Here is a 144,179-nt window from a genome sequence, read left to right on the forward strand (position 1 = left end):
GTTATTACAAATCATCAAAAATACAATGTTCAGCGAATTATGTTATTACATAACACTTGGTAGCATAGAACTTATCCAAACTACTTCTTAGAAGGAATAACAAACCCCTTTAGGATAAACAAGATGGTGGAAGCCAATGGTGTGTTTGTCGACATGTGCAAACACACTCTATAATGGTTTGCTTGTATACCATAATTACATACTTCCTGGAATGTCTGGGATACAGAGGTATGTTTTGTACAGTTCATGGAACTTATGGATTTGCACACATAACAGTCTCTAGTGTTTACAGAGAATGGTGTGTAAAATCAAAGACATACAACAAGCAACAGGTATGTGGGCGGAAATGCATAACATAAAGGCCTCCATACATCAGCAATCGATTGCGTATAAAAATGTTTCCCTTTTTCAATCGATTGTGGCAATTCTGCAATCAATTGAAAAAGGGAAAGATTTTTATACACCAACGATTGCAAATTGCATGATTGTTGCAATCAATTGCTGATGCATGGGGGCCTTAAGAGAACATAAGAGAATAGCCAGCCTTGAAGTGAATGGGCTACAGCAGCAGAAGACACACCAGGATCCACTCCTGTCAGATAATTGCAGGAAGCTGACAAAACTGGACAGCTGACGATTGGGACACTCTCACATGGTCTGATGAATTTCAATTTCTGCTGTTATGCAGACAATAGGGTCAGAATTTGGCATAATCACCATGATTCCATGGATCTATCCTGTCTTGTGTCGTTGGTTCAGACTGGTGGAGGTCTAGTGGTGTGAAAAGGTTGTCTTGGCACACATTAGGGCTCTTAATACCAACTGAGCATTGTCTAAATGCCACAGTCAACCTAAGTATTCTTGCTGACCATGTTTATCTCTTTATGGTCACAGTCCACACATCTTCTAATGGCTACTGCTACTTCCAGTGAGATAACACATAATGGGGGAGATGTATGAAGGGGCGATATGGGGGTTTAGTTGTATCAGCGTACATTATGTGCACTGATACCTCTTCTCTCCATGTATTAGGGTAGGGTTAGTTGTTAGCGCCCCTGTCACTATCGGTGCTGCTATCATTAAGATAGCGTACCGTTGTGCTACCCAATGTATGAATGGGCAGTGGGACTGACCGTTTCAACAGCTGCAGTTGTTGTTGCCCCACCACAGCAGGGACAGCATTGTCCCTGGCTGCTGGTCTTCAGGCTGTGCATGGTAGATCTCACAAATCTTGCAAGATCTCGCGCATGCCTAGTGGACCTGGCTGGGAGGTGAGACACAGCGCATCAACACTAGGATAATCAACTGTGGCAGGCCTGGCAACAGGGGGAGTACAAAGGGTACACCTGTCCCGGGCTCCCAAATTCAGAGCGCTCCCGAGAGTAAGAGGGGGTACAAAACCCAAATCCTCAGAGACCGATGATGCTAAACGCTATTTGATGTACAGACTGCACTGGCCGACCCAATTAGGTAACGCCCTTCTCGAGGACACGTCACCAGGTGCTGCGCATGTGCCATATTAATGAATGTTGTTGGCGGGGTCATTATATGCAATGCTGCGCCTGTACTGGCTCTTCTGCACCCTGCTATCACAGCTACCTAGGAGGAGACAACCTGGACGGGAGCAAGCTGCAGCACCACCATCTGCTCTGCTGCACATCAGCACCACTGACTGGGACTGCACACCCTCTCCACACCCCTGTGACAGTCTCGGGTATTGGCACATGCTGGGGAGAGAAATATGGGTGCGAGGGTGGCGAGTTTGAGGGAGGGGACGGGTATGGAGTGGACTAAAGACATTAGAGTACCGGCCCCATCATTTCTGTTGCCGGCCCTGTCAGGGATAGCTGGAGGGGGGAGTTTTCACACCGGCACGAGATGTTCATACATCTCGTCAGTAATGCTTCCTGCTTCACCTCGGTAAAGAGGTGAAGCAGGAAGAGATATAGCGGCACGATTCATGCCACTATAATACATCTCAGCAATGTCACAAAGCACACGTCATCTCAAGCTGGTTCAATGTACTCCAATTGCCTTCACACTCACCAGATCTCAATCCAAGTAGTGGAATGGGAGATTTGCAGCATGAATGTGCAGCTAACAACGTATGGAGCAATTGCGTGATGCTATCATGTCAACACGGAGTAGATTCTCCTAAGGGATGTTTCCAGCACCTTAATGAATCCATGCTACAAAGTATATAGGCTGTTCTGGGAGCAATGATGGAGTTCTTTTCAGTACTGGTAAGGTGTACCTAATACAGTGGGCATGCTATGTTCTCCCTGACTTCCAACAGCATCTGTGATGTCGGAAGTCATATTTGTCTTGACAAAGATCCAGACATCAACATCAAACTTCTCTAATATATACAGTATGTGTGTATATATATATATATATATATATATATATATATATATACACTACATTAGTAGAATTTGATTGAAAATACAGGTTATAGTAACAAAATGATTGTTATAAACAGCTTCTATACCTATATGGGGGTCTATTCATGTACAACATGAAGTGGCTACTAAAAAATATCACAATGTACACAGGAAGAAGACAGACATATATCAGGAGGCCGATATGCCTGCTCCTCACTGCGCATGCCCTGGTGTCCGAAAGCAGGTCAGGTCAGACCTGCTGCAATGGACGGTGGGAAAAGGGGGCGGAGCTAGCGCCGGGTGCCAGGCAGACAGCAGGGAAGTATGCAGCTTCCCTGCTCTGTCCGGCTTGCGGTAACAGATAACGCCATCCTCAGATGGCGAATCTGTACCGCAGGAGAGGAACGGAAATCTGAGCTTTCTGTTTCGTTACGAATCGCACTCACCATACAATAGTATGATGATGCAATGCAGACATGGAGCAGGGGTAGTGCTGGAGAAGTAATACACTTCTCCTCGGTAAACTAGCTCCATGAATTAAAGCAGAGAAGAGCCCTGATTTCAGCTAAACAGGGCTCCTCTCTGCTTCATAAATAGACCCCATAATATCTTATACTCTGGGGTATACTTACTGACTTTAGTGACGTTCTTTCTGGGAGCACCCAGAGAGGAGCTGCTGCTCTAAGCTTCAGGGGGACGGGGACAGACTATATGGACCAGCATTTTTCTTGGAAAATCTCCCCATCCTGCTCACTTTACTAGGAGGTAGGCGGGATGCGGGAGATCGGCTTACTCTTTCGGGGGTGCAGAGGGGTTACCTTAAAAAAAAATCGAGAGCTCCCGTGACTCCTGGGAGAGTAGGCAAGTATACTCTGGGGTCAATGCAGATTTGGGGCAAGTGAATTTTGCAGGTATATCTTGTGTGTTTTCACACTGCGCATGCTCCAGAGCAAAGCAAATGCAAGTATGGGTCGCATTTCCAATTGCAGCTAAAGGTGTGTTACTGGGTGGTAATGGCGCGATGGCATGTAGGAGACGTTCAGAGAGAGTGTACGTACAGATATGACTGTTTTCAGATAGATCATGCATATGCAGTGGCGTAACTAGGGTCTGTGGAGCCCAGGGCAAGTTTCAGATTGGTGCCCCCCCACACACACACACACCACAAACATATCTTGCGCGCCGAAGGCGCGCGTCAAAATATGGGTGTGGTCACCTACCAGAAGGGGCGTGGCTACTTAATATGGGGCATGCCAACATGACACGACACCCATATTTTGGCACATTCCTTTACATTCCATATGTACCTTACCTCTGCGGTGGTTTCTCACAACGTGGAACCTCTGAAGAAATGTATCCTCCCTGGGACGATGGCGTCTTCAGTTGGTATTCACTATTCATGTAGGTCACATCGTCCGGAAGATGCCTGTTCGTGTGGGAATAATAACAAAGTCATCATCATACAACAGCGGTTCAACCAGCCTCGTGCCTCCTGTGTAACTTCCTTTCCCCTGCATCTCTCAGCCACACCATCATCCCACTGCATCATCCATCAGCCACACCATAGCCTCGCCCCTGTGTCGTCTCACAGCACACCATCACCGCCACCCTGTGTCAACTCTCAGCACACCATCATCTCCCCCCTGCCTCATCTCTCAACATATCGTCACCACCCCCCCTGCGTCGTCTCTCAGTCAGGCGATCAGCTCCCCCCTGCGTCATCTCTCAGTCAGGCGATCAGCTCCCTCCCTGCGTCATCTCTCAGTCACACCATCATCTTCCCCCCGTGTTCTCTCTCAGCACAGACACACTGACACAGATACACACACACACTGACACATATATATACACACACACACTGACACATGTATACACACACTTATGTATTTATATATATATACATACACACACACACACACACACTGACATATATTCACAATGACACATATACACACACACACTGACATACATACACACTGACATATACACATACAGTACATACTGACACATAAACACACACTCAGGGCCGTAGGGAGGGTGGTGCGGCCGGTGCCTCCGCACAGGGCGGAATCCTCTAGCGGCACTGGCCACGAACTGCCCGACTCCAGAGAGGTTTGCAGGAAGTGACCTGCAGTGCTGCGCGGCGCACACCAGCGATGCCAGCGAAGATCCCCGTCCTCCACCCACCTCCGAGAGGAAAAGGTAAGCGCTCAGGGGGAGGAGGGGGGTGGGGGTGAGCGAGAGGGGCAGAAGTGCAGCACTGGGCGCAATGCCGTCCTGCTACGGCGCTGCCACATTGACATATACACATACACACTCTGACATATATTCACACTGACACATATACACACACACTGACATATATTCACACTGACTCATATACACACACACATACAGTACATACTGACACATATATACACACTGACATATACACACACACTGACATATACACAAACATACACACTGACATATACACATACATACACACTGACATATACACATACAGTACATACTGACACATATACACACAGTGACAGACACACAGACACACGCTGACACAGACACACGCTGACACAGACGCATACAGACACACACACACACTGACACAGATACACACTAACACAGATACACACACGCTGACACAGATACACAATGCTGACACAGATACACACATGCTGACCAGATACATACATGCTGACAGTAACACATATACACACATGCTGACACAGATACATACATGCTGACACAGATACACACATGCTGACAGTAACACATATACACACATGCTGACACAGATACATACATGCTGACACAGATACACACATGCTGACACAGATACACACATGCTGACACAGATACACACATGCTGACACAGATACACACATGCTGACACAGATACACACATGCTGACAGTAACACATATACACACATGCTGACACAGATACATACATGCTGACACATATATACACACGCTGATGCATATACACACATGCTTACACATATATACACACGCTGATGCACATGCTGACACATATATACACACGCTGATGCATATACACACATGCTTACACATATATACACACGCTGATGCAGATACATACATGCTGACAGTAACACAGATACACACATGCTGACACAGATACATATATGCTGACACATATATACACACATGCTGACACATACATGCATGCTGACACAGATACACGCATGCTGACAGTAATAGATACACACATGCTGACACAGATACATACATGTTGACACAGATACACACACACTGATGCATATACACACATGCTTACACTAGGGATGTGCAGGCTCGGATAGGTTCGAGTTTGCACGTGGAGTTCGGATTTTTCCCTCCAAAAAAACGGAACTCAGAACGAGGCAAAACGTCATCTTACATGGACGAACAACATCATTCCTGGTCTTTTGTCCAGGAATGATGATGTTCGTCCATGTAAGATGACGTTTTGCCTCGTTCTGAGTTCCGTTTTTTTGGAGGGAAAAATCCGAACTCCACGTGCAAACTCGAACCTATCCGAGCCTGCACATCCCTAGCTTACACATATATACACACACTGATGCATATACACACATGCTTACACAGATACATACATGCTGACAGTAACACAGATACACACATGCTGACACAGATACATATATGCTGACATATATACACACATGCTGACACATATACATGCATGCTGACACAGATACACACATGCTGATGCATATACACACATGCTTACACATATATACACACGCTGATGCATATACACACATGCTTACACAGATACATACATGCTGACAGTAACACAGATACACACATGCTGACACATATACATGCATGCTGACACAGATACACACATGCTGATGCATATACACACATGCTTACACATAGATACATATATGCTGACACATATATACACACATGCTGACACATATACATACATGCTGATGCTGACACATACATACATGATGACACAGATACACACATGCACATGCTGAAACAGATACACACGCTGACACATATATACACACGCTGATGTATATATATATATATATATATATATATATGATGCATAAGCCCCCCCCCCCCAATACTTAATAGTGGTGAAGCAGCAGAGAAGGAGAACTTTCACTATCCGTGCCGGCAGCAGCTCTCAGCCTCTCAGGATCAGCAGGCCAGCAGTATGCTGTAGAATACCAGGAGGACTGCCTTGGAGGGGCTGCGCGTCTCTGCAGCAGCTCCCCCTACAGTCAGCACCAGCAGCTTGCTGCTGTAGTAACTCACTACACTGTACTGTGTAGCAGATTTCGTCGGGGGAAGCGGGGGGGGGGGACCGGAGAGCGGGCGGTGCGGGTAACAATGCCCTGGCTGGCGCCCCCCTCTGCTGGGCCTGCCATGTCGCCCAGGGCACAATCCCCGCTCGACCCCCCCCTAGTTACGCCACTGCTGAGGGTGGGGGGGAGGGGGCGCGTCGAGTCAATTACTCAGCATTGGGGACGGATCATGGGGGCGTGACAGCGTAATTGCGTCATTGTTGCCCCGCCCCCTCTTCACAATGCCTAGATTTTTGACATTGTGAAGCAGCGCAAATCGCATCACCTTGACCCCCCCCATTGCTGGGGTTTATATTGTAATCATGGGAGGGGGGGGGGCGGATGGCTTGCCGGTGCTGGGAGGCTTGCTTGCCTTTCCGGGGGGCTGGGAGTGGCACCCAATTTTCGGGAGGCTCCCGTCCGAATCGGGAGGGTAGGCAAATGTGATGCATACTGGTAAATATATGCAATGGGGGACCAATTGTGTACGACTTGAGTTCAGCTCTGAATAAAGGGGCCTATCCATTAGACGACTTTTTGAACGATCCTACCAAAACCAGGAGGTTTTGGTCGGATTGTTCACAAAGTCGTCTAATGGATAGCTGGCAAGGACTAGCGATGCGCGTGCACGCTGGGTCCTTGCCGACGCCGACTATCTGTGGAACATGCTCATCAACCTGACGACGATCGTCAGTTTCCACATGTTCACAGATAGGAGGTCGGTCTCCTGCACTGAATGACGTTCAGTGAATGCGTTTCAGTGCGGGCACCACACCTGGCCACCTGAAGGACTGACCGCTAGACGTTCAGTTTTTCAGGTCGTCTAATGGATAGGTACCTTAAGGCCCTCTATCTTTAACAGGTTGTATGTCACATATGATATTATGTGGTTTGTTTTAGCTAAGCTCTTTGTACAGCACTCTGCTGGGACGCTGCAGGCATTAATGTATGTGCTTTAATGTATGTGCTTCTAAAGTGTTGTACATGTGCAATAAACGCAAGTACAATTTGTTAACTAGTTTTTAACTAGTGCTGTTTTTTGTGCCCATGTGTATGTGCTCTTAGGCCTGATAAATATTTGTAACAAAGAATCATTTTACAGAGGGTCTAATTAAGAGGGAATGTTTTGGACAGAGCAAGGCCTGGTAGCCTGAAGGTTTATTTCCATGCAGGAATCACATGCTGAGCCTTGATGTCTGTCTGACTCATACACACAGTGTGTTACTGAGTAACACAATAATACACTACCCCAGCTGGGTGACAAGAGGTTCCCTAAAATGATGTATCAGAGATGACTGGGGATTCCTGAATGCACACACATACACATTAATACATATATATGCACACACACACATCTGGTAACCATGGCAGCGGCTCAAAATATGGCAAAATACTTCCTGGCTAAACAGGGACACCAAAGGATGATCACAGAAAAAGAAGCTTATGATAGCAACTACTGATCTTATTACATAGCAACCAGAACAAGTTATGACTAAACTTTTACTGTATGTTAATAGCAAATATAACAAATAGTTTTATCCATGCTGTTCTGTGACCACATAAATTTCTTTATCTGTGATGGCAGGCAGGAAGCTGAGAACGGGTCGTGTTTCCTCCCTCACACATACTGTACTTATCTGAATTTCTAGCACTTGCCTATTCTCTGCTAAAATACACATTGAACAGGAGGATATTTACAAAACAGTAAAGATTCTACTGCACCTGATTAGCCAGAATGCAAAAGTACTATCTCTGTAATGTATGTTTGCTTGCACATGTTGGGTGGAGTAGGTGTAAATCTCTGCACCGTGTCCCTGGAGAGTAAAGTTGCGCCCCCCCCCTGTCTGGGGGGAGGTCTGGAGGGTTGGGGAATGTCGGGAGGCTTGCCTGCCTTTCCGGGGGGCCGGGAACGGCACTCGATATTCGGGAGGCTCCTGGCCAAATCGGGAGGGTAGGCAAGTCTGATCTATGTATGTGGCACAGAACAGGTGGATGTCTAACTGGGCAGCTACCTGGTGATAAAGAAAACGTCAAATTGGCTAGTGGGCATATTGAATTGAATAAAGATAAGAGAATTAGTATATGTGTGTTATTTACAGGTCTCAGGGCCTGACTCAATGCTAAACGTAGATTCCTGTTTATCGGGCATCTGTGCATGCACAGGACCCGTTCTGCACAACTGGTTCTGGTGATCGCATGCAGGCCCCCATGTGCCTCTGCCTAATTTGACAGGCTGAGGCATTTACGGGGCGGTGCAGGGTCGTGGATGGCCGGCGTTCCTGGAAACAGGGGCGTGTTGTCCCCGTTTTCCGGGAGTGGCCAGGCCAGGATCTGCATCCACAAACGCAGTTCCCTGGCCTCAAAAGCTGTCCAGCCTGAGTAAGCTGAGGCTTAAGCTGGCCACACATCTAAAGATTATCTGTCCAACCAGCCAACTAGTTGATTGGTTGGAATAAAAATCTGGTAAGGAGTACAATCAGCAATTTGTTCCCAAACTCTGGGAAATGGACCAAAACTGTTGTTTGAACAAATAGTTTAGATCAAACATTTAACAAACTTGTCTGAACGACCATTTTCATCTGTTTTCTGGCATTTAGGAGCAAATTGCTGATCATCATTTACTCCCATTCCTTACCAGATTTTCATTCCAACCAATCAACAAGTTGGCTGGTTGGATGTAAGTTGGTCTAGTGTGTGGCCAGCTTTACTCAGCAGGCCAGCCCAGCGGTGCCGTCCACCTCGGTCACAGTGCTGGGATCACAAATGCAGCAGGTGGTGTCAGACACGTCTTGCTGCATTTGCATATTTGCAAGGACAGAATTGCAAAGCTGCTTGCTTTCAGCTTTGCAATTCTGTCTAATACTGAATCACCCCCTTACTTTATAAGTGTACTGGCCAGATACATATCATACAGTGTAGCTCTAGTTATTCAACTCTGAGTTCCAAGAGATACGATCTGAGTCTGCCACTCATATGGGTGACCTAATGACACAAGATCTAGCTGTTTCTTGCCGATTCCTTGTGACTGGTGCCTGAAGTGTGATCAAGAGATGTCACAGAGGGCACAGCAGTTATCTTTCCACTACATTTACCAACATGCAAATAAAGACACTTTAAATTTATATTGGATAATTATTGGGAAATGTGCTAATTTTGTGGACACAAACAGTGATATAGGCTACAACTGTGTTCTAATATGTGTGTCTGACCAGCACTAGATGACCACTATAACTGTGTGTCACCTCACCTAAGACCTCATTCAGAGTTGGTCAAAGCGGGCGCACGGTCGTACGCGAAAAGGGGCCGTATATGCAAATGATTCCCTAGCAAGTTGCGTCCCTAAGTTCGGATCGGTAGTTGGCCGACCAAGGGGAGGAAGCGGTCAGAAGACAAAAAAAATATGCCCCCTTCTCGTACGCATTGCACCTCATCTCCGGCATATAAGGATTAATCGAGACCATCGGCAACCATCGAAACTGGTCGTAGAGCTTAAGGTTGACCATACCCTCTCTTAAGCTCTACGATCATGTCAGTGTAAAAACCTCCCATGTCACATGTGCCATGACGCTACTTTGTTAATTATGCGCTCCCATAAACCGTATGCACTCCCACAAAACGCTGTCCGCATAATTAGGCACGCCTGCGTTCAGATCTCCACTCCCCCGTTTTCAAGCACCTTCCCCTGTTACCACCCACAAACGCCTCAATCTGTCACTCAAACTACCGACCTGGTTGTGTTCAAGGAGAGAGAAATTTCTGATCGTAGCGGCTAGTTTGCACACGCGCATTGCGAACTGTACGCATGCGCAGTATAGCGAACATCGGTGGCGTACGACCGTGCGGCCGCTTCAACCGACTCTGAATGAGGTCCCTAATGTGTGTACAGTATGTGGTAAGTACAGTACATCGGAACAGTGGAGACGTACAGACACTCGAGGAAGTGATTGTGTCATTGACACTTGTAATATAAAAAATGTAGAGGTATTATAGTCTGCAATATACTGATTGTGTGCTTGTCATATAATTAATGCAGTTTCAAGACTAAAAAAACAGTTAATTGCACACATTTGTTTCACAGATGAGTAAACTTCTTAGGATTTCATTCATGGGAATGGAAAAAACTAATGTCAGGAAACTATACAAAATGGAATTCAAACTGTGGAGGAAAATAACTGATGAAATATTACAGATCCAATGACACCTTGAAGATCATTTCAGTGGTGAATCCAGCATTGGTCAGTCACTCGTACCGTAAGCTGTGCTTCCCAATAAGAAGTAACTCTATATGCAGTAAATAAATTGAAGTAAACGTTATTGGCACACTACATTTCTATAAAGTGTTTATCATCAATCCATTGTTTTCTAGTCGCAATGACAATTCTTTTCATTCAAATTTCTATTGTTTCAAAACAAATGTACTTTCATTTGAAATGATTTTCTATCACCATATCCTGTAATACTAATTTATTGTATGGAGACGTTATAAATAATACAACCATTGTTACCCAATCTCCACAATGCAAATAACAGATGCAGTTACTTCTCTTATCAGTTCCCATTGCCTAAAAGGTACCCATACATCAGCGACAGATTGCCGCGATCCTGCAACCCGGCATTGCAGAAATCCAACATGATGGATTTTCCCGATATGACGATTGTGATCAAAAAATGATCGTGATCGTCAAATCGGGGACATTTAACATGTAAAATTTCAGTGATCCTGCGACGTATCACTGAACATCGATGGTGGGCAGTTGGCGTTTCCACCCGGCAGAACGGCATTTCCGATCACATGGGTACCTTAACATTCAGAAATACTTTAAAGTCATATGTGATTTCAGTTATATTTTAGATTTTTTTTTTTTCAATTTGGATCTTTGTTTTTTTTGTGCTATTTAAGTGTATAAGGGGCCTATTCATCATACCTAAACTTTCTCTGGAGGTAATTAGGTTTAGAACTCGCATGGAGTTCTACCTAATTACCAGAGAAATTCATCATTTCTCCTTCCCATAACTATCTATTTCGAAAAGCTGTCATTTTTGTGATGACAGCTTTTCAGGAAATAGATAGTATCTCTATCTACACTAAGTTACCGCAGCTGGAATCCGTGCTGCGCATGCGCTGTTACATTCGTAAAGCCAGCGCATGCGCAGCACTACCTACGGCTGCGGTAATTGTGTGTGTCCCCCTCTGCCCCCTCCGCTCACCTGCTCCCCCTCCATGTTCCGCTCACCTCCCCCCGTCCCCGACTTACCTGCTCGCGCAGCAGCCTCTGGCTCCGTCTGCTATGCTGTCATGTGTTCTCCCCAGCAGAACTCAGTAGTTTAGAAAAAAAAAAGCGTTTTTTTTTTTTTAAACTTTATTGTGTTCTGCTGGGGAGGACACATGACAGCATAGCAGACGGAGCCAGAGGAGAGTCCAGAGCGCTGAAGGAAGACGCCGGGGGACATGCCTAGCTGAAAGCAGGTAAGTGTTACCTACTATACGCCACCTCACAGTGGCGTATGGTAACACCATCAAATTCCGAAAATACATAATTTTCGGAATTTGATGAATAGCCTAATTTCCATATCCCCATACTAATGTATGGGGAGTGTGGAAATTAACGCAGGGGGACTTATCCAGGAGATATCAGTGATAGCTCCTGTGTTAAGTCTCTTCATGAATACTAGAATAACGTTAATTAAGGAAAATGTCCTTAAAAACGTTATTTTAGTGTTGATGAATAGGCCCCTAAATCTTTGAATTCACTTGTAAAATCCCTGTGCAATGCATTCCAGGCATAGAGAATTTCTTCTATTCAGCACCTTAGAGTGAGCCTATTAGAAGTTTCTGGCATTTTAACTAAATAATTAGCATAATTGTTATTACTGTGAGGAACCTCCTCAGTTTCTACACTACGATTAGGAGTATCCTCTTCATGTTTTCTCTTCAAACTACCTCTTTTTAGTAGAGATGTGTGGTTAGGCTTTTCTGAAATACAAACACACCCAAATTTAGAGGTTCCAAATCAAATCAAATCAAGTCCCAGTTTGAAATCACTTTGAGATTCTGGGCGGTATTCATTTGTATTGTCCTCCTACGCACCCGACAGGAGCTATTCAATTGAATTCGGGTTTTTGGCATGAATGTAAACCAGGTCCAAATTACATTATTTTAACTGTTTTTATTGATTTTTTTACCAATTTTTAAGGATTCCAAAACCAAAACTGAATCAGAACCAAAACACTTGAGGGTGGTTTTGCCAAAACCAAAACACGATAATGAATTAGAACCAAAAAAAAAAAAAAAACACGGGGGTCACTTTTTAGGTACTTATCCTAGACAAAACATTTACAAAAACAAGCATGTCAAAATTCTGGATAGAGGGCACCGCTAACTGACGAACTTTCTACTCAGCTTTTGGTGATGAGCCATCAGATTGGCAATAAGAATATTCTGGAGTGATGCGTTGGTGCAGTAGATTGTACATTATAAGTGGCAGAATGGTCAGAATACATACCTAAAAAAAATTAAGGGCTGCAAGTATTTTTTTTCTGCTATTACACATTTGCCTTGCACCCCTTGGTGGAGCTTTGAGGTTCCACAGAACACCCAGAGAAACATAGCTGTTTATAATGAAGAGTCATGGGAGGCAGAAATTGAGCAGTGGGAGAGGATAATCAATGTTCTCACAGGCCTGGAAGAAAACGGAGGTTGTATGATGCTGCCAATGGGGTTTGTGAGTGGGAGGATCAATGAGAACCTGTAATCAAGATATTGTGGCTTCCGATGCCCTCCTGCCTACACCCACCCCAGCCCAAGTCACCGAGAGGGGGGAAGGACGGGTACTGAGTACCTGGGACCGGGCTTGATGGAGGGGGCCAGGTCCTCCGCTCCTCCTCACCTCCTCTTACTCCTGTCAGCGCCAGCTGCGCCCAGCACACACTGCTGTGTGCTGGGTTGCAGTGAGTATAGGGAGACTGCTGCTCCTCCTCTGCCTGCACCTAATTGGATGGGGGAGAGGGATCACAAAGATTGTACCAGTAGTTGACTGCAAGTTTCAAGCCACCAAAAAGCCCTACTTTGGGCGGATTTCTGCTCGCACTTCAGGAGGCTGCGAGCAAAAATTCTGATGAGTAATGGGCTCCTAAAATCATTTGAGTAGTTTCCATCACTTTAGACGAGAGCTGGGGCCTCGAATTAGCAATTTAATTCTCCCTTAGCATAATACAACCGTATCATACAGAACTGGAAAATCACTAATATCATAGCAGTGATTATTTAGTAACATTGGGCCCCATTTAACAACATAGGAGACAAAACCCCTTTCACACTCGAGTCCCCGCAGGGTGATAGTAGACTGGGTGTACATGTGCAGGGCACAGCAGCTCGTAGCTGGCAGCAACAGAGCAAAGGATGCCACAGAGAAGGGGGACATCGCTGGACCTCGCCAGAGGGGTAAGTAATGTTAAATACCAATGGCATATTCATTAGTAACACTGCAATACTAAACACACTATGCCACTGGTATTAAGGTTCATTGCTAAATGGGGCCCATTGTTTCCAATGAGATGTGCACATTACAGATTTATTTTTATCTGTGTAGAGCAATGAGATTCTCCAGTTGCTCAATGTTACATTTTCATTTCCTCACAGCTGTGTTTCCTAATTGAAGTCTTGAAGGCTGGTGCAGACTTGGACGTAAACCGGGCTCACATTGCTCAATTGTGAAATTGCATATTTTCTTGAGCTGCACCTGTCTCAGTGTGTGTAACATATGCGGTTGGTTTGCCACAACTCATTACCATGGGCCTCATTTACGAACCATTTTTATCACCAAAACGAGTGATAAATGTCACTGTGTATGATAAATGGTGCTCCAGCCAATCAGCTCCCAACTGTCAACTATTAGAAAAATGTCAGTTGGGAACTGATTGGCTGGAGCAACATTTATCATACACAGTGAAATGTATCACTCGTTTTGGTGATAAAACTCGTTAATAAATGGGGGCCCATCAGTGAGTAATTGCCCCTCCCTGTGCTAGGTGCAGAAGATACACCTCCTAATGGGCATATGTATCCAGGTCTGCATAAGACACATCTGTGGGATAATTCGCTGTCCTCCTCAATTATACACAAGATACTCTCCACTATTCTGCATCTGTCCCAGTATTCAATTAAGTGCGAGAATAGCATAAATCCTGCACATGTGGGGTGTTTCCTGCAGGTGCAGGATTTTTGCTATTCAATTAGGTTCGGGGTTTTTCAGTTTTTGAGCATCTTAAGGTTGTTATTTTTTAGCACTTCCAGAGCACAACCAATTTTTCCTAAAAACATAATTTTTTTTAGGAAAAATGGTCAAGAAATGCTCTGGGGTCAGCACCCCTCTTAATGACTAATTAAGCAATTGGAATTTTCCAATTATCTTAATTAGTCTTTAATTACTCACCTTCCGAAGCAGTGTCTTCTTCCTCCAACATTGGGTCTTCTGTAGCAGGGTGAGTATATGAGTGTGTGTGAGTGTAAGTGTGTATGAATGAGTGCGTGTGTGAGATGCCCAGTGTGTGACCCCCCCCCCGCCCCCGTGGGAGTGCATACCTCCTGTAGTCGGCGCTAGGAGAACTACATTTCCCAGCAGCCCTGGAGCCTCAGAGTAGTTCCCAGAGATTCCCGGCAGCTCTCTCCCCAGTGACAAGATGAAGGGGAGGCCACGGAAGCCACGGAGACCACCAGGGACAGGTGAGTATATATATATTTTTTTTTTATGCGCCGCAGGGTTTTAAACTCTGAAAACCCTGTGACCACTTTTTTTAATTGGATACTGCGGGTAATATAAGCCCGCATACCGGTAATCCAAAATTGGGTGCTAAGCCTCACCCCCAATTGAATATGCCCCTATGTTGCTGGGATTGAGATCATACCTGCACAGGGACTGTTAATGCTGATTACACTTTTATGTAGGTATAAAACATTAATATACTTAAGGGCAGAACTAGCGGCAGTGCAACCGATACATTGCACAGGGGCCTGCAGCATTATACTTTCCCACCACTGCTTAACAAAGTATTCCTGGATGCAATCTGGCAGAAGGAGAGGAGTCACCAGTGGGGAAGACGTGGTTGTGGTGTTATCAGTTGAAATGAAGAGTGATGAGATCAATCACCACCCTTCAAGGTGCCGCTGTGGCTGTCTCTGTCTGCTAGCCGCGCACTGCATGCTGAGAAGAGGAAGGGTAGCTGTGGACGCACTGGAGGCATCAGCAGCTGCCATGAAGAGCCTTAAAACTGGAGCCAGCAAAAGCCAGCCAGGCCAGCTGCCATCAAAGTATGTTGTGGAAAAATTTTAAATACCAGCACACATAAATAATTAAGAAAAAAAATAAATATATAGAAAATATCTAGAAAATAACCTTGACAAAGGTCCATGCACAGGACCGAAACGTCAGATTTTGAAATGTTGTAACATTTTTACTGAGATGCAATAAAGAGATGTTTTTAAGAAGACTGGTGAGTGCTACCCCCCCCTTTCTACTTTTGCATGAAGAGGATTATTGTGATCCCATATGGGTGTGTCACCCCAGCAATTTATTATTGAAGACGAGAGTGTGGGCCTATTTGGACTAATATATATATATTTGTTATATATACATTAAAAGTAAAACAGACAGGGGGTACCACATATTGCTTTTGAAGGCAATCACCGGCCGCTGACCTGGACATCTCCAAGCGGCTCTCCGGGAGCCTGCTTCCGACCACGATCTCAAATGCCAGACAACGCCCCTGGGTCTCCCTCAGATTGTGTCTTTTACCTGTAATGTCTGATAAGGATAATAATACCAAGTGCTTCATCATTACATTTTTATACATGGCGTGGTTTGGCGTTTGAGATCGTGGTCGGAAACAAGCTCCCGGAGAGCCCCTTGGAGACGTCCAGGTCGGCGGTTGCCTTGTTCCTTCCTTATATGCTGTATACACTTGCAGTGGTGTAAGACCGCCCTTTCTGGAATGCTTAATTGGTTACTGGGAAGATTGCAATAAAAACTGTTATACTTTCAAAGCACTATGTGGCGCCCCCTGTCTCTGTTTTACTGTTAATGTTTACCCCCGGCTGGATTCGGGTTTTTGGGGGAAGACGCCGATCCATATCATATTTGGGATCTTTGCTTTATTCCACTATATAGGAATAATTCTAAGTGACTATTATGCAATCATTTGTTTGAAACAGAACATTTCTCTTGTCTCAAGGACATTTCCTATTCATTTTATTGAAGCGCACTGATTGTCTTGTTTTTCGTGTGTGTGTGTAAGTATAAAGTAGTCAGGCAGCATTCACGGTACTATTAAACACGCCAAGACTCCAAGAGAAATCCAACTTTTCAAGACATTTTAATATGTTGGATTTATCTTGGAGTCTGTGCGTGTTTGTATTATATGGTAGTCGTTAATGCTGTCTGTAGTATATGGCAGGCACTAATGCTGTCTGTAGTATATGGCTGTCACTAATACTGTCTGTAGTATATTACTATTATTATAAAATTTTATATATAGGGCGCACAAGTGGTCCGTAGAGCCATCCATACAACAGTAGGACAGTACAGGCTACCGCGAACAGAACATTATATTACAGTAACTAAAACATAAACAGAGCATTAGTCAAGGTGGAAAGTTTAAGGGTGCATACACATCAAAAATACAAGTTTGTTGGATTCTAGAAACTATACAACTACTATATACTAGAGATGTGCAATTCGGTCCTCCAGAAATCCAAATCCACCTATATTCATGAATCCGGACAGATCTGAGTCGCGGTTCTAATCTCCTAAGGAGATCCGGCTAAATCAGGTTCTGTTCTTCCAGTGTTTCATAATTTGGATTTTAAATCTGAATTTTGGGTTTTGGATTATAAATATTACATGATTTTAGTGGTTTTAAAAAACTTATTTTTTTTTAAAATCCACATCCAAAACGAAAACACTTGAGAATGGTTTTGCAAAACCAAAACCCTGAGATGAATCCAGATCCAAAACACAGGGGACAGCGCACATCTCTATTACATACTGATGAACGGAACAGAACTCAACACAATTAAACACTTAAAGATATGTATACATAGCATCAAATATATTAACATACAATATATTTCTTTATCCCTTCCCTAAATCCAATCGCTAGCTAAAACAAAGAGGTATTTTGCATATTTCACTTTCAATTGATTTTTGCCGTTATCTTACTCCAAACGAGATATGCAAAGATTTGCAAAACAAAGTCTGTCATCATCATCATTTGTATTTGCTGTATCTGTATGTCATGCATTTATAAACATTACAAGTGGCAGTATTTCCTATGTATACATAAAACCACGTGTTGCTGCATTTTACTTCTGAAGTGCCTCAGAGCTGTGATAGTTTGTGTACTGTAGTGAACTATTTACGAAGGCGCCACAGACAGAACCACTTATCAAGAGAGAAAACTATTGTATTATCTCCATGTGCCCCTTCTGTATCACACTGGCAGAGATTTCAGATTGGCAGAGTTCTTATATTGTTATAAGTGTGTGGCGGGAAAACAGGACTTTTAGGGTGCCCATTAGTGGCCCCTCAGTTAAGCACAACATAAAATGCTGGCACTATATAAATAACTTAATAAATACATATAGAAGTGTTTATTCACTCTATACAGTAGACTAAGTCATCGTTGGCTAAGAAGATATCACATCCAGTTATTTTTTATGAAGTTTTTTATATAGCACTTACATATTGCACAGCACTTTACATCTTTAATATTTTGACATTCACACCAGTCCCTGAACCACTGGATCTCACAGTCCTCCTTTCCTGACACACATACACACTAGGGTAAATTGCATGCATGTCCGTTATGTGGATGGATTTTGCTATTCATCACACTGCACATGCTCTAAGGCTGAACATACGCAAGTTTGGGCTACTATGTGCAATTCAGAGTATGCGTCTCAGCCACAATTACACTTGTGGCTGAGTGGGTGTATCTGCGAGACAAGTGGATGTTCACATGTAGACTAAGTGTTCCGTGAGTGTGTCGTGGGTGTGTCGATAGAATTTCAGGCTACTCAAAGGCGAGCATACAAAGAAATCCGTCTGACCTGAATTAAGGATAGCGCTCGTGCAAATGCTCCATGAGGGGCTTATTCTGATTTGTGAGCATAGCAAAAAAAAAAAGCAAGCAACTTACGACTCTGAATTAGCCCCTGTATGTTTTTGGATTGTGGAAGAAAACCAGAGTACCTGGAGTAAACCCATGCAAAAACATGGAGAACATACAAACTCCACACATAGAAGGGTCTGGTTGGAATCTAACCCATAACCGCATTGCTGTGAGGCACCATGTCACCATGCTGCACTACCCTATGCTAGCTCTACAACATTCTCCTCGCCAGTAACAGGGTCTGCTCTCTAGGGTCATGTGACCATTTTGAGGATCTCATGTGGTCCTGTTGTCCATCTGTTCCATCAGCTCAGATTTTATTATTTTTGTGCAACAAAACGTATTGGTGGTGAAAGGAGATTTCTGTGCACTTTGTTCAGAAGATGACCTGGAACTTGACTCTGGGCTCTGAAAGAATTTGTAAGATGTGAAAAATTCATGAATGTTACATGCCATGCATGATGTCACAGAGATCCTGAGAAAATTGTGGCTGATCAGCATGGTTTGACCTGTACACAGTGACAATTGATGCTTCTGTGATATATTACATATTTAGCCTAAGCATGTAATATGATTTGTCACATAGTATTTTTCCCTTCCAGTTCTGTGATGATGGTTGAAAACACAGTTGAAGGAATGCAGTATGTTCAGCATATACACAGTAGCTTCTCTGTGCATCTTTAGTTATGTAACGAAAATATTTTATTTTTACATTATACACTTAATAGCAATCTACATACAAAAATAGGTAGATATATGCAACCAATTCAGATGGAACTAGAATCTAGTGCTATTGATTGATATAGGGGGTTCAGGGCCGGTTCTAGGGGTGTTCGACCTGAGCGGTCGCACAGGGGCGCCACCCATAGAGGGCGCACCCCTCCCTAACATCCCGATTTCAATGGGACAGTAATGTCCCACTGTTCCACCTGTGGGCCGAAGTGGCCCGCGGGTGGTTAAATCGGGAGGTTGGGGACCCCGGAGACTCTGAATGGATGCTGCGCGCGGCATCCATTCAGTGACGGGAGAGGGCTGGGGGAAGCCCAGCTAGTGAGGCTCCTCCCAGCCTGACGTTATTTGGAGGCGGACACGCCTCCTAATATCATGTAGGGAGTGTGGCCTATGGTAATTAGGCCACACCCCCATTTTGGTCACGCGCGGCTTGGCTGCGCTCGAAGATGGGTTGCTCTGGAGGGGGCCGGCGCAGGGTGCTCCGACCCCTGGAGCTGGCCCTGAGGGGGTACATTCATCATGCTAATTATGGGGGTCTCGGCAGCCCCCAATCACTAAGTTTCCAACTCTCTGTGAGTATAAGCAGTGGATACAAATTCACTGGAGCAATTCTACATTGCTCCGGAGTGGAGCAATTGATCCGAAAATCAAATTAAGTGATGATGAATAGACCCCTAATATTGTGGGTGGAGCATATGGTAAATATAGCAGTGTCGGACTGGGGCATAAAGGGCCCACCGGGGGAATGCAGTGATAGGGGCCATGCTTAAGGGTTGTAGTCAGTCACCAGAGGGGGTGTTGCCAGCCACCACAGTAGCTTGACTAGCCATTTGTCAAATCATGGATCGATTTCTATAGAAGCAAACCAAGAACCGATGTTTATCAGTGGTCCTCCACCAGGTAACAGACTCTAATATGTAACAATGTACAATTCAGTGCACAGTGTGGAACATGACACCTATAGTAGGGGGTGTGGCCCTCAGGCAGTGTGGCCCACCAGGAATTCCCCCTGTAACCCTGATGTTATGAAATTAAAGCTACTTTTATAATGTACAAAACAGTTAAGATATTTAGAATTGTGAAGTTCACAAGAGTTTCTTCCAGGTGCTCAGGTTTTCATCCCTCATCCCAAAGTATATATAATTAAATTAGCCTTCGTGTTTTATGGTGCATACATACGGTATGATTAAAATGCACGATATAAACGATATCGATCATATCGTTATTGTTCAATTTTTCGGCGCCTCCAACCCACCAACGACATGCAATGCGCGGGCACGTACGAACGATAAAGATATTGTCCATCGATCGTGTATGCAGGCCAACCTGGTCAATATCGACCAGGTTACTATAGGGATCGCGGGTCACTGGCTGTCGTTGGTGGTGTGCTGGATGATCGATCATCCAGCACACCCGGTAGATAGTTCAGCGATATCGTTATCACTGCTGATCGTCTCGTGTGTATGCACCATAAGTGTGTTTTGTTTGCCTACAGTAGGGAAATTAGACTGTAAGCTGTAGAACTTTATATGGAGAACATAAATGGCGGCCACACTACACTTTCAAGGTGTAGTGTGGCCATTTAAATTCCACCTATAAAATTCTACAGCTTATGTACTTAGTTAATCAACTGAGCTTGTCAAGTGAGTGATTACTAGACATATATTTGCCAACAGGAAGAAAAACCATTGTGGGTTTATTTGAAGCCTTGAAACTGCAGTGGAGATTATAAATCAGATAAACCCAACATTCATTATTTAAAAGGGGATGGTTACGGGATGCCGGTGCTTGGGATCCCGACGGTCAGAATCCTGACGCCTGCATCACGACAAGGTTAGGATACTAATACCTGTTGGTAGGTAACCTAACCCTCTCCCTCTCCCTGCCCCAGGGATGGGCAGCCCTGGCAGTCCTGAGCAGCCCTGGCAGTCCCCCTGCGTGCGTCCGCAAAAGGGATGTGACCATACCTCAAAGGGGCATGGCCTTGCCTCAAGAGGGCACGCCGCGAGTCACGGGGACCTGGCCTGCAGCGCGTCCTCATCTTTCAGTATCCTGCCTGAACAGAGCGCCGGGAGGCGGAGCTGCTCGGCCTGGGTTTGACACCGGACTGGCCCATCTGGCCATCGGCCCTCCTTGCATTTGCCAGAAGTGCCAAATGGGAAGTCCGGCCCTGCCCTACCCTAACCCTCCCTCACCAGTGCTTGAACCTAACCTTCCCCCCCAGTGCCTAAACCTAACCTCCCCCTCCCTGCACCCTAAACCTAACCTTCCCCCCTTAGTGCCTAACCCTAGCCCTCCCCCTAGTGCCTAACCCTAAATCCTAACCCTCCCCCTAACCTCAGTACTTACCTTCAGGATCCCAGCTGTCGGGATGCCGGCACCGCCGTTGAGATATTGACTGCATCCCATTTAAATGTATGCATCCATCTGGGTGTTCAATATTGACAATTTAAAAGGATAATTCACTATGGGCACCGCCAGCATTGTTACCATCTCCCAACAGGGGCAGGGGGCCCATGTTCTCTTGGACTGTACACGGTTTGGAATGTCAGCTCTTCTGTCAGTCTTTATACTAGAAGGGGGTCCTTACTGGTGTGCATAACGGGGCAACCTGAGGCAGCTGTCTTCAGCAGAACGTTTTGGTGGTAGCAAAATAAATGTAGAATAAATGAGAGGTATTTCCCTCACTGGTACATGTATTAACGATTGAAGATAACAGCCTCTCTCTTTTATATTACATACAAATGTTTATGTTAATTTGAGGAATGAGAAGGGCACTATTTCAGCCAGTGCCTCAGGCAGAGGAATGGCAGGGGCACATCCCAGTGACAGTCACATGCGAAGAGTCCGGTGTGCAGCTGTCATTAACCACTGCAAGGCTCAGGCACAGGAGGCCTACAGTGTAGCAGTCGCAATCCTAGGGGCCTAGTTATGGTTATGCAAAGGATGAAGAAATACATATATTTGTGTTATTTACTGATTCTTTAAGACTAGTCGAAGCAAATGCATTTTCCTTGTGTCTGTAGACATGGATGGTGACACACCTAAATGGACTTTTGGATCCAAACAACACAACTCACTAAAAACACAGACAAGTTCAAGTTTGATGCTTAAGCTTTGAAAACACTTTTCAGATAGTTCTGGCCCAAAGCTTTAATATCATATTAACTGCAGTTACTGATTCTTAGATTGTTATCGGCTGGAACACATTATTCCGCTTCAATATTAAAGGAAAACAAACGTACAGAGACTTGGAAAGGGAACAGAGCTGGGTGTCAGTATGAATTCTCTCCCTTTGCTCTCCCATATTTCCATATATTGAAGGAGCGGCCTGACTAGGGCAGGTTTAACTTGCACATCCATATAGATCTGTGTGTGATGAGCCTGAGGGATTATAGAAGCCTGTAATTGCCTTTGTGAGGGGGGGGGGGGGGGGGGGGAAGAGAGAGACAGACAGACAGAGACAGACAGGCACACTACTCACTTCTAGGGAACTGACAGAGCAGCTTTTGTGTAATTAGGTAAATGTAAAAGTGTGATGACATGATTATGGAAGTGTCTGCACAGGGATAACAGAGATTTGGGCACCCTATATATAAATGTATTAGCTGAGTAGGTCTGATCTCATTCTGTGGGTTCATAGCAGTGATAGAAATAGAACATATATTTTTCAAGGCTATTTTGCTGTGGCAGTTGAGAAGGGAAGCAGTCGGGAAGCCAACGGACGTAATCCCGACCGCCGGCTGTCCAACTGTCTAATCCCGGCAAGTGTCTAATGACAGGCGTCGAGATCCCGACGCCTGTCATTAGACCTACGCTGGGAACCTGACACCCGGCTTACCAATCGAAGGTAAGCCGGGTGCAGACAGCCGGCGGGGGGGAGGGTTGGGTTAGGGGCTCACGCGGGGGGACTTAGGGTTAGACACCCCCCGGATGGTTAGGGTTAGGCAACCCCCCTGGAGGGTTAGGTTTAGGCAGTGGGGAAGGGGGGTTAGGTTTAGGCACTTGGGGGGGGGGGAAGTTAGGGTTAGGCACCCCTAAAGGAGGGTTAGTGGGCAAAAAAAAAGGTTAGCGATACTTACCTTTGGTAGCTTCAGGATTTTCACCCCTCCGGGCTTCTGCTGTTGGGATTTGAACTGCCGGCCATGCGGTAAATCGTACTGATTCCGTTGAGAAATGCTCAGCTCGTTGGGGAGATGTATCAAGCATTGGAAAGAGAAAGTGGAGAAGTTGCCCAAACCAACCAATCAGCTGCTTTGTCATTTATTTACTGCAGTCTATAGCTGGGTACACACTGAGCAATGTGTACCCAGCCGATATGTGGGACCCTGGGTACACATCAGAACGATGGGAGGGAAGGGAATGCAAGGCCGGCTCGAGGCATGTTCGACCAGTGCGGTCAAACAGCGGCACCACCCCATAGAGGGCGCACCCCTCCCAACCATTCCCGATTTCAGCGGGACAGTTCCTGTTTTTCCGCACCTCCACCGCTGCGGCGGTGCCGGCCTCGGAGAAGAGGAATTGGAAGAGAGCTGGGGGCAGCCCAGCTACTGACTTAGTGCTGGGCTCGCCCCCAGCCTGACGTTAACGGCAGGCGTGCCATACGGGCACGTCCCCAAAGAACATCATTATGGAGATATGGTTTATGGTAATTAGGCCACAATTACCCATCCTGCACAGGGCGCCGGCCCTGATGGAATGATCACTCGTTCCGACCTTAATTACACACAATTGGGTGCATGCGATATCGTCAGGTTTGATATGCAGCACATACGACGTTGCATGTGACCGCGGGAGCGCGCATATAGTGCATTCACTAATCTGTACCCATCTCCCTCCCACACATACACACACACACCCCCGGTGACCCTGTGCATGACTCAGCATTTTCGGATCACACAGGGACACTGCACATGACAGCCCTACCTTGTTAAATAATAATAATAATAATAATAATAATAATAATAATATTTTAAAAACAAAAAGGAAAATTATATTTTGTACAATTTTCAGATGATTTTTTTTTCTTTTTATCCCATCTGCTATCAACATACTGAGATGACAATAGTATAGGAAAAGCTGGAGGTGCATGTACCACCATTGCCCTATGGCAGGAGAGCACTGTCGGGATACTGTGATGGCCACCACAGGCCATGTGGAATGGTAACAAGGCCATGTTTACAGGATTTAGGGATCTTTTTCTTTGATAAATATAATGTATGTATATATATATATATATATATATACATACACAGTCACACATATATATATATTAGGGGTGTGCACCGGCCACTTTTCGTGTTTTGTGTTTTGGTTTTGGATCTGGATCTTTCTTCGTGTTTTGGATCTGGATTGGTTTTGCCAAAACCACCCTTCCGTGTTTTGGGTTCTGGGTTTTGTGTTTTGGATCTGTATTTTTTTGAAAAAAAGCATAAAAACAGCTAAAATCACAGAATTTGTAGGTTTTTCTGCTCCTATGCTATTATTAACCTCAATAACCTTAATTTCCACTCATTTCCAGTCTATTCTGAATACCTCACACCTCACAATAGTGTTTTTATGTCCAAAAGGTTGCACCGAGGTAGCTGGATGACTATGCTAAGCGACACGAGTGGGCGGCACAAACACGTGACCCATCTAGGCGTGAAACTGCAGTGGCAGACAGGATGGCATTGAAAAACTAGGCCCCAAACTGTACATAATGCAAAGAAAAAAAAGAGGTGCAAGATGGAATTGTCCTTGGGCCCTCCCACCCACCCTTATGTTGTATAAACAGGACATGCACACTTTAACAAACCAATCATTTCAGCGCCAGGGTCTGCCACACAACTGTGGCTGAAATGATTGGTTCGTTTGGGCCCCCACAAAACAAGCTGGCAATTAATCTGTCCCTGCACAAACTGGCTCTACGGAGGCAAGAAGTCGTCCTCATCCTCCTCATCCACAGATTCCTCACCCTCTTCAGTGTTATGTACATCCTCATCCTCACAGAGTATTAATTCGTCCCTGCTGGAACCACAGGTCCCTCTGTACGTTCTGGAGGCTGGTCTCCCTGGAAGAGTTGATCATTCATTTTATGAACATCATCTTCTCCACATTTTGTGGAAGCAACCTCCTACGCCTTTCGCTAACAAGGTTCCCGGCTGCACTAAACACTCTTTCGGAGTACACACTGGAGGGGGGGCAACTCAGGTAAAATAGAGCCAGTTTGTACAGGGACCTCCAAATTGCTTCTTTTTCCTGCCAGTACAGGTACGGACTGTCTGACATGCCTACTTGGATGCTGTCACCGATGTAATCCTTTAACAGACAGACGCACGCTTGTCGCTGCTGCTTTGAGGATTCAAGTGCGGCTACAGCCCACACAATTCACAAAGACAGAAAAAAAAAAAGAATATTTTTATTGTTTGTGGAGCACACTTTGAGGGTTACACCACCCTCTAACAGACAGACGCACGCTTGTCGCTGCTGCTTTGAGGATGCAAGTGCGGCTACAGCCCACACAATTCACAAAGACAGAAAAAAGAAGAAGAATATTTTTATTCTTTGTGTAGCACACTTTGAGAGTGTCACCACCCTTTAACAGACAGACGCACGCTTGTCGCTGCTGCTTTGAGGATGCAAGTGCGGCTACAGCCCACACAATTCACAAAGACAGAAAAAAGAAGAAGAATATTTTTATTCTTTGTGTAGCACACTTTGAGAGTGTCACCACCCTTTAACAGACAGACGCACGCTTGTCGCAGCTGCTTTAAGGATGCAGGTGCGGCTACAGCCCACACAATTCACAAAGACAGAAAAAAGAACAATATTTTAATTGTTTGTGTAGCACACTTTGAGGGTGTCACCACCCTTTAACAGACAGACGCACGCTTGTCGCTGCTGCTTTAAGGATGCAGGTGCGGCTACAGCCCACACAATTCACAAAGACAGAAAAAAGAAGAATATTTTTATTGTTTGTGTAGCACACTTTGAGGGTGTCACCACCCTTTAACAGACAGACGCACGCTTGTCGCTGCTGCTTTGAGGATGCAAGTGCGGCTACATCGCACACAAGTCACAAACACATTAAAAAAATAGTTTTTTATTTTTTGGAGCACTTCGTGAGTTACACCACCCTTTAACAGACAGACGCACGCTTGTCGCTGCTGCTTTAAGGATGCAGGTGCGGCTACAGCCCACACAATTCACAAAGACAGAAAAAAGAAGAAGAATATTTTTATTGTTTGTGTAGCACACTTTGAGGGTGTCACCACCCTTTAACAGACAGACGCACGCTTGTCGCTGCTGCTTTGAGGATGCAAGTGTGGCTACATCGCACACAAGTCACAAACACATTAAAAAATTTTTTTTGATTTTTTGGAGCACTTTGAGAGTTACAACACCCTTTAACAGACAGACGCACGCTTGTCGCTGCTGCTTTGAGGATGCAAGTGCGGCTACAGCCCACACAATTCACAAAGACAGAAAAAAAAAGAACAATATTTTAATTGTTTGTGTAGCACACTTTGAGGGTGTCACCACCCTTTAACAGACAGACGCACGCTTGTCGCTGCTGCTTTAAGGATGCAGGTGCGGCTACAGCCCACACATTTCACAAAGACAGAAAAAAAAAGAACAATATTTTAATTGTTTGTGTAGCACACTTTGAGGGTGTCACCACCCTTTAACAGACAGACGCACGCTTGTCGCTGCTGCTTTGAGGATGCAGGTGGAATCTAGACGGGATTTGGAACCGAGGACACACTACCTCCATCAATTGTCTAAATCCCACTGCACTAATGTCGGATACCGGACGCACGTCTAACACCAACATAGCAGTCAAGGCCTCAGTTATACGTTTTGCTTCAGGATGACTGCTGTCGTACTTCATCCTCATCGCTAGGGACTGTTGGAGGGTCAATTGTTTAGTAAAAGTAGTGATGTTCCTACTTCCTCTCTGGGATGATGAACAACTCCCAGCAGCAGCAACAGCACTAGTAGGAAGTGGTTCTTGATCTTTCCCTATTTTATTTTTATCAGAGAAAGTTTGGTCCTCCATTTATGTTATATTGATATATATACGTGCGGCTAAAGCGCACACAAACACAGAAAATATTTTTTTATTTTTGCTGGAGAGTAGTGCACTTTGTGGGTTACACCACCCTTTAAGAAATGAGCCAGCCGGCTCTTTACTTATGGGACACAGGCGCACGCTTGGCGCTGCTCCTTTGTTGATGCACGTGCAGCCACAGTGCACACAAGTCACAAACACAGAAAATATATATTTTTTTGGTTTGGAGTGTACTTTGGGGGTTACAGAACCCTTTAACGGTCAAGCCAGCCGGCCCTTTACTTATGACACAGGCGCACGCTTGGCACTACTTTGTTGATGCACGTGCGGCTACTGCGCACACAATTCACAAACACAGAAAATAATTTTTTTTTTGGTTTGGACTGGAGTGTACTTTCGGGGGTTACAGCACCCTTTAACGGTCAAGCCAGCCGGCCCTTTACTTATGACACAGGCGCACGCTTGGCACTACTTTGTTGATGCACGTGCGGCTACTGCGCACACAATTCACAAACACAGAAAATAAATTTTTTTTTGGTTTGGACTGGAGTGTACTTTGGGGGTTACAGCACCCTTTAACGGTCAAGCCAGCCGGCCCTTTACTTATGACACAGGCGCACGCTTGGCACTACTTTGTTGATGCACGTGCGGCTACTGCGCACACAATTCACAAACACAGAAAATAAATTTTTTTTTGGTTTGGACTGGAGTGTACTTTGGGGGTTACAGCACCCTTTAACGGTCAAGCCAGCCGGCCCTTTACTTATGACACAGGCGCACGCTTGGCACTACTTTGTTGATGCACGTGCGGCTACTGCGCACACAATTCACAAACACAGAAAATAATTTTTTTTTTGGTTTGGACTGGAGTGTACTTTCGGGGGTTACAGCACCCTTAACGGTCAAGCCAGCCGGCCCTTTACTTATGACACAGGCACACGCTTGGCACTACTTTGTTGATGCACGTGCGGCTACTGCGCACACAATTCACAAACACAGAAAATAATTTTTTTTTTGGTTTGGACTGGAGTGTACTTTCGGGGGTTACAGCACCCTTAACGGTCAAGCCAGCCGGCCCTTTACTTATGACACAGGCGCACGCTTGGCACTACTTTGTTGATGCACGTGCGGCTACTGCGCACACAATTCACAAACACAGAAAATAATTTTTTTTTTGGTTTGGACTGGAGTGTACTTTCGGGGGTTACAGCACCCTTAACGGTCAAGCCAGCCGGCCCTTTACTTATGACACAGGCGCACGCTTGGCACTACTTTGTTGATGCACGTGCGGCTACTGCGCACACAATTCACAAACACAGAAAATAATTTTTTTTTGGTTTGGACTGGAGTGTACTTTCGGGGGTTACAGCACCCTTTAACGGTCAAGCCAGCCGGCCCTTTACTTATGACACAGGCGCACGCTTGGTACTACTTTGTTGATGCACGTGCGGCTACTGCACACACAATTCACAAACACAGAAAATATATTATTTTTTTAGCACTTGGGGGGAGCACCCCTGATGGACAGAGCACCCCCTGGACAACACTACAGCACCCCTTTAGGACTGGGAAACTGCACAGGACTTTGGAGTGGACACAGCCCCTATGGAGAACTGACTGCACAACACAGTCCAGCCAGCCCCTATGGACTTTGAAGTAGTGGACACAGCCCCTATTAACAACAGCAGCACAGCACAACACAGCCAGCCCCTATGGACTTTGAAGTAGTGGACAACAGCAGCACTACACTACACTACACTACACAGCCCTAACTCCCACCCTCCCTCTTCACTGTCCACAGCCGAGTGAGAAAATGGCGCCGACGTGGGTACCTTATATAGGATCCAAAACCCGCGAGACTCGGAAGGCGGGATGATGACGTTTTGCCTCGATTTCAGATCCGAGTCAGGCGGGAAAAGTCGAGCCTGATTCGGATCGGACTCGGATCGGGGGGGCTCGGGGGGGTTCGGATTTCAGAAATCCGAACCCGCTCACCCCTAATATATATATACATATATATATAAAGATCTATCTAATTTTTCAAGGGAAAGGCCTTGCCTGTGATATTAGCTTATTTAAATCCTCAAAATGGTTGTTACTTACAGATACCAGGCCAAGTAAACAGATTTTTCTTTGTATTTCCAGTGGGCCAACATGTCCATCTAGCAGCATGTTATCCCTCAATCGGACTCGTTTACTACAAGTGTGTAATATTTAGCAAAATGGTAGAACCAATTGTGTCTGTTAATAAAATGAAAGCATTTGTCTGCTTAGTTGCGATGTGTTATATATACAGCACATTTTATATATGGCTACATTTCACTAAATACAGTAAGCTCCAATAGGATTATGCATGGGGCAGGTTATAAAAGAACCAACAGATATCAATGTGAGAAGCCCCCTTTTCCTCTTTCTTCCAAAAGTCTTTGCAGTCTTTATGATAATGATCTTGTAAATAGGACATTTTATTCCTGAAATATTCATGATATTATTTATTTATATAGCAACCATATTATGCATAGTATGCAACAGTGAATTCTGCCAAAGAGACCTGTTGGATTAATGGAAAGTACAGTTGGACCCAGGCCTTGGGCAGCAGAGGTGAGTGGATGGCAATCTGCTCAATTTGCACATTTATGTTTTTCTTTATGTTGAATATTATTGATCGATATATTACATTAAATAATATAGATGGGTTGGGTACGCAATCCTGGCGCTGCTAATGAATCCCGGCAGCGTAATCCCGACAGTGGAAATCCAGAAGCATTCAGTTAAGTATTCTTACCCTTCCCCTAACCCACTTTTCCCGCAGCCGGACACCAACTCTCCCCTCCCACAGCCTAACCTTAACCAAACCCCCCTCCCCAACAGCCTGACCCGCCTCCTAGTGCCTAACCCTAACCTTAATACTCGCGGTCGGGATTCTAGAGCCGGGATTCTGTCCGCCGGCATTGTCTGCATCAGGATGGTGACTACATTCTTTATAGATATTTAGAACATTTTACCATGTGCTCTGTTTTGGGTGAATTAGGTCTGTGTATGTTAGATAAATGGTCACAGTGCCTGAGTCTTTTCCTATCCTTCTTTTCGAAGACAACATCGGAAAGTTTGTGCAGCTGGCAGCAAGTATGGGCATAGTGGTGAAACTATACATATCTATAATGGGTGCCCCCCTTGCAATCTATGCGAAAATGAGTGTTTGATACCTGAGGGTAAGTGCCACAGATTGCATATGTGGTATGCCCAGATAGCAATGGGAAAAAGTTGTAATTCAGATTAGGTTTCAAACATAGGGCGGGATGTATTAACAGTGAAAATGCAGTAAAACCCCCGAAAATTCCATTTTCAGGTGTTTTACCGCAGTCCCCATATGTACTAAGCCCCGGAATGGGTGGCGTTACCCAATAGAAGCCTATGGGCTTGTTTTCGGGGCTCTTCCCATTGGGAGGGATCCAATCAGATTCCTCCTATCACCCCCCGCGGCCTGCCGCCTTCTGCGCATGCGCAGAAGGATGCCAGAGGGACTTCTGGGTGTGAAACCCGGAACTGCCTCAATCGTGAGCCATCGCAAAGGACAGCTCTTATCAGGAGAGCTGTCCTTTGCGATATTCTTGGTACATACCGTGGTAATAAACAGGCGGGATGTACCGCATCGTGGATGTGATGCTTAGTTCATCCCACCCATAGTTTTTTTAACATTCAATTTTAAAGCGCAACAGAATTTGCTGGTGCTATATAAATAAATGTTAAAAAATAAACATGCGCAATCACTTTATTTCTTACGCATCGCAGGGATGGGCAAGTATCGAGGCCCCTGTCACTGCCTGTGATTTGTGATACATTACTGCGATTATCAGGACCATTACCTGATAATTGGTACATATAGCTGTAGAAAGGCATCGCCAACAGTTACATGAAGACCCTCCTAACGCTCAGCAACCATTCCATGATGCCCTAACCATGCCCTGCTGTCACCAGGAGGTAGAATGTGTGAAAGCTGCAGCAGATGTTTACATGCATTCCAGTGATGGCACATGCTGTTCTGAGGGCACGTACAACAGCATTCGGATTTGTACTTTCCCCCTGAATGTTTCCATCAGCATGGTTAGTGGAATAATAGACCAATTGTTGCTGGATAGAGCTTGTGAGTAGAGGTGGAGCAAGTCAGGAGGAGGCAATTTCACAGATCATGGAAACACCAAAACAGATTTCTGTTTTCTAATGCCCTATATACATAGATCTCCAACCAAAGCCATAATCCCAAACCCATTTGTACGCCATGGATCTATCCCCTCCCCCTATATTTAATACTTTATTATGTATTTTTTCAAAGGTAGTGTTGGCACATCTTGTCTGCCAGCTTTCTCTGTACTTTGCTTCTTAATGAAGAGCACTGGCATAGATATGTGGACAGCAAAAGGCTTTTCACCCTAGGATAAAATGACCCAAAGTTTTTTCTTGCACAAGCTCATAATGCAAGCAAACACCAAAGTTACAATGATCTCCATCATACTGGGAAGATACTGAATTGGGTTCAAACATAAAACTGAAGGCCAATTATTATTAATAATAATAATAATAATAATAATAATAATAATAATAATAATAATAATTCATACCTATTTTCATTATTTACACTTTAAAAAAGTGTAAATAACACAAAGCCTTCACACATGCAGAAACCCTTAGGGCCAGATTTATCACAATCCGCATTTTTAATGTGTATGTGATAAATCATTTAGCGCGGTGCTCTTGCTGAGATACACACTCCGATAAGAGCCCTTCCCGGCATAGAGCTAGAAGAAGAGTGATAGCTTTACGCTAGGTCTCTGCTCCCTGCTTTGGGTCCCCTGCAGCTAATGGGCATGCATGGCTGTCTGCCAAAGGAGAGAGATCAGAGGATCCCTCTCTAAAAAATTCTGCATTAGAGTTGCCCATATAGGTTATTCTTCAGGTGGCGTCAGCCGCCAGGGCCAAGCTTGGTAAATCAGACAGTATATCAGCACCCATTGAAACCTATGGATGCTATTTTATGACAGAGATGGTGCGATTGCAGCGGATATCTGCTGCGATCGCCCCATGGTAAATCCTGGGAATCCTTAGCATTTGCAGGCAACCCCCCCCCCCCCAAAAAAAATAAATAATGTTTTTTTTCGGGGGATATCGCATACATTTTCTTAAATAAAAATGCTCCTTGTTGTTTGTTGTGAAATGGGAAAGCATGAATGCACATTGCTGAAGGGGATAATGGAAAGGCACCATGCAATGTGTTCAAGTGGGGTGAGGAGATATATACCGTATCTGAATTTAAAGTTGGAGCCCCCCCTTCCCCCTTTAACTTGTATATTCATAGCTTTTAATTGCACTAGAAAGAGGTGGAATGTGCATTGAACATAGTAGTGTATCCCAAGCGTTAGACAAATTAGGGAGCATGTCTGAAGGAGTGTGTAAGGCAAGACTTTAATAGGACAGAATAACTGAGACCAAGAGTTTCTCCTGACCTTCACACATGTGTATCTGAGATTAGAGAGAAAGTCGTTAAACAACATTCCAAGTGGCCATATTAATAGGATTCAGAGGCATTGTTCTGGACATACTGTATACAGAATAAGGAGCAACCTGGTAAAGACATATGAAGAAATAAACTAGAATATGAATAATGTGAGTAAAAGTTGAGAGGAAATGATGAAGATAACTATAACCAATGGTTTACACTATACTGCATGCCAATGTAACACAATGCTAAGTATCGTAGGTTCAATCCTTCAGTGAGAACGTCATATATATCTGGGAAATTATCAGTAACTCTGCTATACGGCAAATATGTGGTATCTTAGCTTTTGCGGTCTCATGGACTTTCACTTTGAGCACTCACCACGTCCTGACAGGGAAACTACCAGCAGTCCCTGCCATAACACAATAAGGAATAATGACTCCATTATGTAGCAGCTAAAAATCACATTGGCAACTACAAAGGATGGCTTTGGTGGTAGAGAAGAGAAAGATACACTAAACAGGTATAGAACTGAACATGCAAAATGCCCAGAGGAAAATGTCAGAATGACAAAAGAAATCACCATTGTAATTTACTAGGGTAGGGAGCTTATGAAAAGCATCAACAAGCTAAAAGTGTATTCACTGCAAGGTTGTAATTAGACAGAAACCAGCTATATTTAGCATTGAAACAGTTACCACAGCTAGTGGTACATCTAATCAAGTAACTATTAAAGTCAGTAAAGTAATCATGCTCAGACCTTGTTCACATGACAAGCAGCATCTATCCTACAATGAGTGTGGTATGACTTGTCAACATTCAGAATGTCAACAGGTTCTGAATGTCGGCAGTCAGAATGTCGACATGGTCAAAAGGTAGACAGAGTGGATCCCTCCCGGGGGGGAAGCCATGAATGGAAGCCCATAGGCTTCTATTGGGCAATGCCACCTAAAGATGGCGTTGCCCACCACATCCAAGGCTTGCTGTATATGAAAAATACGGTCAAACCCCCGAAAATGGCATTTTCAAGGGTTTGACCTCTTTTCTAACATTGATGCATCCTGCCCAAACCAGAAAGCACAGTACTACCGTGTTTCCCCGATAATAAGACACTCTTATTTTTTTTTTTATTCAAAAAAACACCATGGGGCTTATTTTCGGGGTAGGTCTTATTTTAATTAACATCGACAGCAGTGCCCCTTATGCAGGCCCCCTTGTAGAAGTGCCCCTTATGCAGACCCCCCCTTGCAGGCCTCCTTGTAGCAGTGTCCCTTATGCAGCCCCCCCCCTTACAGGCCCCCTTGTAGCAGTGTCCCTTATGCAGCCGCCCCCTGTAGCACCAACCACCAGTACAGTACTTACCTGGCTCGCCGCCGTCCGGGATGTCCCTCTCACTTGCGCGCTGACTGGATCTAACATGATCCAGCAGGCGCGGCCACACAGGATCCTCAGCGCGCGGGTGACGTCATGACGTCACCCGCGCACTGCATGACTGGGAACGCTGGGCTCTGAAGCGTTCCCAGCTCAAAATGGAATTTTGGTAGGTCTTATTTTCGGGGTAGGGCTTAATTTAGACCGGGGTACAAAAGTAAGGGTAGGGCTTATTTTCGGGGTAGGTCTTATTATCGGGGAAACATGGTATATGGTGTCTTATTGCAACAAACTTAAACAACTTTTCTTGATTATGTAAGTGCATAGCTGAAAAGCACACACGGAAGCCACTAAGATAGAGCAATTAATTTGAATGCAGTAAAACCTTTTTAATTCATATACCTCAGCCTTCCTGGCTTTACTTTATTTCTTATAAAGTCCTTGAATGTTTAAAATGCTGTAATGTAATTACTATATATAAGAAAAGCAATATAAAAGGAGCTACTTTTATTGATAGTTTGACTATGTAGTATGTTGTTGGGAGGGGATCAAGGGAGCTCATAGTCCACTGTGTGTATATATTCACATATACATTAATACTGGGTGACTTATGAACCAAGAGTCTAATCCAGAGATGCACGCAAATTCAATGGTTTCTGTACATCTCTGAAGATGCATTACTGTGCATGTGCAGATCTCATTCTGTGTGATTGATTGCTGTGCCCTGGACGCTGCAGTCTGTCAAAACCAGGCAGTGTTGCAGAAAACGGGCACGTGTCGCAAATGATCCGATGCTGCATCTTTGGACGTATCAGTACGTCAGAGAATCCGGCAGGAGTCTTCTATTTACACGATGCCTTCTGCTGCATTAGCATATTGTTACACTTTGTAAGCAGTGGCTGTGTGATTAGCGTATATATCTCTGAATCAGGCCCCAAATCAGTTAAAAACAGGATATCAATACATACATTAAACACTTTTTGTCTGTATCTACTGAGGGACGATGGATCATGTGGTATAGAATATTTGTTAGGACTTTGGAATTTTAAAATAGCCAATATGTCTGTGCTCCTTCCTCTTCTATATACAGCCATCCTCCCCTTCTGTATCGCCATCCTCCCCTTCTATAGCGCCATCCTCCCCTTCTATAGCACCATCCTCCCCTTCCATAGCACCATCTTCCCCTTCCATAGCACCACCCTCCCCTTCCATAGCGCCATCCTCCCCTTCCATAGCGCCATCTTGAAGGGAACTTCCTTACCAAGCCCCACAGAACAGAACCAGAGATAAAAACAGAGAGGAACAACATTATATCTGGAAAACAAATAAAATGCATTTGTAAAGTTTTATCAGGAGAACTAGAAGGTAAATGGATGGGTGTCCACAGGGCTGGTGTAAGTATTCTTCGTGCCCAGGCAAAGCTTTAGCCTAAAGTTGCCTAGGCTGGTTTTGTCAAATCAGTGGCGAATCCTGCAGACTTGTGCCATAGGTGGCTGTCAGCCTTGCATACTGTGCATAAGTTACTGACTATTCACTGGGTAAATTAGAGTGACCTTTAAAACGGGATCCGGTCAATATCTCGGCACATGGGAATCCGGCGGTTAAAATACCGGCGTGGCATCCCGAAGGTAAGTAGCAGGGTTAGTGGGAGGGTTAGGGGTAAAGAGAGGAGGAGGGTTAGGATACCGACCGTTAGGTGTCGGTATACTAACCCTGTTGGGGTGCTGGCATTGATATTTTGATTGCTGGACTCCCGAGCACCGGCAGCTAGCACCCAACCCTTTTAAACATGTATAAAAATGTTAAAAGTAAAACAGAGACAGGGGGCGCCACATAGTGCTTTAAAAGTATAACAGTTTTTATTGCAATCTTCCCAATAACCAATTAAGCATTCCAGAAAGTGCGGTCTTACACCACCGCAAGTGTATACAGCATATAAGGAAGGAACAAGGCAATCACTGGCCGCTGACCTGGACGTCTCCAAAGGGCTCTCCGGGAGCTTGCTTCCGACCACGATCTCAAAATGCCAAACCACACCATGTATAAAAATGTACTGATGAAGTACTTGGTATTGGGGGGGAGGGAATTCAGTTGTGTTTCTTTTGGCGGCAATAATTAATAGGCGCCTGATGCAGCAATTCAATTGGTTTGGGCGCCCATTATTTGTCGCGCCCAAAAATACCATGTTTAGCCATGTAAAACATTAATTTAAGCACCCAAAAAAATAATTGAATTCCCCCCATTAAATAGATACTGCAGCTTTAAATTTAACTCAAAATAAGTGTGGAAAGCACAGAAATCAGCACACTTCCTTAGAATCAGGTACATTTTTAGTAAAAAAACTTCATTAAAATGTATAAATTACATTCCACTCATCTTCTTTATAGGCCACCCTTACTACAATGCTATTATGTAAATGTGTACGAAGATGGTTATATAAAGACAGGGATAAATTTACTAAAGGACAATTTTAATAGATTCTAATCAATTAAAAATTGATCAAAATCGATGTTGTGTTTCAGGGGCTAAATCACACATTTAGTAACAGATAATTTTTTTATATTGATTTTTAAGTGTTAGTAAAAGTGCATTTTAGCCCCCATAACACAACATTGATGTTGATCAATTCAGATCTAAAGCGTGATAAGAGATAAAATTATGAGAGAAAAAGTATTAACCAAACAGCTCCTGTCATTTTTCAACCACAGCTTGTAAAATGTAATATAGAAGCTGATTGGTTAGTGCTTTATCGCTCTCAATTTTATCTCTCACCCAGCTTTGATACATAGGCCCCTAAAATCGATCTTTAGTAAATTTACCTTAGAAGGTGCTCTGTATGTACAAAATAAGATGGGGTATTTAATAATAATCCTTTTAAACTGTCCAAATATCCTGGGTTATTGCAGCGTCAACCCGAGTTGTGGCTGAGCGTAAAAGGGGCCAGGCTTGGATTCCCGGGTCGAGTGACCCTGAAATCCAACGCGGGTAGCGAGCAGGGTTGAACACGGGAAAGACCTGTGTAACCCTGCAGTGTGAACTGGTGCCCCCGGTCCCGTTCACAGCATAGGAAGAAGACGCAGATCCATGGCGCTTGGAGATGATGTCATCTACAAAAACCGGCAGGAGAGAACCACTACACCCATGTGCAGTGTAAACGGCGCCGCCCCAGGAATAACCCAGATCGGAGCTGCGGTCTGAATGTGGACTGTCGTAGGTCTGACTCTGGATTTTGGTGTAAAATAGGTATAATTATTAAAACACATATGAGGGTACTTGGTGATCATTTACATATATTTGCTCCCAACTCTAAATGCAAGGGAGTCTGTGGGAATTGGAACCAATACGTTCTAGCTGCATACCAAATAGATGCTTTGGGGGGAGGTGTATGAAACTTTCTAAAGAGTACAAGTAGAGAAGTTGCTCATAGCAAGCAATCAGATACTAGCTAGCATTATTTAGTACATTCTATAAAATGATAACTAGAAGCTGATTGGTTGCTATGGATATCTTCTCCATGTGTCCTCTTTAGAAGGTTTGATACATGTGATTCATCAATGGACCCCACTGATCGCATATATAACAACACTGCATAAGGGGCGGGATGCATCAATCATGGCATTTTGTGTGTGATGCATTCCGCCACTGATCACATGCCTACCAGCGTTTAGTAATGCCATTTAAGCAAAGGACAGCTCTTCCAATAAGAGCGTTCCTTTGCTTTGTGGGGACCTCCGGGGTTATTACCCAGAAGTCCTTCTGGTGTTTTTTTGTGCATGCGCAGACATCAGCCAATGAGGAAAAATTCAGAAAAGAAGCCCAAAAGCCTCTATTAGGCAATGCCATCTGTAGATGTTGATGCCTTCCAGGACCAAGCTTCGGAACGTTTAGCTTTCCAGAGCTTGGTGCATATGCGAAATGCGGGAAAAACTCAGAACGTAATTTTTTGAGGTTTGAACGCATTTTTAACTTTGATGCATCTCGCCCAAAAAGTCTGATGCTGTTTGGCATGCGGTGTCACTGGAGTTTACCTAGCGCCAGTTGACTAGCAATCTAATTCAAACTTTGAGAAACCCAGTAGTAGAAACTTGCAGAGCTTGGGGCTTGATCATTGTTTAGCTATGCACTAAGTGGTTACTGTTCTTATTACTAGTATATATCTCTATATAAATGCTGCACTAATCCCTTACTCACAGCATTAGTACATACAGTAGGTGTACGCTCTGCATGTACTGTACTGTAAGAAGAATATACTATACAGAAAGGAGTATACTCCTAGCCCTGGGCAGGGCAAGCTCAGCCTTCTCTCCAGGATTGGACACAGACACACCCATACAGTGCTGTATAGCAGCCCTACCCTGCCTAAGCTGATCACTTAGCTCTGCTTACCAAGGCAGACCAGAGCCGGCGCTGGCTCCCTGCACGCACTGTGCCAGCTAAGGACCACACAGGTAAATAACAGTATATATACACATTTATATGGATACATACAACCTTTCAGATACTTTTGTGTATATCTGGAACGCGGCCTCTTTGGGAATATCCCACAGTTGGATGTGGTAGTTGTTTTTATTGTAGAACTTTTCATGTGCGCACTTCTTGCTACCTGGCTGGGTGTGGACTGGTGGGACTTTACATTACAGTATGACAGACTGTGTACATGGCGCTGTGGGGTTCTCATGAGGAACGTTAACTAGAAGCTGAATGTTGTTACTTTGTACTAAATGCTAACTTTGTCTCAGTGTACAGGCAGGTAATAGCACGTTGTCGTCGTCTATTACCTCTTGAGCCAATTCCTAGTCCGATATAGTTTGTAGATTTGTGTTTAAGATCTACTGTATACTGTATATAGATGTGTGGGCAGGTCTGCAAAACTTTGCGCATCCACAATGTCTGCGCGTCTAGGGCACTCACTTTGTATATCTGTATTGTCTCCTACTCCCTCTATTGTATGCACATACTGCCTCTGCCTTAGCATTATTGCCAGTGTTTGCTTTGGACGGAATTCCCTTGCTATTACAACACAGAGGTCTGAGCTGGAGGTACCACACCCTCCCCTGCTTCATATTTGGAATGGAGGGCAGCTTGTTGCTGAAATAAGCATATGGTGAATAGAGAATGCATATATCATGGCATGGAGTGTGCTTATCTTATGTATATGACATGTGTTTCCTATCCATCTTTGTTCTATCTGTTGCTATTCTGTATCCAGTTGCAATGCCATTTCACACTGTGTGGTCTGGTAAATCTCATCTAACACACTCTGATCACTTTTATTTGATCCCAAAGTACTGAGCTATATTATATTTGTGTGCAGATTACAGACATGCATTTTGCACATTCTCCATATCAAGGCACTAGAACATTGAACTGAACTCTGCACAAGGGATTTGCAGTGTTTTGTAGCTACAACATTGCACTAAATAATTAATGGAAAGGCAGGGGTGATCATGTGAATCATGCCGTGCCTAGCATGTCCCCCTACATGGGAGGGGCTCATTTTTGGTGGTTCTGATGGAGAGAAACTCCCCCCCCCCCCCAAAAAAAAAAAAAATTCTGGGCGTGAATGAGATGAGAGAACTGTAATCAGAGAAAGGGTGCGGTGCCCGCTGTAGAAGTGCCTGAGGAAGTTTTTCTTCCACCTGGGTAAGGAGAAGTTGTAATATAGACAGCAAAGATTGTCTGGTAGAGAAGAAGCTTCTGTAAACTATAACGGATGATTATATAAAATGTGGGGCAATCTCTTAATTTGGCCTAGAAAGTTGTTCTGGAGAACTTCTGGATAGAGTTTCTCTTCTAGAGATACAAGAACTGGAATGTGGTCTGGAGTGTATGTTTTTGAGACAGTCTATAGGGAAAATGAAGTTCTGTGTCTGTAATCTGGAATAGCTATCTCAAACGATTTGCTTGAAAAAATAGTGTTTGAAAATCTTGGGCCTTTAAAAAACAAAGCTGATCTGCTAAGGTTTGAGGCTGTTGAAGCCCGCGAGGAGACACATTTACACCAAAAACATTCCTGAACCCTCATAAAACTTCTTGGCAACGTGCTCTGTGGAACTAGGGGGTGTGCTCGGGGAGGGGGCTGTTCTAGCTAAATTCTCTCTGTATATTTATCTGTTCCTGATGTGACTAAAAGCACTGGTTGTGTATTGGTTTTCTCGCTGCTCTGTATATTATGCCTCTCCTCTGTATATAGCTGTGCACTGGGTGTGTCTGGAAGTGCTGGCCCCTGTCCAGAATCCTTCAGGAATGTTGGTTTGAGAGCAGAGTGACTCACGGCAGTTCTGTAGTCTGAGGAGGGGAGGAGAGGGGCAGCAGGCAGGAATTCACATGGGAAACCCACTCTGCACAAGCACACGTGTGTGTCACTATAGGTGTAAATATATAGCTGCATCTGCTCCTGATAAAGTGCACAGTACCTCATTGGTGTCTGCCTTCCCACTTGGTCATCGGTCTACAAATCAGTACTTTATTTTATGTTGAAGGATTTTAGGAGGCATAGAAAAAGTGATACGTTTATAAGCCACTTTTTGGAAGTTTGGAAGATCTGGGCATAATGCTAAATGTAGCATGCGCCTGTTTGCGTAGCGGGAAATTCACATATTTTTACATGCACGCACAGCCATCCACATCTGTACATTTGCAGGTTTGACTACATCTGTCACTAGCGCCAGGAGTGAATAGGCGGAGTAAGGGCATGTTGGCGTAATTCAGAACAAATGCAAAGCTGCACAGAGACGTAGGTACCTGTCCTTAGCCTTATCAGTGCATGCTGTTGATGGTTGCCGGCATTAGCTAGTAGCTTCCAATTGACTTATTGCAGACTCACCACTGAAAAGAAGACTTACTGGGTGGATTTCAATTTGTTTTTGTTTTTTTGGGGTGGGGGGGCAGATAGTGATAGACGCCCGATGAAGCAAATCAATTGTTGCTCCGACTGGGGGCATGTGTGGACATATCTGCTCGCAGCCTCCTGAGGTGGTGGCACATTTCTGCTATTAGTCTGTGTTTTGCCATAACCAGGACTTTAGATGGGTTTAGTCGCTTTATGAAGCTAAAACCAGTGTTTTTAGGTGTGACAAGCAAGATAATTAATGGGCACCCAAAACAATTGTATCACCCCCTCTGTGTCTGAAATATTATACCTGCTGTATTAAAGAGGGGTTCCTATTTCATACTGTCTAGTGACTTTTCACAAGCAAAACAAATGTAAAAAAAAAAATCTTTTTGTGCTTGGATTTGGTTGGGTGTATAATCTGGGTGTATGGATGCCTGATGTAAAGCAGGCACTGGATGCATCATGTGATGCTTACACCTCAGTATATATATATAATACGCTATTTGTATGTACAGTGATTAGCACTCATTTTTGGACGTAGTTGCTGCTAAATCGGCGTCAGCTGGTATACATAGTTATGAGTGTACATTATAAAATTATTTTAGGATCTCATTCTTTAGTACTTTTTTTTGTAGTAACAGAATACAATTATATACGTATGTGTCCCACATAAAGATCAAATACATCTTTATAAGTGTTCATCATAGAAGGTGAACATATAAATTCAGTGTATAGTCACTTTATAATCTATTACGGTTTCCATTTTTGTGCTTTACAGACACTTGAGTTTGATGTATGCACATTTGTAAGTCTTGTGTGCATGTTTTTCTGAACCAATTTTTTTTTTTTTTTTTTTTACCACAAGCCCATCCTTCCCAACTGAAAAAGTATTAAAAAAAAAAGTAAAAACTTCTTACAGCGCCAGACTGATAGCATCTGCAGTATGTTAACCACACTGCGAAACTCTGCTCTGGAATGTCCCATTTAAGATATAGGCAATGATAGATTGAGTTTGGAAGAACAGTGTGTGATCATTCAGCAAGGAGTTGCCAGTGACGTGTATTCTGGATTCTCCTAATCTGATAATCTTGTAGAGGAAAGGGGGAGATCCAGGGTGTGGTTCTGTTGAGTTGCAATTGAGTAATCATGTGAAATTACAGTTCTAAAAAATTTATATAAGTACATGTAGATTGAGTGCATACAATACTGCTAGGCACTTCATTTTATCAGATAAATGGCAAATGTATATAAAGTATACTTAGGGGCCTATGTATCAAAGCTGGGCGAGAAATAAAATAGTAACTAATAAATCGCCAACCAATCAGCTCCTAACCATCATTTTCAGGGTCATATGTATCAAAGCTTGATGTGAGATCAAATTGTGAGATCTATATCACCAACCAATCAACTTCTAACTTACATTTTGCAGGCTGTGTTTAATAAATGATAGGAGCGGATTGGTTGATGATATATATTTAACAATTTTATCTCACATCAAGCTTTGATACATATGCCATTTAAAACTCAGCCTGCAAAATGTAAATTGGAAAGCTGATTGGTTAGTACTTTATCTCTCACAATTTTATCTCTTTCCCAGCATTGATACATAGGCCCCTATATGGAAATGTAAGCACTCCTATTTCTGGTTATCACAGTTTTCTATATAATAAAATGTAATTTCTCATGCTTGCCCATAAACACATACAAAAAGCAAGCACTTTAGGGGGCATATGTATAAAAGCTTGATGAGAGATAAAATTGTGAAATATATATCACCAACCAATCAGCTCCAAACTATCATTTCTTAAACGCAGCCTGCAAAATATAAGTTAGAAGCTGATTGGTTGGTGATATATATCTCACAATTTTATCTCACATCAAGCTTTGGTACATATGCCTCTTAAGGTGCGTACACATGGGTCGATTTTTTTGGACGACTGAACGATAACTATGTCATTATCATTCAGTCTTCAAAAAAATCGTCCAGTTTCAGCCCAAAATGGTGAACGATAACTACCAATGCCCGCTCCCGTTTGTAGCTGCCGTTCATCGCCCGAACCTCCTGTCCAACCTGACTATATTGAGGGAGGGAGCCCGGCACGGAACTAAATAGTTCTTGATTTCGTTCAGTGTTTGTGCTCAGTGTCGTTAACAACACTGAGCACACCCCTGCCGGGGACACACAGGGCAATTTAGTTTGGGGAGAAAATTGTCCCGTGTGTACGTACCATTATTCTTTGCCACAAAAACTATACAAAATCTTTAAAATTCCACTGCCACTGCCATGTTAAAATGAAGTGTCTCCCGTACACACCAATGGGGAGAAGATCAGGGTTCCCTCTAGTATTAACAGACTGGAAAAGAAATGTGCAAACTCCACCCTCTTGGGTTTCATTCATTACCAATCTTATACAATGCATTTTTCTATAACAAGGTCAGTATTTAACACATATCATTGGCATATTGCTCAGTTTAGAGTCAACCGCTGAGAAGTTTTGAAAGTGGCTAAAATATGTGAATAAAAGTGTGTGGGATGTAAATCAGAACAGCATTGTTCTACCTCACCTTCTGTACACAATAGCTGGTGTTGCCTAATAGATCTGTTGCTTCATTCATTTCATGTTTGCAGAGCTCAGCATAGTCAGTAAATCTTACCTTTATCAGGTGGTAATACTACTGCTCTCTATTGTTCACAATACACAGCTGAAGGCTTTTTTCCAGCAATCAGATAACATTAATTTACTGCTTGTGGATGCCGTCCTTCAACTTTTACTTCTACCATTGCATTGTGTCTACACATTCCTGTTTATAACACTGGGCAGCTCACTACTGCTCTCTGTTTTGTATTCAAGTGCAGCACAAATGAAACAACTTCAATACACAGCCTGACTATAAAATAGAAACAATAAAACTGACTATAAAAAAACAAAACCAACAATGTGTTTAATAAACATTAAACAGGACACATACAAACCAATACATTACATTTATAAGCTGGAGCAAAACTAGAAGGCCAAAAGTACTGGAAAAAGAAGGATCTGTAGTAAACATCACAGGGAAATGCACATATTAAAGCAGCTGTTAGCCAGACGCATCTAGATTATGTGAACGAGTTTGATAGTTTAGGTCCGACTTGGTCAACCTCGGCAATAAAAATCTAATTGGAGTTGATAAAGCAGAATATAAACCAACGTTAAGCACTCATTACAATGTGATGACTACAGGCATGTGCAGGAGCCAGCACAGGGGGTGCCGCAGCGGGACATCCCCGTATGCTGGGTCATGGACTACCCCATCCCTACTTCCCTCCAGAACATAGACTTGGCCACCCAGGTGTATGCAGTCGGGAAGCCGGCGGACCTAATCCCGACAGCAGGCTTCCTGACTGTCATATCCCGGCAAGGGTCTAAAGACAGGCGTCGATATCCCGATGCCTGTCATTAGACATACGCCGGGAGCCCGACGCCCGGCATCCTGATGGAAGGGACGCCGAGCGCGGATAGCTGCGATTAGGTTTAGGGTTCCCGAGAGGACTTAGGGTTAGGCAGCCCCCGGGAGGGTAGGTTTAGGCTAGGAGGAAGGGGGGGGGGGCGGTTAGCGTTAGGCACCCCCGGGGGGGACTTAGGGTTAGGCAACCCACCTCCCCCCGGGGGACATAGGTTTAGGCGGCGGGGAAGGGGGGGTTAGGTTTAGGCGCTTAGAGGGGGGATTAGGGTCAGGCACTCGGGGGGGAGGTTAGGGTTAGGCACTGGGGGGGAAGGCTAGGGTTAGGCACCCCAAAGGGATGGTTAGGGGGTAGAAATAGGTTAGTATATACTTACCTTTGACGATCGACATTTCCTCCTCTGCCGGGATGCCGTTGTCGGGATTCCAACCGCCGGGCATGGGTCCGGCGGTAAATCATACCGGTTCCCGCCCAGGTGAGTAATCTGTGTCCCAGAGGGAGGGTGGGACAGTGTAGTCCATGACCCAGCGGAGGTCCTACTGTGGTACCCCCTGTGCCGGCTTCTGCGCATTCCTATAATGATGAACGAGTGAGATTGTGAGCTGACACTTGGGCCTGATTCTGAGTTGCATGCAGTGTCGGTGCTGCATGTAGTCGGCCGATGTTTTACATCTGCACACGTCCCATACACACAGCGCATGCTTCCCGAATGTTAGCACTAAGAGAAGCAGGACCGAATGGAGTGCACGGTCTGTGGAATTGTGTCGGCATTCCTGGGAGGTAACATGGGGTGGCTAAGCAGATGCTGGCATGTCGTTGACGCACAGCCACTCGCATAGGAGGCCGTGGTCAGAAGGAGAAACTGCACCTGCCATAGTGTTGGTGCAAGTTTTGATGGTGCGTCCGGTGGTGCAAGTGGGCTGCTCAGTATTATGAACATCGGCCATGTCTGCGTGCGACTCAGGCCCCTAACTAGGATGGAAGTATACCCAGCCAACTTCCATTGCAGTCTGACTGCTTTGGAGCATTCTAGTCCAATTGCATTGGTTCAGCATTGTACAATTGCTCTTGAATGGCTCAATTTGATTGGATTGAAAAATGAGCCCAACTGCTGACAAACTAGGATGTGAGATTGGGTTAACTAGGTGGCTACATAAACCAAAGAACTAAACTCATAACTAACTCATCTGTCTAAAAGAAAAAGATAATTTCAAATTAGTTCAGGCAAGAAACCTTTTTTATTCCATAGTCTAAAGTAGATAGTGCTCTTCCAAACTATGTGCACACTGTACAAATATTCGAACAAAAGTGACTAATGAGTACACTTTACATTAAACATAATTCATCTGTATTACATATCAGCACGGAATAATAGATAAAGCTAGTCAACAGGAGATAAGTGAAAGCCATTGATTTAGAGAAAACTGCATGGCCATTGTCAGTCAATAGGTAGAAGACATAGGAGACATGTGATGATTTGTGTTTGTATTGTACAGCATCAATGTATTAGTAACTTGCTCACAAATATTGATTGGTGTTCCAACCAAGAGTATTACGGTGTAATAGACATGTGACAGCACTTTCCCATTAGCAATCATCATAAAACTGAAGAGATGAGCCATGTCAGCGTGGGATGGTGTAAACTATTTGTGAATCGCAAAAAGTAAATAAAACATTTTATAAAAAGTCCATTACTCCACCTCCCTCCCCTTTGCCCTCTTCAAATAAGTAGGTGGGCTCTGTGACTTGGCATTTAACCACTCTACCAAGACCAGTGACAATTGCTTCTCCAGAATAAAAGCACAGAGAAGTTTGAAAGTGCACAGTCTGCACTGAACGGTTGTCAGTATAACTGACTGGTTGTCAGTATAACTGACTGGTTGGCTGCCGTGGCTTGTTTAATTAGCTGCAGTGACAACCGTTTAGTGATAAATGTATACTTTCAAACTTTTCCAAGCATAAAAGCCTGGGGACGTAACTGTTGCCGGTGACAGTGGGGGCTTTGTAGCTGCCGAACCACTGGTAAGAATACAGGATGATCATGTGTGGGAATTGTGAGTTCTACTTCTCAAGGCCAACACCGTGACACAGCTGCAGTAAAAATGAGCCTATGAGGTAATTGAAGTTGCTTAACACTTAAGATGTCCTGACTTGTAGATGAATGTGGTACATACAAGTCTTCACATCCAAATACATAACAAAATGGCTCCTGTTTCCAGGCTACAAGCTTGTTGATTTGAAAAAAGAATACATTGAAAACTATAGCACAGTTTTTAAAGCAACAAATAGCACATCGAACATAAAGATTATAATGTAAACATAAGTATTGTTCCTTTTTTACTTCCGCTGAGAAAATAATCGCACACAATTTCAGCTCTGACTACAAATAACACCACTCGGCCTGTTCCTTATATATCAGATTGCAGAATAGAATTCAGATAGTTAGCACAGTACCTACTCATCGTCAACCATATATCGGATTATCTTATATTTAAGGGAGTTTTGGACGTCATTTAACGCAGAGGTTCCCAAACACAGTCCTCAAGGCACTCTAAAGCTGGCCACACACTAGACCAACTAGTTGATTGGTTGGAATGAAAATCTGGTAACGTATGGGAATATATGATGATCAGCAATTTGCTCCTAAATGCCAGAAAACAGATGAAAATGGATGTCATACAAGTTTGTTAAATGTTTGATCTAAACAATTTGTTCAAACAACAGTTTTTGTCCATTTTCTGGCGTTTGGGAGCAAATTTCTGATTGTCATTTACTCCCATACATTACCAGATTTCCATTCCAACCAATCAACTAGTTGGATGCTTGGATGTAAGTTGGTCTAGTGTGTGGCCAGCTTAACAGTCCAGGTTTTAAAGAAATCCATGCTTAACCACAGGTGACTTAATTAGTACTTCAGTCAATTTGATTTAACCACCTGTGCTCAACCATTGATATCTCTAAAACCTGATTTGTTGGGGTGCCTTGAGGACCGCGTTTGCGAACCTCTGACTTAACTACATCCTTTCTCAGTAACGCATTGGTGGTGGACCTTGCCTTTTGAACATCAACATTAACTCTCTATACCTGTGTCCCACAACTTACAAATAGCCAAGAACTCTGCTAATCATCTTCAATGCTGCTTGGTGCCCTCCATAGCAAGGGAAATTCTACACAGCAGCTCCAATGCTTTCAATGAGTATATTGGATGGAGAGAATAGAATAGCCCAGAAGGTGATCTGCAGGGTCCTGGGTGCCTGTATGTGCTAGGACCATGCTATATAGAACAAAGGAATACTATTAGGAAGGGAGGGACATTTGTAAAATCCCCTTTTCCGCACAGCAGCATGTGTGTGCTTGGTAATGTATGACTTAGTGGAATGCCAGAAGCTGGAATAAACCACAATTGTGGTATATTGAATGATATACTGTTTACATTGGTTATGGTGCTTGTGGTCACTTTTGTGTCATATTTCATTTCTGTTCATGTGGATAACATATGCAGCACGTCAAAAAGATCAATGGTTTGGCACCCTACACAACTTCAATCACGTGGAAGCTGTATAAAAATATGGTAACGTGAAGTCAACAACTTCTGGAAAAGAAAGAAAGAAAGGGAAATAATTAATTATATATATATATATATATATATATATAATTATGTGTATGTGTGAACATGACGCTTTGACATTATGGGCGGTATTCAATTGTTTCAACCCCCTTACGCGCCCGACAGGAGCTATTCAATTGTTGCTCCTGACGGGCGCGATCAGCTGCCGTCACACCATTTCAGCTCGCAGCCCCAGGGGGGTGCGAGTTGAAATGGGCAAAAAGTGACCTGTTTGGGCGCCCAAACTGCACTTTGGTTGGAGGTAGCCGTTTTACGAGGCTAAACCCGACCACTATAGGCGCAATCAGCGTGAAAATGGGCATCTATTGAATAGCACCCCTCGATCTGTCACTTTAGTTTAGACTGTAGATCCGGACCACGAAAACAATTGAATACTGCCCTATGCGCCTTTTAATTTTTTTGTTCACCTCCCTTGAGAACATAAGAAATGTTAAACTTTTTTTTTTCATTTTGCCAGTGGGCGTGTGTGTGTGTGTGTGTGTGTGTGTATATATATATAAGTCCAGTATAGCCCGCACTCACTGCAGCAAACCCAGAGGGGTGCACCTCAATGTAACCACATGGAGCATCCAGGGTCCATACATATGTAGAAAAAAGAAGTAGCGAGGGCACTCACCATTATTTGCACAATAAAATCCTGTTTATTCACATACCACCAGTATCATATAGCTGTATAGTCCGACGTTTCGGTCCCCATATGAGACCTTTGTCAAGGTGCATCCATAGCCATATGTTAATCAAGCCATAATGGTGAGTGCCCTCGCTACTTCTTTTTTCTATATATATATATATATATATATATATATATATATATATATATATATATATATATATATACACACACACACACAGTTAGGTGCATAAATATTGGGACATTGACAGAATTTTCATATTTTGGCCTCTATTCACCACCACAATGGCTTTGAAATGAGCACAAACAAGATTTGCTTTAACTGCAGACTTTCTGATTTAATTTGAGGGTAATTACATCCAAATCAGGTGAACGGTGTAGGAATTACAACGGTTTGTATATGTGCCTCCCACTTTTTAAGGGGCCACAAGTAATGGGACAAACTAAACAATCCTAAATCTAACTTTCACTTTTTAATACTTTGTTGCAAATCCTTTGCAGGCAATTACAGCCCGAAGTCTGGAACGCATAGACATCACCAGATGCTGTGTTTCATCCCTGGTGATGCTCTGCCAGGCCTCTACTACAAATGTCTTCAGTTCCTGCTTGTTCTTGGGGCATTTTCCCTCCAGTTTTGTCTTCATCAAGTGAAATGCATGCTCAATCGGATTCAGGTCAGGGGATTGACTTGGCCATTGCATAACATTCTACTTTTTAGCCTTAAAAAACTCTTAGGTTGCTTTTGCAGTATGCTTCGGGTCATTGTCCATCTGCACTGTGAAGCACCGTCCAATGAGTTCTGAAGCATTTGACTGAATATGAGCATATAATATTGCCCGAAACACTTCAGAATTCATTCTGCTGCTTTTGTCAGCAGTCACATCATCAATAAATACAAGGGAACCAGTTCCATTGGCAGCCATACATGCCCACGCCATGACACTACCACCACCATGCTGCACTGATGAGGTGGTATGTTTTGGATCATGAGCAGTTCCTTTCCTTCTCCATACTCTTCTCTTCCCATCACTCTGGTACAAGTTGATCTTTGTCTCATCTGTCCATAGGATGTTGTTTCAGAACTGTAATGGCTTTTTTAGATGTTGTTTGGCAAACTCTAATCTGGTCTTCCTGTTTTTGTGGCTCACCAATGGTTTACATCTTGTGGTGAACCCTCTATATTCACTCTTGTGAAGTCTTCTCTTGATTGTTGACTTTGACACATATACACCTACCTCCTGGAGAGTATTCTTGATTTGGCCAACTATTGTGAAGGGGTTTTTCTTCACAAGGGAAATAATTCTTCTGCCATCCACCACAGTTGTTTTCCGTGGTCTTCCGGTTCTTTTGGTGTTGCTGAGCTCTCTTGAACATTCTTAAAAAGAAAGAATACACCAAACAGTTGATTTTGGCCACACCTAATGTTTTTGCTATCTCTCTGATGGGTTTGTTTTGATTTTTCAGCCTAATGATGGCTTGCTTCACTGATAGTGACAGCTCTTTGGATCTCATATTGAGAGTCAACAGCAACTGATTACAAATGCAAATGTCACACCTAGGGCGGAATTCAATTGATTACACGGTCCGGATCTCCCATCTAAAGTGACGGGAGATCGCGGGCCGCTATTCAATTGATGCCGTTTTTCACGCTGATCGCGCCCATAGAGGTCAGGTTTAGCCGCGTAAAGCAGCTAAACCCGACCAAAGAGCTGGGCGCGAACGCGAAAAGTGCTGTTTGGGCGCCCAAACAGGTCACTTTTCGCACATTTCAGCTCTCATCCCCCTGGGGCTGCGAGCTGAAATGTAGCGCTGGCAGCTGATCGCGCCCGACAGGAGCAAGAATTGAATAGCTCCGTCGGGCACGATAGGGGCTGGAATCAATTGAATTCCGCCACTAGAATCAACTCCAGACCTTTTACCTGCTTAATTGATAATGAAATAACGAGGGAATAGCCCACACCTGTCCATGAAATAGCTTTTGAGTTGATCGTCCCATTACTTTTGGCCCCTTAAAAAGTGGGAGGCACATATAGAAACCGTTGTAATTCCTACACCGTTCACCTGATTTGGATGTAATTACCCTCAAATTAAATCTGAAAGTCTGCAGTTAAAGCACATCTTGTTTGTTTCCTTTCAAAGCCATTGTGGTGATGAATAGAGGCCAAATTATGAAAATTCTGTCAATGTCCCAATATTTATGCACCTGACTGTGTGTGTGTGTGTGTGTGTGTGTGTGTGTATGTATATATATATATATATATATATATACACACACAATATTATTTATATTGTACACAGTTGATGTTGTTTTAGTCAACTTTCAAACTTATTTAGCAAAATGCTATGTTACAGTGTCAGCGGCTGTACCATAGCGTTTCGCATTCGCATGCAACTGCAGTCGCACACAGAATATATAAGAAGCTGCTTGTGCGTACTGTTCACATCATTATGCGAATAAGACGAATTGGAAGGTAAAAAAGATGCTCAGTGCTACTGAGTCACGCCACGGCATGTGCAACTAGAAGGGCTGTTTACCGCGCAAGAAGGCTAGATGTGTGTGGACACATCTGTATATGGCCATCTTCTCCAGCACAAAAGAAAATCCATCCAGAAGTAAAGTTGGCTGTTTCTCATATGAGTCTTATGGGATATACGTAGTTCTTGGAAAATAGTTTAGGATTTTAGTAAGTCAGTCAGAATGTGGTAGTGTATTCCACAGACTGGTTCCAGATCGGATATACTTTGAGGCCCCTTTTGCAACAAGGGGGTTAATGCAATTTAGAACCAATTTAAAGTTTTCTTTTAAATGTCATTATTAAAGTCACGTTGTTTTTAGGACACAAACTCTGCCTTGTACTCTGTATTATATGTATTATTAGCAAACTTTACAACTCTCAGTATAGGATGAACAAAGCAGCCCTATGTATTTATTATGTTAGTATTTACATCCTAATTGCCCCTTGTTTTTAGACAAAATACCCTGCCCCTCTAGACTTACGGTGCAGCACATAATATTTCAGGAGGTAACAAGACTGCATATGCATTTTGTATCCCTAATGTAGATTAGATATGTCAGCAAATTGTGTCCCTGTTTCTTGTATATTTTGGATAGGTAAACTCAGCAGATTGGCCTTATAGTTATGTGTACTTCCAGAATGTGATATAAATGCCTTGTTTTATACCTTTTGGCCTAAATATTGATGTCATACAGCTGTCACAACATGTGTAACCCATCTTCCTTTACCATTTCTTGTCCTTCAAAATGGAGTCCATTTTGTCTCTTCATGAACAGAATGGTAATTAAACTAACTTTATTTACACATAATCAATATGTCCTAGTAATAAGAGCAAAATGCACACAGAAAACAGTTTGCAGTCCACAGTAACACCTATACAAACATTCCCCTGAAGAATATAAAAAAACCCTCATCCTAAAAGATAGACTGACAAGAGCAGGACTGATTTATGTTTTATTTTTATTAACCATATCCTGCCTGTATAAAGTAAAGGTGGGTACACATCAGACGATTCATGATGCGACGGACGACATATCGTGCGGTCCGTACACACTGCATGATCTGGTGAACGACCCCTCGATATGTCGTTCTCCAGCCGCATCCAACTGCATGGGGTCATTCATCACATTAACAGATTGAGCAGCATGTACTGCAGATCTGCCGATGCCATGAACGACCCCACGGGAGCGCGCATGGGCCGACATAGTGGGTACACATTTGCATATCGTCTAATGTGTACCCAGTTTAAGATTGGTCAAGTTCTCTACAAACTATTGTTTTGGGAATTGTTTACAATGTCTAGGAGAATCTATAGCTGTATTGCAATTGTCTGTAGTTTGTGATTATTACTATTATTATTATTCTTAATATTTTCAACCACAGCTATGAAAGGCAAAGTAACCAATTGTGTCATAGTAAAAACCCTTTTCTGAACGATGACAAATAAAAAAAAAAGGTGATTTTAAACCCTAGACGAGTGACGCTGGAGTAATAGCAAGGTATTGGTGGCACATGTGTTCTGCGCAGAAGGAAGTTATACTGGAAGAGGTGTGAAAGAGCAGATGGGGGGGGGGGGGGGGGTAAGATTTGTGTATACAACAGCAGTGCTGATAAATACGCCTGATAGCTTATCTCTTTCAATTGTGCGTATTTACTCGTACAAATAATAGCACGCCCTCTTTACACCCTGCTGACCTGTACCATCCAGATATGTATGCTGTGCACAAGTACACAACATTACAAAATGCACGTGTGCAAATCTGTGCTTCACAATTAGCATTCACTTTATTATTCTGGTTATTGTTATATATTTACAGGACCAGTTTTCCACTGTTGTAACGCTGCAAAGGAGCAAGTGTCTTTTAGGAACAAACCGTAAAATATGTGATCTATATAAAATTATGGCACCCCAGTACATTGTGTGCACGGCACCAAGTAAATGTGGCATTGTGTTAGGAGAATAGTTATGCAAACTCAGAAACCGCCAGAATAGAACCACCTACTCTGCCCATTGGTATATCCGTTTAATTTCTATGTGTTGCACATCTCCTTATGTCAGCCCCTTGCACTTTAGTTTTACTGCACTTTCTTCACTACAGGAGGTTTTAGGTATGTATATTATATACACAAAATAAACGTATACATGTAAGGGCATGAGTGAGTTTTTGTTATCACTCGTTACGAATCTAAAATGGTGCTCCAACCAAACACATGAAAGTTAGGAGCTGATTGGTTGGAGCACCAATTTAAGATGCGTAACAAGCATATCACTCATTATTAAATACTGTATGCCCAAAAGTCTGTAGCTCTTGGGGCAGGAAATCCTCTCTTATGTGTCTTTGCGTACCAAACACATATTGGCATCCTTTTTAAGTAAACATATTTTGTATGTATGCATAAAGGTCAAGATTTAATAGTGATTGGGGGTGCTGCTCACTGCCATGCATAGACATGGTTAATGGCTGAAGCCGCACAAATACTGGGGGATCTTAAGCACTCACAGATCTGTCTGAAAGTGTGTATGTATTTTTGCCTGAACCGCCACCTACTATTTATATTATATGGCTATGCTCTGTTGTGAGCCCTTCTGCTCCACGGGAGGTTTCTGTCCTCCCTGAGCTCTCCTTAGGACACCTGCGTTACGGTTTGACAGGTGTACCGCCCCTGTCAAACTACCCACCTTCTTTTTCTAAAAATAATAAATCATTACAAAAGTATTTAATTTCATAAACTATGTAATTTGAAACAAAATAGTATGGATTGCATGGTACAAAATATGTATTCCTTTTCAGAGGTGCCATTACAATTGTTGAGTCTCCCATATCCAAATATTCCGTTATATGGAATTATTTTGGCATGACTGAGATAATGAAACCTTTGATTTTTGATGCTTCAATGGTGCACAAACTTTGTCTAAGGCACAATTTATTAAAAATATTGTATAAAATTACCAGCAGGCTGTGTGTATATAACACATAAATGCATTCTGTGTGTATATTTGGGGTCCCATTCCCAAAATATTTCATTATAATATGCAAATATTCCAAAATACTTTATAATACAAAATTCGGTTATCCAAAATATCCCTGGTCCCAAGCATTTTGGATATGAGAGACTCAACCTGTATATACCCACAGCTTAATTTCCAGGTACAGAGCAATACACTTTAAAACCATGCATGAAATGGGAAAACAAGGGTGATTGACCCTGCTTTTGTGTCCCTCTCTGTCCACACCCTCTTGTGTAATTCCAGCAATCTGTATTCACTTAGCACAGGAAAGTGATCCGTGTGTGGCATGGCAGGGAAGAGGAGATAGAAGTCCAGCTGATTTTGGAGGTTAAAGGAAACCGTGTGTGCTCAAACCCACCATCCCTCCTGCTGCTGCCATCTTTCACTGTTACGTTATGATATTTTCATACATGTTAACGGCAACCCACAAAGCCGATCACTGTCTTTGATCTCTGGAAACAAATAAAATAAAAAAATAGAGAAGAGAGCACGATAGAGCACCCAGAGGACTTAACAATAATTTTGAATCTAAAAAATATTTCCATTTCTGGTAAATCCTAAGTGCCACCTGGCCTCTATTCTCTATACCTTTCACCTAGGTGGAGTGTAATTTCCATTCTCTTTCTATATTTATTTATTACCAGTAATTAATATAGCTCACACATATTCTCCAGCGTTTTACAGAGAATATTTAGCCGAAAACCCAGAAAATCATTGGGAGAATAGACAAACTCCACACAGTGGTGATAGTTAAATCCAAGACCTCAGTGGTGCTAGGCAGCAATGCTAACCATAACATGATCCGTGCTGCCTGGTATGCAGAGGCGTTGAGAGCTGTTCCGGGGGAAAGGGGCGTGGCCCCTTAGGGAAAATTAACTTTAGAAAAATATTGCAGCACAACATAGTGGCTCTGTGAGCCCCTCAGCCTGGTGCAAATCCGAGGGGAGGGGGGGGGGGGATCATGAGCAGCCGGTAGCAGTCTCCCACTGCAGCCCAGCACACTGCAATGTGTCCTGGGCTGCTGTGAGATAAGAGGGATGGGAGACAGCGCCGGACACGGGACCCCGTCGGGCCCCTCTAGCAAACCCGAGCCAGGATAATTAGTACCCGCTCCCCCTCCCCCTTAGCGCCCCTGCAGGTATGGTTACTATGTGTTGCTGATGTGCATAAAATGCTCTGACCACTTGATCATTGGCATAACTAGGGTCAAGACAAGGGCCAGGACAAGATGAAATGGCGCCCCCCCCCCCAACTGTGTGTGTCAAAAACATGGGAGTGGTCATATTTCACAAAGGGGCGTGGCCACTGAAAAATGGGGGCGTGTCAAAATGACACGCTGCCATTTCTTGTCACTTTGGGGACATTCCTTTCCATTCCATATGCACCTTAATGCCCGCAGTAGTAGTGCCCCTTATACAGTGTCCCCAGTAGTAGTGCACCTTATATATGGGCAGCACAAACTGTGTAATGGTTAGCATTACTGCCTCACAGCACTGAGGTCATGGGTTTGATTCCCACTACGGCCCTAACTGTAGAGTTTGTATATTCACCCTGTGCTTGCGTGGGTTTCCTCCGGGTGCTCCGGTTTCCTCCCACACTCCAAAAATATACTGGTAGGTTAATTGGCTTCTTACAAAATTAACCATAGTGTGTGTGTGGATGTGATAGGGAATTGTAAGCTCCACTGGGGCAGGGACTGATGTGAATGGCCAAATATTCCCTGTAAAGTGCTGCGGAATATGTGTGTGCTATATAAATAACTGGTAATAAAATAAAAAATAAATATACAGTGCCCCTTATACAGTACCCCCAGTAGTAGTGCCCCTTATATAGTGTCCCTTTATACAGTGCCCTCAGTAGTAGTGCCCCTTATACAGTGCCCTCAGTAGTAGTGCCCCTTATACAGTGCCCTCAGTAGTAGTGCCCCTTACAGATACAGATATACACACACTTACCTGAAGCCCTGCTCCTGCGCCCGCCTGTTGTAGGCCAAAACTTCTTATAGTTTTATAAAAGTGAACTTTCCCTGGAATCGTTATGAAATACCGACGGCTGAATAGCCACTGGTTTTCATACCGACACCGGAAGCCCACAGGGAGGATATCCCGACAGCGTCCAGTAAGTACTCTAAACCTCCCCTCTCCCCCCAACCCTAACCCTCACTTAGGGGTGCCTAACCTCCTCCTAGTGGTACCTAAGCCTAGCAACCACTTTCCGCACCCTAAACCTAACTGTCCTGGGGGGGCCTAACCGTAACACCCCCCCCTCCCTTCCCAAGCCTAACCCTAGGTCCCCCCCGGGGGTGTCTAAACCTAACCCTCCCCCCCTGCGGGTACAAGCTAACTGTCCCTGGCTTACCTCGTTAGGGATGCCGGGTGTCGGGATTTCGGCGTTGGCATTTTGATGTCTATCTTTAGTCCCGGGTCAGCCTTCCGCTGTCATGATTCCAACGGCCGGCATTCCGGGCGGCGGTAATTTAACGGCATCCCCTTTCACTTTTGCTGCAAATTAACAAAGTTGTAAGCTTCAATGAAACAGAGCAGCACCCTCTATACCAGTGATTCCCAACCTCGGTCCTCAAGGCACACTAACAGTCCTGGTTTTAGTGATATTCATGATTGTGCACAGATGGTTTAATCAAAATAACTGAGGTACTAATTAAGTCACTTGTGCTCAAGTATGGCTATTCCTAAAACCTGGACTGTTAGTGTGCCTTGAGGACCGTGGTTGGGTATCCCCTGCTCTATACTGTAGTACAGCTTCCAGCTCACTACACACACGTGTGACAATAATTTATAAGCTTAACTGTATGTTTGGGGAAGGGGGGCTTCCCTGAAATGTAATTAATGACTATTCTCTGTGGTCTTTTTAGATAGAGCTGGCAGAGGGACAGGCTGCCATGTGTCACTCAGCTGCCTGGTCTGAGCAGTGCTGCTCTGCTGGCAGGCTGTGTTCATGGGTGCGGCCACAGGAAGAAATTGTTTAATGACTAAATTCTCTGCTTCCACAATGATTGGGGAGATATTAATTACTGCAATGTAACCAGTAGTATAGGTTTGTGAGGATCCATACAGTGTATTAGGGTACCTCAGTGGTATTTACTGTCTGTTAAAAGAAAGAATTGTGCTCTTTAAAGCACGCCTGCAGGATTTGGTGTGCAGTGAGAGCAGTTGTTATATACTAATGGCATACACCACTTTTGTCTAAACTCTGCATTTTATCAGGAAACAGTATGTACTTCTCATAACATCTGGAAATGATTGTAGTCTTGGTCACACAGCAGAACACTCCCAGATCCCCTCCTCCATCTTACACACCAGGGGTCAGGAAGCCTTCCCTCGCCCTGAGCTCCTCTGATGCTGTGTGCACACATATATAGCTCTGGACAGCACAGTTTCTACAGGCTATTCTATGTTACGTGCTCTTATAAGTCTGTTTGTCTTTGGGTGTGTCTGTCTTTGTGAAAAGTATGGGTGTATCTCATTCTCTGCTTCTAGGATTGTGTCTCTAGTGTATTGGTGAATATTTTATTGTGTATGGCTACGTATCTATGTATTTGTGTGTGTGTGTGTTCTTCTAGATGTGTCACACCTCACAGGCTGTGAAACTTTTTGTTGTCACCATGTTTGACCTGGTTACATGCGGAAATGGCACTTAATCCATTGTAAACACACCATAAGTGTATGTGTGTGTTGTGAGGGAGTTTGTGTGATGAGAGAAAATATGTTCTAAACATTAAGATGATTCAGGGCACCCTTATTCTGCGGGTGCAAATCCATATTACATAAGGAGAGATAGAAATCTGCAAAACGTTTTACCATTAAATGTATTTATTACTATCCACTGTGATTTTGCAACATATCTAAAGTTATAAGTGGACTTCTAATGCCATACTTAGTTCATCCATTCACACAATGTTGTATTGCGCAACCAGTAGGCAGGGCATTGGAGTTTTTTACCCACTGCCTGGTAAGTGACTTCAATTCAAGAGAATAGATGGTCTGGGTAATGGTATAACCCAGAAGTCTAGGTTTCTGAATTAGAGAGGCATATTTGATTATTCCCTAAAGGTAGTGTAGTTTAAAGTGTTCCATTACATTTCTCTTTTATTAATAGCGCTCCTGCAATGATCGGGATCAGGAGGTCGCATCTTATGTGCTTTTTTCATTTTATTTTTTTTAAACAATTTTATTTTTTTTTGAAGCATTGACATATAGGGCCCCATTTACAAACGAAGGGAAATACCAGCGGGAATTTTCGTTTAGTATCACTGTGATATAAACGAAAATTCCACTGGTATTTAGTAATACTTACCCGTCCGGCGAGGTCCCGCGAAGTCGAAGTCCTCAGCTGGGTTGCTGGCAGCCTAACGCTGCCAGCGACGGGCTCCAGTGTCATGCGCATGCGTGACGGTCCGTCTGCGCATGTGCATGACAGGGAGACCCGGCACTGCCTGGAAGGCTTCGTTGAAGCCGGAAAGGCACCGCCGGGTCTCCATTGCCGGCAATGGGGCCCGCATCGCTCTTTTAGATGGCGAGAGTGATGCTGCACAAACAGCGGTAATCTAAGATTACCACTGTTTACTAAATACAGGAAGATGGTATAACGCCATTAGCGAGTGCTAAAGGGGTTATATTTCGTTTGTAAATGGGGCCCTTAATGTCATAAAATAATAACAAATTGAAAATTACAATAAACAAATACTAAGAAACGCTACCATAATATCAATTTCCATATATTGAGGAATGCTGTTTAATAGTTATCGGGCCGACCTACCGATCCGATAAAAGCCCGTACAGCGCTATTTCTAGCACAGTGTGTACAGGGCTCACAGAGGGTCAAGCTGGGGACACAGTACTCGGCTGATCTGGAGTGTTTACTTGATCAGCTGAGTGTTTCAACGGTGTGTGCCCAGCTTTAGGAGCTGTACTTTGCAATAGAGGGACTTACAGGTTTATGACCCAGAAGTCTCCTCTGTTGTCCTTCTGCGCATGCGCAGAATGACGCTTGTGCTGCGGGCAACCTGGCAGGGATGTGATTGGATCCCTCTCAGTGCAGGATGTGGAAAGAAGCCCATAGGCTTCTATTGGGTAACATCTTCTAAAGATGGCGTTACTGTGCCAGGTCGAAGCTCTGGAATGCATCGCATTCCGGGGCCTATTACATATGACAAATGCGGTCAAACCCCGGAAAATGGCATTTTCAGTTGTTTGACTGCATTTCTGTCCTTAGTACATCCCACCCTTAGAATGTTTAGTTCTCCTGTAGAATCAAAACTATGGGGGAACTCAGGGGGTCATTCAGACCCGCTCGCGAGCGCAGGTCGCTCGCAAGCGGGTCGATGTTGCCCTACTGCGCATGCGCACAACGGAGGGAGCTCCGTCGTGCGCATGCGCGAGACCCGGCGAGCGACGGGCTCTCCGTCGCTCCGGGTCTCGCACCAAAAGGGGCGTGCTGTCGATGTTGAGTGACAGCACGCCCCCTTTGGTGGGCGTGCCAGGGGCGTGGCTGCCATACGATAGAGCTAAAATCACTCCAGGGCTTGCGGCAGCGAGACCCTACCGCAGGGTCTCCGTCGCAAGATCGTTGTTCACGATGGTCTTGACCATCGCGACCATCATCATGGACGCTCGCTATAGCTGTGAGTGGTAACCCACAGCTATGCGAGCATCCATAAGGCCGCTTCATTTTCATGTAGGAGGGCCCTGATTCAGAGCGAGCGCTCTGGTCAGAGCGTCCGGCTCTGAATCAGGCCCTCAATTCCCATGGTGTATGGCTGCATATATCCCTGAGAATTACTGTAATGGGTGCCGGGGAAAAATTGGTGAAGTTGGTGCTTGCTAAGAATTCACCCTATGAATTGCAGCAGTCTCTGATAGGGAAGAACAAGCTTCATTGGTTGAAAAGTAAACTTTAGTAAAGCTTACATTTTTATCTGCCATTTAATTAAAATGATAGGGGACAGTTTCAGCATGCTACATTGACATGCAATGAATGACAATGCAATGAAAACAGTTTAGTTTGTAACTTTACTTTAAACTAGGGATGTGCAGGCTCGGATAGGTTCGAGTTTGCACGTGGAGTTCGGATTTTTCCCTCCAAAAAAACGGAACTCAGAAAGAGGCAAAACGTCATCTTACATGGACGAACATCATCATTCCTGGACTTTTGTCCAGGAATGATGATGTTCGTCCATGTAAGATGACGTTTTGCCTCGTTCTGAGTTCCGTTTTTTTGGAGGGAAAAATCCGAACTCCACGTGCAAACTCGAACCTATCCGAGCCTGCACATCCCTACTTTAAACACAATAAAATATCAACTTTAACATATTTGCTTCTCATCAGTGAGCTTGTGACCCACCATTTCAGGTTTCTTCATTTGGGAACTTTGGAGCTCATTCAGACCCGCTCGCTAGATGCGTTCTTTCGCACCCAGCATATGCAAATTCGACTAAGTGACGAAGCATAAGCATGCCCTCTATGTCTTGGCGTGCGATCACTTTGTGTATGCAGACGCCCCCCCCAGCTTGTCTTAAGACGCCCACTAATGCATGTCCTCTCCAGGAAGTGTATGCAAGCATCGGTACATTGGTTACCATCGGTATCGAACGCAGCGCTTGAGGTTGACTATACCCTACCTCAAGCACTGCGATCACTTGAGTGTAAAAAACAGCCAGTTGACGTGTACAATGACGCTGCCTTGTAATTATGCACGCCTCTAAAATGGGGTTATTTCGGTCAGGCACACCTGCGTTCACATCGGCACTCCCCTGTTTCTAGTGGCCAGCCCCTGTTACCACCCACAAACGGCTTCTCCTGTCACTCTCTCTGGTGGGCTGTCTATGCTCGGCGAGCGAACACTTCCCCATCTTTCTCAGTGGTTTGCACACGCACACTGTGATGCGTGCGCACAACGGCAGCTACGAGCGAACGCTTCTTAGCCTCCGGGTCTGAATCAGGTCCTTTGCTCCTCATTGGGCTTATGCAGAGATGGCACCATCCATTGTTTGTTGTGCTTCTCTTAAATGATGTCTTTATGAAAAAGTGTAATGCTACTAAATAAACTAATTACCGCACAACAACCAAAAGATTGGTGGCTCCTAGAGCCACATTATTGTGGCCACACATGGGATGATCCTGTTCAGCACAATGATCATTGTTCAGTTTGGTCAAAACGGCCAAGATATGACCATGCATTTCTCCAGCTAAGAGGCCAGGTCTTACAACTTGTTTTGTGACTTGTAAGTGCTACTTAAAGATGGCTGCACATGCAGTCCGATAATGCTTATTTTTCATATGTGATTACCGCTATGCCCATGTTGATTGCGTTTCATAGTTTTGGGGCCCACGTATGCTGCATAATTATCGCCATGCTTGGTATGTTGAGTGCCACAGTTTTTGGGCCCATGTGTACTGCAGTATTGCTCAATATAAGCTGCAGGATCAGAGTTTTAGTCATGTTAAAGCTACTGTCTACAAGAGCCATAATCTATTATTAATAGCAGCACAGAGAAGAGCTATTCTCCTGGCTCTGTCACTCCTGCTGGTTGCTGAACATGCGAGGCATTAATGCAACTGTCTGAAAGAGGAATGTGCAACATACCTCCCCAGACACTATCATTACACTGGCACTATAATTCTCTATGTAATATTTAACATTAATTAGTGGTATAATGAAAGCTTCTCTGTTTTCTAGTTTATTTAACCAATTAGCTGCTTGCATTGCTTTGTTTGTGGGAAATGCAGGCCCCAGCCTGCCCTTGTGACAGGGTTGTTTTCTTTCCTAGAGCTACTGCTCCACTACCACTAGCTCAGGAATGTGGTTTGCATGGCTCAGAGCAAGGGGGTGAGAAATTCTGCTTCCACACCCTCCCCTCTGATGTATAAAATCAGTTTATTTTTTAGTGGCAGACAAGGATGCCTCAAAAGTTAAAAAAAAAAAAATATATATATATATATAGCGCACATATTAGACTAACACCAAGCGCTTATACACCATATGGCACGTACCATATTTTTCTTTACATTTTGCATCTTACTCACACCACAGACGCAGCTAAACACCACTCAGTGTAGCAGAGACGCCAGGCTGCGACTTTAACCGCACAGGAATTAGTTTTAAACAGGTACAAAGTCGCAGATGATGCACAAGGATATTTGCATACATATTTTGTGTAAAGATTAGTCACTATTTCACTCACTAATAGGTAATTTCCAGTACAAGTCATTAAAGACTTGTGGAAAGCCCAACTCATTGGCCTATTTGGCGGCAATAGTGTGAACGGCTTAGCCGTGATGTGCCATTCTAAAACAGCACATGGCTGCCAGAATCATGTTTTTCCTTTTATCCCTTTTAAAAGTGCGATGCTCAGGGTACCAAAATGGCTGGATATGTGCGCAGTCAAGCAACGCAGGATGCTCAGCGGCACATTGCCTCTAAGTGAATCAGCTCCTGTGACCTTTATGGGTTATCTCAAGTGGAGGGTGACATGACTGGTGTACTGATGTGGTTGAGAAGTAACAAGTCTTATTCCATGTGTTTGCAGTTACAAAGCAGCTGCAGGAGAAATGTCCCACTCGTTAAACGAGGGAGTGGTTGAGTGTGGCCCTCTGCTGTGTGGGTAGAGACCAACTGATGAGTATTAATGTGTACTTGTTGCTGTAAGTGAGTCAGAACACCATATCTCCTGAGCCCATTGTCTGAGCAGCTACTTCTTCTGCCAAACTGACTCACTCTTTGCACATAGTGTGTGACACTGAGAGCTCAGAATCCAGGTGTATGTAAATTGTATCCCTTCTAACTAAACTGTGGATACTTCCTTTTGTAATCAACCAGACCACCCATTGCCTTCAAAACAGCATCAATTCTTCTAAGTACACTTGCACAAAGCCAGGGATTTTGTAGGATTATAGTCAGGTGTATGATTAACCAATCATACCAAACAGGTGATACAGATCAAAATTTTCATACACAGTAATTAACTGAAACAGAAAAAGCTGTGTAGGAGGCTTAAAACTGTACGAGGAACAGCCAAACTCTGCTACAAAGGTGAGGTTGTGGCATACTTGCCGACAATCAGTTCCCTCCTTCCGGGAGGGAGCTGATTGTCAGCTAACAGCGGGGGCGTGCCCGGCCATGATGCCACTTTTGGGGGCGGAGCCGGGGTGGCGCTGCGTGATCGCGTCATCGTAGCCCCGCCCCCTCTTCACAATGCCATTATTTTTGGCATTGTGAACCAGGGGGCGGGGCCATGATGACGCGATTCAACGCGAATCGCGTCACCGGCCCCCCTGCTGCGGGGTTTTTTCGTTTATTCTTGGGGGTGGTCGGGAGGGTTGCCGGCTGCCGGGAGGCTTGCCTGCCTTTCCGGGGGGCCGGGAGCGGCACCCGAAAATCGGGAGGCTCCCGGCCAAATCGGGAGGGTAGGCAAGCCTGGGTTGTGGATGACAGTCACATGTCATACATCGGCACCACGGCAAAACTGAGCACAGCAACAAGACACAAGGTAGTTATACTGCATCAGCAAGGTCTCTCCCAAGCAAAGATTTCAATGCAGACTGAGGTTTCAAGATGTGCTGTTCAAGCTCTTTTGAAGAATTACAACAAACCATGCAACGTTAAGGACGGTAGACGCAGTGGTCGGCCAAGGGAACTTAGTGCATCAGATGAAAGACAAATCATGCTTGATTCCCTTCTAAATGGGAAGATGTCCAGCAGTGCCATCAGCTCAGAACGGGCAGAAACCAGTGGGACCCAGGTACACCCATCTACTGTTCGGAGAAGTCTGGCCAGAAGTGGTCTTCATGGAAGAATTGCAGCCAAAAAGCCATACCTTCGACATGGAAACAAGGCCAAGTGACTCAACTATGCATGAAAACATAGGAACTGGGGTGCTGAAAAATGGCAGCAGGTGCTCTGGACTGATGAGTCAAAATTTGAAATATTTGGCTGTAACAGAAGGCAGGCAACAGTGAAGCATGGTGGAGGTTCCTTGCAAGTTTGGGGCTGCATTTAAAAATGGATTTGGGGATTTGGTCAGAATTAATGGCGTCCTCAATGCTGAGAAATACAGGCAGGTACTTGCCCATTATACAATACCATCAGGGAGGCGTCTGATTGGCTATACATTTATTCTGCAGCAGGACAATGACCCCAAACATACAGCCAATGTCATTAAGAACTATTTTCTGTGTAAAAAAGAACAAGGAGTCCTGGAAGTGATGATATTTCCCCCACAGAGCCCTGATCTCAACATCATCGAGATTGTCTGGGATTACATGAAGAGACAGAAGGATTTGAGCAAGCCTACATCCACAGAAGATCTGTGGTTAGTTCTCCAAGGTGTTTGGATCAGGATGTAGTTATATTGCCGGCAGTTGGGATGCCGGCCGTCGATATACTGACTCTGGAATCCCGCCGCCCGGCATAATGCTGACGCCGATATCCCAAAGGAGAACAGGATACCGGCATCCCGAACCACTGGAATCCCAATCGTCCGGACGGGTAAGTATTGTCCATTTCCCAGGGGAAGGGGGAGGTTAGGTTTAGGCACCCGCGGGGGGAAATTTAAGGTTAGGGTTAGACTGTGGGGAGGGGGGGGTTATGGTTAGGCACCCCCAGCACGGTTAGTTATAGGGTGCGGGGAGGGGAGGTTAGGGTTAGGCAGGGCCATAACTAGGGTAGTGCGGGGCAGGGGACGCTGTTTGGGCCTGTCAATTTTCATGTTTATTATCATTCTCACTTGTAGCTTCCTCTTCTTTTATCCCCAGCATCTCCTTGCCTCTCCTATCTTTTCCCTGGCCCTTAGTGCACCTTAAAAAAGGTCCATAGCTATCTTATGTTACTATTTTAAAAATGGCGGGGGGGGCTCCAATGCTTTCTCTGGCACAAGGCACCAAAAAGTCTAGTTACTGCTCTAGGGTTAGGCACCTCCGAGGGGGGGAGGTAAGGGTTAGGCACCCCCTGGAGAGGTTAGGATTAGGCACTAGCCACCACCAAGGGAGGGTTGGGGGGGAAAGGGGAGGGATAGGGTACAGCCGCCGGTCTTTCATACCAATTCCGTTTGAAGCAACATCCCTGCCAAGTTCCTTCAAAAACTGTGTGGAAGTATATCTAGAGGAATTGATGCTGTTTTGAAGGAAAAGGGTGGTCAAACCAGATTTTATTTAGATTTCTCTTCTGTTCATTCACTTTGCATTTTGTTAATTGAGAAACTAACACTTCTATTTATGAAAGCATTCTTACACACCTGCCTAAAACATTTGCACAGTACTGTGTGTATATCTATATCTTTATCTATCTATGGGGGCGATTCAATTCAACGCGAATTGAATAGCGCCGGGAGCGAGCTCCCGTAGCTATTCAATTCAGTGCACTGTGTGGTCGGAGAATGCAGGTTATCGCGCCTTAACAAGGGTGTTAAGGCACGTTAACCGTCATTCTCTGACCAAAGTGCCGGGCGCGCGACTCTTAGTGCCGTGCTAAGCAGAAAAACAGCTGCGCGCCCAGCACTTTCGTTGAATTTCTCCTCGCATCCCCAGGGAGGTGCGAGAAGAAAACCTTAGCACGCCCAAACAGCGCGTTGTATTGAATAGCTGCGGGAGCTCCCTCCCGCGGCTATTCAACATCGCGTTTAATTGAATTCCCCTCTATCTATCTATCTATCTATCTATCTATCGATCTATCTATCTACCCATCCATCTCTTTGCAGATTCTTTAATCGCTATTACAAATATCTGCCACCGGTATTAGTCCAAAGGTGGTAGCTCTAACATGGAGATACATACGTTATGATTATAGTCACTATGTCGACACCTACTATATCGACACCACAATCCTGGCACCACTATCCTGACATTGTTGTAAAGCTACTTAAAGCATTTAAACCAGACATTAACTTTAAACATGTCGCTTTACCAGCATGTTTAAAGTTATAATGCCCACACGGTTAAAATGGTTTAGGTACCATTACAACCATGTCGAGATACTGGATCCGGCATTCTCATGTCGACATGACCACATACTCTATCAGGGTATGCTCCGAAAAGCCCCATAGGGCAACATTCCCTTTAAGTATGTATACATGTTCATATGACATGTTGAGACTGAGAGGTATGACTACAATGGAGAGGACTCTACTCTGTAGTGTGTTGATGGCACAGCCTGCATGTGTATACAGTACTGACTGGGAGACAGATCCTTATTTTTAGAGAGTCTCACTAGTGGACCCGCTTAGTAGTATGAAGTACAACTGAAACACAGAGTGGACTTAGGGCCTGATTCAGAGCCGGACGCTCTGACCAGAGCGCTCGCTCTGAATCAGGGCCCTCCTCCATTAAAATGGAGCGTCCTCCTGGACGCTCGTATAGCTGTGGGTCACCACCCACAGCATATACGAGCGTCCAAAAAGATGGTCGCGATGGTCTTGACCATCGCGACCATCGGACTTGCGACGGAAACCCTGCGGTAGGGTTTCCCAGCCACAAACCCTGGAGTGATTTTGGCTCTATCAGAGCCAAAATCACTCCCACTGACATCACTAGTGATGTCAGTGGGGCCGGCTTCAGACGGTAGGCGTTCCCATGGGAACGCCTCCGTCTGGCAGGCACGCCCCCGGCACGTCCACCAAAGGGGGTGTGCTGTCAGTCACCATCGACAGCACGCCCCCTTTGGTGCGAGACCCGGAGCGACAGCTTGGCTGTCGCAGTCCGGGTCTCGCACATGCGCACGACGGAGCCCCCTCGTCGTGCGCATGCGCAGTGGGGAACATCGACCCACTTGCGAGCGTACTGCCGCTTGCGAGTGGGTCTGAATGACCCCCTTAGTAAGCTTGAAACTACTCTCTAGAATAAGAGTTAGAAATATATAACATTTATTGGTGTTGTACATAAATGTGAAATGCTCTGTGTTAGGTAATTTTCCTAAGTATGCCTATTTAAGTTCTCAGCTCTCCAAGTGCCAGATTGCTGTCAACTAGAATTTGTATATGCTACTGACACTGATAGGTTTGGGGACACTGTAGCCCCTTACTAGTAAGTGCAATGCTGCCTGACTGAGGGAAACATCTTTTGTGTGACACTTGATGTCCCTTGAATGTCTCGTAGACACACGATCCTGTTGCCCCTATGCCCTAACACATGTGACAAAGATGAAAATAGCGTCAAAACATTCCATGGAGCATTCTGCTTCTCACATTACCAGGAATCCAGCTATGACATTCAGAGCAAGACTCTTACACAATCCACTCCACTTTAACAGCCCACTGTCCCTTTATAAATAGACCCTCGTAATTACATTTCAAGGAAAATTTATTTCACTGACAAATTTGTGGCATGTACAAGTGTGCAAACAATCTACAAATCTAATCAATAGTCGACTGCCTGTATGATTTTGTACAATTTAGGACTTATGGTGTTTATACCAGCATAAATGGACATGCATGCAGTCATTTAATTGTATCTTAGAACGAGACACGTAGCTGAAAACAGATAACAAAATACCTAAAAATCCAACATACTTTTTCATTTCAGTGCAATTAAGTATAAGCAGAAAACATGGAGAGGCGGCTGCAGGGCTTGTGTTTTATGCTGTATATGATTTATACTGATTTTTCTTGCTGCAGATCCTCTTCGCACTCTGGAAGGGGCTACTCTTGCAGGCCTGATTGCATTCCTTCCCACACCATTTATATATCTGGGCACCCTGTGTCTCTATTCTCTGTATAGTAAAGCAATAGATGATGTCCTCCTCAAACTGTCTGCAAAGTTGGCCACAGTGACATGATCTGTGCCGCACACCTGGTCCTCCTCTACCTTAGGGGAGCGATAGAAAAACAGCAAGTGTGCCATGAAGTAGGCTGGAGAGTTAGGTCCCATTACCAGCTGTCTATAAAGTAGGAGGAGTCCCTAAGTATGGGCCACTGGATTCATGATGTATTAATAAAGTACCAACCAATCAGCTCCTAACTGTAATTTTACAGGCTGTGTTTGAAAAATAACATTTAGGAGCTGATTGGTTGGTACTTTATCTCTCTCCAAGGCTTAGTACATCTCCCCCTTTATGAGCAAGAGACCACAATCCACCACTAATTGTACATTCGAGCTCTCAGTTGATACTATTCATTATAATGGCATTGCATATTAAATAACAATATAAAAAATGCATGTGTTGTAAGGTGGCTTACTGGTAATGCTACTTCCCTTTTTATGTTGCTCTTCACATTTTAGCCTACTTGTTTTAATGTTGTGTATAAAGCTGTGTAGCTATTTTACGATAATTTATATGGTGATATATGTAAATGTGCATATGACATAAGCCATCTTTTTATTATAAATCTTCATTGTTCCTTTTTATCCTTATTGCATAATGGAAAACTATATACTTGCATACAGCTGTGACTGTGAAAATATTCCTTCATTTTGGATCAACCTGTAATTTGGCATTTGTAGATGTATTTTTGTGCCAACCATTTTCCACATGGTCATTTCCACTGCGCTTTTTATTGAAGAATTGTAAAGTTCTATATATGGAATTTATGGGTTTGTGAACATTTATCTCCAGTGTAAAATTGGAATCAGCATGAAACCCTGCTTTGAACCGGTTGAGTTTAGGCATAACTTTTCCATTTCTGAGAAGTACTGCCACTTGGTTCTTTGTTTTGTCATAATTCTTGCCAGGATAGATTATTATTATCCTTTTAATATGTACCAACATTTTACGTTTTACACAGCACTTTACAGAGAATGTTTGTATTTTAATCTTTCCCAATAGTGTTTTCTCATTTGGTCCTAAGGCATACCTCCCGGGATACCATACCTGAGATACCTCCCATCCATCATTATTTTGGTGGGAGTCCGTTTTGATGTCAGGGGACCCTTCCACATGATGTGATCATGCCCCGAGGTTTGATATGACCACAAACATCCCCCTGCTTTCCCTGTCTTGACTTAGGCTCCGGCACTGGTGGGAGGTATTATGCAAGTGACAGGCTACCCACTTCTGTGTCTTCACATCACCACTACTTCTGGAAGTAAACCTGTATATGATTACAAAATTCTGGTTGCTGCTAATCCATGCCAGCATTTTTCAACTCAGTGCTGTACCTGCCACAACCTTTTCCTTTATATTTCATTATCCTTTTCTAATAGTTACCTTTATTTAAATGGAGTTTCCAAGTAGTCTTTGCTACTTTGATAGGTGCTTGCACCCAGGTAAAACATAATTAATTTGGAGGATGTCTATATGGCGTGTGTAGACAGTACTGCTGACTGGTCAGCAAGCCCAAAAAATATGACTACTAAATTGGAATCGTAAACATGACAATTCTTAAGTTGTGGGTGTATTTAATAATTCCTATTTCCTTATAATTTTACTTTAAGTACATTAAGCTCATAGTACTGCTGTATTTCTAGTTAAAGGTTAGGGCAACTCCACATACACCCCAAAGACTATGCTGACATTTAGTGCAGAAAATGCTTCAAACTTCAAATTTGTCCACTGGGAGTTACACATATGAAATATTCTATATACAGCGTTCCATATTGTGGTGGTGCTATACAGTATAATTAAATAATGATAATAATGAAGGCAACAGCCTTTTGTTGTAACCTGTTCATATCAGTAAAAACTGGAACAGAATTTTGTTTCTAATAGAACACAATGGTTCAATACAAACCAAAGGAAAATTTTTATTTGATTCTCGTATTTGAATATGTACAAAACAAAGAAATTGTGGCATACATTGTGCTATACATTGTGGTATACTGGCCCTCTTTAAAGGTTCTTGATTTCTTGACTTCCAGTAGAGACGCATGTTAAAGTGAGTGTATCACAGTGACTTGGGGCCTGATTTGGAAGTGAACGCACTGCCGATGTCGGACGTAGTGGAGCAAATTTTTTTTTGTACCACTCATGCGTCCTGATTGTATCCATACAGAGTCGCAGTTGCGTTTTCAGACGCACGAAAGGTAAAGGGAGTTAAAAATGTAGTGGGTATTCCTGGACAGGGAGGTGTCTTAGCGCACGCACGGAGATAGTTCTTCTTATGGGCGTAATATGGGAGTATCAAGGGCGCTGCAGCACAGTGGGAGGCGCCAACGTCAGCCTGTGAAACAGCCTAGATAGAAGTGTGTGTGTGTATGTATATATACAATTTTTATTTTTTTATTAGTGGTCTTCAAAGAGTAATAACATGTAAACATGAGTTTCTGGGATAGTGAAGCCTCTTTTTTCTAGTTTCTATTATTATAAAGACATTTGAACTGTTTAATTAAACAGTTTGTCCCTGCTTGCTTTGGACAACTTTGAATTGTGAAGCACCAGGGTGCATATTATTACCATAGTCCTACCCCAGGCTGCCATGCTCTTTCAGCAGCCTGGGAGAACTCCAAAAAATTAGGGAGGCTCCTGGACAATCCAGAAAGTAGGCAAGCATGATTATATATATAAAATATAATTACACATACACACACAACGCAGAGAGGCGCCACTCAGAGGCTTTTGTTCAGGTGAGAGAATCAGTGTTTACTGCATGTCAATGTTTTGGCCACAGTCTCCCCATCATCAGGATGATATATATATACTTGCCTACACTTACCTACTTTTGCAAAAAGCATTTCAGGGTGATTGTGAAAGCAGCACCTATGAGTGCGCGGTAAAGTGGACATGTAGAGCTACATCTGAGAGGCGTATCATCATGACAATCATTTACACCCAAATATAAGTGAGCCCCAAAGCAATTAGATCTACATGTTGATGAAAACACACTGATACTTTTCAGAAAATGCATGTAGCCATATGGATCATTGTGCCTTATCACCAATGCAGGGAAATTGTACTAATGAACCCATTTGCATGTATATATCTCTGTTTTTTTTTCTATATATATCAGATTCATAATTGGGGTAAGGTGCAATCAGGGAGATTGCTAGACTAGGGAGTCAGGGGGATTGCTACTATTTCAGGGAGTCTCCCTGACAATCAGGAAGAGTTGGTATGATATATATATACAGTCAGGTGCATAAATATTGGGACATTGACAGAATTTTCATATTTTGGCCTCTATTTACCACCACAATAGCTTTGAAATTAAACAAACAAGATGTGCTTTAACTGCAGACTTTCAGATTTAATTTGAGGGTAATTACATCCAAATCAGGTGAACGGTGTAGGAATTACAACGGTTTCTATATGTGCCTCCCACTTTTTAAGGGGCCAAAAGTAATGGGACAAACTAAACAATCCTAAATCTAACTTTCACTTTTTAATACTTTGTTGCAAATCCTTTGCAGGCAATTACAGCCTGAAGTCTGGAACGCATAGACATCACCAGACGCTGGGTTTCATCCCTGGTGAATTTCTGCCAGGTCTCTACTGCAAATGTCTTCAGTTCCTGCTTGTTCTTGGGGCATTTTCCCTTCAGTTTTGTCTTCATCAAGTGAAATGCATGCTCAATCGGATTCAGGTCAGGGGATTGACTTGGCCATTGCATAACATTCCACTATTTAGCCTTAAAAAACTCTTTGGTTGCTTTTGCAGTATGCTTCGAGTCATTGTCCATCTGCACTGTGAAGCGCAGTCCAATGAGTTCTGAAGCATTTGACTGAATATGAGCATATAATATTGCCCAAAACACTTCAGAATTCATTCTGCTGCTTTTGTCAGCAGTGACATCATCAATAAATACAAGGGAACCAGTTCCATTGGCAGCCATACATGCCACGCCATGACACTACCACCACCATGATTCGCTAATGAGGTGGTATGTTTTGGATCATGAGCAGTTCCTTTCCTTCTCCATACTCTTCTCTTCCCATCACTCTGGTACAAGTTGATCTTGGTCTCATCTGTCCATAGGATGTTGTTCCAGAACTGTAATGGCTTTTTTAGATGTTGTTTGGCAAACTCTAATCTGGTCTTCCTGTTTTTGTGGCTCACCAATGGTTTACATCTTGTGGTGAACCCTCTATATTCACTCTTGTGAAGTCTTCTCTTGATTCTTGACTTTGACACATATACACCTACCTCCTGGAGAGTGTTCTTGATTTGGCCAACTGTTGTGAAGGGGTTTTTCTTCACCAGGGAAATAATTCTTCTGTCATCCACCACAGTTATTTTCCGTGGTCTTCCGGGTCTTTTGGTGTTGCTGAGCTGTCAGGTGCGTTCTTTCTTTTTAAGAATGTTCCAAACAGTTGATTTGGCCACACCTAATGTTTTGCTATCTCTCTGATGGGTTTGTTTTGATTTTTCAGCCTAATGATGGCTTGCTTCACTGATAGTAACAGCTCTTTGGATCTCATTTTGAGAGTCGACAGCAACTTATTCCCAATGCAAATGTCACACCTAGAATCAACTCCAGACCTTTTATATGCTAATTTGATAATGAAATAACGAGGGAATAGCCCACACCTGTCCATGAAATAGCTTTTGAGTTGATAGTCCCATTACTTTTGGCCCCTTAAAAAGTGGGAGGCACATACAGAAACCGTTGTAAAACCTACACCGTTCTCCTGATTTGGATATAATTACCCTCAAATTAAATCTGAAAGTCTGCAGTTAAAGCACATCTTGTTTGTTTCATTTCAAAGCCATTGTGGTGGTGAATAGAGGCCAAAATATGAAAATTCTGTCAATGTCCCAATATTTTTGCACCTGACTGTGTGTGTGTATGTGTGTGTATGTATGTATATACATATATATATATATATATATATATATATATTTAGTGTGTATGTGAAGTTAACAGAGCTCACCAAATGCATATTGGGGAAGGGTATTTTTGTGTGATGTGCAGGATCTGTGTCAGTAACCCATTGAGGGACACTGACCGGTCTCTATTGCTTTTTTTTCAGAATTTGGAACATTAGTGTGCAGCCAGTGACTGAAGTAAAAATTTAATAATATATATTGATCAGAGAAAGCAAGTTGCTCTTATACCGCTTTGGCCTTAAATAATGTCACGGTAACGATTCTTTTGAAAATATATGATTTCTGGAAACGTGACTTATAAAAACCGTTCAGTGTTTGCCAACTATTAGTACTTAGAAAGGGGGCTATAAAGGGGTTTCTTAATCTGAGAAATATTTTCCTACTATTAGAGTGCGGGGGGGGGGGAGATGAGGCGGGGGAGTTTATCAGCTGCAGATGTTGCAGACGTGTTTATGGTAGATCCTCTCTCTCATTTCTTGGCTTTTCTGTAATTGGAGAGGTATATGTGGCTTTATACATGGATAAACCAGCTCTACTAGATCACACAGCCTCCTCTGCATGTCTGTGCATGGCCTCCCTGCATTCCTGCACCTCAAAGCCTCTCTGTTCTCAGAACACAACAATCTGCTTTGTTTCTAAACCAAGTGTTTTCCCTTTTCTTAATAACCCTATGTACTTTAAACATTTATTTTTATGTTTTTTGCAGTTGCTATAAAGTTTCTGCCAAACACTCTTTCCTTTGCCCCATCTCAGTCTCTCAATATAATTTGTGTTTGAAAAATGAGGGCAGGGCCGTGTTTGTGTGTTTGTGCACATATTGTGTGAGTAGCAACAAGGATGGGAAGAGTATAATTGCTGTAGCCATGTACTTTTCACAGTGCACTTGGCACAGTGCCTTCTCTATCAGAGCTTATCTATTGTCAATTTAATTCTTAGGATAAACAGTACAGTAGTGTTTTAGACCATAATTGGTTGAGCTGTAAGGGTAGTTTATTTAAAACCTTAATATAACATTATTAATACGGAACATAATTTAGACTGTAAGCTCCAATGGGGCAGAATTTGGTGTGGATATTTGCTCTGCGGAACTGGTGGCTGGCATTGTATAAATAATAATATTATTAGATGTCCAACACGTTAAAAAAAGTTTGTGTGTGTGTATATATATATATATATATTTATTATAGAGAGAGCACATCTGCTTGTGTGCCCGAAAAGGGAGTGTGGCCAAGGAAAAGGGGCGTATCTTTAAGACGTGTCCCATTTTCGACTCTCTTGGAGGCATGCCCGGCACTTATGGACATGCTGAGCTGCCCCCAAGCATTGAGCTCTACAGCACAGTTTTTCCCCACCCGCGGGACACTGCGGCTAGCGGGTGTGGTTTCAGAGGGGGGCCGCACCGGAGAGCAGGGTGCTTTTTGCCCTTTAGAAATAGAGCAGGGCGTGGCACCCCGCTAAAACAGCCTAGTGGGAACTATATATATATATATATATATATATATATATATATATATATATATATATATACATACATATATACACACACACACACATGCATATGTATTGATTATTCTTGGTGAAGTTAAGTGTTGGAAGCACAAATGCTATCACTAATTCATTGTTGTGTAGCGGTGCTATTACTTCCACAAAAGCAATTATTCCACTAAGGAGCTGAACTAAGATTCTGTGTTTACATGTATGTGGTTTCTGTAGTGACGGGCAGTTACTTTATGTATTTTATATATTATCACTGGACTCCTTGGTCCAAATGTAATAGGGTGGAAGTTTAGACGTTTAAATTGTGAGTTTTTTCAGTCTATAAACATACGAGTTTGCATGTTCTTGGACTCTATTACATTGGCCGAGTTTAAAAAGTGTGAGAGTTTACGGCTAAACTTTCACATATCTAAACTCTCATTTGGCCCCGTCTTCTAATATCCTTATTATATACAATAGGGGTTGACCATTCCCTTTATAATATGTGAAAAGTGACTATCCCTTCAGTATTAAATAGTTATTAGCCAATAGTACTAGAATGTTTATATAAAGGTATATTTAAATGAGGAATGTAAAAGAAAGTAACATAACATGACAACCTCAGGGTACAAGGAGTTGGCCAGCACATATACAATGCACACAATTTACAGGAAAAATCTGGGCAAATATTTTTTAAACCTATCTCTTCCCTCAAGTAGCAGAATTGTCGAGGTGTGTCGGGGTTGGGGTACTAATGGGAGTCTCACGGACATTTCGGATATAGGGGCCTCTGTATCAAAGCTTGATGATAAAATTGTGAGATATAAATCACCAACCAATCCGCTTCTACCTTACCTTTTATAGGCTGTGTTTGAAAAATGACACTTAGGAGCTGATTGGCTAATGCTTTTTCTCTCACAATTTTATCTAGCGTTCCCGCCAGGCTGTTTTAGCGGGGCTCTGCGCCTTGCCCTCCTTCTGAAGGGCAAAAAGTGCCCTGCCTCACCGCGCAGTGCCCCGCTTAAACAGCCTGCGGGTGCCGTCTACACCCGCGGGTCGCAGCGTCCCGCGGGTGGGGAAATGTGCGGTGACCCGGTCACTGCCGGTAAATAGACGCTGGGCGCATGCGCCTGGTATCTATTCTACCTGTCAGCAGCGCTTGGGGGCTGCCCGTCGTGTCCGTAAGTGCCGGGCATGCCCCCAAGAGTGACGAAAAGGGGACGCTTCTTATAGGCACGCCCCCTTTTCAATGACCACGCCCCCTCTCTAGATCCGGCGCACTGTCTGCCGCCGGAGCTAGAGTGATCACTATTATCTCTCATCAAACTTTGATACATAGGCCCCATAATCAGCCCATTAGAATAACCATTCGCTAACTTTGCAAGAGACTGCATAATGTTGAATCTGAATATTGTTTTGAGCAGGATAACAGGGTGTGGCAATCATCCAGTCACCTTTTTTTTTTCGACAACCTGCCTTCCTCCAGTTCCTTTCTGAGATGAGTAATGGTACATACACACGGTCAGATTTTCCTTCAGATTTGTACAATAACGAATTTAAAAATCGTTCATATCTGAAAGAAAATCTGACGTGTCCTTGCAACGATGAACGATGCGCGTTCCCGTTTGTCAGATAACTATATCTGACATCTGATGTGTTTGCAGTTAGTTATGGTCGATTTTCATTAATTTTAATACTGTCAAAAATTGTTCGTAGTTCATGAAATCGTTGGTAAAATCGTTTAAATTGTTAGTCGTTTATCGTTCATAGTTTATTGTTCGTCTAACAGATCTGACCGTGTGTATGCACCATAACATTTTCAAAACACTTCCATTCAGCATTTTTGCAGCTGGTAATTAAGTGTAGTCCTCCCAATTCTATTCAAAGACCTGTGACATAATAATTTTTAAATCCATAATGGCATTTCGCAGTATGGCAACACAAATATGGAGCTTGAAAATTGTATTGCATGAAATTTGCACTTTTACAATTTGTATGGAATTTTAACCAATGTTGCTCATATCTCTACACCAATTTTAGTTATATTATTACTTAGATGGAGGTTTAAAAAATTGCCCCTTTCATCCAGGATACTATATATTGTTTTATCAATGATTTGATGTGGTGATGGAATTGTGAGCATCAGGCATTTTAATCCATTAGCTGTAGGAGCAAGAGTAGGTCAGATAAAGCTTGCCTTTATACAGAGTAGCAGTGTCTAGTTAATTTGGGGCGTATGATCTGTTGATTTGTCCCGAGTCATGGGAGAAGGAGTCTTTATCTTCAATTCTTTGTATAATATTTACACAGGGAGTTTTGTTTAATGTCACATGATTTGTATGGCTATCCACATTTTATACAGGCCCACACCCTGCTCTGTCTGTGTATATACACAATATTTGTAGGCTTCATTATATACCCGTGTATATTACATGTAATGCTGTCACACGCGGAATGGTGAGGTGTGTGCGTCTCCTAATATTTCACATGCTTTTGTTTAATATTTGAAGTATTTTTTCCTTGTTTCTTACAGCCTGAAGTCCTAATGCAAACATATGTGCAGTCAGAGCCAGCAAAGTCTTGTAGAAGGTAACTGACTCGATAAATCAAGGTAATTTTTTCCCCATATTTAATGTGCCTACAAGTTAAACTATCAAACAGCTATCATGTACTTTTTTAACTCTGCGCCTGATTCACTACGGAATGCAACTGTGAATGCAATAGCGATTACGCACGCAGTTCAACTGCGATAGTATGCTAATTTATTGTGATCGCAATGCCATACGCAGAACTACATAAGGACGCCCACCTTACCTTGCACATCCGTAATGTTTAGCAAGACTGCGAAATCATTGGTACAATCGAGTACCATCGCAGCCTCATGCACACTTGCAGAAGCCCTGACCTTACTCAGAAATTGCTATCTTCCATGCACGCTATCAGGCCTCAGGCTGCGTAGGCCATCGCAGTAGATAATTTATGCACGCCCCTGCAACGGCGTTGAAACGCACTGGCACGCCTGCGTTCGCCCGACCCGTCACCACCCAAAAACGGCACTTCCAGTCAATCACTCTGCCGAGGGTCTGCGCAGTTACTGCGACCACAGTCCTGATCACAATGGCTAGTTGGCGCATTGCAGTGCATGCGCAGTACGCAACAATCGGCAGTTGCATACGCTAGTGAATCAGGCCCTCTGTCTGCCAAGTGTATCTTTCTTTAACGTATACCAAATATATGGATTCCCATGGTGGCTACAGCACCTTTCCAATACAGTAACACAACTCTTTGCAATGATGATGACAGCATCTGCAAAGGAGTCCTGCTTGCAGGTCTTTAATAAAGCTTTAGCGAAAGACAAGGCTGCCAGGCCAGCTCCAATGATGCAAAATGATACTATCAGATTTAAATTTTCTTACACACATCTATAGATTAACGATAGCATAAAACACATTTAAACCTTAGTAATGCTGGACATACACTGCCAGATAAAATGCCTGTCAGGCCGATAGACATTTTATCTGACACCCAGCAGATATCGCTGGCATACCATGGGATATCGCACAGTGTATTGGCCCCGATATCTGCGCTCTGCCCCTGGGGTGGAGACATTTCGCTGTGAAGAAACGGGAAATGTTCGTCTGTGAGCCGCGGCTGGGCATACACTACCCAATGCGGCCAACATTTAACTTACAAAATATTGCATCGGACGGGCATGCTAGACAATCTGACATGCCTGACCGACCGATATTTTACCCTCGGTCGCCCGCACACACAGTACAATTATCCGGGTGATCCACTGATATCGGCGGATTGTCCCAATATTTGTATAGTGTATGCCCAACAGAAGGTTTAAACAAAATGAAAAAAAAAAAAACACCCAAAAAGAGAAAAGAAGACCCTTTAGAATGACTAGAGCTATGTCCTTTGTTGCAATTGGCCCATGAAACATAATGATTGCTATAGCTAGTAGACTACACATGGCTAATCCACTGTTTGGCCAGTTCTGTTCCAATTCCCTGATAAAAAGAGTGTGGATAGCCTAACCATTATACAGGGCCATGAGAGCTGAACAGATGGGGTGGGGGGCAGCTCACGCGCTGCAAAGGGAGACATTTGTCCCCCTCAGCAGCTGACCCAGGCCCCACTGATAAGTCTGGGCCCTGGTAATCACTACCCCCTCGGTGCCAAATCTGCTATGTTGTTTATTACTAACCAGAAAAATAAGTAACTAATTTTCAAAGAAAACAATAATGTGTGGAATAAATTTCCACCGCTCCCACCTCTGAGAGAAATTTATAGGGGATGGTAGATGTCCCTGTGTCATTAGAAGTTCCCGCATCTGAAAGTCCATGAAAGCTAATACCTCTTTTCCACCAAAATCCCAGGTCCAGCCGGGCCACTGAACACGGGTTTCAAGCCGTCACAGGGGCTTGAACCCGTTTTACACCGCAGGCTGGACCCAGGATACTGCCGGAGCTTACCTCTGCTGGCTCTTGGAGATTACATCCTCTCTAAGCACTAGGAAATGCGGCTCTCTCTTTGCTGTCAATGTGATCTGGTTGGATCACTCGGTATACCCGTTTTCACTGAGCCTTTCCCGGGTCTTACCCGAGTAAAATTCTGCTTGCGACCCAGGAAGAAATGCTGGGTCAGTCAACACGATTTTCCTAGGACCCTTTTCCATTGAACCGCGACCCGGGTTGACACTGCAATAACACTGCAATAACCCTGGTTTTAGCGGCAGTGGAAAAAGGGTGTAAGATACCAATAATACAGTGGTTAATTAAAACTGGATGACTTCATATCATGAATGGCCTTTGGAACCTAAAACGGCTAATAACAGAAGATAATAGTGTGCGGTGGAAAATTATAACTAAAGTCAGGGTATGTAAATGCTTTTTTAATTTTATGTGAACCTAACATTTAAGATTAGTGGCCTTTAACTTTTTATTTAAGTAGTTGAATCTGCAATAGCATGAATAGTTAATGGAGCATATTGGGGTCACATTTTATTCTAAGAGGTCAAGTGGAGATATTACCCATAGTTACCAATCAGATTATAGCTATTATTTACCTAGTACAGTCTATAAAATTATAGTTAGAATTTATTTGGTTGCTATGGCCAACAGCTCCACTTGTCCTCCTCTGAAGGTTTGGTAAATCTCACACTAGATGGCCAACACCCCACTTCTGTATTTACACCTTTTTGTAAAGCATGTGGTGTAATGTCCTCTGTATCTGTTTCTATAGCCATGTTTGTTACCCAGTTACCTTAACTGACATTGTAGTCATGCATCTGCAATGCAGTACTTTGATGGTAATTAACTGAAGTTTGCATATTAATTTCTAATTGTTACCTTCAATTCAGTGATGGAAACCATATAATATCATATAACACATTCATATTATACCATTGCTGAAACCATGTGATGTTTCCTTTTTATGTTTCAGATGGAGGAGGAAGATACTCGGGAACTTCTGCTACCCAACTGGCAAGGGAGTGGATCAATGGGTCTAACCCTAGACCAGAATGAAGGAGGAGTATTTGTGAAACAGTTGGTGCAGAACTCACCAGCTGCCAAAACAGGAGTTGTAAAGGAAGGTGAGTGCTGTTTAGCCAGAAATAAGTGTTACGTTGGTCTGATTCTAACCTCCTTGTCTGTATTAAGTGGAAGAGGGGAACTGGGGAAAAAGTACTAGGGCGAGAAAATATGTTTGTCATTTGTTCCCACATAAATATGAAACAAAAACAAACTCTTTTTTTTGTCTGTTTAGGTGACCAGATTGTAGGGGCAACCGTTTACTTTGACAACATGTCGTCAGAAGACATACAAAATCTACTGGCAAATGTAGGACACCATACCGTAGGTCTCAAGCTACAGAGAAAAGGGGATCGATCCCCACTACCTGGCGCGACCTTTTCACATGACGTCTTTAGCCTGAAAAGTCCTGATGTTGTTCTGGTGAGCAAGTTCCAATATTCTGTTTTTCAGTGACACAGTAGTGTTGTCTACATATCAGTGTTTATTTTCTAATATAAAGCAAATTATATTTTTAAGCTTACAGTGAGCCATATTTATCAAAGCAAATTTGTGCCACCAACCTTCCAACAGTGTTCTCTTCTAGGCAGATTTGTTTATTTCTTTTTGCATTGCATTCACTTGATTCAACAAAGCAGGTCTGTTGTTGTATCCAAGGGCAGCTGAAAATAAACAATTCTAGAAGTTAACAAAATATATGTACAATCCAATCCATGCATATAAAATACGACACAGAAGCGCTCACCTACAGTGTATGTTGATCAAAGCTGTGTTGGATAGTTGGAATTATAAATATAAAATATCTCTCCAATGTTTGTCAAAAGAAAATGTATTAATCAATTAGTCTATAGGAGACACATTGCTCCAGAAATAAAACAAAAAATATAGAAATAGAAATATAAAACCCAAAATCCTGAACCATAAAGTCAGGACCAGATTGGTTGTGTTGCAGGACCGTGGCTTGAAGAATTGAACAGTAAATTGGTAGGTTCCTTTAGGAAACCCCTATCCGTAGTGTATCTATGTCCCCAGGTCACCGTATAAAAGTTGCAAATGTAACTAGTCTCAGTGTCCCCTTGGCACTCAGGTGTACAGTATCTGCAGGTATATCACTACGATATCTGCCTGGGTGTTTGTGGTGAGGGTAGTAAGTGTGCCCCTTTAGAGGGTTACTCACCGTATGTTAAATACGTCGCCCTTCTAATAAGCACCAAGTAGTGTGAGATGCTTCTGGGGGTGATAAGGAAATCTGGGTGAAAGCAGTGCCTTTCCATATGCTGGCGTACGTGACCCCTATAAGCATTTGCTTGTATGTAGCAGTGTCGATAGAACTCACATTGGCTGAAATGTCAAGACTTAGTGTGTCTACAGTCACGGTGTCCCGTGCTGCGACTTACCCTTAGTCCCGTATCCAGAGAAGGGGAGAGTCGGAGAGACCTCATGGAGCTGCAATGTCCTGCCGTGCACAGAGGGTCACCTCACAGAGAGGAGAGTGCTGGGGACTTCAGTCGCCGATGGTATCAGGGAACCCGCATGCTGGATATATCCTGCTCTCTGGTATCCAGTCTGAAGATGCTGGGAGGCAGCGTGCCGCACTTCCTAGTATGCACGTCTCTCTCCCTCTACAGTCCGTGTTGTGTCACATGTTACTAACGCGTTTCGGCCTATCACGGCCTTCTTCAAGGGTCACACACATGACACAACATGGACTCCAGATGGAGCGAGATGCGCGTACTAGGAAGTGCCACACGCTGCCTCCCAGCATCTTCAGACTGGATACCAGAGAGCAGGATATATCCAGCACGCGGGTTCCCTGATACCATCGGCGACTGAAGTCCCCAGCACTCTCCTCTCTGTGAGGTGACCCTCTGTGCACGGCAGGACATTGCAGCTCCACGAGGTCTCTCCGACTCTCCCCCCTCTCTGGATACGGGACTAAGGGTAAGTCGCAGTACGGGACACCGTGACTGTAGACACACTAAGTCTTGACATTTCATCCAGTGTGAGTTCTACTTGGTGTTTATTACAAGGGTGACGTATTTAACATACGGTGAGTAACCCTCTAAAGGGGCACACTTATTACCCTCACCACAAACACTCAGGCAGATATCGCAGTGATATACCTGCAGATACTGTACACCTGAGTGCCAAGGGGACACTGAGACTAGTTACATTTGCAAATTTTGTATGGTGACCTGGGGACATAGATACACTACGGATAGGGGCTCCCTTAAGGAACCTACCAATTTACTGGTCACTTCTTCAAGCCACGGTCCTGCAACACAACCAATCTTGTCCTGACTTTATGGTTCAGGATTTTTGGTTTTATATTTCTACTTCTATTTTTTTGTTTTATTTCTGGAGCAATGTGCCTCCTATAGACTAATTGATTAATACATTTTCTTTTGACATAAACATTGGCGAGATATTTTATATTTATAATTCCAACTATCCAACACAGCTTCCATCAACATACACTGTAGGTGAGCGCTTCTGTGTCCTATTTGATATACGGAGATTAATTTTTTAAAGTCTGGGTACCTCTAGACACGTACCAGCTCACATCTATTTACTATTTCAGGACAATCCATGCACATTAGGGTCAATCCAATTAGGTGCGATGTACTCGCATATGCTAGTCAGCACAAAAACGGCTGCACTTGACTGCAGCCCAAATTTGCATAAAAGTGTTCGCAGCCCCATAGGGCTCCAATTAAAATTATGCAAATTCAGACACGGAGCGGGCCGCAAGGGGTGCGAGATGCGATACCGTTGCCAGTGTTTTGGCGCCGTGGCAACGGCAAATTGTACTTTTCGCAAGTAATTGGAATGAGCCCTTAGTCTTTCAAATAAATAGTATTTATACAAAACTGTATGCACTGCCAATAATAGACTAAGGTGATCTTCTTTAGTACAGTATATTAATAGAAGATCATTTGTTCATTTAACCTATGTTGCAAGTTTCTTGTATATAAACATCTTTATAGCGATTGAATAAATGAATCAAAAAAAGCAGTCCGTTTGACAGAAACTGTTAAGTTCCCCCTTAAGCTGACCATAGACTACATACACTATGTGCCAAATGATCCAACCAAACTGCACGATTGTACATGTTTGACAATAAAATCGAATGATCCCAACCATTTAACAGCCATTTTCAGATGTTAAACTATTTTGTTCATGCCCATACACTGAATGACAATTGTTTAGAAATGTTTTGCATCGGCCAGATCTGAACAATTATTGTTTAGTGTATGGTCAGCGAAGCAAACAAACAATATTGGTACGACACAGTGCAAAACAATTTTATATCTACAATAATTGCATCCCAGAAATATCCGCCTCACTCCAGAGATCGCCGTCCTCATGGACCCTGAGGAAGCATTGTATCCTGACTGGTACCACAGAGCTACTATATAATACGTATAGTGTATGCACTTATTAGATAGTAATATGCACTGTACAAGCAGTAATATAAGCAGGCCACCAGTGACCTGTGTATAGTGATCAGTGTGTAACAGGTGTGTGATGTTGGTGTGAACTGTGTCTGGAAATAAATATGTAATGGGTACTTAAATAGTGATATAATGGATCGGAAGGGGGCCCTAAGAAATATTTTGCCTAGGGCCCCACAAAGTCTTAATCCGGACAATAATATAAATTATTCCATCTTTAAGGAATTCAGTAAGTCATGTTATTCATAATGGACAGATACACTGCAGAAAAATGCACATATTATATGCTATTTATAGCTATACAATATAGGTTTTATATTAATTGGTTGAGTAAATGAAGGTTCCCAGGGATGGACTCTTTGCTATATATGGTGGACATGTTTGATTGCCCAAAGCTGACTACGCCATTTAATCATGTTTGAACATATTCAATAGATTAATAACTTAGCTTTGCCAATATAGGCTTTTATATGGGTGCTTTATGCAAACAATGGGCCTGATTCTGAGATTTACACAATGCTGATATTTCCAGTGATTGAGCGATTGTTAGCCATTATGCATGCGCGAATCCCGTACTGTGCACGCGCAGCGATTGTATTGCAGTTATGCTCGTACAGAGGCAGAGGAGTAGCGTGGAACCATGGGCCTGGAGAAAGTGCATGTCATACCAAGGCTCCCCCCCCCTCCCTGTACTGAACTGTGCCAGTAGGGTATTTCCAGCCTGCGGGGGAATACTGAAGTGAAGAGAAAAAGAGCAAACAGTGGCAGTACAACACTTGGCATTGAGGTCCCATTTGGGGAATAGATTGCTTTGGTGATGCACTATCTGACATTAAGGGGTAGCTCCTTTGGCACTGCTTTATTTATGTATAGCTCCTAGGATCTAACTTTTATCTCCTTTGAATCATTGTTATTAGTCAATAGAGGAGATTGTATTACTGTATATATTCTGATCATTTAACTTAAATTGACAAAATGCATGTGCAAGAGTGAAATGACACAGGGTGCACAGCTTATTACTGCAATTACTGCCCCAAGCAGCTTTCACTGGCGTGGGTTGGTATATTGGTTATCGCTCTCTCTTGATCCTAGATGTCCGCTGGTCAGGCTCTGCGAGTAGTGAGACTTGGCGGTTAGTGGCAATAAAAATACTTCCAGATAATAGCGCTATGTCACTGTAGTTAACTACAGTGACATAGCGCTATTATCTGGAAGTATTTGACTGGAGAGGGATCATTATTGCGTATTTTATTGTGGGCCAAGTTGTCTTGGTGGATTTAGTGGCATATCTTTATCAAATTATAAAGAACCTTGATACATTGTATCACGAGTCTGGATGCCGGTTTTCAGATAAATTCATTAGGCACCAGACACAGCTGATACATTGAGCGGATGAATCCAATTGTATCCATTCATAGATACATATATTCCAGTTTTGTCACTGTCCTATTAATTGTTACAATTTGTTGATTTTTATAGAGATATTATATCTTTTATCATGTCAATTTTTATGTGTACAATAAATATTATGTGAATCAGAGAGGTTTTGTCACGTGGATCAATTAAGTATATACCAATATACAGCAGCAGCAGCGCAACCTTTTTAATTGTTTTCCTTGTAGTTTTTGTTGTCAGTTTAGCAACTGACATTAAGGTATGCTGCGCTGGTGCTAGTATAGGAACTTTTGCACATAAAGTAATACATAACAATATTGTTCACATTACAATTGTGATTCAAGGAGCGCTGGGTAGGAACTGAGATCCTAAGATCTCAGCTCTCTTTTTTTTTTTTCTTCCAGAACTTGTATCAAAATGTTGTTTTTACTGAAAGTAAGCACTTTCTGTAACCATATATTTTTTTGCAGAGTGGAGATGATGAGGAATACAGACGTATTTACACAAAAAAAATTAAGCCACGTCTAAAGTCAGATGATTCTCTAGAGCCAGAGACACAGACTAGGACCATCACCGTTACCAGGAAGGTGACTGCCTACACTGTGGATGTGACAGGAGCAAAAGATTCAAAAGAGATTGACATAAGTAGTCCTGAATACAAAATTAAAATTCCACGTCATGAAATAACTGAAATTTCGAACACCAGTGTGGAGACAGATGAGGGCAAAACAGTCATTCGGATTCCTGGTATCGATGTGCCTGGGAAAAGCTTTCAGGCAGGTGGAGACTACAGTGTTTCCCTGCCAGGAGATTCTGTGAATGTTCACAGTACCACTGTGAGATATCAAGAACAGAGTGGGGTGCAATATGAGTTTCCTGCAGGCTATAGTGATTCTCGTGCCCAGGTTGACAGCAGATCATCTTTCGGCATCAGTGTGCCTGGTGTAAGTGTTTCTGGACCAAGGTTCCAGAGTTCTGAAAAGAAAATTGATGGCAAGATGTCCAGATTTGGAGCAGAGCATGATATTGATGTTAGAGGTCCTAATGTAGCAGGAAGTTCTTCTTCTATGGACATTGGTTTTGCAGGTCATATCAGCAGAGTATCAGATTATGACACTTCAGATAAATCAACTATGGATATCAAAGCTCCAAGCCAGGACACAACATCAGTAACTTCTAAAAGTGGCTTCCTGTCATCCAGTGTGACAGTCAAGGATCCTCAGCTTGACCTAAATAAGCCAGAAGGACTGAAAATCAAAGGCCCAGCCATAAATGTAATAACACCACAAACAGATATAAAAACTTACTCTAAACAAACCAAGTCTGCATTTGTGACTGGAAATGTAAAAGAACCAGATATTGAGTTTGACAACTCTGTTGGAAAGATACAAATACCCTCATTTAAAATGCCAAGGTTTGGTTTATCGGGAACAAGTGAAGGGATTACTGAAACTAGCATGAAATTTCCAGAAGCAACTGTTGACACCCCCATAACTATGGGTAAGACCAATGTCACAAATCCAGACAATCAGCTGGAGGGTAAAATTAAGGGTCCTGGTTTTGTTGTTGATGTATCAAAATATTCCATGCCTAATGTTAGCATTGATATGCCAAGTACTAAATCTAAGGGAGTGGCAGATATTACAGGTCTCGCAATAGAAAGTGATGTAACAGGACCTAAAATTGGTCTGAAGAGTTCACAGTTTGACCTTGCACCCACTCCTAAAATTGACTTAAGCATAGAGTCTGATTTAAAGCATCCCAAATGTAATATAAACGCTCCAAAGGTAGCTGTGCAAAATGTGTGTGTAGAAGGTCTAGAAGGAAAGATGAATGTGCCAAAATTTAAATTACCTAAATTTGAAGTGTCAGGATCGAAACCAGAAGGTGGTATTGATATAACAGGCCCACAAATTGATATTGCAGCTCCAGGGAAAGTACCGAAAGTGTCAGTGCCGAATGTTGACATAAATCTGAAGAGTGCCAAGTGGGAAGGAGGAGCTGATATTCCGGTGTCAAAATTAAAGGGTAATGTACAAGGTCCAAAGGTAGATATAAAAGCAACAGAAGTTGAGCTTGAGGCTCCGGAGTTAGATAGAAGCGGTAATATGGCTAAGCCATCTTTGGGTGTCACCATGTCAAACGTATCTGTGCCAGACTTTAGCATGAAGGGTCCCAAAGGAATAGATATTTCAAAATCTAAGAATAAGGCAGATCTAAAAAGCCCAGATATTGCACTGAAAGGTTCAGAAGTAGATCTTAAGGGTCATGAGGTTAATTTAGGAGCATCAGATGTCAATTTGAAAGGAAGACTTAAAATGCCTAAATTTGGTTTTTATGAGTCGAATGTGGAAGTCCCAAATGTAGATATAAACACTACAAAAGCAAACATAGATATTGGTGGCCCAGATGTGGAATTGAAAGGCCCTAAAGTTAACATGCAGCCAATGAATGTCACTATACCAAAGATGCCTGATGTTGATCTAAACCTGAAAGGTCCTAATCTGGGAGGGAATTTGAAAGGTCCCAAAGTTGATTTCAAAGGGCCAGAAGTTCACCTTAAGGCTCCAGATATGAAAGGTTCTAAGCTAGAAGGGGATTTAGAAGGTGTCAATCTTGGTATTAAGGGTCCAGAGTTTGATGCTAATGCTCCAGAGGTTGACCTGGAAGGACCTGATTTAAATCTGAAAGGTTCAGAAGGAAAACTTAAAATGCCTAAATTTAAAATGCCCAAGTTTGGCATTTCTAAACCAAAAGTGGAATACTCAAATATAGATGCAAGTCTCCCCAAAGTAAATATTGGTATATCAACAACAGATATTGTAGCTCCTGACCTAAATATTGAAGGTACAGGGGGGCAGTTCAAGGGCCCTAAATTACCCGAGATATCTATGCCTGAAGTTGATCTGAGTATAAAAGGTCCTAAAATTGAAGGCTCAAAAGTTCATATCAAGGGTACAGAATTTGAAGTTCCTAAACTAAGTTTAGATGGAAAAGTAAAGGACTCAAAATTCAAGATGCCTTCTGCTCATCTTCCAAATATTTCACTGCCTGAATTTGATGGTCTCAGTGGGAAAGGAGATGTTGATATATCTATCCCTAAGATTCATGGAGATATTAAAGGGCCAAAAGTTGATACACAGGTTCCTAAATTTAACGTAAATATTCCAGATGTTGATCTAGAAGGTCCAGAAGGAAAACTCAAAATGCCCAAATTTAAAATGTCTAAGTTTGGTTTGTCTGGATCAAAAATGGAAGATCAAGCTTTAGATCTTAAACTTACAAAGGGTGCGATTGATATTGAAGCTTCAGATTTAAACCTAGAAACTCCAGATGTTAAGGTACAAGGGCCTAATTTTAAGACTCCTTCTGTGCTTTCAAAAATGTCAGTGCCTGATGTTGACCTGAATCTGAAAAGTCTAAAATGGAAAGGAGATGCTGAAATCACAGGACCTAAAATTGAAAAAAAATTAAAAGATCTTGAAATTGACAATAAAACTCCAGAAGTTGATGTTGTTGCACCAAATGTAGATTTAGAAGGGAAAGCAAAATTAAAAACACCTAAATTTCATATGCCTAAATTTGGCTTATCTGGTTCAGATATTAAATTGCCAAAAGGGGAAATTGAGTTCAGTGGTCCAAAAGTAGTTGAAGTTCCAAAAATTGACATTAATATTCCTGAAAGTAATATAAGAGGTCCTAAATGGAAGGGAGGAGTTGACATTTCAGGTCCAAAAATTGATGGAGAATTAAAAAGTCTAGATATTGATGTACCAGAATTTGATATAGAAGGTCCTGAAGGAAAAATGAAGGGTCCAAAGATGAAGATGCCATCAATGAATCTTGATATGCCAAAAGTGTCCATGCCTGATGTTGACATGAATTTGAAAGGACCTAAATGGAAAGGAGGTGCTGATACCTCTGGCCCTAAATTAGAAGGCCCAGGATTAGTTGCTAAGTCCCTGGAGTTAGACATTGAAGGCCCAGAAGGGAAAGTGAAAGGGCCTAAATTTATGATGCCATCCATGAATTTTGACTTGCCCACGGTATCTATGCCTGATTTAGATCTGAGTATAAAAGGTCCCAAATTAGAAGGAAATTTGAAAGATCCAAAAGTTGACATGAAGGGGCCTGAGGTGGGTATTGAAATCCCTAAAGTAGATCTTAAGGCCCCAGATTTAGACTTAGATGGTAAAGGAAAAGGTCCAAAATTCACAATGCCATCAATGAATCTTCCAAAAATGTCTGACATTGACTTTAATTTAAAAACTCCTAAACTGGAAGGAGACGTGAAAGCTCAAAAAGTTGATATAAAGGGACCTGAGATAGATCTTGAATACCCAGAGGCAGATATTGATGGGAAAATAAAAGGCCCAAAATTTAAGATGACATCAGTGAATATTCCACATGTTTCTATGCCAGACATTCATTTGAAAGGTCCAAACTGGAAAGGAGAAGCAGATGTTTCTTTGCCTAACGTAGGAGATTTAAAAGATCCTAAAACTGACCTAAAGGGTCCAGAGGTTGATTTACAAATGCCAGGTGTTGATATAGAAGATCCAGAAGGTAAGCTCAAAATGCCTAAATTTAAAATGCCAAAGTTTGGCTTTCCAGGATCTAATAAAGAAGCTGAGGGAGTGCATGTTGATCTTCCAAAAGCTGACTTTGAAGTGACTGGGCCAGATTTTGACACAACTGGCCCTGAAGCTAAAGTAAAGGGCCCAAAATTTAATATGCCATCAATGAATATTAATCTACCCAAAATGTCTAGGCCTGATTTTGATATCAGCATGAAAGGTTCCAAACTTGAAGGAGATATAAAAGATCCTAAAGTGGATATTAAGGGTCCCAAGTTGGACTTTGAAGGCCCTGAAGTGGACATTGATGGTAAAGGAAAAGGTCCAAAATTCAGGATGCCATCAATGAATCTTCCAAAAATGCCTGATGTTGACTTTAATGTAAAAACTCCTAAACTGGAAGGAGATATGAAAGTTGACCTAAAAGGACCAGAGGTAGACCTTGAATGCCCAGAGACAGACATTGAAGGAAAAATAAAAGGCCCAAAATTTAAGATGCCATCAATGAATATTCCACATGTGTCTATGCCTGACATTCATCTGAAAGGTCCAAAATGGAAAGGAGGAGCAGATGTCACTTTACCTAAAGTAGAAGGAGATTTGAAAGGTCAAAAAATTGATCTGAAGAGTCCAGAGGTTGATCTTGAAATGCCAGGTGTTGATGTAGAAGGTCCAGAAGGAAAGCTGAAAATGCCTAAATTTAAAATGCCGAAGTTTGGCTTGCCAGGATCTAACGTGGAAGGTCAGGAAGTGGATGTAAATCTTCCCAAAGGTGACCTTGAAGTGACTGGGCCAGATTTTGACATAGATGGCCCTGAAGCTAAAGTGAAGGGAACGAAATTCAAGATGCCATCAATGAATTTTAATCTTCCTAAGATGTCTAGGCCTGATTTTGATATAAGCATGAAAGGTTCCAAACTTGAAGGAGATATAAAAGATCCTAAAGTGGATATTAAGGGCCCCAAGTTGGACCTTGAAGGTCCTGAAGTGGACATTGATGTTAAAGGAAAAAGTCAAAAATTCAAGATGCCATCAATGACTCTTCCAAAAATGCCTGATGTTGACTTTAATGTAAAAACTCCTAAGCTGGAAGGAGATGTGAAAGTTGACCTAAAAGGACCTGAGGTAGACCTTGAATGCCCAGAGGCAGACATTGAAGGAAAAATAAAAGGCCCAAAATTTAAGATGCCATCAATGAATATTCCACATGTGTCTATGCCTGACATTCATCTGAAAGGTCCAAAATGGAAAGGAGGAGCAGATATCACTTTACCTAAAGTAGAAGGAGAGTTGAAAGGTCAAAAAATTGATCTGAAGAGTCCAGAGGTTGATCTAGAAATGCCAGGTGTTGATGTAGAAGGTCCAGAAGGAAAGCTGAAAATGCCTAAATTTAAAATGCCGAAGTTTGGCTTGCCAGGATCTAACGTGGAAGGTCAGGAAGTGGATGTTAATCTTCCCAAAGCTGACCTTGAAGTGACTGGGCCAGATTTTGACATAGATGGCCCTGAAGCTAAAGTGAAGGGAACGAAATTCAAGATGCCATCAATGAATTTTAATCTTCCTAAGATATCTAGGCCTGATTTTGATATAAGCATGAAAGGTTCCAAACTTGAAGGAGATATAAAAGATCCTAAAGTGGATATTAAGGGCCCCAAGTTGGACCTTGAAGGCCCTGAAGTGGACATTGATGTTAAAGGAAAAAGTCCAAAATTCAAGATGCCATCAATGACTCTTCCAAAAATGCCTGATGTTGACTTTAATGTAAAAACTCCTAAACTGGAAGGAGATGTGAAAGTTGACCTAAAAGGACCTGAGGTAGACCTTGAATGCCCAGAGGCAGACATTGATGGAAAAATAAAAGGCCCAAAGTTTAAGATGCCATCAATGAATATTCCACATGTGTCTATGCCTGACATTCATTTGAAAGGTCCAAAATGGAAAGGAGGAGCAGATATCACTTTACCGAAAGTAGAAGGAGAGTTGAAAGGTCCTAATGTTGACATACAGGGTCCAGAAGGTGATTTAGAAATGGCAGGTGTTGATGTAGAAGGTCCAGAAGGAAAGCTGAAAATGCCTAAATTTAAAATGCCGAAGTTTGGCTGGTCAGGATCTAATGTGGAAGGTCAGGAAGTGGATGTTGATCTTCCAAAACCAGAACTTGAAGTGAGTGGGCCAGATTTTGACATGGATGGCCCTGAAGCTAAAGTAAAGGGTCCGAAATTAAAGATGCCATCAATGAATATTCCACATGTATCTATGCCAGACTTTCATTTGAAAGGTCCAAACTGGAAAGGAGGAGCAGATGTTTCTTTACCTAAAGTAGAAGGAGAGTTAAAAGGTCCTAAAATTGATCTGAAGGGTGCAGAGGTTGATCTAGAAATGCCAAGTGTTGATGTAGAAGGTCCAGAAGGAAAGCTTAAAATGCCTAAATTTAAAATGCCAAAGTTTGGCTTTCCAGGGTCTAATATGGAAGCTACAGGAGTAGATGTTAATCTTCCCAAAGCTGACTTTGAAGTGACTGGGCCAGACTTTGACATAGATGGCCCTGAAGCTAAAGTAAAGGGACCGAAATTCAAGATGCCATCAATGAATTTTAATCTACCGAAGATGTCTAGGCCTGATTTTGATATAAGCATGAAAGGTTCCAAACTTGAAGGAGATATGAAAGATCCCAAAGTGGATATTAAGGGTCCCAAGTTGGATCTTGAAGGCCCTGAAATAGACATTGATGGTAAAGGAAAAGGTCAAAAATTCAAAATGCCAACAATGAATCTTCCAAAGATGCCTGATGTTGACTTTAATTTAAGGAGTCCTAAACTGGAAGGAGACGTGAAAGCTCCAAAGGTTGACATAAAGAGACCTGAGGTAGACATCGAATGCCCGGAGGCAGACATTGATGGGAAAATAAAAGGTCCAAAATTCAAGATGCCATCAATGAATATTCCACATGTGTCTATGCCAGACATTCATTTGAAAGGTCCAAACTGGAAAGGAGGAGCAGATGTTTCTTTACCTAAATTAGAAGGAGAGTTGAAAGGTCCTAAAATGGATCTGAAGAGTCCAGAGGTTGATCTAGAAATGCCAGGTGTTGATGTAGAAGGTCCAGAAGGAAAGCTGAAAATGCCTAAATTTAAAATGCCAAAGTTTGGCTTGCCAGGATCTAACGTGGAAGCTACAGCAGGAGTGGATGTTAATCTTCCCAAAGCTGACCTTGAAATGACTGGGCCAGATTTTGACATAGATGGCCCTGAAGCTAAAGTGAAGGGACCAAAATTCAAGATGCCATCAATGAATTTTAATCTACCGAAGATGTCTAGGCCTGATTTTGATATAAGCATGAAAGGTTCCAAACTTGAAGGAGATATAAAAGATCCCAAAGTGGATATTAAGGGTCCCAAGTTGGACCTTGAAGGCCCTGAAATAGACATTGATGGTAAAGGAAAAGGTCCAAAATTCAAGATGCCATCAATGACTCTTCCAAAAATGCCTGATGTTGACTTTAATTTAAGGAGTCCTAAACTGGAAGGAGATGTGAAAGCTCCAAAGGTTGACATAAAGAGACCTGAGGTAGACCTTGAATGCCCGGAGGCGGACATTGATGGGAAAATAAAAGGTCCAAAATTCAAGATGCCTTCAATGAATATTCCACATGTGTCTATGCCAGACATTCATTTGAAAGGTCCAAACTGGAAAGGAGGAGCAGATGTTTCTTTACCTAAATTAGAAGGAGAGTTGAAAGGTCCTAAAATTGATCTGAAGAGTCCAGAGGTTGATCTAGAAATGCCAGGTGTTGATGTAGAAGGTCCAGAAGGAAAGCTGAAAATGCCTAAATTTAAAATGCCGAAGTTTGGCTTGCCAGGATCTAACATGGAAGCTACAGCAGGAGTGGATGTTAATCTTCCCAAAGCTGACCTTGAAATGACTGGGCCAGATTTTGACATAGATGGCCCTGAAGCTAAAGTGAAGGGACCAAAATTCAAGATGCCATCAATGAATTTTAATCTACCTAAGATGTCTAGGCCTGATTTTGATATAAGCATGAAAGGTTCCAAACTTGAAGGAGATCTAAAAGATCCCAAAGTGGATATTAAGGGTCCCAAGTTGGACCTTGAAGGCCCTGAAATAGACATTGATGGTAAAGGAAAAGGTCCAAAATTCAAGATGCCATCAATGGCTCTTCCAAAAATGCCTGATGTTGACTTTAATTTAAGAAGTCCTAAACTGGAAGGAGATGTGAAAGCTCCAAAGGTTGACATAAAGGGACCTGAGGTAGACATCGAGTGCCCGGAGGCGGACTTTGAAGGGAAAATAAAAGGTCCAAAATTCAAGATGCCATCAATGAATATTCCACATGTGTCTATGCCAGACATTCATTTGAAAGGTCCAAACTGGAAAGGAGGAGCAGATGTTTCTTTACCTAAATTAGAAGGAGAGTTGAAAGGTCCTGAAATGGATCTGAAGAGTCCAGAGGTTGATCTAGAAATGCCAGGTGTTGATGTAGAAGGTCCAGAAGGAAAGCTGAAAATGCCTAAATTTAAAATGCCAAAGTTTGGCTTGCCAGGGTCTAATGTGGAAGCTACTGGAGTGGATGTTAATCTTCCCAAAGCTGACCTTGAAATGACTGGGCCAGATTTTGACATAGATGGCCCTGAAGCTAAAGTGAAGGGATCAAAATTCAAGATGCCATCAATGAATTTTAATCTACCTAAGATGTCTAGGCCTGATTTTGATATAAGCATGAAAGGTTCCAAACTTGAAGGAGATATAAAAGATCCCAAAGTGGATATTAAGGGTCCCAAGTTGGACCTTGAAGGCCCTGAAATAGACATTGATGGTAAAGGAAAAGGTCCAAAATTCAAGATGCCATCAATGACTCTTCCAAAAATGCCTGATGTTGACTTTAATTTAAGAAGTCCTAAACTGGAAGGAGATGTGAAAGCTCCAAAGGTTGACATAAAGGGACCTGAGGTAGACATCGAGTGCCCGGAGGCGGACATTGATGGGAAAATAAAAGGTCCAAAATTCAAGATGCCATCAATGAATATTCCACATGTGTCTATGCCAGACATTCATTTGAAAGGTCCAAACTGGAAAGGAGGAGCAGATGTTTCTTTACCTAAATTAGAAGGAGAGTTGAAAGGTCCTGAAATGGATCTGAAGAGTCCAGAGGTTGATCTAGAAATGCCAGGTGTTGATGTAGAAGGTCCAGAAGGAAAGCTGAAAATGCCTAAATTTAAAATGCCAAAGTTTGGCATGCCAGGGTCTAATGTGGAAGCTACAGGAGTGGATGTTAATCTTCCCAAGGCTGACCTTGAAGTGACTGGGCCAGATTTTGACATAGATGGCCCTGAAGCTAAAGTAAAGGGACCGAAATTCAAGATGCCATCAATGAATTTTAATCTACCGAAGATGTCTAGGCCTGATTTTGATATAAGCATGAAAGGTTCCAAACTTGAAGGAGATATAAAAGATCCTAAAGTGGATATTAAGGGTCCCAAGTTGGACCTTGAAGGCCCTGAAATAGACATTGATGGTAAAGGAAAAGGTCCAAAATTCAAGATGCCATCAATGACTCTTCCAAAAATGCCTGATGTTGACTTTAATTTAAAAACTCCTAAACTGGAAGGAGATGTGAAAGCTCCAAAGGTTGACATAAAGGGACCTGAGGCAGACCTTGAATGCCCAGAGGTGGACATTGATGGGAAAATAAAAGGTCCAAAATTCAAGATGCCATCAATGAATATTCCACATGTGTCTATGCCAGACATTCATTTGAAAGGTCCAAACTGGAAAGGAGGAGCAGATGTTTCTTTACCTAAATTAGAAGGAGAGTTGAAAGGTCCTAATGTTGACGTACAGGGCCCAGAAGTTGATGTAGGTGTTGATGTAGAAGGTCCAGAAGGAAAGCTGAAAATGCCTAAATTTAAAATGCCAAAGTTTGGCTTGTCAGGAGCTAATGTCAAAGCTACAGGAGTAGATGTTGAACTTCCAAAAGCTGGCCTTGACATGTCTGGGCCAGATATAGACCTTGATGGCCCTGAAGCTAAAGTTAAGGGCCCAAAATTTAAGATGCCCAGTTTGGATTTGAATGTAAAAGGTCCCAAATTAAAAGGTGATGTAGATATGCCTGATGCAAATTTTGAAGCAGGAATAAAGGATCCAAAATTCGAGATCAAAGGTCCTGAATTTGATATCGCAAGCCCAACATTGTCTGCTGAATTGCCAGAAGGCAAAATTAAAGGGTCAAAATTTAAGTTGCCATCATGGGGTTTTTCAAAACCCAGTGTATCCATGCCAGATGTAGATCTTAATTTGAAAGGACCTAAAATGAAAGGTGACATTGATGCTTCAATTGCAACGGGAGGCAGACTTAAAGGTCCTGAGTTAGGAGAATTGCCAGAGGTAGACCTTGATATGCCAGAAGCAAAGGTTAAAAAATCCAAATTCAGACTGCCAAAGTTTAACTTTTCAGGTCCTAAGGTGCAAGCACCCAGTGTTGATATTAAGGTTCCAAAAACTGACATTAATATTAGCAGTCCTGATTTGGAAAGTCCAAATCTGGAATTAAAGGGTAAAAGTCCCAAATTTAAAATGCCCTCATTAAACATAACTAGCCCTAAAGTGTCCATGCCAGATGTTGAATTAAATTTAAAAGGACCCAAGTTGAAAGGGGATGTAGATGCCTCATTGCCAAATGTTGAAGGTGAATTAAAGGGTTCCAAGCTAGATATAAAAACTCCAGATATGGACCTGGAGACACCTGACCTTTCACTGGAAGGACCTGAAAGTAAAGGGAAGCTTAAAATGCCAAAATTCAGTCTTCCCAAGTTTGGATTTTCTGCTTCAAAACCAGATGCTCCAGATATTGATCTAAAATTACCAAATGCTGACCTCAATATGTCTAGCCCAAAGATAAAAATTGAAACGCCAGATCTGGATATTGATGGCCCAGATGGAAAACTGAAGGGTTCAAAACTGACAATGCCCTCATTCAATGTAGATATGCCAAAAGTATCCATGCCTCATCTTGATCTAAATATCAAAGGACCTAAAATGAAAGGAGATTTGAAATGTCCTGAAGTTGATATTGAAGGGCCTGAGGTAGCTCTTGAAGCCCTAGATGTAGACTTTGATGGGAAAGTAAAAGGCTCAAAATTCAAGATGCCATCAATGAATTTTCCACAAGTGTCTATGCCTAACATTAATCTGAAAGGCCCTAAGATGAAGGGAGACCTAAAATGTCCTGATGTTGATATTGAAGTGCCTGAGGTAGCTCTTGAAGCCCCAGATGTAGACCTTGATGGGAATGTAAAAGGCCCAAAATTTAAGATGCCATCAATGAATTTTCCAAAAATGTCAATGCCTGACATTAATCTGAAAGGTCCTAAAATGAAAGGAGATTTGAAGTGTCCTGATGTTGATATTGAAGGACCGGAGGTAGGCCTTGAAGCTCCAGATGTAGACTTTGATGGGAAAGTAAAAGGCTCAAAATTCAAGATGCCATCAATGAATTTTCCACAAGTGTCTATGCCTGACATTAATCTAAAAGGTCCTAAAATGAAGGGAGATCTAAAATGTCCTGATGTTGATATTGAAGTGCCTGAGGTAGCTCTTGAAGCCCCAGATGTAGACCTTGATGGGAATGTAAAAGGCCCAAAATTTAAGATGCCATCAATGAATTTTCCAAAAATGTCAATGCCTGACATTAATCTGAAAGGTCCTAAAATGAAAGGAGATTTGAAGTGTCCTGATGTTGATATTGAAGGACCGGAGGTAGGCCTTGAAGCCCCAGATGTAGACTTTGATGGGAAAGTAAAAGGCTCAAAATTCAAGATGCCATCAATGAATTTTCCACAAGTGTCTATGCCTGACATTAATCTGAAAGGTCCTAAAATGAAGGGAGATCTAAAATGTCCTGATGTTGATATTGAAGTGCCTGAGATAGCTCTTGAAGCCCCAGATGTAGACCTTGATGGGAATGTAAAGGGCCCAAAATTTAAGATGCCATCAATGAATTTTCCAAAAATGTCAATGCCTGACATTAATCTGAAAGGTCCTAAAATTAAAGGAGATTTGAAGTGTCCTGATGATATTGAAGTTCCTGAGGTAGGCCTTGAAGCCCCAGATGTAGACTTTGATGGGAAAGTAAAAGGCTCAAAATTCAAGATGCCATCAATGAATCTTCCACAAATGTCTATGCCTGACATTAATCTGAAAGGCCCTAAGATGAAGGGAGATCTAAAATGTCCTGATGTTGATATTGAAGTGCCTGAGGTAGCTCTTGAAGCCCCAGATGTAGACCTTGATGGGAATGTAAAAGGCCCAAAATTTAAGATGCCATCAATGAATTTTCCAAAAATGTCAATGCCTGACATTAATCTGAAAGGTCCTAAAATGAAAGGAGATTTGAAGTGTCCTGATGTTGACATTGTAGGACCGGAGGTAGGCCTTGAAGCCCCAGATGTAGACTTTGATGGGAAAGTAAAAGGCTCAAAATTCAAGATGCCATCAATGAATTTTCCACAAGTGTCTATGCCTGACATTAATCTGAAAGGTCCTAAAATGAAGGGAGATCTAAAATGTCCTGATGTTGATATTGAAGTGCCTGAGGTAGCTCTTGAAGCCCCAGATGTAGACCTTGATGGGAATGTAAAAGGCCCAAAATTTAAGATGCCATCAATGAATTTTCCACAAGTGTCTATGCCTGACATTAATCTGAAAGGTCCTAAAATGAAAGGAGATTTGAAGTGTCCTGATGTTGATATTGAAGCACCGGAGGTAGGCCTTGAAGCCCCAGATGTAGACTTTGATGGGAAAGTAAAAGGCTCAAAATTCAAGATGCCATCAATAAACCTTCCACAAGTGTCTATGCCTGACCTTAATCTGAAAGGTCCTAAGATTGATGTTGAGGGTCCAGGCATTGAATTAGATGCTCCAGATGTCAATTGGAAAGGCCCAGAAGGAAAACTTAAAATGCCCAAATTCAAAATGCCTAAATTTGGTGCTTCTGGGCCAAAAATGGAGGGTCTAGATGTAGATACTAGCCTACCGAAAGGAAGCCTTGATATAGCTGGTCCAAGTGTAGACATTAACGTGCCTGAAATTGATATTGAGGGCCCTGATGGAAAGCTAAAAGGTTCTAAATTTAAGATGCCCTCATTGAATATGCCAGATATTGACTTTAATTTGAAAGGCCCAAGCTGGAAGGGAGGAGCAGATGTGTCAGGACCAAAAGTAAAGGGTGATTTAAAAAGTCCAGAACTTGACCTTGACGTACCCAATATTGACCTAGAAGTTCCTGAAGGAAAAATTAAAATGCCAAAATTAAAAATGCCTAAATTTGGAATTTCTGTACCAAAAGTGGAAGGTGTAGATATTAAAGCACCAGAACTGAACATTGAAGGCCCAGATGCTAAAGCAAAGGGATCAAAATTCAACATGCCATCAATGAATGTTAACTTACCAAAAGTATCCATGCCAGAAATAAATCTGAAGGGACCCAAAATGAAGGGAGAAGCAGAGCTTTGTCTCCCAAATATGGAAAAAGACATACATTTGAAGGGTCCACATATGAAAGGAGATTTTGATGTTGATCTCACTGGCCCACAATTAGAAGGAGAACTGAAGAGCCCAAAAATTGACATGTCAGTGCCTGATATCAACTTTGGATCTACAAACATTAGTGTTAAAGGTCAAGGAGCAGAGATTGAGGGCCCTGAGGCTAATTTGAAGCTGCCTAAAGTTAAGAAACCAAAGTTTGGTTTTGGCATGAAATCACCTAAAGCCGATGTAAAAACTCCTTCAGTAGATGCTACAATTCCAGATGTAGATTTTGATTCAGAGGTGCCTGATATAAGTGTTGGAGCCAGAGGGAAAAAGGGAAAATTTAAAATGCCAAAAATTCACATGAGTGGCCCAAAAATAAAAGGCAAAAAAGGTGGTTTTGATGTAAGTGCACCTGACATAGATAGTGACATAAACCTTAATGCCCCTGATGTTGATTTAAATATTACAGGTACAGATGCAGGATTAAAAACAGATATTGGCTTAAAAGCACCTAAAACCCGAAAACCACTCTTTGGAAAAATGTATTTTCCTGATGTGGAATTTGACATTAAATCTCCAAAAATAAAAGGAGAGACTTCCCTTCAAAGTCCTAGAGCAGATTTAAAGACTCCAGATTTAGACATTGGTGGTGGAATAAAGACTCCAGAAGCAGAATTAACATCTTCTGGGGTCAGCATTGAAGGTCCTGATATAAAGGTGAAAAAACCAAAATTCAAACTCCCAACTTTCAATATGTCAGGGTCAAAGGTAGACATACCTGAGACTGACCTTTCTCTTCCAAAAGGAGATTTTGATATATCTGGCCCAAAGCTTGCAACAGATTTGTCAACTCCTGGCTTAGATGTAAATATTGGTTCAATAAAGATTAACAATGAAGCACCCAATGTTTCAGTTGATACTTCAGTACCAAAGATTTCTTGTCCAGAAATTGATGTGAATTTACAAGGACCAAAAGTTAAAGGTTATAAGGTAACTTCTGGAAGTATGGAATTAAGTCATCCTCATGTAGACATTTCTGGTTCAGGTGGGCAAATTAAAACTCCAAAATTTGGCATCTCTGGCACATCTGTAGATGGTCCTGAGGTTAGTTTTGATTCTGAACTTAAAGGACCACATATGGAGGCAAAACTGAAAGGCTCCTCCATTAACGTGCCTGAAGTTGATATATCAGTTCCAAAGGTTTCTGGTTCAGATATTGACATGAATTTGAAAAGATCAGAGATTGAAAGTGATTTTGGAATTTTTGGTGCTGGGAAAAAACAAAATACAAGTGTTGCATTGCCAGGCATTGATGTGAAAGGTTTAGACAGTCAGATTAATTTGCCTCAGGTGGAAGTTTCTGGTCCATACTTGCAAGGACTTGATGGAAAGTTGACTGTACAAGGGATAGATGGGAATCTAGAAATGTCTTCTGGTAAAATTACTTTCCCCAGACTTTTAATGCCGAAATTTACAACATCTGGACCTGAACTGTCTGGAAGAGAAGTGGGAGTTGATGTAGACTTTCCATCTGCAGATGTGCATTTTGTAAAGTCTGGCCAAGCTGATGTAGAATTTGAAGAAAGTGACATAAAAATAAAAAAGTCTAAAATAAAAATGCCGAAGTTCAACTTCAAATCCAAAGGTAAAAGTGATGCTAGTATCCCAGATGTCTCCGTTTCGGGGTCAAAGGGAGATCTTAAAAGCTCAAAAGCCAGTTTAGGGTCTGCTGAAGTAGGTTTGGGGTCTGCTAAAGTGGAGGTAGAAAAACCTGCAAAGTACGAGTTTTCCTTATTTACTAGCAAAAAGCCAAGACACAGATCTTCCTCTTTGAGCGAGGAGAAGGATGAATCACCACACTCATCTCCAGGTGGTACATTGGAAGCAGAAGGTTCATTGTCTGCAGAAGGGGGGAAAAAGAAAGGAAAACATTCTAAAATTAAATTTGGCACTTTTGGTGGCTTAGGGTCTAAATCAAAGGGTTCTTATGAGGTCACATTAAGTGATGATGAAAACGTCCAAGGGAGTGGAGCATCTGTTTCCTCCCGTAAGTCCAGGGTCTCTTCTTCCTCGAGCAATGACAGTGCAACTAAGGCAGGCGTCCATTTGCCTAAGGTAGAACTGACTGTTGCCAAAAAGAAAGAATGAATCACCCACCCTTACCCCAACATGTATATAAATATATATATCTGTGTGTTTGTACATACATTTTGCAGCCTTTATAGAATTCTAACTTTAAATGAACAGTGGAGACCCAAAAGAAGGGCAGAAAGCAGACAGATCTCAGTTGTCTATTAAATTCCATGCACACATTAAACCTTTCACTGCCTGAGATAATTTACATGTAAACCAAACCCTGGCAGTGAGAGATTTAATTATCTGTTTTTGATATAACAATTTGTACATGGAAATATATTTTTCCATATATTTTTTTTAACTTGCATTTACAGTTTATATTTTCCTTTTGTGGGGCTTTACAAATAGATGCAAACAGACTTAATAAAACACTGTAAATGGCATTGAACCAGCCAGATGGATAAAATTCAGGAGCCTCTGAGAAGTTGTAATCAAATGATAACAAAATATGTAATGTTTTCATAGTTCCAACCCGATAGAAAAAATCACTCAAAATGTATTCTTTTTGTTTTTTTAACATCCTGTGTAATTTATTTGCAGATGTACAATATATAGTGTTGCTTTCTGCTTCATTTATGTCATCATGGTCACAAAGTGAAAGTGGAAGAAATTAAATGTGACAAAAAATATATGCAGTCTTCATAGACTTTTTGAAAAAGTAACTATATCTCAAATGAGGGACACCTGTAAAATAAAAAGTGATGTTACTGCACTGGATTACTAAATGTTCCTGTGCAAGATTTTCATATATTTTTTTCACATGCAGTTGTCTGGCTTGACATCTAGTCACCTTAGAAAATCAAGCTGATAACTGGTACACTCCCAAACTGTATAAACGTTTGAAACTGACACTGACCTGTTTAAATTGTGTAACATAGAAAAAATGAGCCGATGGGAGGATAATGGCTGACGTGTTATTTAAATTGTACTCTGAATCTCTCCATCTTTTTGAAGGCAATCAATTTCAACCGTGTTTTTAGCATCTGGTGGTTCAATGCGTCATTTTTTTATTTGTACTATAAGACTTTTCTTCTTCAATTGTCATACCTAAACTGCTGCTTGTATTTGTTGGACATAAACAAGATTTGCTTTTATTTCTAGTAAAAAAATAAAAATAAGATTTAAATAAACAGTTTTAGCTTCATGAATCTGTAAACACTTCATTCAGAAATGTGTTATGGTGGATTGTTAAAAAAACACAAAACAAAATAAAGCTTCTAACCTTTAGTAAAATGTTTGTGTCTGCAATCTGTCTCAAATGTGTGTATATTTGCGTGTGCATGCATTTGTATATGTGCGTGTGTGTATGTGTGTGTGTATATATATATATATATATATATATATATCATTTTTTTAAATTCAAAATAAGGAACAGCTATGGGGACAGTGTTTGCTCCCAGCTTCGCCAAATTGCACATGGGGAGCTGGGAGGAGAAATATAGTTATGGTGATCACATTTTTAAAAATCAATTAGTACTGTATGCTAGGTATATAGACGACATTCTGATTTATATGGAACAGCACAAAAGGAGAATTTGGTGAATTTATGAAGTATTTGGAAATTAACGAATATAATTTATCATATACATCCAAAATCAGTTGTGAGAAAGTTGAATATCTGGATCTAGTGTTAAGTAATGATGGCCAAGGTATTACAAGTCAGAATTACATTAAGCATGTAGATTCGAATAGCTATGTGCATTACAAAAGTGGGCATGCAAAACACTGGAAAACAAATATACCTTACTCTCAGTTTGTCGCATTCGAAGAAATTGTACGGAAGATCAGATTTGCCAACAACAAGTAGAGGTTTTTTCGGATAGATTTAGAGAGAAGCAATATCCGGAAGAGATTATACAGAAAGCACAGAACAAAGTTAGGGGGGTCAAAAAAGAAACCCTATTACAGTACAAGAAGAAAGAAAATAGCGGAAGAAATATTGTTTTTGTGACACAGTACAACAACAAAGAGAAAGAAATCAAGAATATTTTGAATAAGCACTGGGAAATTTTGAAAAGTGACCCTATTTTGAATCAAGTTCTATCGGTTAAGCCCATGATAACATTCAGAAAGGTGAGGAACCTAAAGAATCATTTGGCACCAAGCACTTTGAAACCTTTAGGGAAGGGTGCAACAAATTTCCTTAAAAATAATGGCTTTTTTAAGTGCACAAATTGTAATATGTGCAAATTTGTTAGTAATAATCATGGTTCCTTCTTTAATTACAATGACACACTATCATATAACATAAAAAGTAAAATAAATTGCCTTTCTTCTTGGGTCATATATATGTTGGAATGCTCATGTCATCTTAAATATATAGGGAAAACAAAGAAGAATGTAAAACTAAGGATACAGGAGCATGTTAGGGCCATTAGGAATAAAGTGGACAACCATTCCGTACCCAAACACTTTTTGAAATGTCACAATGGGGACCCTATGGGTCTGAAATATAAGGCCATTGAGCGTGTACAATTCTATATATACACATACATACACACGGGGCATAGCCATAACTTTGTGGGCCCCATAGCAATATTTTGAAGGACCCCACCACCCCAATGCTTCTTAGACAGATGCCTCTCTCTGCATCAGTTTGTTTGTTTATTTTATGGCACTATGCCCTACTTCATTTTATGTCCCAAAGTAGTGCCCTTGTTTTATTTTATGCCCCACAGTAGTGCCCTAGCTCAGTTTATGACCCATAGTAGTACCATAGTTGTTGTTATGCCTTATAGTTTTATTTTATGCCCCACAGTAGTGCCCTAGTTCATTTTATGAACCATAATAGTACCATAGCTGTTGTTATGCGTGTAAGCTCTTACGAGCAGGGCCCTCTACCCTCTTGTGCTTCTCCATACTCTACTTTCATCTACTACTTGCTCCCCACTAGGGCACCTAACACTTGGTTACTTTGCTTTGTTGCTTATCTGGGTGTTATGGTCGCTAATGTAGCAATGTATATTATCCATGTTCCTTGTCCTATTTTGTACTGTAAGTCACTAGTCAACCTATTTGTGTATGTATTTTGTAAGGCGCTGCGGAACACTTGTGGCGCCATATAAATAAATGATAATAATAGTAGTAGTGCCCCAATTCATTAGATGCCACATTGTAGTGCCCCTAGTACACATTATGTTAGTGTCCTCAGTTTACATTATTCCAGTGTCCCCAATTCATATTATGCCACATTAGTGTCCCCAGTTCATATTATGTCATATTACAGTGCCCCCAATTCATTTTTATGCCACACTATAGTGCCTCCAGTTAATTTTATGCCAACCTATAGTACTTCCATTTCACATAGTTCCACATTTTAGTGTGCCAGTTCATATTATGTAACATAACATACTCTATGTCCTACTATGCCACATTACAGTGCCCCCAGTACATTTTTTGTTACTACATACCACTTACCATTATAACATCCACTACACAAACACCACAGTCTTATCCTTATCCCTCATAGAAGTCTGGTAAGAGATTATATTTCATAGACCGGTTATCTTATGTCACCTTATTTGCTGATGGCGATGCTTCAAGTGCTCCATCCCTATTGGCAGCTTTTGAATCTCTTAATGCAGGAAATTCCACTTTGGTGGAGATCTTGTTCATTTTAGCACACTGTCCTTTCTGGGACATTAGGACTCTCGCATCCCTGACCCCAGTTCTCTTCACAAATGCTATAATCAATGAGAAGCCTACTCTACAAAAACAATTAGCTCAGCTGTACCTGTGAGGGTGAAACCGCACAGGAGATGTGGAGCTTGACTATATGAGCGCTGACGAGTCCACCTTTTCAGGCCAGGCAATGGTCTGGCCCCAATTGTTTAGTGGGTAATTCCCGGACCTTGGTAGACAACTATATGATCTAGGTCCCTATAAGTCTATGGGCCGCATGGCAATGACAACTGCTGCACCCATTACAGCTATGCCATCCTATCCATCACTATCTTCATCCATGTCTAAGGGCCTGATTCAGAGTTGCAGCTGCGATCCTGTCTGCAACTGCCGCGCGGAATATGCTAATGCTGCAGATGACGAGGAATGCATTTTAGATGCCCACCTGCAGCTTTACTAATCCAGGCATCCAAGTCCCCATGCGGTAAGCGGGACCCATTTACACTGCAGGGTTACACAAGTTGTTTCTGTGTTAAACCCTGCAAGCTATCCGGGTTGGATTGCCGGGTCACTCGACCCGGGAATCTAACCCTTGCCCCTTTTACACCTAGCAGCAACCTGGGTTAACACTGCAATAACCAGTGCTTTAGCTGTGGTGTAAAAGCGGTATAATAATAAGAAGGCCTAGAAACCTTGTTAGCTCAACGTTACATATTTTATAAACTTCGACTTATTCATTGTATATTAAGTAGCTGCAATGGACTAGTCAGGTGATACAAATATATATATGTGCAGAACCCCTTGGACAGCTCCAATAATGACCAATTGGGCATTTGGAAATTTTCAATTGGGTTAATTGGCCCAATAATTAAAAAGAAATGCCTCAAATTACCCCAAAATCTATTTTTTTTGTTGGTTTAGGCACCCATAATTTAATTAAAGTATTCTTTTAAATGAAAAATAATTGTTTTTTTTTTACAATGTGTTTTTTTTTAATTAAATTTAAAGTGGCCTCAAATTACCACAAAACCTTTTTATACTTTTTTTTGCATTTTTTTGTTTAATTAGTTTGTGATTAAACAAAAGAAGTTTGCTTATTATCATTCCTTATGCCCACTAACCACCTTCTGTATGATTTTGCTAACAATGTTGTCACTTTTTTGGGGTCCAGGATGGTCTCCTCACTTTTTCATTGCCCTTCTCCCAGGTCGTATTTTGTAGAAGATGTGCACATTACTATAAATTAGGGGTGAGCGGGTTCGGTTTTACTCTGATTTACTCGGATCTTTTTATTGGCTATCGCCTATGATGTTGTTTGGATAGCCAATATAATCAATCCGAATTTGTGGTAAAGTGGCGATAAGAACCGAGTAAAACCGAGCCTGCACATCCCTACTATAAATAAGCATTTCTAATTGGATCTCACATTTCTCAGGTGCGCGCATTTGTGCAATGTTTGCGAGTTTCATAAAACAAGCTCGCTTTTGCAAACTGCACCTAATTGGATTGACCCCAGAGTCATTTAATGCTTATCTGTTAAATCACTGTGATGAGTCCAAGCAGGTGGAGATGACCTTGCTGGTATAGTGTAAATAATAGAATGGCCCACAATAGTGTGAAAGGAAATAAAAGGCAACAAAATGTATTACATAAAGATATATGTAGTCTTACTGTAATATCATCAGGGAACTCCTGGGAACAAAAAACCTTCCATGATGAGAATCCTGTTGTAAATGTCCAGACTAGAAATAAAACATGCACCAAAACTCAATGTGCTCCACCCATCATGTGAACTATCAACAAGACATGGTTGTCAAGAGGAGTCATCTACCCCTGATTGGATCCATTACAGTGATTTAATTCATATTTTAGTTTTATTTTTTTATGGTACATACATTTTTTTTATTCAAACTGTTTTTATTCAAAGAAAGTGGTATACAAACACAATATCATATAAAATAAAAAGATATGGAGGGTTTCCATAACATAACATCTGAAAAGTGGTATCATAGAAAATCAAGTACATAATGAAAATAGGACCATATTACACAATAGGTATCATGTCCCAGAAATGCTATATAATACAAAATTGATAACATCAATAAAAGAAACAAAGAAAATAATCAACAAGAGGAGGAGATAAGAGGTAGACAAATTGTGCTACAAATATGAGAAAAACACCAATCCACACTGGTACCTATTCTCGTAGAAATTAATGGTATACGTAAATATTGGTAAACCCCTCAAACATATCAATGTTGAATTAATTAAGTAACTCTAATCTGGAGACGGGTGCAATCATTAGACAGTTATTAGACTATATCAGTAGACAAAAGGAGAAAGAATTGTCGTTGATTGATGCACTTGAGTTTAAACATAACTTACATTATTATTCAAATTCTAAAAGGTTTTTATTTGAATGTTCAAAATATATCTGTATGACTATAAACTCAGACTGTCTTACCCAAGATAATTAACTAACAAATGATTAAATACAGTAACTAGTTATGGAATGTTTCTTCTGAAACTCTGTAACAAAGGCTACTGTTTTGTAAACTTCTTATGTAATAGACACTTTGGGCCTGATTCAGACCCACTCGCGAGCGGCTGTCCGCTCGCAAGTGGGTCGATGTTATGGACTGAGCATGCGCACGACGGAGGGAGCTCCGTCGTGCGCATGCGCCAGACGCGACGAGCGAAGGAAAGTCCTTCGCTCGTTGTGTCCGATCAAAGGGGGCGTGCTGTCAATGTTGATTGACAGCACGCCCCCTTTGGTGGGCGTGCCGGGGGCGTGCCTCCCTGACGGGGGCGTTCCCACGGGAACAGTGAAATGTAAAAGATAGAATTGTGTTTATAAAGAAAGAAATAAAAGTGTAATAAAATTATCTTGACCGCTTGGAGCTCCTATATTGACCCAAATAACTTTATACTGTTAATGAAAAATAATATCTTCAATGATCCACAGAGAATGAATAAAAATATTTAATTACAAATGATTGTATATGAATATTTCTATCTCAAAATGAAGTTATTAGGATTATTAAACAGATATTATTACCACATATCTAGAGAGTCAATATACTCTTAAAAAATGGGTATTGCTTTCTCAGAAATATTCTGTGTATTTGCAAACAAAGGCCCTCATTCAGAGCCGTACGCTCCGAGCAGAGCGCACGCTCTGAATGAGGGCCGGGCTCCATTTTCATGGAGCGTCCTCCTGGACGCTCGTATAGCTGTGGGTCACGCCTCCCGTCAGAAGCCGGCCCACTGACATCACTAGTGATGTCAGTGAGAGTGATTTTGGCTCTGATAGAGCCAAAATCACTCCGGAGCTTGCGGTTGAGAAACTCAACCGCAGGCTCCGGCTCGCAAATTCGATGGTCGCGATGGTCTCGACCATCGCGACCATCACAATGCACGCTCGTATAGCCTGTGGGTGGTGACCCACAGCTATACGAGCGTCCAGGAGGACGCTCCATGAAAATGGAGCCCGGCCCTCATTCAGAGCGTGCGCTCTGCTCGGAGCGTACGGCTCTGAATGAGGGCCTTTGTTTGCAAATACACAGAATATTTCTGAGAAAGCAATACCCATTTTTTAAGAGTATATTGACTCTCTAGATATGTGGTAATAATATCTGTTTAATAATCCTAATAACTTCATTTTGAGATAGAAATATTCATATACAATCATTTGTAATTAAATATTTTTATTCATTCTCTGTGGATCATTGAAGATATTATTTTTCATTAACAGTATAAAGTTATTTGGGTCAATATAGGAGCTCCAAGCGGTCAAGATAATTTTATTACACTTTTATTTCTTTCTTTATAAACACAATTCTATCTTTTACATTTCACTGTTTTAACATTCAAATAAATACATTTTAGAAATTGGATAATAATGTAAGTTATGTTTTAACCCAAGTGCATCAATCAACGACAATTCTTTCTCCTTTTGTCCACTGAGTAGGGATGGAAAATAAGGGGGTGCGGGAAGACTGAGGGTTGAAGGGATAGAACTCAGGGCCGTAACTAGTGCAACATGTGCCGTCGCTGCCCCACGACCTTACTACTGGCTAGCATGATGCCTGGAATGGCATCCTGCAGCCAGTATCGCTGCTGCAGTGCCACCCAGATCATCCAAACAGTCATTCTGCTGTCTGTGCAGCCATTCGGAGCATCCGCAGGTTCCTTCCAGATTGCTGACCCCGCCCCCTCTGTGCAACGTTGTGACATCATGCGCTCAGGGGGCGGGGACGGCGCAGGTTGCCTGGCCAGCTTGTTATGGGGCTGATAGAACGGTCAGGAAAAGGGGACTATGGGGCAGTTGTGGCTCAAAAGTAAGAGGTGCATGGCACAGTTTCCTGGTGATAGCCAGGATACAGAAAATTGGAATGCATGACTAGAGGAAATGTTATATATATTATCTATGTCCCTCTCAGTCCTTGAAAACCTGATCCTAATGAAGTTAGAGCGACCTCTAGAGACCTGAAAAAACAACATTTGCCACATTATTGAGGTAACAAAAAAGGAGAATTCTCTTAAGTGAGCCCTTTAACATGTATAATGATTTTGCTGACTAGTCATGCGAACACAAGGAGAAGAAGTATATGGAGGACAACCCTAAGAAACCTTTGGGAAACCACCAGGGCCATAACTATGGGTGTGCGTGTGGTGCCGTCACAGAGCATAGAGCCATGGGGGCGGCACCGTTGCTGCCCCACTATCTCACCTACTTTGTCTCGCCTGCTCCTCTACGTCCTACATTCCTACCTATCAGCCCATATCCATAGCACTCATACTAGCCATATGGGTGAGGAAGTACAGGAAACAGGCAAGTACAAAGGAGATGGATAAAATAAATATGTAATAAACATATATATGTAAAACAGACAATTTAATGAATACATCACAGGTGAAAAAGGTATAGAATAATACATCTGGTTCAAAATAATCCTGTAAGAAGCAGAGTAACCCTATTGAAAAATGAAAAAAAGTTAATTCAGTGATGGGCCTATGAACTTTACTGACTAATGTGGCAATTGAAATAGATCAATAGCTACCAACATTTATCATGGTAAAATCTGGACTAAATAAGAAATTCCCTGGAACTGACCAAATCACACCCACTTTTTGATGAAGTTGCATCCACTTTCTGGCAACCCACACCCCTATCAGGACCACAATTAGGATGAAGTATAAGAGCACAGTGGTCAGCAATGGTCTCAAAGTGCTGGGGCCTTGAATTAAATTTCAACCACTTTTACATACTTTTAGCACCCCACTAGACCTGCCATTTTGGAGATGCACTGACCCAGTCATCTGGCCATCACAATTAGGCTCAAATCCTTACACATGTCCATAATTCCTGCTTCCAGAACATCAACTTCAAGAACTGAGCTGCCTAATACAGTATATCCAGGGGCGTATCTATAATGGGTGCAGGGGGTGTGGGACACACGGGTCCCCGGGTCCAGGAGGGCCCACACCGCACACCCTGCACCCATAGGTCATTATACTTACCTCTGCCGATTCCCGAAGTGCTGCTCCGCAGCGCCGGACCGGCGCTCTAGAGCAGCAAACATTCATTGGGAAAATGGCGGTGGCCATTTTCCCAGTGATCTGCGCATGCGCAAAACAGATGGCCCCGGAAAAGAAGGCGCGGTCGCCATTTTCCTGGAGACCCGCGCATGCGCTGTAGATTCTGGCATGAAGCCAGAATCTACAGCGCTCAGTGCCGCTGAGCCGCCGTCAGAGAGGAGAGGGCCCAAACGGAGGCTGCACATGGGCCCCCTCCTCTCTTAAAACGCCCCTGAGTATATCCCACTCCTTGACAGGTGCCATTGTATTAAGATAATCCATGTTTTTTTTGTGCAATCTGTTTTTATTAAGGGTTCCAAAGAGAAAACATACAGATATACAAATGAATAAAAAGAGAAAAAAACATCAGCAAATCTGTAATCAAATGTATACATATTGGAATCCAATTTTACAAAAATATAAAACATTATATTGAAATTGAAAAACAAAAAAGTAAACAGAATAAAAGAAAAGAAACGAACAACAGGAGTATCAGATATTGGGGGACATTAAAGGGTCATCTTGTATTAGTATATAGACTTTAGCCAAAAATAAAGAAGTCATATTATATTACGCGGTAGAAACCTGTGAAGATATATAGTTTTTAAATTCCACAGAAGTTTTATTCTGTAGCCACAGAAACCAAGTGTTAGCGAAAGTAGAAGGCCTATTGGTGGAAAAGCCCAAAAGGTTCTCCATGGACATAAAGTGGTCAATTATTTGGAACCAGTCCTTACGGGTGGGGGAGTTGCAAGAAATTCTATTAAGTAAGAATGACTGCTCTAGCAGCATTACTTAAATGGCGTAACAGGGACTTTTTGTAGGATCCCAGCGAGGTATCTGAGTGGTTAAGCAGCCAGAATAACAGATCCCTGGGGACAGGTGTGCCTAAAATTTGTTGTGAAATGGAGATAACCCTAACCAAAATTTAGATAACTGATGGCAATCCCACCATATGTGCCGTAGTGATCCTGGGGCCCTGAAACATCTCCTACAAGTGTAATGTTTCGTTGGGAACATGGCATGAAGTAAAGTAGGGTGTCTGTACCATCTCATTAAAATCTTATATTGAGTCTCCTTGATAGTTGTGCAAACAGAGCTACAATGAGTTTTGAGAAATATATTTTGCCACTCCTGCTCCGTGAGGGAATTACCCAAATCTATTTCCCATTTTTTAGCCCAATGGGGGATAGGAGAGGAAGGGTTGGTTAGGAGAATCTGGTATATGGCAGAAATTGTGTGTGAGGGAGAGGTTGGGGAGATGCAAAGTCTCTCAAAGGGAGTGAGGTCTCTATTAGAGATTTTAAGTTTATTTGCTGAAATCAGAAAGTGGCGAACCTGTAGGTACTTCCAGAAGTCAGAGTGTGGGATTGACCAATTCTCCTGGAGCTCAGTAAATGATTTAACACCTGATGTAATCACCAGCTGGCCAGTTCTAAAAAGGCCTTCCCGCACCCAATTAGGGAAATGTGTAAGATTAATACTGGGGAAAAAGTCAGGGTTAGCCAGAAATGATGTAAGGGGGCCAAGGCGTGAAGAAATGTGGGATAAATGTCTTAAGGACTTCCAAATTGAAAGAGAGGGAGAAATTGTTGGATGAGCAACATGTAATTTAGGAAAAGAAGGAAGCCAAGGTAAGATTTCAGGGGGGACATTCATGAAGCGACCTTCGAGAGCGACCCATTAATTTTATATCTGGAAGTTGTAGACTGCCCAATTGTTTTGGTCGTACCAAAACATCCCGTCTGATCCGAGGTTTTTTCCTGGACCAAATAAATTGTTGGATTAAAAAATTTAGCGAACGGAACCAGGAGTCTGGAATCTGAATGGGTAGAGACTGAAAGAGGTAAAGCAACTTAGGAAGCGTATTCATTTTTACCACGTTGATTCTCCCCAACCAAGAAAGGTGTTTCAAGTGCCAGTGTCAGTAATCCGTTCGAATGGAGGAGATGAGGGGGGACAAATTAGTGGCAAAAAGTTGCGATAAGTTTTTAGTCATTTTAATTCCTAAATAGGTGATATGTGAGGAATGCCAAGGAAATGGGAATGCTGACTCTAAACCTGAGACTACAGAGGCGTGAGCGGACAGGTTTAAAGCCAAGATTTTGAAAAATTAATCTTGAAGTTGAACAATTGTTCAAAATTATCGAATTCACGCATTAAGTGAGGCAAAGACGTCACTGGATGGGATACGATAGCTAGTAGGTCGTCTGCGAATAGGGCTAGTTTATGTTCCTGGTCACCTGCCATTATCCCAGAAATGTGAGGATTGGATCGAATAGATTTCGCCAATGCCTCCATGCAAAGGATGAAAATAAACAGCGACAAAAGGCAACCTTGTTGTGTGCCATTGTTTATGACAAAGGACTCGGATAATTCACCATTGACTCTGACCCTCGCCGAAGGAAAGGAATATAGGGTTAAAATCCTATGAATGGCAAGAGGACCCAATCCCATATGGACAAGCACAGACCTCATAAAAGACCAGTTGATTCTATCAAACGCTTTTCCGGCGTCAGTTGAGAGTAAGATAATCGGGGTCTTCGACTGAGAAGTAGCAAAATGTACCAGGCTGAGGACTTTCGTGGTGTTGTCACGTGCCTCATGACCCTTGACAAATCCAACTTGATTGTTGTGGATTAACTGAAGGAGAGGGTTTAGCCTATTGGTTATTAATTTGGTGTATAATTTAAGGTCCATGTTCAATAACGAAATGGGTCTGTAGCTTGGGCACAGGAAGGGGTCCTTACCTGCATTGGGAATTACTGAAATATGTGCTTCCAAAAGCTGCCTATCAAATCTAGATTCCGAAGAGACGATGTTAAAAGCATTCATCATCATAGTGGCTAGTTTGTCTTTAAAAGTTTTGTAGTAGGCTATGGTTAGGCCATCAGGTCCAGGACTTTTGCCCGCAAGGGAAGAGGCTACAGCTAGCTCTATTTCTTGCATGGAAAACGGAGCTTCCAAAGAAAGGTTATATGAAGGGGAGATAGTAGGGAAGGAAATAGAAGAGAGGTAATCTAGAAACCTTTGTGAGGTGAGGGGACTAGATGAGGCAGGGTTAGGGTCATGCAAGTAATATAGGGTAGAATAATAGTGTTGAAAACAAGAGGCCAGCTTGGAGGTCTCAACATGGGATATTCCTCGACTATCCTTAATTGTGTGTATGAAACCAGATGCTCGCTGGGCTTGCAGCGCTCTAGCCAAAAGTTTTCCCAGTTTGTTCCCACATTGATAAAAACGACTTATACACTTTTAAAGGACGATTGGATGTTAGTTGAAAGCATTTTACGAAGAGCATTGTGGGTATCTGAAAGTTTCTGGTAGTCATATTTGGATATGGTCAATTTATGGGACGCCTCTAGCAACTTAATCTGATGTAAAAGGGACACAATCTGTGCAGATTTCTGTTTTTTATATATGAGCCGAATTGAATGAGTTTGCCTCGGATGATGCATTTGTGCGCCTCCCAAACTGAAATTGGGGAAATTTCTGGGGTAACATTATGGGCAATGTAATCAGATAGGGCCGTATCTAGTTCAGCTTTACAGTATGCGTCTTGTAGAATGGATTCATTAAGTCGCCATGTCCATTGTTTAGAGGAGAGATGTGGGAGAGTTAAGGTCAGGGAAACTGGGGCGTGGTCCGACCATGTTATTGGTCCGATTTCATCTTCAGCGAGCTTGTGTAAATGTCTATGACTGAGGAATATATAGTCCAAGTGAGAATAAGTGTTATGTGGATGGTACTAAAAGGAATAGTTGCAGCCTGTGGGATATAAAGTCCTCCAAGAGTCTGCCAGCTGGTAGTTGTGGAGCAATGTTTTGACCTGTTTCTATTTAGTGGGAGGGTATCTAGGTGCACTATTAGATGTATCTAGTAGGGGGTCCAACGTCCAGTTGAGATCCCCACCCAAAAGAGTGATACCTTTAATTAAGGGGTCAAGCAAATTAAAAGCAGAACGAAGGAAGTTATACTGACCTTCTTTAGGGGAATATATATTAACGAATGTAAAATCTTGGTTATAAATATGGCATGTAAAAGGAGCCTACCTGGGATCAGTCTATGTATAGTTACGTCAGAGATGGGGAGTTTCCATGAGAAAAGGATTGCAACATCTTTGGATTTTCCCTCGGGATTATTACTATAGTAAGCAGTTGGATGGTGCTTGTTACACAGAGACTGGGGCCGTGCAGATATTTTAAATGGGTCTCCTGGACCATTGCTACATCTACCCAGCTAGTCCATAATGAGCATAAAAGTTTAGAAAGTTTTTCAGGGGAATTTAGTCCACGGGCATTCACGGAAAAGACTAGAAGCTTAGTAGGTAGAGACATCTGGGAGGACGGAGAAATGGTAGCATTCACGGACCCTGGAAAGGGAAGGAGGAGAAAAAAGGAGGGAAAAGGGGGCAGAGAAACGAAAAAGTACAAACATCAACAAGATATACGAGATTAACAACAATGAAAAACCCGCGACTGAGATCACGGAACAGAAGTTACGTTCCAAGGTCTCAGTAGTATTATACATCGCAGGTGTGGGCGACATAGGGGGATGGCATCAACTTAAACCTCAAACATCTAGCAAAATTGAAGATCTATATAAAGACATCAAAACAAAGACTAGCAATCTTTACTTTATGGGAAAATGTAACAGTAGTAATGTTAAGTATATAAAATTGCAATACTGTATAATGAACAAAATCCTAGAAGGGAAAAAAAGAGACAGACAATCAAGTAACATCTGTTCCTGAATGAGTTGGAGAAGACCTGAGTCGTCGTCGAGGATTTCGGACCATCTGCCAAGAGGAAGGTCGGGCTGAAGTTGAGGGCAAGTCCCATTGTGCTAACGGTTCTTTCCAGTCAGGAGTGTCGATCTTCGGAAGGCCCAGAGAAGAGCAAAAGGAGGGTAGATCTGAAGAAGTGTAGAGTGAGTGTGTTTTGCCCGAGAAAGTTACTTGCAGGTGGAAAGGGAAGCCCCATTTGTATTTTAGTTGGCGTTTACGTAATTCATTAGACACCCGGCGCAGAGCTCGGCGTTGTTGTAGAGTGTGCCAGGACAAATCTTGATAAATCTGAATTAACCTTCCGCATTATTTCCTCTTTTTGAGAAAAATAGTGTAATCAACAAATTACATCTGTGGGCGATCGGAGGGAGAGCGTCGGGGTCTTAGAGCTCTATGGGCTCGGTTGAATTGTAATTTGTCATTTGAATCATTGGCAAGTATTTTGTTGAAAATGTTTGTTAGAGCGTCAATTAAATTGGAAGGGAGGACATCTTCGGATAAACCCCTTACGAGTATGTTGTTTCTTCGGCCACGATTATCCAGGTCGTCCATCTTAGCTTTAAGCGAGAGTAGTTCTGTAGACTGTTGAGATATTATATTTGTCAACTTGGACATAGTAGCATCTGTGTGGTCCCGACTATCTTCTAGAGATGTGAGGCGGTCCGAGAGTAAGGAGAGGTCTTGTTTGATAGGCCAGTTCCTGTTGATGGGTGTTTTGGATATAATATTTTGTTGGCAGAGTCTTTACGTATGCCAAGAGTTCTTGTATGTCATTGCCTGACTTCGCAGAGGGTGAGGAGCTGAGGTTTCCATTGATAAAGGGCTAGGAGAGTTCACTGGATCTGAAGAGGAATCTAAAGACTCAGGGTGAGAATCTTGCTTAGAAGGAGTCGGCAGAAGGAATGGACGCAGGTCTGGTTGAGATGACTCTGTTCTAGGATGAGCAGCATCTTTTTTTATGAGCAGATTTCACGGTCTTGCCCATGGCATATAGAAATTAGCAAATGTAGGTAAATGATGGGCTAGGTGTAAACGTAGTAGTGCTATGATGTCATAGAGAAATGAGGTAGTCGAGCACCAACCCCCAGAGGCCAAAATTTATGCAGCATCATGGTCGAACAAGACCTAGTTTCATGGTAGCGTGGTGGAGATATCCGTTGCGGTCGTGAGAAACCAATACAGGAGTATAGCTCAAAAATATTGGTAGTAAAAATGAGAATGAGAAATAGAAATCGTGTTTTTATGTCCTGTAATACAAAGCTATGACCACAGGGAGAAGCACCAAGATCACCGAAGCATATTAGATATAGGGGTGTGCACCGGCCACTTTTCGTGTTTTGTGTTTTGGTTTTGGATCTGGATCTTTCTTCGTGTTTTGGATCTGGATTGGTTTTGCCAAAACCACCCTTCCGTGTTTTGGGTTCTGGGTTTTGTGTTTTGGATCTGTATTTTTTTGAAAAAAAGCATAAAAACAGCTAAAATCACAGAATTTGTAGGTTTTTCTGCTCCTATGCTATTATTAACCTCAATAACCTTAATTTCCACTCATTTCCAGTCTATTCTGAACACCTCACACCTCACAATAGTGTTTTTATGTCCAAAAGGTTGCACCGAGGTAGCTGGATGACTATGCTAAGCGACACGAGTGGGCGGCACAAACACGTGACCCATCTAGGAGTGACACTGCAGTGGCAGACAGGATGGCAGTTAGAAAAACTAGGCCCCAAACTGTACATAATGCAAAGAAAAAAAGAGGTGCAAGATGGAATTGTCCTTGGGCCCTCCCACCCACCCTTATGTTGTATAAACAGGACATGCACACTTTAACAAATCAATCATTTCAGCGCCAGGGTCTGCCACACAACTGTGGCTGAAATGATTGGTTCGTTTGGGCCCCCACAAAACAAGCTGGCAATTAATGTGTCCCTGCACAAACTGGCTCTACGGAGGCAAGATGTCATCCTCATCCTCCTCATCCACCGATTCCTCACCCTCTTCAGTGTGTACATCCTCATCCTCACAAAGTATTAACTCGTCCCCACTTGAATCCACCACCACAGGTCCCTCTGTACGTTCTGGAGGCTGGTCTCCCTGGAAGAGCTGATAATTCATTTTGATGAACATCATCTTCTCCACATTCTGTGGAAGCAACCTCCTACGCCTTTCGCTGACAAGGTTCCCGGCTGCACTAAACACTCTTTCGGAGTACACACTGGAGGGGGGGCAACTCAGGTAAAATAGAGCCAGTTTGTACAGGGGCCTCCAAATTGCCTCTTTTTCCTGCCAGTACAGGTATGGACTGTCTGACATGCCTACTTGGATGCTGTCACCGATGTAATCCTCCACCATTCTGTCAATGGTGACAGTATCATATGCAGTGACAGTAGACATGTCAGAAATTGTTGCCAGGTCCTTCAGTCCGGACCAGATGTCCAAACTTGGTCCTGCCTGCCCTGCATCACCGCCAGCGGGTTGCTTAGGATACCTAAGTTTTTTCCTGGCAGCCCCAGTTGCGGGAGAAAATGAAGAAGGAGCCGTTGACGTGTCACGTTCCGCTTCAGCTGACAGTGTGTTCACCAGCAGGTCTTTGCACCTCTGCAGGCTTGTGTCGGCCGGAAAGAGAGACACCACATAGGCTTTAAACCTAGGATCGAGCACGGTGGCCAAAATGTAGTGGTCTGATTTCAACAGATTGACCACCCTGGAATCCTGGCAAAGCGAATGAAGGGCTTCATCCACAAGTCCCACATGCCGAGCGGAATCGCTCCGTCTTAGCTCCTCCTTCACTTTCTCCAGCTGCTTCTGCAAAAGCCTGATGAGGGGAATGACCTGACTCAAGCTGGCAGTGTCTGAACTGACTTCACGTGTGGCAAGTTCGAAGGGCTGAAGAACCTTGCACAACACGGAAATCATTCTCCACTGCGCTTGAGTCAGGTGCATACCCCCTCCTTTGCCTATGTCATAGGTGGATGTATAGGCTTGTATGGCCTTTTGCTGCTCCTCCATCCTCTGAAGCATATAGAGGGTTGAGTTCCACCGCGTCACAACCTCTTGCTTCAGGTGATGGCGGGGCAGGTTCAAGAGTGTTTGCTGGCGCTCCAGTCTTCGGCACGCAGTCGCTGAATGGCGAAAGAGGCCAGAAATTTTTCGGGCCACCCAAAGCGTCTCCTGCACGCCCCTGTCGCTTTTCAGAAAATTCTGCACCACCAAGTTTATTGTGTGAGCAAAACATGGGACGTGCTGGAATTTGCCCAGATGTAATGCCCGCACAATATTGGTGGCGTTGTCAGATATCACAAATCCCCAGGAGAGTCTAAGTGGGGTAAGCCACTGGGCGATGATTTCCCTCAGTTTCTCTAAGAGGTTGTCGGCGGTGTGCCTCTTACTGAAACCGGTGATACACAGCGTAGCCTGCCTTGTAACGAGCTGGCGTTTCTGAGATGCTGCTACTGGTGACGCTGCTGCTGTTGCTGCGTAAGGTGATACATCTACCCAGTGGGCTGTCACAGTCATATAGTCCTTAGTCTGCCCTGTTCCACTTGTCCACATGTCCGTGGTTAAGTGGACATTGTGTACAACGGCATTTTTCAGGACACTGAGGACACTTTTTCTGACGTTTCTGTACAGTCTCGGTATCGCCTGCCTAGTGAAGTGGAATCTAGACGGGATTTGGAACCGGGGACACACTACCTCCATCAATTGTCTAAATCCCACTGCACTAATGGCGGATACCGGACGCACGTCTAACACCAACATAGCAGTCAAGGCCTCAGTTATACGTTTTGCTTCAGGATGACTGCTGTCGTACTTCATCCTCCTCGCTAAGGACTGTTGGAGGGTCAATTGTTTAGTAAAAGTAGTGGTGTTCCTACTTCCTCTCTGGGATGATGAACGACTCCCAGCAGCAGCAGCAACAGCAGCAGCGGCAGCAGTAGGCGTAGCAATGCAGGATCCTCCGGAGGAATCCCGGATAGGAGAGTCAGTCATGCCAGTGATATGGCCTGCAGGACTACTTCCGATCCTGACTAAGGAGGAAATTGACGAGGAGGGAGTTGACGGTGTGGTTTGCAGGCGCTTGGATACAACAGGACAACGGGATTTAGGTGTCCCTGGACTGCTTACGGTCTGAGCCAAAGTTTCTGAACTTGACAGTAACTTTTTATGAACGCGCTGCAGGTGCCGTATAAGGGAGGATGTTCCTAGGTGGTTGACGTCCCTACCCCTACTTATTTCACCTTTACATATGGTACATATGGCAAGACAGTTGTTGTCCGGATTTGGATAGAAATATTGCCAGACCAAAGAGGTGGAATGTTTGGTCTTCTGCCCAGGCATGACCGTGATGGGCTTTTTCATCCCACGGACAACAACTGTCTCCCCCGGAGCCTGATTTAAACAAACCACATCACCATCAGAATCCTCCTCGCCAACTTCCTCCTCAGCGCCAGCTACACCAGTATCCTCATCCTGTTGTACTTCAACAGTGACATCTTCAATTTGCATATCAGCAAGTGGACTGTGGGTGCTCCTTTCAGCACTTGCAGGGGGCGTGCAAATGGTGGAAAGAGCCACCTCTTCCCGTCCAGTGCTGGGAAGGTCAGGCATCGCAACCACCACCACACTTGGACTCTCCTTGGGGATTTGTGATATCTTCTTAGAAAGCACAGTTCTTCGCTGTGCTTTTGCCAGCTTAACTCTTTTGATTTTTTTAGTGGGAGGAGTGCTTCCATCGTCATGTGAAGCTGAACCACTAGTCATGAACATACTAGGGATCGACCTTAGCCGTTCCTTGCCACTCCGTGTCGTAAATGGCATATTGGCAAGTTTACGTTTCTCTTCAGCTGATTTAAATGTCTTTTTCAAGGTCATTTTCCTGAACTTTGCCATTTGGGATTGTATGTGCCCTCTACTATGACATTGGGCATCGGCCTTGGCAGACAACGTTGATGGCATGTTATCGTCTATGTCATGACTAGTGGCAGCAGCTTCAGCACTAGGAGGAAGTGGTTCTTGATCTTTCTCTATTTTATTTTTATCGGAGAAAGTTTGGTCCTCCATTTATGTTATATCGATTTGATATATACGTGCGGCTAAACACAGAAAATAATTTTTTTTTTGGTTTGGACTGGAGTGTACTTTGTGGGTTACAGCACCCTTTAACGGTCAAGCCAGCCGGCCCTTTACTTATGACACAGGCGCACTCTTGGCACTACTTTGTTGATGCACGTGCGGCTACTGCGCACACAATTCACAAACACAGAAAATAATTTTTTTTTGGTTTGGACTGGAGTGTACTTTGGGGGTTACAGCACCCTTTAACGGTCAAGCCAGCCGGCCCTTTACTTATGACACAGGCGCACGCTTGGCACTACTTTGTTGATGCACGTGCGGCTACTGCGCACACAATTCACAAACACAGAAAATAATTTTTTTTTGGTTTGGACTGGAGTGTACTTTCGGGGGTTACAGCACCCTTTAACGGTCAAGCCAGCCGGCCCTTTACTTATGACACAGGCGCACGCTTGGCACTACTTTGTTGATGCACGTGCGGCTACTGCGCACACAATTCACAAACACAGAAAATAATTTTTTTTTAGGTTTGGACTGGAGTGTACTTTCGGGGGTTACAGCACCCTTAACGGTCAAGCCAGCCGGCCCTTTACTTATGACACAGGCGCACGCTTGGCACTACTTTGTTGATGCACGTGCGGCTACTGCGCACACAATTCACAAACACAGAAAATAATTTTTTTTTGGTTTGGACTGGAGTGTACTTTCGGGGGTTACAGCACCCTTTAACGGTCAAGCCAGCTGGCCCTTTACTTATGACACAGGCGCACGCTTGGCACTACTTTGTTGATGCACATGCGGCTACTGCGCACACAATTCACAAACACAGAAAATAATTTTTTTTTAGGTTTGGACTGGAGTGTACTTTCGGGGGTTACAGCACCCTTAACGGTCAAGCCAGCCGGCCCTTTACTTATGACACAGGCGCACGCTTGGCACTACTTTGTTGATGCACGTGCGGCTACTGCGCACACAATTCACAAACACAGAAAATAATTTTTTTTTTGGTTTGGACTGGAGTGTACTTTCGGGGGTTACAGCACCCTTAACGGTCAAGCCAGCCGGCCCTTTACTTATGACACAGGCGCACGCTTGGCACTACTTTGTTGATGCACGTGCGACTACTGCGCACACAATTCACAAACACAGAAAATAATATTTTTTTTGGTTTGGACTGGAGTGTACTTTCGGGGGTTACAGCACCCTTAACGGTCAAGCCAGCCGGCCCTTTACTTATGACACAGGCGCACGCTTGGCACTACTTTGTTGATGCACGTGCGGCTACTGCGCACACAATTCACAAACACAGAAAATAATTTTTTTTTTGGTTTGGACTGGAGTGTACTTTCGGGGGTTACAGCACCCTTAACGGTCAAGCCAGCCGGCCCTTTACTTATGACACAGGCGCACGCTTGGCACTACTTTGTTGATGCACGTGCGGCTACTGCGCACACAATTCACAAACACAGAAAATAATTTTTTTTTTGGTTTGGACTGGAGTGTACTTTGGGGGTTACAGCACCCTTAACGGTCAAGCCAGCCGGCCCTTTACTTATGACACAGGCGCACGCTTGGCACTACTTTGTTGATGCACGTGCGGCTACTGCGCACACAATTCACAAACACAGAAAATATATTATTTTTTTAGCACTTGGGGGGAGCACCCCTGATGGACAGAGCACCCCCTGGACAACACTACAGCACTCCTTTAGGACTGGGACACTGCACAGGACTTTGGAGTGGACACAGCCCCTATGGAGAACTGACTGCACAACACAGTCCAGCCAGCCCCTATGGACTTTGAAGTAGTGGACACAGCCCCTATTAACAACAGCAGCACAGCACAACACAGCCAGCCCCTATGGACTTTGAAGTAGTGGACAACAGCAGCACTACACTACACTACACTACACAGCCCTAACTCCCACCCTCCCTCTTCACTGTCCACAGCCGAGTGAGAAAATGGCGCCGACGTGTGTACCTTATATAGGATCCAAAACCCGCGAGACTCGGAAGGCGGGAAGATGACGTTTTGCCTCGATTTCAGATCCGAGTCAGGCGGGAAAAGTCGAGCCTGACTCGGATCGGACTCGGATCGGGGGGGCTCGGGGGGGTTCGGATTTCAGAAATCCGAACCCGCTCACCCCTAATTAGATAGTGATGAAAAATTATAATTACTGGTTCCAGTACGAGTTAACATCTTGGCAGAATATAGTATAATTATAGGGGACTATGCAAAGGAGGTTACAGAAGTAGCAGTAGTATCCTCAGTGGTCAGTGAGGCAAACGTTTTTCCTGGAGAGAGCCACCCACACGTAAGGTGAGTGTGGAATGGCAGGGGTTTTGTAGGTTGTAGTGGGGGCTGGAGGCTGTGTTTAGAGGGCCAAAATGGTGGACCTAAGATAATCCATGTTATTCACTTCACTTGTCAGTGGTTTTAATGTTATGGCTGATGGGTGGATGGATGGATTGATAGATAGATAGATAGATAGATAGATAGATAGATAGATAGATAGATAGAACCCCACAGATGAGGAAGGGGTCGGGAGAGAAGGGGGATAAAGGTTTTGGGGAAGAGGGACATAGGAATAAAACGCCAAGTCACAGAGACGAAAAAAAAATGACACAACTTACAAAACTTCACCTTAAAAACAAGGAGAGGCAAGCCAACTCCATATCCAGGGCAGGTGTGGATTTTCCATAAGGCAACATAAGCAGCCGCCTAGGGCCCGGCAGATCCCAAAGGGCCCGTGGCCGGGCCCCACAATGGCATGTAGTCGAAATCCATTGCTGTGCCTCTGTAAAACCTTCCCAGAGGAGCACAGCGCGCACCGCGTGACGTCATGCGGACCCGCCCTGCACTTCCACAGAGTCTGCGCTGTAGAGTAGTCTGCTCTGCGCAGTGCATTGGAGGAGAGGTGAATGGCCTCCAGGCTCGCTGCGAGTTTAAAAAATGTTTTGTAGGCATTCATCATGCTTCCCTAACAAAAGTATCACTTCTGAAAAGCTGCTCTTATTGCTGAGTCAGCTTTTCGAACAAGTGATACTTTTCCCCCTACACCTGCCATGTCCCTATGGGTTTTTCTGCAGCCGGTGCCCACTCAGCCCCGCTGCTGTGTTTAACCCCCCATCCTTCCTTGGTGTCCGCTCTGTGTCCCCGTGTCCTCTTTCCTTCCCATGTTGCTGTCTCCCGTGCACCGTATACTTTCCCCGGTGCTGTGTCGGCTCTGTCCCCCTCCATGTTCTCTTTCCTCCCCCTACTGCCACATCTTCTCTCCCCTCTGCTCTCTCTCCTGTCTCCTCCACCGGGACCCTGGACAGGGGCATTCATCCCTCCCCTGCTCCCTCTCACCTGCTGAGCATTCTCTCCTCCCCGATCCCTCTTACTTACCACCTGGGGAGCATTCTCTCACCTGCCGCCGCCAGGAGCCAGAGCAGTGTGTGTGTGCGGCTTTGGGGCAGTATGTATGTGCAGCTTTGGGGCAGTGTGTGTTTGTGGCTATGGGGGCAATGTGTGTGTGTGCGGCTGTGGGGGCAGTGTGTGTGTGCGGCTATGGGGGCAGTGTGTGTGTGTGTGCGGCTATAATGGCAGTGTATGTGTGTAAAGTTGCATGCAGTTGAGGGAGCGGGGCCACAAACTGATATCTTGCTTAGGGCCCCATGAGGTCTAAATCCGGCTCTGCTCAAGGGTAACCTAGAATGCAGTGCGGGGGCACAGAGGAACAGTGACAGTAACCACCTGAAAGGTAAAAAGTATATAAGAATATGACGGAGTTTAACAGGCTAATTCCAAACAGCAAAAACATAATCTAGCTAACATATGGTACATACATTTATTGCACCTTTGCTACATTCCATTGGTTACACAAATACTGCACTATTGGGTGCCTCCTTTTTTCTCATTCAGAGATTGCACATACAGGACCGGTTGAACAACTGGCTTCTTTTGGGACGACTTGCAAATTGGTAAATAAAGGGAGTACTATACATTGAATGGACTTTTTTTTAAACTTAAAACAAATATTAGCCTTTATTGCTCAGTGCCATTATATCATACCGTATGTTGTCATTATATAAACACACATTGAGTGAACCTTTATTGTACTGTTAAGACTAACACACACACACACACACACACTTTGCAGAATAGCCTGAATTCTTCATGGATTCAACATGGTGCTGGAAATATTCCTCTAAAGATTCTGGTCCATTGCTGACAAGACAGAATCACGCAATTGCGGCATATATGTTGGCTGCACATTCATTAACAAAAAGAACCAAGCGCTAATATAAATAAACTTTATAAACAATAAAAATAAAATAACAAATAATAACAAAAAATATATATATATATATATATAATAATAATAGCAGCAGACGAAAAGATGTGCCTGTGGTAGCACATGAAACATACACCTGTAAAACAAGTGAGCCACAGATCTTTAAATGTTAATCTCTGCGCTAATCAAAATAAAAAAGAAGAAAGAACCTGGCTATAAAAAATCACATAGTCATAATATATCATAAAATTAATTTAATATCCTAAAACATCAATTAGACCGGTCTAAAAATTAATAATTCACATCTATAGCAATATTGCACAGTAAAAAATATCAATCAATGAATAATGTCACAAGATTGTATTTATAATATATCTAGACGAGGTGGATCCTGAAAAAATCTGGTAATACCGGTACAAAATGCATATAAGTATAAGTGATACTCAAAGGTTTCAGTTCACACCTGCAGTGAATGTAATTAAGTTGGAGTCCCGTAACTGTTCAATGTTAACCAGTAATATGAGTTCTGTATAGTCCTGCAGGGTTCCGCAATGCAGATATTAGTTCCAGAACATATACCATGTTTTAAGCACACTTAGGGAACAAGGAGAAATGAAGGGAGGTACTTTTCCAGCGGGAGACAATGGGCAGCGGTTACCTGTCAGATGCACACAGTCCCGTAGGTCGCATTATTAGCCCAGCCTCAACCTCGTTTACATCAGCGTGTCCAGCTACACAATGTGGTGACTAACTCTCCGGAGCTCCACACCTAATAGCAGGTACCAAGAGTATCCCAATGGGTCCAGTATCTCAGCACTGATGTGTTTTGTACTGCAACTTGGGGGCTTTTTCAAAGATTGAACATTATCTACATTGCAGAAGGACTATACAGAACTCATATTACTGATTAACATTGAAAAGTTATGGGACTCCAACTTAATTATATTCACTGCAGGTGTGAACTGAAACCTATGAGTATCACTTATACTTATATGCATTTTATACTGGTACTAGCTGGAGTAGCCGGCGTTGCCTGGAATTTTAAGAATGTTTGTTTACACATCATCCTCAAACAAACTTCTCCTTAGGCAGGCCTCACGAAAAGTGTGACAAACGTCCCCATCCACAGTCCTAAGGTCTTCGAAGGAAGTAGGACCTGTAATGGTGTAAAGCAAACTTTGGAGATGGAAGCATTCAAAATTTGTCGGATGTACAGTGTAAACACGGCCAAGAGCTTCTGTTGCTCTGATACCAGGATGACTGTGTACTTCCTGGTTGCTGGATTGCACTATGGAATGCACAGCAACTACTTCCAATTCCTTCTGCAGCTGTTTCTGGCATTCAGGGTCTCCACGGTATATAAGATTCATCCAACCAGTTTTACCCTTCAGGGGTTGACAAAGGAATGAACCGGAAGTAGCCTCTGTGCGATCCATAGTGCGGTGCAGCAACCAAGGAGGTAGACAAAAAAGTTTGTTCGCCACTGTTGACACCATCTAGTTGTGTAAGCTCATGCATGAGCAAGTATAAATAAAAATTTGTGCTGCAGAGCTGCGTTTTTGCATACCAGTATAGTTGCCATCTTTATGGGCCTGATTCTAAATCAGATGGATCTCTCCTCATGGATGCAGATAGCAATTTTTCTCTTATTCAGACTCATAATAAGCCTGGCTTAATATCAATAGTGGTTATAAATTCATACAGCATTTAAAAGGTACTGTAAACTCCACGCGAGAACCATCGTAAATGATGTTCAGAGACTTAGATTATATGCTACAGAATAAAATTCCATAATTCCTTAGTATGTAGCAAAATGCATGTTATAAAATCAAATTATGAAATTAAACAAAAATAACATAATATTTTTATTATTGACCTTGCAGATGGCCCAAGAAGAATGGTGCCAAATCTGCGTCTAACAATAAACCAAACAGGACAATGCTTTTATTCTTCTTTGGTGTTTTAGGTGTAGAACCATGAGAGATCTTGTTTGCAAACTGTGGCTTGTAAACTGTGGATTTGTATAGAAGGACAGAAGGAAAAATGTTTGCTTTTATATAGTAGATAGTAGAGATAGAAGAAAAAAAATTGTTGATAAGCCAAATCCTTTTCTAATTCCGTACCTGACCTGTAGAGGGCGAATGCTATGCAAAAATTGTGTTTTTTAATTAATTAAAAATGAACAGTAATTAATTTCGTTTTCAAATTTTTTTAGTTGCCTCCGCCGTGTTTTTATATGCTCGTATGTAAAATTTCACGATCTTGGCTTGTAAACTGTGGATTTGTATAGAAGGACAGAATGACAGAAGGACACATTTTCACTTTTATATAGTAGATTACCAGATTTTTTTCAGGATCAACCTCCTCTAAATATATTATAAATACAATCTTGTGACATTATTCATTGATTGATACATTTTTCTGTGCAATATTGCTATAGATGTGAATTATTAATTTTTAGACTGGTCTAGTTGATGTTTTAGGATATTAAATTTATTTTTTTATATATTATGATTATGTGATTTTTTATAGCCAGGTTCTTTCTTCTTCTTTATTTTAATTAATGCAGAGATTAACATTTAAAGAGCTGCACATTCATGCTGTGAATCTTCCTTTCCACCACATCCTAAAAGAGCTATACTAGTTAGAGATCTATGGTGGCCATTGGAGTACACTGAACTCATTGTTGTGCTAGTGGAACCAGCTTGAAGTGGCGTGTGCTTTGTAACATGGTGTGTTATCCTGCTGCAAGTAGCCATTAGAAGATAGGTATTCTATGGCCATGGAAGGGTGCTCATGACCAGCAACAATACTTAGGTATGCTGTGGTATCTAAACAATGCTCAACAATTAGTACCCGATGCACCGTAACACCACCACCATTATTGACACAAGGCATGGCTTAACAATGGATTCATGTTGTTAATGCCCATTTCTGACCCTGTCATGTACATATTGCAGCAGAAATCAAGATTCAGCAGACAGGCCAAGTTTTTGTCACTTTAATTTCAAATTACCAGTTTGGTGAGCCTGTGTTCCCTGTAAACCTCAGTTTCCAGTTGTTAATTAAGAGGAGTGCAACCCACTATTCTGCTTCAACTTTGCTGGTAAGTCAGAGATGCTCCATTGCATACCCCCGTAATAGGCAAACACAGGGTCTTCAAGGTGCCTAGTGCTCTGATTTGGAGATGGTCGCAATGCTGATATTTACACAGACTGAACAATTGTTTGCCATTGTGTATACATGTAAGCCACACTGCGCACACCCAGAGATTGTTTTGCAATTACGCTCACACAAGTATTCATTCGCAAAGTGAATGACGGGTAGTCAGCATTTGAGGGAGGTAATGGGGAGTGGCTAGACAAACCCAGACGTGTCTGTCCATTTAAACACAGTTTTATGGGTGTGCATAAGTTAACTATTGCGTTCTCCTTCACAGCATGAGCTCTCTGCGTGTCAGGACAGATGCTGTGTTTGAGTCAGGTTAGACCTGCCGCATATGCTGCATGGCTGCCCAATTTGCATCGATGTTACAGACGTTTACGCTGGTGCGTGATGTCGAACAGATATGAGAAGGCAGCAGTGGGAGTCCCTGTGTTCGAGTATGCTTTGGAAACAGCATATTTTTGCAAATGCGTTCTGTGCGAAATCACAGATCCGATTGCATTAGCATACATCTCTGAATCAGGCACAGTGGCACCAGATTTTCTTACAAAGTGTGGGTGTGTTTGTGTGGATCTGAGCACTTTATCAGTGCACCGGACCAGAGAGCAGCTTCCAGCAAGAAGAAACAGACATCTTTAATATGAGGTGGGAGAATATGTACTGGTCATATTATGTACAGTATATTTGACCACTTATGTTATTTATATGAGATAATTATGTGTCATACAGAAAGTTTGTTTTTTTAACTCTTACCCTTATTTTAGACTATAGTGTTAATATAAATACTGTATTACATGCACTTTCGAGTGGTTGGGTACGAGATCCCGACGTTCAGAATGTCTACAGCGGCATCCCGACAGTCAGAATCCCAACAGATTTCAGTAAGTATTATAATCATTACTCTAACCCTCTCCCTAACCCACCCCTTCTGCAGCCTAACCATAACCCTCCCATCCTGCAGCCTATCTTTCACGTACATCACAGGGACCCCCAATATTTGACACCCAGAGTGTGGTTAATACCCAGTGTGGACTATCCAGCAATGTACCCTACTCACTTTGAAAGGTGTAGTTACATGCTGATCACAGGTTAGCGCTGATTTTATATTAATCCACTAACTAGCAGCCGAATATCCAACTGAATATTGTCCCATAAGAGACTGTCAACTTGTCTGACTGGGTAAGATTTATTTCAGACACAGTTCGGTTTCATTGGCTACTATAGAGACAGGACACAAATACGCAAGTTGTACCATTTATCTATTTATTGCCAGGAATTTATGCACATCGGTGCATGGATGTAACAACAAAAGAGTGACATTGATACAATTATTCATTTTTGTTCAGGACTCTGTTTATTTATCCTGAAATACATGTAAGGAATATCTAGATCTGTGTCACATTTTTTTTGACATTTTGAACACAGGAGACGTAATCAATTCCTATATTTTTAGTGCATTGGAATAAGAATCATCTATTTAATTCACGCCTTTAATTTATTTAATAATAATTAATTCATTCCTTTCATTATTTAAATTATTATGTTGAATCAAAAATCAACACCAAAGTCTGATTCTTCTTAAATATGGAATAAACAAAGATGGATGCCAAGTACTTTTGTCTCTTTCAAGTTATTTCAGATAAAAATATGGGTTCTTTTTTCGTGCCAGGGTACCAACAAATTTGCCACGTCCCCATTATGATGTTTGGAATCTCTCAGAGCCGTAACTAGACATTTTGGTGATCTGTGTCAGAAGGAGCATGGTGCCCCCACCCCCCTATATATTAAACAGGGACAGTGCGCGCCGCAGGTCACACTATAGTACCTCCGAATCACGTTACACTACACAGTAGTAGTGCCCTTACACATTATGCACACACAGTAGTAGTGCCCCTTACACATTATGCACACACAGTAGTAGTGCCCCTTACACATTATGCACACACAGTAGTAGTGCCCCTTACACATTATGCAAACACAGTAGTAGTGCCCCTTACACATCATGCACACACAGTAGTAGTGCCCCTTACACATTATGCACACACAGTAGTAGTGCCACTTACACATTATGCACACACAGTAGTAGTGCCACTTACACATAATGAGCACAGTAGTAATGCTCCATACACATTATGCACACACAGTAGTAATGCCCTTTATACATTATGCCCACAGTAGTAAAGCTCCATACACTTTATGCCACAGAGTAGTAATTACTTTACACATTATGCCCACAGTAGTAAATCTCCATACACATTATGCCACAGAGTAGAAATCCCCCCTTACACATTATGCTACACAGTACAAATGCCCCTTACACATTATGCTGCACAGTACAAATCCCTCTTACACATTATGCCACACAGTACAAATGCCCCTTACACATTATGCCACACAGTAGAAATCCCTCATACACATTATGCCACACAGTACAAATCCCCCCTTACACATTATGCCACACAGTACAAATCCCCCCTTACACATTATGCCACACAGTAAAAATCCCCCCTTACACATTATGCCACACAGTAGAAATCCCTCATACACATTATGCCACATAGTACAAATCCCCCCTTACACATTATGTCACACAGTACAAATCCCCCCTTACACATTATGCCACACAGTAGAAATTCCTCATACACATTATGCCACACAGTACAAATCCCCCCTTACACATTATGCCACACAGTACAAATGCCCCTTACACATTATGCCACACAGTAGAAATCCCTCATACACATTATGCCACACAGTACAAATCCCCCCTTACACATTATGCCACACAGTACAAATCCCCCCTTACACATTGTCACACAGTACAAATCCCCCCTTACACATTATGCCACACAGTAGAAATCCCTCATACACATTATGCCACACAGTACAAATCCCCCCTTACACATTATGCCACACAGTACAAATCCCTCTTACACATTATGCCACACAGTACAAAAGCCCCTTACACATTATGCCACACAGTAGAAATCTCTCATACACATTATGCCACACAGTACAAATCCCCCCTTACACATTATGTCACACAGTACAAATCCCCCCTTACACATTATGCCACACAGTAGAAATCCCTCATACACATTATGCCACACAGTACAAATCCCCCCCTTACACATTATGTCACACAGTACAAATCCCCCCTTACACATTATGCCACACAGTAGAAATCCCTCATACACATTATGCCACACAGTACAAATACCCCTTTACACATTATGCCACACAGTACAAATCCCTCTTACACATTATGCCACACAGTACAAATGCCCCTTACACATTATGCCACACAGTAGAAATCCCTCATACACATTATGCCACACAGTACAAATCCCCCCTTACACATTATGCCACACAGTAGAAATCCCTCATACACATTATGCCACACAGTACAAATCCCCCCCTTACACATTATGTCACACAGTACAAATCCCCCCTTACACATTATGCCACACAGTAGAAATCCCTCATACACATTATGCCACACAGTACAAATCCCCCCTTACACATTATGCCACACAGTACAAATCCCTCTTACACATTATGCCACACAGTACAAATGCCCCTTACACATTATGCCACACAGTAGAAATCCCTCATACACATTATGCCACACAGTACAAATCCCCCCTTACACATTATGCCACACAATAGAAATCCCTCATACATATTATGCCACACAGTACAAATCCCCACTTTCACATTGTGTCACACAGTACAAATCCCCCCTTACACATTGTCACACAGTACAAATCCCCCCTTACACATTATGCCACACAGTACAAATCCCCACTTACACATTATGTCACACAGTACAAATCCCCCTTTACACATTATGCCACACAGTACAAATCCCCCCTTATACATTATGCCACACAGTACAAATCCTCCCTTACACATTATGCCACATAGTACAAATCCCCCCTTACACAATATGCCACACAGTACAAATCTCAACTTACACTTTATGTCACACAGTAGAAATCCCCCCTTACACATTATGCCACACAGTACAAATCTCAACTTACACATTATGTCACACAGTAGAAATCCCCCCTTACACATTATGTCACACAGTACAAATCCCCCCTTGCACATTATGCCACACAGTAGAAATCCCTCATACACATTATGCCACACAGTACAAATCCCTCCTTACACATTATGCCACAAAGTACAAATTCCTCCTCACACATTGTGCCACACAGTGCAAATCCCCCCTTACACATTATGCCACACAGTACAAATCCTCCCTTACACATTATGTCACAAAGTACAAATCCCCCCTTACACATTATGTCACACAATACAAATCCCCCCTTACACATTATGCCACAGAGTACAAATTCTCCCTTACACATTATGTCACACAGTACATATCCCCCCTTACACATTATGTCACACAGTACAAATCCCCCCTTACACATTATGTCACACAGTACAAATCCCCCCTTACACATTATGCCACACAGTACAAATCCCCCGTTATACATTATGCCACACAGTACAAATCCCCCCTTACACATTATGCCACACAGTACAAATCCTCCCTTACACATTATGCCACACAGTATAAATCCCCCCTTACACATTATGCCACACAGTGCAAATCCCCCCTTACACATTATGCCACACAGAACAAATCCTCCCTTACACATTATGCCACACAGTACAAATTCCTCCTCACACATTGTGCCACACAGTACAAATCCTCCCTTACACATTATGCCACACAGTACAAATTCCTCCTCACACATTGTGCCACACAGTACAAATCCCCCCTTACACATTGTGTCACACAGTACAAATCATACTTGCCTACTTTTGAAAAAGCATTTCAGGGAGATTGTGAAAGCAGCACCTATGAGCGCGTGTTACAGTTGGCGTGTACTGATAAATCTGAGAGTCGTGTCATACATGTGATAGGCGTGTACTGATAAATCTGAGAGGCGTGTCCTAAACCTGACTTACATCCAAATGTAAACCCAGCCCAAAAGAAGTTAGTAAGATCTGTGTGTTGATGAAAACACACTGATACTTTTCAGAAATTCATAGGGATCATTGGCCCTCATTCAGAGCCACTCGCTAGCGGCAGTACGCTCGTTCCGAGCGATGTTCGCACATCTGCGCATGCGTACAGTTTTTAGTACGCATGCGCGAACCAGTCAGTGCGGCCGAAAATCGTTGGTACGCAATATAGCGAGTGCCTGCTATTTTGAGTGACAGAATGAGGCGTATGTGGGTGGTAACAGGGGAAGGTGCTTGAAAACGGGGAGTGGAGATCCGTTCGCAGGCGTGCTTAAAGGTCAAAACGGGCGTTTTATGGGTGTGCATAATTAATACAGCAGCGTCATTGACCACGTCACTTGGTTTTTTTTAACTCAGAACTGCTCGCAAAATAGCGGTTGAAAACACCAACCACAAGAATAGCGAGCAGTTCATACGCTGTACGATGTACTCGATTAATCTAATAAATAACGGACATGACGTATGGTGCGTGCGGCCAGGGGGCGTTTTTATCAAAAAAACGAGCGTATGTTTTGCTCGCTCGTTCAGACTTAGAGGTGGGAACAGACTGCAATTTGCGAATGGATCATTTGAATAGCCACCCCTTGTTTTTGAACGAACGACCACAAATAGCGAACGGCTCTGAATCAGGCCCATTGTGCCTTATAATAACCAATGCAAGGAAATTACACTAATGATCCCATTTGAATATATATATATATATATATATATATATCTGTTTTTTAATATAGCAGCTTCATAATGGGGGTAAGGATGAAATGAGGGAGATTGCTAGACTCTTCAGGGAGACAGGGAGATTGCTACTATTTCAGGGAGTCTCCCTGACAATGAGGGAGAGTTGGCAAGTATGGTACAAATCCCCCCTTACACATTATGCCACACATGCCCTGGTCGTGACACATATGCAGTCAGCACTCACTTGGTCAATAAAACTCTAAAGGCCCCTACACATTACACAATATTGCTAATGATTTGGCGGATTCCGACACATTAGAAGTACAAATCCTCCCTTACACATTATGCCACACAGTACAAATCCTCCCTTACACATTATGCCACACAGTACAAATTCCTCCTCACACATTGTGCCACACAGTACAAATCCTCCCTTACACATTATGCCACACAGTACAAATTCCTCCTCACACATTGTGCCACACAGTACAAATCCTCCCTTACACATTATGCCACACAGTAAAATTCCTCCTTACACATTGTACCACACAGTAGAAATCCCCTGCCCCCTACACATTATTCCACACTATAGAAATCCCTCTCTTACACATTACCCCTCCCCCTTCCTCTTTGCTAGGGCTCGCTCCCATATTGTTAGGATCTTTGGCCCTCATTCAGAGCCGGACGCTCTGAGCAGAGCGCACGCTCTGAATGAGGGCCGTCCTCCATAATTATGGAGCGTCCTCCTGGACGCTCGTATAGCTGTGGGTCACCACCCACAGCCTATACGAGCGTGCAGGTTGATGGCCGCGATGGTCTTGACCATCGCGACCATCGCCACTGCGAGCCGGAGCCTGCGGTTGAGTTTCTCAACCGCAAGGCCCGGAGTGATTTTGGCTCTATCAGAGCCAAAATCACTCCCATTGACATCACTAGTGATGTCAGTGGGCCGGCTTCTGACGGTAGGCGTTCCCTTGGGAACGCCCCCGTCTGCCACCAAAGGGGGCGTGCTGTCAATCAACATCGACAGCACGCCCCCTTTGATCAGACACAACGAGCGAAGGAAAGTCCTTCTCTCGTAGCGTCTGGCGCATGCGCACGACGGAGCTCCCTCCGTCGTGCGCATGCGCAGTGCACACCATCGACCCACTTGCGAGCGGACAGCCGCTTGCGAGTGGGTCTGAATGAGGCCCTTTGTTTGTTGTGGACCCTGGGTGGAAACAGGAGCAGACACCGGAACAGATTTAGGGGTCTATGTACTAAGCCGTCATAGTGACAGAGTGAAAAGTGATAAGAAAGTGATAAGGTGCTAGCCAATCAGCTCCCAACTGTCATTTTTCAAACACAGCCTATGAGATGACAGTTGGAAGCTGATTGGCTGCTACTTTTCACAGACATCACTTTTCACTCTGTCACTTATCACTGCTTAGTACATAGACCCCTTAAACTGAAAGGTGGGTTGTTTAATGTGACTGTTGGTAGACATGAACAATAATAATACTGATTAACATCCGTGACTGAAGGAACAATAGTGATGCAATGAATGAATGTCCAGATCAGTGACAGAACTAAAATTAAGGGGTCTATGTACTAAACAGTGTTAGAAGACAGAGTGAAAAGTGATAAGGTGCCAGCCAGTCAGCTCCCAACTGTCATTTTTCAAACTCAGCCTGTGAGATGGCAGTTGGGAGCTGATTGGCTGGCACCTTATCACTTACTTGTCACTTTTCACTGCTTAGTACATTGGGGGTCATTCAGACCCGCTCGTGAGCGGCAGTACGCTCGTAAGCGGGTCGATGTTCCCCCACTGTGCATGCGCACGATGGAGGGAGCTCCGTCGTGCGCATGCGTGAGACCCGGCGAGCGACGGGCTCTCCATCGCTCTGGGTCTCGCACCAAAGGGGGCGTGCTGTCGATGTTGATTGACAGCATGCCCCCTTTGGTGGGCGTGCCGGGGGCGTGCCTGCCAGACGGAGGCATTCCCATGGGAACGCCTACCGTTTGAAGCCGGCCCCACTGACATCACTAGTGATGTCAGTGGGAGTGATTTTGGCTCTGATAGAGCCAAAATCACTCCTGGGCTTGCGGCAGCGAGACCCTACCGCAGGGTCTCTTCGCAAGCCCGATGGTCTCGATGGTCTTGACCATAGCGACCATCATCATGGACGCTCGCATAATCTGCGGGTGGTAACTCACAGTTATGCGAGCGTCCAAGAGGCTGCTCCATTTTCAGGGAGGAGGGCCCTGATTTAGAGCGAGCGTTCAGTTCTGAATCAGGCCCATAGACCCCTAAGTCTTGATTAACTGAGGTAACTGTGGAGCTGAAGGAAAAGTCCAGTGAGTCAGTGGTAATAGCAGTTTAGGGAATCCGGGAACACTGTGATAACAGCTGAAAGGAAAATCAGGTAATGCTGAGACTATGGCTAAACAGGGTAATCCAGAAATGCTGTAATAGCTGCTGAAAGGGAAAGCAGGTAATGCTGAGATGATGGCTAAACAGGGTAATCTGGAAATGCTGTAATAGTTGCTGAAAACTCAGGTGCAGGCTGGAGTAGGAAATTGGGTACAACAGGTTCAGGAAGGAAAGGGTAGGTTTGGGGAACTTCAGGTTCAGGGGGGAGTGGGTAGGTAGAAGGAGCAGGACTTGATCCACAGCAGGAAGCAAGGCAGGGTAGCATGGTGCAGGTTTGCAGGGAGCCAGGGACCAACAAGGAGTTAGAACAAGAACCGGAGCACAAGACTAAGGTCAGGAGCGCAGGACCTCTCTCAAAGCTGATGCTGAAACACACGGTTGCACTGGCAACTACAGGGAGTTGCAAACTCCCTTAAGTACCCAGCAGCAGAGCGTGAGTGGCTGGAGAGATCACCTGACGCATCAGGATAGGCCCACTATGTCACATGACCTGAGGCAAGATGGCCGCTCCCATTTACCTGTGATGCTGAGACACTGCTAGACTTACCCTTGCCAGGATGGCCCAACGCTGGCAGACCCCCGCACACACACAATGCCAGTCTCCACGCACCAGCTCCCTCACTGGACGGACCATGCCACAGTGCCCCCACCGGCAAAGACCGCAACCTCCACGCCGTGAAACCCTGGTCGTGACACATATGCAGTCAGCACTCACTTGGTCAATAAAACTCTAAAGGCCCCTACACATTGCACAATATTGCTAATGATTTGGCGGATTCCGACACATTAGAAGAACAAATCGTCAATATTGTGCAGTGTGTATGCACTACATTGTGTAGTACGCGTTCCCGTGAGGTTGTCAGCCACATCGCCTAATCTTTTGTACATGCAGGAAGATCAGGCGATGCGGCTGGTGATCCCATGCAATGCTATACGTTGGGGGGCGGTATATCGGGCACCTGATCACCCAGTGTGTACGGAACGCCAGATATGTTGGCCCTTCGGCGCTGGGATCGTGGGTCACATCACTGGGCACACAATCATTTAGTGTGTACCCAGCTTAAGACCAGGCACAGAGACTGATGACTGTTATGTCTGGAGTTTACTGAGGATGGAATCTACCTGCCTGGCACTGGAAACTGAGATGGACACTGCCTGCACGCCCAAAAAAGCAGCTCATTGTTGCTGCTCTGGGAGTGAGGAGACTGGAGAGTCATCATGGCATGTCAATACAGAAAGTGTGCTGAGTGGGAGCTGGAGGAAGTGGAGCTGTTACTGTTAGTGACAGCTGAGGGAGACAGGCAGCCAGCAGGGCTGCAGTGAAGGAGCCGGATGTCCCGCTGCTGGTATACACAGCAGCGGGCGGCCCAGCAAATAGAAATTGCGGCGGGGGGCCGGTTGCACACTGTGCTCTGTGCGACGGCAAAGGCTGCACTGCCCTAGTTATGGCCCTGGAACCTCTTGACCATGTCTGCATCCTGCATGCATTGAGTCTCTAGGCCTGATTCAGCATGGATCGCAGTTGCTAATACTCATGCAATCGGCCGATTGTTTTGCACTGCGCATGCATACGCATCGCAGTGCGCGTTTGTGAACCAGCCACTGCGATCGGAATTGCGATCGCAACTGCTACGCAGATCCATGGCAGAGTGATTGACAGGAAGTGCCGTTTGTGGGTGGTGACGGGGGGTGGTCGGCCGAATGCAGGCATGCATCAATTATCCACTGTGGAGCCATATGCATGTGCAGAACAGGTCTGAGAGCCCGCACGTAAACTGGCAGCAGACTGTCAGTGATTGACAAACTGCTGCCGTTTGGGGGCAGGGAGGGGGCGGCGATGCCCTCCGTTCCCCGAAACGGAAGCATGTCACCGCCGTTGGTGGTGAGGGAAGACACCAGGATTTCCGTCGGTGGACGGAGATTTCCTGAATTCTTCATCTCAACTGCGGCGGCTGGCTGCGTGACACCATGGGTCACCTTAGCCGGCCGATGTCACGCAAAGTATCCGATGCTGTGTTGGACAACGCAGCTTGAATAAATAGTGCAGCAGGAGGCGTGATGCATTACCATATCAGCACAGACGGAATAGCTAAGCTGCTTGCGAGCATCTTAGCTATTCCATCTGAAGCTGAATCAGGCCCTTAAAACGATGATGTATGTAACTTTGCATTGACCTCTCTACACTTTATAGTACTCATGATATTCAGCTGTTTAGCTGCAGCATCATTGTATTCTGCAGTGTTGTTCAGTTGGACAAAATTTGGACATATGAAAATATAGCGATGTTTCCTGAAACAGGGCCTCATTCAGATTAGTACGTAAACGATGGTTTAAGTCAGAGATGGGGAAACTCAGGCCCGGGGCCATATAAGGCCTTCGGAATCATTTGGTTTGGCCCTCTGAACTTTTTTCTGCTAGCCTCATCTGGCTAACATGGTGCCTAGAATGTCACCCTGCAGCCAGAATCTAAACAGCAGTGCTGCCTGGAGCGTCCTTAGGACGCTTCAAACAGTCACACCTCTGCTTTACAGCTCCCCAGAGCATCTTCAGGATTCTCTGGGCATTGCTGTAATCATCGTCGATTGTGGCCCCGCCCCTTGTGACATCACACGGAGGGGGCATGGCTGCCTGCACCAGGCCCGCAACTAATGTTACATATATCAAAATGGCCCTCTGCAGCAAAAAAGGTTTCCCACCCCTGGTTTAAGTACTAATCTGAATGTTTGGGGTCTGTGCATGCAGTGGCATTTAGAGGGGGGGGGGGGGGGGGCAGTGGCAGAAGCATGTCTGGGCTGTGTTCCCGGAAGAGGGCATGGTCTGCGTTGGTGGACGCAGATTTGCAGGCCTCGCAAGCTGCCAGCTTGAGTGAGCTGAAGCTTACTCAGACTGGCCATTGTTGCTGCCATCGCGACCGATGGTTGTGATGGTGATCCGATGCAGCGTCTACGGACGCTGTACATGGATCACAATATAGCTGTCAGGAGGTGTCTGCTTCCTGTATACGCTTCTGCAGTATTTATGTATTTGCTGGATGGTATTGCACAGCCACTTCCTTGTGTCCACATCTGAATCAGGCCCACAGAAAATGAGGGGGCCTGTCTAACTAAGGGGGAGATCTAATAAAAAGTTGTTATAACAAACTGTGTTTTATTATGATTTATTTAATGTGTGATTTGTAAACCGTTAGATTTACTATTGTCCAAAACCACCAGTACTGGAACCACAATCCCAATTTTTCAATTACAATGCATAGATACCATGCAATGTGTTAAGCTGCAGATTTCCAATCTGCATGACAAACTTCTGCTTAATAATAAACACCTACATGATTCTGACAGGAAACACAGCTAAAACCTCACGCTGTCCGAGCAATTTCACGTCACGCTACAGAAAAACTGCCCAGTGTACTGCAAATTGGCCAAACCTCTGCAAGGAGATCAAATGATCAACCCTTGCACCTAAAGAAATCTAGCCCAATTCGGAGCAGCATTGGCCCCTTCTCATACCATTTGTTTTTTGGGGGAAGAAGTTTTCAGACCAGCGGACAGCATGCCGCCGGTCTGAATCCTGACACTGAAAGTCCGACACGGGACTTAAGATAGGCATCGAAATACCGACCCTATCTTAATCCTGATGCTGGAATCTAGAAGGACCCCAGCCCGAATGAGGTAAGTCTTGGGCACCCTCAGCTTTAGCCGCGGGTGTGGAGTGTTAGGTTTAGGCAGCGTAGCAGGCTTAGGGTTAGGTTTTGGGGGGGGGATAGGGTTAGGCACCCCTAGGGGGGAGACTTAGGTTTAGGAAGTAACGGGGAGGGTTAGGGTGCGGGGTGGGGAGGGTTATGCTACAAGAAGAGAGAGTTAGGGTTAGGGAGACAAAGGGGGAGGGTAAGTATACTTACCTGACCCCTGTCGGATACCAACCATCGGGATGCCGCTGTCTGTATTTTGACAGGAGGCATCCCGACAGCCGGCATTACATACCGATTACATTTTTGGATACCAGAGTAGTAACGTACAAATATTGTGCAAATACTAGTGGAACTAGAAGTGCCAGCATGTACTGACAGGTAATGAGCTTTCGCTTTCCTTGCCAGCAGTGTGCACTGCAAGTGCGGTTGCCCTAATATATAAAAAATGATTACAACCAATCTTTATTAAATATGTAATGCCCTCATCTTCAATAAAAATGTAATGCCCCCATCATTTTATAAATATACAGTATAATGCCCCCATAATGGCAAAATGTGCCCATTATTTTTATAAATATACCATGCACTCATAAGTACTATGTTTTGTTAATATACATTTTTTTACAAAAATTCTGCGCTCATAATAAATTGATTTTTATTTTTTTGTTCAAAGTAATCCAATAAATACAGAATAAGCAATGTTGTCCCAAAATCTGGTTTTACCATTGCAGCTTGGCCAACACCTCATGCAGTTTATAGGTTTACACCCCCTCCCACACCTCACATGTGATTTGAGATTTCAGCCTTCAAACTACAGCATAGCAAATTATAAAAAAAGTGCATGTGATGTGTGTTATTAATAAAGCACACTTTAGTATATTTCTCTTACAGTTTAGGCATAAAATTACTAAGCCTCAGATTTGCTGTAATTTTAAACTGATAGGCATCGTTGGCAATTTGGTGGGTCAAGCTACAGTATTTACTAAGCATCAGTTGTCACTGTAACCTCCGTCAAAGCCCATTGAATGTTAAACCTTTATCCTGTTGTGGTTTGCAAGCACTGCATAGATCCCTACTATCTATGCAACTTGTATAGCAAAAAAAAATAAAAATGGGGTGAGATCCCCCCAAACTTGTTAACTAGTCCTAGGCCTTTGAGCCTAGACTGGTAGTTGAAAAATCGCAAGGACCTCTATTTTTCACTAACCAGCACAAGGCTTGACCAGTCAGGAACCATAGAAGGAAGACCCTCAGTGTAAGGAGCCCCCTACTATCATTCCACCAGCTCTGCGCCAGATGATGCAGTCGGCATCCCAGCGTGCGGGATGCCGACAGTCTACCGGCACTGGGATCCCGGCACCAGTATCCCAACGATGGCATCCCAAAGGTAAGTATCGCCAGTTAGGGGAGGGTTAGAGTGCGGGGCTAGGGTTAGGCACTAGGGGGAGAGTTAGGGTTAGGCACCAGGGAGGAAGGGTTAGGATTAGGGTGCGGGGAGGGGGAAGTTAGGTTTAGGCACAGGGGATGGAGTGTTAGGTGTAGGGTGTGCGGGGAGGGGGAGGTTAGGCTTAGGCAGGGCTGCCATCAGAATTTAAGGGACCCAGGACTGGCAAAAAAAGACAGGGCCCCCATCTCTTCTCCCTCAGGCCCATCAACTGTATCCACTGTCTGAAATTGACTACACATCCATCAAAATGGCCTGGCTCGGGTCTGGGAGAAAGGACACAGACACACACACACAGACAAAGACATACACACATACATACCCTTAACTAACCTATCTTGATGCTTCTTCTGTCTCAGCCTCTATGCTCCGGACACCGGCTCCTCACACTACCCGCCTGCCACGGCTCCTATCTCTCATTTAGCATAACGTCACGCCGCGCCTGCTTCAGTGTAAAAAATGCTCCGGACGCTGGCTCCTCACACTACTCGCCTGCCATGGTTCCTCCCTCTTATTTAGCATGACGTCACGTCAGTGTAGAAAAAAAAATGGGCAAGGTAGTCGGCACGCCGGTCAATGCGGGAGGAGCAGGAGGGTGGTGCAGCTGGGGCTGGGTGAGGAGTGACTCACAACGAGTCACTTACTCACTCAGTGTATTGTGCAGTGGGGGGGGGGGATAGCAGTTTGCACTTGTGCGGGCAGTTGCAGGCCTGCAGCATACTGGTAGGAGCGGCCATGAAACACCCCTCTGGGCCTTTTACTGCAGGGGGGTAGTAGCGTGCGGGCAGCAGCAGACACCGACAGTCCCCCCTGATGGCGGCACCAGGGAGGGAGGGTTAGGGTTAGACTTACCTTATTTCCTGATGGATGTCGGGATTTTGACTGTTGGGATGCCGCTGTCGGTATTTTGACCAGCAGCATCCGGGCCGCCGGCAATCCATACCCAACCCCTGGGCCAGTTGTCCCCAGGCTTGGCTTCCCAGGGGGGCTGGGCCCGCAAACAAAATATGCAGGGTCCCCTTCCTGGGTATTACCAGCCCTAGTGACAATAGCATTAGGGCTCTGCCCAAACCTGAAGCCCGGTGGGTACAGAGTAATAATTAAAAATAATAGTTTTCAAATTATATGTTCTTGGCAAACTACAGGTACAAGAATGCATACATAGACTATGCTTCATTGTTCTGTTGTATTCCAAAGTCAATATTCTCTGCTGGATTGCAGTGTTTTGGGGTTTAGTGAATCTACAGGAAGCAGTCCCACCTGGAAACCACCAAAAATACCAAACCATATTTCAGTGAGATCCGTGCATGCTTGTGTGAAAAAAAACTATTAAAAGTGTATAGTAACAAAAAAAACAACAATGTGGGGTCCTCCCTAAAAGCACAACCAACACCGGGCTTTCCTGAGCTGGTCATGGCAGTGAAAATATAGGGGGAAAAGATGTAGGGTTCCCCCATATTTTCATCAACCAGCACCAGGCTCAGTGAGCCAGTCCTGGTTTTGGAAATACGAGGGACAAAATGAGTAGGGGTCCCCCGTATTTCCCAAAACCAGCACCAGATTCCCCGGCCAAAGCATTATCACCTGACGGCAAGTCAGCCCAGGCCATGGATTCATGGGAAGGTGGGGATCCCCCAGTAAAGGGGTTCCCCCTCTCCAGGGCACCCCAGGCCTGGGCTGATAGCCCGAGGTTACCCCCGGCACCCTGGGTGATGGGTGCCGGGTTGGGTATTTTGTGTTCATTTTTTGGTTTTTGATCAATTTTGACATAGGTAACCAAAACCAAACAAGAAATCACTAGTTAAAATCAAACCATATCGAATTAGATTTAGAAAAGGCTTACAAAATCGATTTATTTATTTTTTGTAAATGTGGGATGTTGACAGTGATATCTACATTCAATTTGATTCGATTTCAGGTGAACTAAATCGAACATAAAATCGAATGCAAAATCGAACTTTGATAAATATACCCCATAGTCTACACAATCCACAAGAATTAACCACCCTGTCTATTGTATGTTTTATTGATCACATGCAAAACTAACTTCTGAGCAGGCACAGGAACACACGGCCTGATTCAAAGTTGCACATAAAGGGGCTGATTCTGAGTTACATGGATCTCTCTTCACAGGCGCAAATGGTGAGTTTTTGCATACAATGCATGCGCAAAAGTAACTTCCTGTATATTTGCGTTTACCCGTCTGAGTCGGATGCAATTACCCCAAATCTGGGAGTGTTGTGGGCATGAATCAAAATCTTGGTGTTATTCTGAATTGTGCATATACAGAAGGGAAACCTGTTTCTGATCAATCTCACGCCCGTTTTTGAGAAACACGCCTGTCACCTCCCTGCTGTCCCCACCCCCGTACGGCCACAGCCTATCAAGGCTACTGCGACCAGAAGGCGCACATGCCCAGGTAAAATAAATAATCATCCAACTGCATAAATATCACCCTAGTGTCCACCTCTGAATTGGCCCCATAATTGAATCTTCGGACGCAGCACTCAGATCTTAGATGCCAGCAGTGACCTTAAGCCCTTTTGCTCCACTGGAGGATTCTGTCCTCCCTGATCTCGCCTTAGGACACCTGCGTTACACCTTGACAGGTATACCGCTCCAGTCAGACTCCCCACCAGTTTGTCTTGCTGTGTCCCAAATGCCAAAATACATTTGACATAAGCTCTGTTGGAAAAAAGGACCCTTCCATAAAATCTATTGCAAAAGTATAAATTTTTTTTAAAAATTATAAAACTATGAATCCTTCTAGAATCTATTTTTAGAAAAAAAAATGATTACTAGAACGCTGAAACAATATTCATGAAATGTTTATTCTGATAATAGGTCAATGGCTAGAATTATTTTTAATCAATTGATCAAACAGTATAATGTATAATAGGATGACAATAAGGTCAAGTAGGTAAGTAGTTAAAAAAAAATCTAATCATATTTTAGCATTTTGTTCAACCTGATGGGGAATATAAATATTAATATAAT

General features: G+C 43.1%; 1 protein-coding gene across 1 annotated transcript; it reads left to right on the plus strand.

Annotated features, from left to right (window-relative positions):
• Positions 1-38,902: 38,902 nt before the first annotated feature.
• AHNAK (AHNAK nucleoprotein) lies at positions 38,903-102,650 on the plus strand. The gene is made up of 5 exons (XM_088468396.1): positions 38,903-38,970; positions 77,302-77,379; positions 80,220-80,370; positions 80,544-80,731; positions 85,629-102,650. Exons 3-5 carry the CDS (start codon positions 80,220-80,222, stop codon positions 101,427-101,429), a joined length of 16,140 nt encoding a protein of 5,379 aa, XP_088324522.1. The 5' UTR covers positions 38,903-38,970; positions 77,302-77,379; the 3' UTR covers positions 101,430-102,650.
• The last annotated feature ends 41,529 nt before the right edge of the window (positions 102,651-144,179 follow it).

The sequence above is a fragment of the Taudactylus pleione genome, unplaced genomic scaffold (assembly GCF_031769625.1).
Source record: "Taudactylus pleione unplaced genomic scaffold, aTauple2 ptg000085l, whole genome shotgun sequence".
NCBI classification, from domain to species: Eukaryota; Metazoa; Chordata; class Amphibia; order Anura; family Myobatrachidae; genus Taudactylus; species Taudactylus pleione.

Excerpts from the sequence above, each read along its gene's own strand:
- AHNAK (XM_088468396.1), top strand. The coding sequence starts at position 80,220 with ATGGAGGAGGAAGATACTCGGGAACTTCTGCTACCCAACTGGCAAGGG. Across the intron at positions 80,371-80,543 it reads AACAGGAGTTGTAAAGGAAG|GTGACCAGATTGTAGGGGCA; the intron begins GTGAGTGCTGTT and ends TTGTCTGTTTAG. Across the intron at positions 80,732-85,628 it reads AAAGTCCTGATGTTGTTCTG|AGTGGAGATGATGAGGAATA; the intron begins GTGAGCAAGTTC and ends ATTTTTTTGCAG.